General features: G+C 56.2%; 40 protein-coding genes across 40 annotated transcripts; 21 read left to right on the top strand and 19 right to left on the bottom strand.

The window, feature by feature from the left end:
* Positions 1–3,873: 3,873 nt before the first annotated feature.
* SLS55_002993 (uncharacterized protein) lies at positions 3,874–4,533 on the bottom strand (the record flags this gene model as incomplete). The annotated part of the gene is made up of 2 exons (XM_066774473.1): positions 3,874–4,389; positions 4,441–4,533. The coding sequence occupies 2 exons, from the start codon at positions 4,531–4,533 to the stop codon at positions 3,874–3,876; spliced, it is 609 nt and encodes a 202-aa protein (XP_066634592.1).
* A 604-nt stretch (positions 4,534–5,137) lies between these two features.
* Positions 5,138–7,066, top strand: SLS55_002992 (uncharacterized protein; the record flags this gene model as incomplete). Its single annotated transcript, XM_066774472.1, has 8 exons — positions 5,138–5,334; positions 5,394–5,446; positions 5,559–5,590; positions 5,656–6,162; positions 6,192–6,340; positions 6,401–6,701; positions 6,771–6,870; positions 6,939–7,066. 8 exons carry the CDS (start codon positions 5,138–5,140, stop codon positions 7,064–7,066), a joined length of 1,467 nt encoding a protein of 488 aa, XP_066634591.1.
* Positions 7,067–8,640: 1,574 nt separating this feature from the next.
* Positions 8,641–13,540, bottom strand: KEL2 (Negative regulator of mitotic exit; the record flags this gene model as incomplete). The annotated part of the gene is made up of 4 exons (XM_066774471.1): positions 8,641–12,358; positions 12,413–12,695; positions 12,747–13,131; positions 13,241–13,540. The coding sequence occupies 4 exons, from the start codon at positions 13,538–13,540 to the stop codon at positions 8,641–8,643; spliced, it is 4,686 nt and encodes a 1,561-aa protein (XP_066634590.1).
* Positions 13,541–14,980: 1,440 nt separating this feature from the next.
* Positions 14,981–19,207, top strand: KOG1 (Target of rapamycin complex 1 subunit kog1; the record flags this gene model as incomplete). Its single annotated transcript, XM_066774470.1, has 3 exons — positions 14,981–18,144; positions 18,204–18,537; positions 18,593–19,207. 3 exons carry the CDS (start codon positions 14,981–14,983, stop codon positions 19,205–19,207), a joined length of 4,113 nt encoding a protein of 1,370 aa, XP_066634589.1.
* A 797-nt stretch (positions 19,208–20,004) lies between these two features.
* SLS55_002989 (uncharacterized protein) lies at positions 20,005–21,724 on the top strand (the record flags this gene model as incomplete). The annotated part of the gene is made up of 2 exons (XM_066774469.1): positions 20,005–20,085; positions 20,147–21,724. The coding sequence occupies 2 exons, from the start codon at positions 20,005–20,007 to the stop codon at positions 21,722–21,724; spliced, it is 1,659 nt and encodes a 552-aa protein (XP_066634588.1).
* Positions 21,725–22,295: 571 nt separating this feature from the next.
* SLS55_002988 (uncharacterized protein) lies at positions 22,296–24,135 on the bottom strand (the record flags this gene model as incomplete). The annotated part of the gene is made up of 3 exons (XM_066774468.1): positions 22,296–23,651; positions 23,692–23,699; positions 24,129–24,135. 3 exons carry the CDS (start codon positions 24,133–24,135, stop codon positions 22,296–22,298), a joined length of 1,371 nt encoding a protein of 456 aa, XP_066634587.1.
* An 805-nt stretch (positions 24,136–24,940) lies between these two features.
* Positions 24,941–27,077, bottom strand: SLS55_002987 (uncharacterized protein; the record flags this gene model as incomplete). The annotated part of the gene is made up of 5 exons (XM_066774467.1): positions 24,941–25,207; positions 25,265–25,316; positions 25,751–26,175; positions 26,225–26,763; positions 26,936–27,077. 5 exons carry the CDS (start codon positions 27,075–27,077, stop codon positions 24,941–24,943), a joined length of 1,425 nt encoding a protein of 474 aa, XP_066634586.1.
* A 2,234-nt stretch (positions 27,078–29,311) lies between these two features.
* Positions 29,312–33,725, bottom strand: SLS55_002986 (uncharacterized protein; the record flags this gene model as incomplete). The annotated part of the gene is made up of 5 exons (XM_066774466.1): positions 29,312–29,323; positions 29,377–29,926; positions 29,985–31,086; positions 32,157–33,511; positions 33,562–33,725. 5 exons carry the CDS (start codon positions 33,723–33,725, stop codon positions 29,312–29,314), a joined length of 3,183 nt encoding a protein of 1,060 aa, XP_066634585.1.
* Positions 33,726–35,626: 1,901 nt separating this feature from the next.
* SLS55_002985 (uncharacterized protein) lies at positions 35,627–37,956 on the top strand (the record flags this gene model as incomplete). The annotated part of the gene is made up of 5 exons (XM_066774465.1): positions 35,627–35,644; positions 35,699–36,448; positions 36,508–36,614; positions 36,662–36,824; positions 36,874–37,956. The coding sequence occupies 5 exons, from the start codon at positions 35,627–35,629 to the stop codon at positions 37,954–37,956; spliced, it is 2,121 nt and encodes a 706-aa protein (XP_066634584.1).
* A 1,143-nt stretch (positions 37,957–39,099) lies between these two features.
* On the top strand, positions 39,100–40,278 carry SLS55_002984 (uncharacterized protein; the record flags this gene model as incomplete). The annotated part of the gene is made up of 2 exons (XM_066774464.1): positions 39,100–39,733; positions 39,794–40,278. The coding sequence occupies 2 exons, from the start codon at positions 39,100–39,102 to the stop codon at positions 40,276–40,278; spliced, it is 1,119 nt and encodes a 372-aa protein (XP_066634583.1).
* An 818-nt stretch (positions 40,279–41,096) lies between these two features.
* EPT1 (Phosphotransferase) lies at positions 41,097–42,365 on the top strand (the record flags this gene model as incomplete). Its single annotated transcript, XM_066774463.1, has 1 exon — positions 41,097–42,365. The coding sequence occupies one exon, from the start codon at positions 41,097–41,099 to the stop codon at positions 42,363–42,365; it is 1,269 nt and encodes a 422-aa protein (XP_066634582.1).
* Positions 42,366–43,812: 1,447 nt separating this feature from the next.
* On the bottom strand, positions 43,813–46,266 carry SLS55_002982 (uncharacterized protein; the record flags this gene model as incomplete). The annotated part of the gene is made up of 2 exons (XM_066774462.1): positions 43,813–46,032; positions 46,174–46,266. 2 exons carry the CDS (start codon positions 46,264–46,266, stop codon positions 43,813–43,815), a joined length of 2,313 nt encoding a protein of 770 aa, XP_066634581.1.
* A 705-nt stretch (positions 46,267–46,971) lies between these two features.
* SLS55_002981 (uncharacterized protein) lies at positions 46,972–47,922 on the bottom strand (the record flags this gene model as incomplete). The annotated part of the gene is made up of 3 exons (XM_066774461.1): positions 46,972–47,393; positions 47,447–47,666; positions 47,725–47,922. The coding sequence occupies 3 exons, from the start codon at positions 47,920–47,922 to the stop codon at positions 46,972–46,974; spliced, it is 840 nt and encodes a 279-aa protein (XP_066634580.1).
* A 2,004-nt stretch (positions 47,923–49,926) lies between these two features.
* On the top strand, positions 49,927–50,449 carry RPL37B (60S ribosomal protein eL37; the record flags this gene model as incomplete). Its single annotated transcript, XM_066774460.1, has 4 exons — positions 49,927–49,930; positions 50,002–50,064; positions 50,153–50,224; positions 50,313–50,449. 4 exons carry the CDS (start codon positions 49,927–49,929, stop codon positions 50,447–50,449), a joined length of 276 nt encoding a protein of 91 aa, XP_066634579.1.
* A 2,730-nt stretch (positions 50,450–53,179) lies between these two features.
* Positions 53,180–54,155, bottom strand: MET1_2 (uroporphyrin-III C-methyltransferase; the record flags this gene model as incomplete). Its single annotated transcript, XM_066774459.1, has 2 exons — positions 53,180–53,298; positions 53,369–54,155. The coding sequence occupies 2 exons, from the start codon at positions 54,153–54,155 to the stop codon at positions 53,180–53,182; spliced, it is 906 nt and encodes a 301-aa protein (XP_066634578.1).
* A 1,461-nt stretch (positions 54,156–55,616) lies between these two features.
* Positions 55,617–57,309, bottom strand: MET1_1 (uroporphyrin-III C-methyltransferase; the record flags this gene model as incomplete). Its single annotated transcript, XM_066774458.1, has 2 exons — positions 55,617–56,953; positions 57,012–57,309. The coding sequence occupies 2 exons, from the start codon at positions 57,307–57,309 to the stop codon at positions 55,617–55,619; spliced, it is 1,635 nt and encodes a 544-aa protein (XP_066634577.1).
* Positions 57,310–58,331: 1,022 nt separating this feature from the next.
* On the bottom strand, positions 58,332–59,264 carry SUR7 (Eisosomes component; the record flags this gene model as incomplete). Its single annotated transcript, XM_066774457.1, has 4 exons — positions 58,332–58,590; positions 58,667–58,849; positions 58,905–59,202; positions 59,255–59,264. The coding sequence occupies 4 exons, from the start codon at positions 59,262–59,264 to the stop codon at positions 58,332–58,334; spliced, it is 750 nt and encodes a 249-aa protein (XP_066634576.1).
* A 759-nt stretch (positions 59,265–60,023) lies between these two features.
* SLS55_002976 (uncharacterized protein) lies at positions 60,024–61,150 on the top strand (the record flags this gene model as incomplete). Its single annotated transcript, XM_066774456.1, has 4 exons — positions 60,024–60,089; positions 60,151–60,336; positions 60,398–60,700; positions 60,791–61,150. The coding sequence occupies 4 exons, from the start codon at positions 60,024–60,026 to the stop codon at positions 61,148–61,150; spliced, it is 915 nt and encodes a 304-aa protein (XP_066634575.1).
* A 2,517-nt stretch (positions 61,151–63,667) lies between these two features.
* Positions 63,668–65,242, top strand: SLS55_002975 (uncharacterized protein; the record flags this gene model as incomplete). The annotated part of the gene is made up of 3 exons (XM_066774455.1): positions 63,668–63,728; positions 63,778–63,830; positions 64,028–65,242. 3 exons carry the CDS (start codon positions 63,668–63,670, stop codon positions 65,240–65,242), a joined length of 1,329 nt encoding a protein of 442 aa, XP_066634574.1.
* Positions 65,243–69,122: 3,880 nt separating this feature from the next.
* Positions 69,123–70,763, bottom strand: RIM9 (regulator of ime2; the record flags this gene model as incomplete). The annotated part of the gene is made up of 3 exons (XM_066774454.1): positions 69,123–69,418; positions 69,956–70,498; positions 70,568–70,763. The coding sequence occupies 3 exons, from the start codon at positions 70,761–70,763 to the stop codon at positions 69,123–69,125; spliced, it is 1,035 nt and encodes a 344-aa protein (XP_066634573.1).
* Positions 70,764–72,856: 2,093 nt separating this feature from the next.
* On the bottom strand, positions 72,857–74,069 carry RPS4 (40S ribosomal protein eS4; the record flags this gene model as incomplete). Its single annotated transcript, XM_066774453.1, has 4 exons — positions 72,857–72,913; positions 72,970–73,264; positions 73,358–73,780; positions 74,056–74,069. 4 exons carry the CDS (start codon positions 74,067–74,069, stop codon positions 72,857–72,859), a joined length of 789 nt encoding a protein of 262 aa, XP_066634572.1.
* Positions 74,070–75,938: 1,869 nt separating this feature from the next.
* Positions 75,939–77,951, top strand: SLS55_002972 (uncharacterized protein; the record flags this gene model as incomplete). Its single annotated transcript, XM_066774452.1, has 4 exons — positions 75,939–75,944; positions 76,205–77,062; positions 77,112–77,352; positions 77,449–77,951. The coding sequence occupies 4 exons, from the start codon at positions 75,939–75,941 to the stop codon at positions 77,949–77,951; spliced, it is 1,608 nt and encodes a 535-aa protein (XP_066634571.1).
* Positions 77,952–79,063: 1,112 nt separating this feature from the next.
* On the top strand, positions 79,064–83,933 carry SLS55_002971 (uncharacterized protein; the record flags this gene model as incomplete). Its single annotated transcript, XM_066774451.1, has 2 exons — positions 79,064–79,390; positions 79,449–83,933. The coding sequence occupies 2 exons, from the start codon at positions 79,064–79,066 to the stop codon at positions 83,931–83,933; spliced, it is 4,812 nt and encodes a 1,603-aa protein (XP_066634570.1).
* A 667-nt stretch (positions 83,934–84,600) lies between these two features.
* Positions 84,601–85,884, top strand: SLS55_002970 (uncharacterized protein; the record flags this gene model as incomplete). The annotated part of the gene is made up of 4 exons (XM_066774450.1): positions 84,601–84,655; positions 84,713–84,796; positions 85,084–85,487; positions 85,618–85,884. 4 exons carry the CDS (start codon positions 84,601–84,603, stop codon positions 85,882–85,884), a joined length of 810 nt encoding a protein of 269 aa, XP_066634569.1.
* A 529-nt stretch (positions 85,885–86,413) lies between these two features.
* On the bottom strand, positions 86,414–88,289 carry SSZ1 (Hsp70 protein that interacts with Zuo1p; the record flags this gene model as incomplete). The annotated part of the gene is made up of 4 exons (XM_066774449.1): positions 86,414–87,872; positions 87,924–88,050; positions 88,114–88,150; positions 88,206–88,289. 4 exons carry the CDS (start codon positions 88,287–88,289, stop codon positions 86,414–86,416), a joined length of 1,707 nt encoding a protein of 568 aa, XP_066634568.1.
* A 276-nt stretch (positions 88,290–88,565) lies between these two features.
* Positions 88,566–89,386, top strand: RRP40 (exosome non-catalytic core subunit rrp40; the record flags this gene model as incomplete). The annotated part of the gene is made up of 2 exons (XM_066774448.1): positions 88,566–88,763; positions 88,829–89,386. The coding sequence occupies 2 exons, from the start codon at positions 88,566–88,568 to the stop codon at positions 89,384–89,386; spliced, it is 756 nt and encodes a 251-aa protein (XP_066634567.1).
* An 840-nt stretch (positions 89,387–90,226) lies between these two features.
* SPC19 (DASH complex subunit spc19) lies at positions 90,227–90,733 on the bottom strand (the record flags this gene model as incomplete). The annotated part of the gene is made up of 2 exons (XM_066774447.1): positions 90,227–90,628; positions 90,725–90,733. 2 exons carry the CDS (start codon positions 90,731–90,733, stop codon positions 90,227–90,229), a joined length of 411 nt encoding a protein of 136 aa, XP_066634566.1.
* Positions 90,734–94,416: 3,683 nt separating this feature from the next.
* Positions 94,417–95,694, top strand: HRR25 (serine/threonine protein kinase; the record flags this gene model as incomplete). Its single annotated transcript, XM_066774446.1, has 3 exons — positions 94,417–94,428; positions 94,571–94,643; positions 94,697–95,694. The coding sequence occupies 3 exons, from the start codon at positions 94,417–94,419 to the stop codon at positions 95,692–95,694; spliced, it is 1,083 nt and encodes a 360-aa protein (XP_066634565.1).
* Positions 95,695–97,147: 1,453 nt separating this feature from the next.
* Positions 97,148–99,739, top strand: RSM22 (37S ribosomal protein S22; the record flags this gene model as incomplete). Its single annotated transcript, XM_066774445.1, has 1 exon — positions 97,148–99,739. One exon carries the CDS (start codon positions 97,148–97,150, stop codon positions 99,737–99,739), a length of 2,592 nt encoding a protein of 863 aa, XP_066634564.1.
* A 121-nt stretch (positions 99,740–99,860) lies between these two features.
* Positions 99,861–103,978, bottom strand: SLS55_002964 (uncharacterized protein; the record flags this gene model as incomplete). The annotated part of the gene is made up of 3 exons (XM_066774444.1): positions 99,861–100,120; positions 100,562–101,454; positions 101,940–103,978. The coding sequence occupies 3 exons, from the start codon at positions 103,976–103,978 to the stop codon at positions 99,861–99,863; spliced, it is 3,192 nt and encodes a 1,063-aa protein (XP_066634563.1).
* Positions 103,979–105,822: 1,844 nt separating this feature from the next.
* Positions 105,823–107,037, top strand: SLS55_002963 (uncharacterized protein; the record flags this gene model as incomplete). Its single annotated transcript, XM_066774443.1, has 1 exon — positions 105,823–107,037. One exon carries the CDS (start codon positions 105,823–105,825, stop codon positions 107,035–107,037), a length of 1,215 nt encoding a protein of 404 aa, XP_066634562.1.
* A 546-nt stretch (positions 107,038–107,583) lies between these two features.
* On the top strand, positions 107,584–109,782 carry SLS55_002962 (uncharacterized protein; the record flags this gene model as incomplete). Its single annotated transcript, XM_066774442.1, has 3 exons — positions 107,584–108,368; positions 108,515–108,757; positions 108,813–109,782. The coding sequence occupies 3 exons, from the start codon at positions 107,584–107,586 to the stop codon at positions 109,780–109,782; spliced, it is 1,998 nt and encodes a 665-aa protein (XP_066634561.1).
* Positions 109,783–110,409: 627 nt separating this feature from the next.
* On the top strand, positions 110,410–113,028 carry SLS55_002961 (uncharacterized protein; the record flags this gene model as incomplete). Its single annotated transcript, XM_066774441.1, has 3 exons — positions 110,410–110,867; positions 110,931–112,588; positions 112,814–113,028. The coding sequence occupies 3 exons, from the start codon at positions 110,410–110,412 to the stop codon at positions 113,026–113,028; spliced, it is 2,331 nt and encodes a 776-aa protein (XP_066634560.1).
* A 560-nt stretch (positions 113,029–113,588) lies between these two features.
* On the top strand, positions 113,589–114,320 carry SLS55_002960 (uncharacterized protein; the record flags this gene model as incomplete). The annotated part of the gene is made up of 3 exons (XM_066774440.1): positions 113,589–114,046; positions 114,103–114,253; positions 114,315–114,320. The coding sequence occupies 3 exons, from the start codon at positions 113,589–113,591 to the stop codon at positions 114,318–114,320; spliced, it is 615 nt and encodes a 204-aa protein (XP_066634559.1).
* Positions 114,321–115,244: 924 nt separating this feature from the next.
* On the bottom strand, positions 115,245–118,731 carry SLS55_002959 (uncharacterized protein; the record flags this gene model as incomplete). The annotated part of the gene is made up of 6 exons (XM_066774439.1): positions 115,245–116,085; positions 116,218–116,483; positions 116,556–117,383; positions 117,823–118,218; positions 118,269–118,364; positions 118,414–118,731. 6 exons carry the CDS (start codon positions 118,729–118,731, stop codon positions 115,245–115,247), a joined length of 2,745 nt encoding a protein of 914 aa, XP_066634558.1.
* Positions 118,732–120,699: 1,968 nt separating this feature from the next.
* On the bottom strand, positions 120,700–121,563 carry SLS55_002958 (uncharacterized protein; the record flags this gene model as incomplete). Its single annotated transcript, XM_066774438.1, has 1 exon — positions 120,700–121,563. The coding sequence occupies one exon, from the start codon at positions 121,561–121,563 to the stop codon at positions 120,700–120,702; it is 864 nt and encodes a 287-aa protein (XP_066634557.1).
* Positions 121,564–122,833: 1,270 nt separating this feature from the next.
* On the bottom strand, positions 122,834–123,845 carry SLS55_002957 (uncharacterized protein; the record flags this gene model as incomplete). Its single annotated transcript, XM_066774437.1, has 3 exons — positions 122,834–123,312; positions 123,338–123,616; positions 123,677–123,845. 3 exons carry the CDS (start codon positions 123,843–123,845, stop codon positions 122,834–122,836), a joined length of 927 nt encoding a protein of 308 aa, XP_066634556.1.
* A 1,765-nt stretch (positions 123,846–125,610) lies between these two features.
* On the top strand, positions 125,611–126,171 carry UPC2_1 (transcription factor; the record flags this gene model as incomplete). The annotated part of the gene is made up of 2 exons (XM_066774436.1): positions 125,611–125,617; positions 125,729–126,171. 2 exons carry the CDS (start codon positions 125,611–125,613, stop codon positions 126,169–126,171), a joined length of 450 nt encoding a protein of 149 aa, XP_066634555.1.
* A 1,198-nt stretch (positions 126,172–127,369) lies between these two features.
* SLS55_002955 (uncharacterized protein) lies at positions 127,370–128,998 on the bottom strand (the record flags this gene model as incomplete). Its single annotated transcript, XM_066774435.1, has 2 exons — positions 127,370–128,738; positions 128,796–128,998. 2 exons carry the CDS (start codon positions 128,996–128,998, stop codon positions 127,370–127,372), a joined length of 1,572 nt encoding a protein of 523 aa, XP_066634554.1.
* A 1,594-nt stretch (positions 128,999–130,592) lies between these two features.
* SLS55_002954 (uncharacterized protein) lies at positions 130,593–132,020 on the top strand (the record flags this gene model as incomplete). Its single annotated transcript, XM_066774434.1, has 1 exon — positions 130,593–132,020. One exon carries the CDS (start codon positions 130,593–130,595, stop codon positions 132,018–132,020), a length of 1,428 nt encoding a protein of 475 aa, XP_066634553.1.
* Positions 132,021–133,867: the final 1,847 nt, after the last annotated feature.

Here is a 133,867-nt window from a genome sequence, read left to right as displayed (position 1 = left end):
GGATTCGGAAACGTCATTGGAATGCATGGTGGCGTTGTGTGAAAGTCAAATAAGCTAAGCTTCAGGATTGTCTGGTGTCTTGGTCGATAGACTCGACTTCTTATAGCCAGCATATGCCCACGTTCACATATTAGGCGCCCAAAACCGCTGGACAGAACGGCGTAACACTGCAGCATATTCCGGTCCGAACCACCAGATACCGTTGACAGCCGTGCATGCAATTGTCCGAGACGCGGGAATCCCGAAGTCGGCGGTTTGTGCGTTCCGCTCCCGACCCCTGAAAATTGGACAGGCCTAAAGGAGCGGTGATGTCTTACATACAGAAACACCATTGGGGGTAGTGGAGCACTGACATGCAGCTTTGGAGCTGTATGGTGGCAGCCAGGCACAGGCGCTACTTAGTCATCTTTCTGTACCTATCGTAAGATCTCATTGGACTTCGTGTCGGCCACGTAGTTACTGGAACAATGCTATACAAGCATGCAGCTAGCCTACTAAATCCAGCAGTGATCGTTGCACCGCGAACCAAATGTAGATCTCCCCACCCCCGCAGTAACTCCCCTATTCGCACTTACTGGTATACATCTCGGACCGGAACAGGCAAAGTATCCGGTCCGAAGACAAGTGCAATGGAGAGTATGTGCGGAAAATGACTGAGGTGTGTAGCCGTGGAAAATAGTAAACACCCCGCGCTTATCCTTGATTCCAGGCAGCGATCCGGAAAGGATGAGTTCATATTCCGGCCGGACGCACTATGGTGACCGAAATATGTTTTTCCCCGCGAGGTGGCACAGAAACTGCAGCAGAACTACACCAGAGATGGTAATATAGCTTACTCACCAGCTCGCTCATTGGCCGAGTCCTTCGAGTAGATGGGGCTCCCGATCGTCTGCTGGTCGGCTTTAACACTGTTACCGTTCACTGACTTATTCGTTGCCGCCTGAGAGTAAGCAAAGCGGTGCCGTCATTCCAGGGAGAGGTAAGCTTCGGAAAGTCCGGTAGACGCTCGAGGGGAATTGGCGACACCATGGGGATTTTGTGAGAAGCCGGGTTGCGGATTTTTAAGGTACACTGCTTATGTTTGTCCAAGATGACATTCGAGAGGTGGGTATATTGGCACTGGGAACCGGATATTAGCAACTGCTAGTTTTCTAGACGAAGAAGGGCAGAGACTGCTCGAAATATATGGCCAAGTCCGAAGAGCCCTGGCAAGAGATAGATTCGTTGGGAATCCAGATTTCGAGCTCGCAACCGGCAAGAACTTCTGTGCCGGAGCTTTTCATTTTTTGCTGTGCATGGTTAGGTAGCATCTTGATAGCGAACGCTTCACGCCACGGGAAGCTTGTAAAAATAAACTAGCAAAGATGCCTTTGGCCAAACAGCATGCATCTCCGACGCCACCAATTGCCGGGCCGGGCCGCGCTTAGGGCTCCTTTTTTTTTTTTTGGAAGCCTCAGGACAATCATACCCGACGATCGCTTTTTTTTTTTTGAGAGCTGGGATAATCGAAGCTTTCGACTGTATGCAGCCTTCATTGATCGTCCTTTCGCGCACTGCTAGCATTTCCGTCACTCACACAAATACATCCGACTCTCTTGCGGATTTCTCCCGGACCCTCCTCTTCCACCTCCTTCTTCTTCTTCTTATTCTTCCTCACGAAACCTCAAACACGTCAGCCATTCCCCACCCCAGCCCCCCTCTCAAACACCCTCGCACTCCCATCCCCACCGATATAGTACAACACCTCCTTCTCCTCCATCCCATGCTCCTCCCCATCCTCATCCCCATCCCCATCCCCGTTATCCCCCCTCGTAACCCTCAACACCCCGCTCACATCCGCCGCGAACCCCGTATCCAACAGCCGCAAACTCATCACCCAATCCGCCACGTGCGCCAGCCCGACCACCAACGCCGCCTGCCCCGCCTCCAGCGGCGTGTTGCTACTACTACTACCACCGGCGTAGAACTGCCCCTTGTTGCCGTCGTCATTCCGCGCCGTGACCGCGTCCACGGCCGCCGCCACGAGCGGCGCGTCCGCCGACACCGACGCCACGGCGGCGTGCACGTCGCCGCGCAGCGCGAGGAGGGTTGAGGCGAAGTCCGCGGGTGTTATCGTCGTCGTCGTCGTGGCGTTGGCGTTGGCGTTGGCGGCTGTTGCTTCGGTGGCGGCGAGGAGGAGGTCCGGGGCGTCGAGGACGAGAAGGATGCGGCGGGCGGGCGAGTGCGCGGTGAGGTGGGCGCGGGCTTTGTGGACGACGGCTTCGAGGTGGGAGAGCGTGGGGGTGGTGAGGCGGAAGGTCGGTGGTGGCGCTGCTGGGCTGGCGGTGGTGGGTCTGTTGGGAGCGGCGGAGGGTTGCTGCTGCTGCTGCTGTTGTTGTTGTTGTTGTTGCGGCGATGCTGGCGGGGGGCCGCGGGGCGTGATGGTGCGGCCGGTGCGGACGGGGATGGGCGAGCTTGAGGGAGCGGCGGTGGGAGCTGGGGATGCGTTGTCGGTGGCGTCGGCGGGGAGGAAGAGGTTGGAGAGGCCGTCGACGAAGGCGAAGCGGTTCTGCTGGGCGAGACGGGCGAGATCGAGGCCCTGGCGGGGATTGAGGTCAGCGTGCAGCTTCGAAGTGGATGGATGGAGTGGATGGATGGATATGCTCACCCCCGCTCTGCGGCTTTCCGTCTTCCAGAACTCCCAGTCGCGCAGAAAGCTGACTAGTATCACGGCCGTATCTTCATCTTGGCCTCTCGGTCCGTTGTTGGTTTCATCTGAGCTCGCGGCGGGCTTGCGCGCATCGTGTCCGGTGAAGGCGCCACATAGGTACCGTATGACCAGCCAATTGGTGCTGGCGCCGAGGACGCTTGTGAGGAGGTGCAACGAGCCGGCTGGAGGCAAGCGGACGTATGGCTGGAGCAAAGGCGGAACGCGAGACGAGGAAGGCGGCATGGTGGAAGCTCAGGATGGCGGCCAAATTTTTTGGATGCGGGGCACTTGGGAACGCGCCCGGCTGTCGTCATCGGAGACGCGTCGACCAAACTGCATCACATGCGGCAACCACTCTTCAATTCGTTATTCATCACCTCATAAGTAAGCCCAGCTATACTCCGTGTCCAATCAGCAATTTGTTTGCCCAGTTCCTTTCCTAGCCCTCCAAAAACGGTCTCTCCGCCTGCGGCGTAATCCTGATCATATGCCTCCTGGTCTTTCCTTCTTCCACTCTGAAGTCCCTCAACGCCGAGCTTTGCCTTTGTTAGCTTTGATTTATTCAGGTTGGCATCGGGTCGTCCTTACTGCTGCGTCACGCGGTTGTCGTAGACCACGACTGTCCCCGGCTTCCAACGCACCCGAATATGCCAGTCCTGCCCACGTTCAATGTGGTCGAAGAGAAAATTGAGAAGCGCATCTGCGAGGCCAGTCAGTACAGCGCGCCAGCTCTATTTCTCGATACCGGATCATTGCAATACCGCTTTCCTCTCGCTTCCATCCAACGATTCTCTTGGTGTACAGTCTGTTGACGTAGAGAGAATATTTCTTGGTCACCTGCGAGCCTTCTGTTAGTCCAGGAACCCTACAACAATCTCATCAAAAGGTCAGGGCCTACAGGATGAAGGCGAATAACAGGATGCTCTGTCTCAACCGGCTCGCGGATGTAGCGGTCTCGGTGATCATGAACTGATGCTTGATCGTGGCCAGAATGCACGGCACGCAGCCCATGGAGCCTCTCGCGAAACGATTCAGACAAATGCTCATAGGCTGCTGTGGCCGAAAGGTAGAGTGTGTCGCCACCGGACGGCGGTGTACTCAGTACGAAAAAGGTCGTGGTCCCCATGCCATTGCTTGCACCCGGTAAGTAATCTCTCAGGGACTGGGGTCAAAGACTGTGAAGCTTACATCTCGTAGCTCATGTCGCTATGCCATTTGACGCTCGTTATGTTGTCTTTGATCTCATTGTCGACAGCGCCCGCACTTGACCCCGTCAGCATGAAGACTTCAAGAACAAAGGGCGACACATACGTAAAGTCACGGTATACTGGCAGTATCTCCGGATAGTCTTTGATCTGCCCACCCATTTGGTGGACATGCAGCGGGCCAAAGTGCTTCCCATATTCTCTCCAGCGCTCCGGTCCGGCTTCCGAAAAGTCTTGGTCTTTGAAAATCACAACTCCCCTCTCGGCTGCAAGCAATGCAAGCTCATCCAGTTGTGCTGAAGACAAGCTGCTCAACTGAATGCCGCGGATCTCAATCCCGATAGCCGGTGTGATCTCGTCAACCACAGCATCCGGTGCACCGAGAAGATTTGGCTTCTTCGGATCAGCCCGGAGACCGACATCCTCATGTGCGAACTCTTGCAGTGGAGGCTGCAACCCGGGCGTGTGATGTGACAGATAGCCCTTGTATTTGTACTGCAGCAGAGTTCAACCATGGGCTCTGCTTTCGTTCAGACTTCGACTGACCTCTTCTTTATCATAGTCTATGGACGTCTCCGCACGCAACTGCACCTTCGGCTGATTCCCAGAGGATTGCGTCGTCGATGTCTCGGTCGCCATGGCCAAGGCGCTGGTAGTAGTCTTCAAGATACGGCGAAGCGGTCAAGCCGGCAAAGAAGTAGTCGAAAAACGAAGCGAAGATATGCTTCACGCCAGAGAGAGCTGCAGTCATTTTTTTGTATGCTGTATCTTCGGTGCTGGCATGGTTGTTGCCGATGCTCTCCCACTCCGTTTAAGCAATCGGTCGCTGCATTGCGACATCATCCCGACCCCATACGCCATTCCGCAGACAACCCATGCCATGCGGCAACCATCCCCACCGGACCCCGACCTGCTGGGGTATGACCCCGCCGATATGTCTTGCTGCTTATTCGATGTCGTGCACGGAACTGTCTATTTCAGCTGTTCTTTATCAGTTCGCATCATTTGACCCGCCCATTGCTGCAACACGCCTCCCCACTGCTGACCTACCAACTCACATGTCGCTTATTTGCCATATCGGATATCATGGCGTGCTGCCGACACAGCGGCGGCGCAACCTGTTTTCGAACTGCGCCGAGCAACCTTTTCGAATCGTGATGCGTGCGCGTGGCATACATAGACTAAAGCCCTCTCCAATGCCGCCTCTTACTGGCCCCCATAACTTCCGCCGCGATCCGGGACCATGGCATCCGAGTCGCCGAAAACTGAGGACACCATCGTTACTGTGGCGCCGCAGCAGCAATCCTTCGGCGATGCTGGTGAGGAGCATTTGTCAGCTGCTGAAATCCCAAAGAGCCGCACATCAAAACTGGCCCGTAAGATTTGGGGAGACGATGCACGAGAGCGCAAGTACCTTCGGAAAGTTGATGGCATCTTTTTGTGAGTCACAGGCTAGTTTGCATCGTGAAAAGCAGCTCTGCAGTCTAACCAATACGCAGTTCCTACGTCCTGTTGGGCTATTTCATCAAGTATCTTGACCAAGAAAATTACAGTAAGCACAAACTCTTTCCGGTCAAATAACAGAAGTGAGGCAAGGAAAACATGCGAACATATCAAATCTCCCCTCTGCCGTACAAAGAGCTGATGGTGATTTTCGCATTCAGGCAATGCCTTCGTTAGCGGGATGAAAGAGGATGTAAGCCAATCAATACCGTTTGGTTTATCTCAGTGCAAGACTAACCTAACGTTCGACCGTAACAGCTCGAGCTCTACGGCAACGAGAGGAATCTCCTAAACACATTCTTCAACATCGGCATCATCATCGGCACCGTTCCAAGTCAAATGATCCAGCTAAAGTATGTCCGGCCATCCATATGGATTCCATCCTGTGAATTGATCTGGTCCATCCTGGTCATGCTCATGGCCAGCGCGAAGAACATCGAAACCATCTACGCCCTCCGCTTCTTCGTTGGTCTCCTGGAGTCTTGTGCCTTTCCCGGCTACGCCGCTATCTTGGGAAGTTGGTACGGACCATCCCAGCTAGCCAAGCGCATGGCGCTATTCGAGCAGAGCAGCGGCATCGCCGGCATGTTCAGTGGCTACCTGCAAGCTGGCTTGTATACGGGTTTGAATGGCACGGCGGGCCTGGCCGGTTGGAGATGGCTGTTCATTTTTGATGGCATCATCTCAATCCCAATCGCCATCTGGGGCTTCTTCGCGATTCCGGATCTTCCGAGTAATACACGGGCATTCTACTTAAATGCCGACGTGAGTGAAGACACACCGCATCGGCGTAGCAACTGGCTGACATTTCCAACCAGGATCGTGCCTACGGCATCCAACGCATGAAGAAGATCGGACGCAAACCTCCCAAGAAGCTCACATGGAAGGCCCTCAAAGACGTCTATACAAGCTGGCAAATCTGGGCCTTCGTCGTACCATACCTGTAAGCTTTTCCGCTCAACATGGTGCACAATAGAGCTTCTCCGACTAAACGACCAATCAGAATGGTAGCCGAAGCCTACATGGGCCGCACCTTCTTCAACCTCTACTTGAAAGACCGAGGCTATTCCGTCGTGCAAACAAACATCCTGCCCACCGCCGGTAACGCCGTCAGCATCGTCGCGGCTTTCGTTTTCGGCTGGCTGTCGGACGCGTCCGGATCACGGCTGTTCGTGGTCAACATCGTGCAGGCGATCGTGCTCGTGTCCAACATCATCATGGTGGTGTGGCACGTGCCCGAGGCAGCGCTCATGGCGGCATTCTACCTCGCGTATGTGGGAAGCGCAGCGCAGCCGGTGGTCATCGTGAGTAGTGGACAGCTCTTCCGAAAAGAGGTCGAGGTCGGGCGAATACTGACCGGAAACGCCGTCTAGTCTTGGGGCCATGAGATCACCCAGCACAACGCCAACTTGCGGCAATTGCTTGTGGCGACGGGTAACATTTTCACGTATGCGTTTGGCGCCTGGGTTCCCGGTAAGTCTACTATTGGTTTGCCCCCGTCGTGTTCTGCATGCATTGTGCTGACTCTGGCATGCAAACAGTCGTGCTGTTTCCTACGCAGGACGCTCCGCATTACAAGTACGGCTACCAGTTCTTGATCGCGTTCGGTTTTCTGGCCGTTGGGGGGATGTACCTGTTGGATTATCTGTACAAATGGGACAGGTTGTGATTATACCCTATTGAATGGCAGTGCAACCGCTAACACCCAAACAGAAAACGTCATCCCGAGAGGTACCGAACTGCTGAGGATGAATCCGATGAATCCGATGAACATATTCAAGGGAGTACGACGTAGCCTTCCTGGCGTCGCAGCTCGAAGCGCCTTGTTGTCAGCGGTGTCCCGAAAGCACGTGCGTGCACAAAAGGAGGATCGGTACAGGTAAACCAACGTGGAGAGCAAATCGGACCAACACCAATATACAGGATATTCCCATATCAACGATAGCAACAACCTCTCGAGATATTTTCATTGTTCGCTTACTTGTGATAGTCCCAGTTCAAGTTTTTATGTTCCTCAACCCGCCAGCCTTGTATCCAGAACAACCGATTCACCAAATCCTCTTACAAGGTTCTAGGCTGCATCTTTCAACCACTTATCTACCACCGTTCCCTGTGCTCCCTGAACGCTACGAGATTTGACGAGCTGGTTCACCGTCGTGGCAGCCTTCACCTGGGTTGGCGGTCCGTCCATTGGACACTTCCAATTCAACAGCTCCCGTCCGTAAGACGGGGTTCAGCTCTGCCACTAAAATTTGACCATCAAGGAGCTCTAGCATTGGGAAAAAGCATTCGCACCACTAAGCAGATCATGATCACCCACGTATCTGATGCATCTTGACACTTCTCTCAGCATTTACTAGTACACACTACAGAAACCTTTCTCCCTTCGTCGGCTCGTCATCGCCCTGCAAGATGCTCGAATAAAAAGAGAAAATCAAAAATGCGAAATCAAGGCAACGAGCCAACCCTCACCACCGATGCAAAGTCCCCGAGAACGGGAACGCGGCCCGATGGCGAGGACTGGTCCGCGCAGGTATAACCTTTCCCTTCAAACCGCCGTCAAAAGTCTCTCGAAGACGCTTTATGCCGCATGAAACATGCACACCAACAAACAGCAACTATGGGAGCGAGCCTGCTGTAGGCATAGCAACCGTGGTATTTTCTCCACAAACGCCTTGACGATGACGAAGATGGGCGCGATAAGAAGTACGAAAAGAAGAAGGGATCTGGTGAAGGCTGCGCTGGGGCAGCGTGGGAGCCCTCGTAATAACAAAAAAATGCGTCTCTAATTAGGGAATACCGCGATTCCACACTATGAAGAGCACGCCTCACCAGTCCTCTTTTTTTGCGAGAGCGAGAATGAAACCCGAACTGTTGTAAACGAGGAAAAGGTATCTGTGCGGATGAATGGAAAATCGAAAAGAAACAAAAAACGCATAGCGTGGCTGAAGCAAAACAGCTGGGGTACTAGGGGCACTAAAATTCGAGGTACGGGGAATAAACAATCGTGAAATAAAAAACAGCAAACGAACAGCAGCAATAATAAGTGAACTCCTCGCAGCTGGCATGACAATTCATGGTCCCGAATTCGGCAAACAGCACATTCCAGCGGCATGTTTGAAGCGTGAAAGAGGCGGCTTGCCTCATCGATCCATCATCGCAGCGTCCTGCCTGTGACTTATCCATAATTGTGGTGAAGTAACATGAGCGGTCCATTGCCAGATCAATGTCTTCGCCACTTCGTTAGATCATTGCTGCTCCACCCGGGCCAGGGCCGGTTGGGGAGCCCGGCGAAACGCCATTCATCGTTGCAAGGGTCGGCGTCCTGGAATCAGCATCCTCGCTGAAATTGCGCTCATGGGCCCCCTGCATCCCCGGGGACGGCTGCTTTGCCGGCTGGGAAGACGACGCCGCCGACGCATATTGCGGCGTGGACTGGTCGTCTTCGTCTTCATCGTCGAAATCCAGACGCTTGCGCCACGCGCCAAGACTCTCGCCGATATCTGCCTGTTCAGTCGTCGGCGTACGGTCGATGTACGAATGTTGACTGAGACGGTAGGCCTTATTTGTGCTCTCCCAATGCGAACGCAAAGACTCGAGTTCAGTTGCCAGACTGTCCAGGGCCATTGAGTTACGAGTCGCTGCAATGGCAGCCTGTGGGTTCGGAGGTGCCAGGTTCGGAGGTGTGACGGTGCGCTCGGTGACGTCGGTAGCCTGGCTGTAGATGCTCTCGCCTGTGCTGTCGTGCGATCGGTGGTGGCTATGGCCTTGAGGATGATGATCATTCCCGGGCGGTTGGAGCACCATTTGAGACTGGCGACGGTAGTTGTCCACGCTATTTTCGAACTGGTCGAGGAACATCTGAACACGGTGCTCAGCATCTCTCGCCCGCTCTTCCAGAGACGCCTTTTCGCGTTGAAGGTTCTCCATCTCCACGCGTTGCTGAGCAGAAGAATGCTCGAGCTGCTGAGCTTGTTGCGCGGCGGATTCTTGCTCAACACGAGCCGCCTCCAAATCGGTCTGAAGCTGTTGGATTTGACCCTCAAGCTGAGTAACAGAGTCCTTGAGCGTGCCCTGCATGTTGGTGATTTGTGTGCGGAGGGAGTCACGCTCGGCCTCCCAACCGGAGTTGGCCTCCTGGTTAGGGCTGAGGCCTCTCTGTTTCGCTTGGTCGAGTTCTTTCTCCAGCTCCGCGTTGGTCGCCTTGTACCTCTCGAGTTCAGATTTCATCTTCGTGAGCATTTTCTCCGTTCCGCGAAGGTACTTGACTGCGGCCTGGTGGTCGTTGTGCAGCGCCGTGATCTTCTCCTCCCACTCTTTGCTGATTTCGGCCTCGCGGTTCTCAAAGCTTGCCCGCATCTCATCGTGCGCTTTGAGGCTAGCATCGAGCTGTTGTTCAAGCTCACGCACGCGATTGAGCTCCGGGGTGCTGAAACGAGAGCTGGGACTGTCAAGCGCCCGCGAGCGTCGGTGTTCCGCAGCACTTGTGCTGATGCCACGTTCATCCAACAGATTCTTGAGAGTCTTGAGCTGAACCTCGTGGGCGTTAGCTTCGAGAAGCTGTCTCTCATACTGTTGCTGGAGTTCAGATTTATCGGACTGGAGTTGTTGCATCTCCCGCATGGCGTTCTGCAGCTGCTTTCGGATCGACAATCCCTCCCTGCTTGCCTGCTCTTGGAAGGTCTCCAGGCCGGCGATGCGCTCTTCAGCACGACGAAGTTTCTCCGAAGCAAGGTCGGCAGCCTCTTGATTCTTCCGGACCATGGCGCTCGCTGCATCAAGCTGTTGCTGCAATATTTGTACCCTTTGGTCAGAAACGTCCTCATCCGTCTCTTTGTCGGTGGCGCGAGCCAATCCGTTGAGGACGGCCTCGCGGTGCATTGCGGCTTCTTCCGCATGTTTGGCAGCAATTTCCTCGGAATCCTTGAGGCGTCTGGCGGTGCTTTCGAGCTCCCGTTTGCTGTCTTCGTGCTCTGAGCGGATCTTGGCGAGAAGTTGTTCGAGCTCAGTGCGCTCAGTCCGTTCATCCTCGAGCTTCGACTCGAGCAGGGCGGCCTTGTCGGTGGAGGCGTTAACGGCAGCGCGGAGCGATTCGAGAACACCGGCATGGCTCTTGACGTCTTCAAGAGCCCTAGAAAGCTTCCCGCTAAGCTCGGATTTGTCTATAGTAAGCATTTGTGCAGATGCCTTCGCTTCAGCAGAAGAGGCTGATTCTTCGCGCGCAGTCTTCTCCGCCTCGTGAAGCTCGGCTCTCAACGACTCAAGCTCCATCATAGTCCGCTGGCGGTAAGAGTCAAGGTCACTCGCGCGCTTCTGGGCAGCCTCAGCAGTCTCTTCGGCAAGCGTACGTGCCCGCTTCTCGGACTCCATCTCGACCAAAAGACCATCGACCCGCGAAGACAGCTCAGTTTGAGCAGCAAGGGAAGCTGCTAGACGCCTGTTCATATCGTTCATCCGGTCCATATCAGGAGTCATGTTCCGGTTTCCATCAGGCTGTGGAGTTCCCGCTTGGCTTCCACCGTGCGCAGCAAGTTTGGTCTTTGCGTACACTGCTTCGCCGATAGCGGCGTCCCTTTGCCTCTCAATCTGAGCAATCTTGTTGGCAGCTTCGACCGCTTGTGCATCAATGGAGTTTTGCACCTTGGCCAACTCAGCTCTCATCTTGATCAGAGCTTCTACCAGCGGTTTGTCGTCGTCGCCGAAGGCCTCCGCGGCCCTCTCATCCAAAACGGGGCTATTCGATGCATTGGCTTGGTAGCCGGCCTTGCGCGCCAAGGCCAACTCGGATGCAAGCCAAGCATTCCGACTTCGTGCAGCCTCCAGTTCTCGGACAACTTCTTCGCTCGGTGACTTTCCAGATGGTGAAGAATTCATTCCGTTGTCGACCGGTTTTTCAACCTCGCGGCTTGCTGATCGCCTGTGCCTGTGGCCCTCGCCGGATCCACGGGGAGAGTCACGGGGAGATTCTTGCACGATATTGTCCAAAGATTGTTGATGGCGTGACCGAGATTCAGAACGTGGCGGTGGTCCGCTCTTTACGGAGTCGACCGAGTCCTTGTGCAGATGGGGCGGCTTCGCTTGGACAGGGCTTCGAACACCACGAGGACTCTGTTCCCGGCCTTGGTCCCGCATGGCGCGCTGTGCAACACTCTGCGGCTCGGTTTCCCGGAGAGACGGGCTGTCTCTGGATCCGGGAGACATGGCGTCTCGGTCGAGAGCAGCGGCTCTTGCCGTATCGACCGTAGGTCCAAATCCGGATGCTTTGGTAGGGGTTTTGCTGCCTGGTCTAGCACCGTTTGCCCTGGGCTGCGGAGCTTGCTGTTGCGGGGGAGGTCCTGAAGATGCCGCAGGCCCTCCGGCGGTTCGCGGGAGTGGAAGTCGTGAACCACCAGGACCACTTTGCGGACTGCCAGCAACAGGGGGTCCTTCAGCTGGCCTAGCAGGGGGCGCTCCCATAGGGCCAGCCATCATACTTTCGCGGCCTACCCGACTCTGCGGAATAGCTGACCCTCCACCACTCATTTTCCGCACAGGTTGTCTGTCAGAAGTTGCAGGGGACTGTTCGCTTGACGGGTACCTGATCTTGGAAGTATCCAGGACGTACGCCATGCTCAATTCGTTGCGGTCCGGGGCAGAGGAGCTCGGCTCGCCGGCAAGTACCACGATGTGTTTTCCATAAGAAGTCATGCTGTGCCCAGAGCGTGGAGATGGCGATGGGCCCATGTTCTGAAACATGTACCACCGGCGCGACGTTATTTTGAAAGCAGCCAAATCACCCAAGTCAGTTCCTTCTCTTGTCCGGCCTCCGAAGACGTACATCGTGTCCTGGACGATGGCGGCGGCGTGCCCTTCTCGCGCAAGCGGTATATAGCCAATGCAATCAAGCTCCGACCAAGAATTGGTCTTAGGATCGTAGGCCCAGACATCACTAAACCAGTTCACGCCATCTGTACCACCGAACCTAGCGAGTGTTGTTCAGTCCTCACGTAGACAAGGTGCTATCGATATGACTTACAGGTATAGCTTGTCGTTCCAGTTGACAATAGTGTGGTTCGTTCTCGCCGGAGGAACATGGCCGGGGGCTGGGCCACCGTCTGCGCTGTTCGGAATGAGCACCTCCCACCGGTTGTTCGGGACTTGCAGCGCATTCAAATCAAATGCAACCAAGTCATTGAAGAAGAAGCCCTCGACCTGGCCACCGAAGATGTATATCCTTGATCCCAAAATGTTGAGCGTATGACCATAGCGGCCCGATGGCCTCGGTCCTGCCGGCAGGGCGCGCGACCATTGCTTCGTTGCTATTTTGCGTCAGCCCGTCAGCTCGCGACATCAGCGCGGGGTAGACATACAGGTATTCAGAAGGTAAAGTGTGTCGTCCAGGAGATCGCCTTCGTCCAATTTAGTATCGCCACCAAACACAATGAATGCATTCCCAACCAGCAAACTGGCATGGCCAACTCTAGGGCCCGGGCCCTCTGAAGTGGTAGCAACAGGATGACACGCCATGTTCCCGGCGCCTGTTTCCGTCATCCACAGATCGCCCTTCACGGTGGTGCCATTAACCAAGCCGCCCATAAGATATATGCTGCCATCCTTGGATGCGAGGGAATTGACTGCGGCTCCATATCGCGGAAACGGGCTTGCGGCGGTTGTGAAGTTCAGCCGGCGTTGAGACCATGGGTAGGGGGATTCGGAGAGACCGCGCGGCGGGGGAGCTTGCGAGGCACGCCCGTTCTAGCGGACATGTCAGCATCAGCAAGACTTGCAGTGCGCTCAGCTCCACCGCGATTGGGCAGCGGCGAAGACGCTCGGCACAGAAGGACGGGGATAAGATCTCAATTACCTGGAGCTGGGAGTTCGATCGTTCTCTCAACTTTGTGGGCTCCGGGCTTGCGGTGTGCTCGGTGCCCTGCAGGGAGCTCACAGAGTTGTTCACAGAGGCGGTGGGCGTAGGGGTCTGGGCCTGCGGCGAGTTCCTGGTCTGCTCGACCTCGCGCGGTGGAGGGCCGGCTCGCGCGCCATTGGCGGTGGGTATGGATGACGCTGGCGGCGGACCATCGGACGAGGTGATGTTGCGCGACGCGGCAGGGAGTGCCGACGCAGGAGGCTGCTGCTGCTTCTTGGACTTGAACAGGAACGCCATGGGCGGCAGCGGGGCCTAGGGGCCGGTCGCAAGGTGGTAGGGCCAGCGGTGGACCGGCTATCTGGACATCCAGACGCTGGGTGGGTGGAGCGAAAGGAGGACGTTTCGAGTGGTGTTGACAAACGTCGCTGGGGGTGGACCAGATGTCTTGAAGCGGATGGCGGCCGCACTCATGAATCACCGTCTGTGCGCAGGTTTTCCGCAGCGGTGGAAGGTGCAAGCTCCGCGCCGGTTGGTGGCAGCGCTCGAGAAATTGGTGGTCGGGGGTGGGCGGGAAATCTTGAGACAGGACACGGGAAGAAGGGGTCGCCGCTGGGCTGCAAGAGGCCTCGCGTTCGCTGGTGCTGGGTCGCCGTGCAATGCAACAACGAGTACACGGACCGCGCCTGGAAGGCAGAAAGGCAGGGCTTAAGGCCTCTCGTTATACCCGCCTGGTCCCTGAGGCGGCCATGGTGATCTTCACAGAGTCATGCTCCTCGTCCAAAATTACTGTTGGACGACCGCGCAAGTTGTCTCTGCCGGGCCCTCGAGCGCCGCCCGGCTTCCCCTGAGGATCTGCGCCTAGCACACCCTGCAATTGGCCGCCGCGATCAGAGCGCGCATGGCCGCGAGCCCTGTGGAGGCGGGCGCGCGGGTCATGCTGGCACGCAAAAATCAGCGCTCAGCCGCCAGACAGACGACAGTCGGATAACGACCGAAGGGGCAGGAATGCGTGTGGCGGGCGATGTTAGCGCTGTGCATTCCAGGCGAGCATGCCGTCACGCAATTCCTCGACGGTGTCGGGCGCGGGATCCCTGCAGCGCCGCGTCCCCTCCATCCACCTGCAGGCGCTCGTCCGAGGTGTCTTATCGCTTATCGCTTTTCCGAGGCGCATGCAAGAGCGCGGCAAGCACAAACGCATGTCCCTGCTCTTAACGCACCAGACCCGCGGGGAAAATAGGCGTTTGCAGCTCGGTCTAGATGGTAGGACTTCCCTGCCGCTGCCAACCACAGCTCGCAGCTCCTCAACGTCTGCTTAGTGACGCTAAATACAGCTGACCGGCGCGCGCTCTCCCATTGGCTGGCGCACACCGGGCGGTCAGACTGCGGCCGGTGAACTTCGTCGTTGCCCGACGGGATAGCAGCCTCGAGCTCCAAGGTCGCGTCGCTCACTTCCCCGGTGAGCTTTCTTCAGAGCACCGCCGTCCGCTCTCAATCCCCCACAAGCGCCTCGCTTCCGCCGCGCTTTTCACAGATGGGCCCTGCATTGCTATGAGGGTTCTCACGTCAACGCCCGGGGCGAACGATCCTCACTCGGCCGACCTCCCGCCCTCACACACAGCTGCTACCGCCGCCCATCAGCACGACGACGAGCGCCCCGACACCCGCGACCGCCGAGACGGAGCACTAAGCCCACGCTCGTCATCCGCAACCAGAGCGCGTGACCACCGCAGCGGAACCATGACCGAATCTCGCGTGAACGGCGCAAACGGATCTGCGCCCGCACGACCGCCGATGCTGCGCGCAAAGACTGATTTGGGACCACGACACCACGACCGCCGGGTGCAAGATGAGGATGAGCCCGAGCACGGCGATGGAGAATGGACTATCCGACACGGGTGGGAATCTCAGCTCACTTCGGAGGAATACCAGAACCTGTTGAGCTCCACCTTTTTCATGTACTTCACCGACAAGAAGCATGAGACGAATGGAAATCCAAAGGACGACAGCGAAATCTACCCGCTCCAGGAATGGCGCATGAAGGACAGGCTGAAGACGGTTTCGGCTGTGCTCGCCCTTTGCCTGAACATTGGCGTGGATCCCCCAGACGTGATCAAGACGAACCCGTGTGCGAAGCTGGAGTGCTGGATCGACCCTACCATCTCGACGGGTACCTCGGGCCACACGCCTATGAACAACATTGGAAAGGCGCTGCAGACCCAGTATGAACAGCTGAGCATGCGCACCCGCTACAAGCTATGCCTTGATCCGACTGTCGACGAGACTCGCCGGTATTGCTCCACACTGCGCAAGAACGCCCGCAACGAACGGGTCCTGTTCCACTACAACGGTCATGGCGTACCGAGGCCGACCTCATCGGGAGAGATTTGGGTTTTCAACAGGAACTACACCCAGTACATCCCCATCTCGCTCTACGACCTACAATCGTGGCTTGGCGCGCCCAGCCTTTTCGTGTATGACTGCTCCGATGCAGGTCTCATCATCCAGAACTTCAACAAATTTGCTGAGAAGCACGAACAAGAAAATGCTGAGGTGCTGAGAAGGGAGCCTAATGCAGAAATCATGGACTTCAGCGACTGCATACATCTGGCAGCGTGCAGAGAGAAGGAAACTCTGCCGACCAACCCTGATCTCCCGGCCGACGTGTTCACGTCGTGCTTGACGACGCCCATTGAAATGGCTGTCCGCTTTTTCATCCTACAGAATCCTCTGCCAACGGGGATAACTCTTCAGGATGCGGCGAACATTCCAGGTCGCGTCTCTGAAAGGCGTACTCCGATTGGTGAGCTCAACTGGATCTTCACAGCTATCACCGATACCATCGCGTGGAACTCGCTGTCCAAGCCGCTGTTCAAGAAACTCTTCCGCCAGGATCTGATGGTTGCGGCTCTCTTCCGGAATTTCCTTTTAGCACAGCGCATTATGCGGGTTTATCATTGCCACCCTCAATGCTACCCCGAAATCCCCGAGACTCATGATCACCCGCTGTGGAAGAGCTGGGACCTTGCCGTGGAGATGATCCTCGCTCAGTTGCCAAACTTGATCGCCGCGGAACGAGGGGAGAAGCAATACGAATATCAGCACTCCAACTTCTTTGCGGAGCAGCTTACGGCCTTCGAGGTATATCTTGATCAGGGTGGTGCCATGGAGCAAAGAGTTCCTGAGCAACTTCCCATCGTCCTCCAGGTTCTCCTCAGTCAAGTGCATCGTCTCCGTGCTTTGATCTTACTCAGCAAATTCTTGGATCTTGGTCCTTGGGCTGTGAACCTAGCCTTGAGCATTGGGATCTTCCCTTACGTTCTGAAGCTTCTGCAATCACAGGCCATGGAATTGAAGCCCGTCATGGTCTTCATCTGGGCCCGCATCTTGGCAGTTGACCAGTCATGTCAGACCGATCTGCTCAAAGACAACGGATACACCTATTTCATCAGCATTCTCAACCCTAATTCGGGCATCCCAATCGGCAATCAAAGCGAACATCGCGCTATGTGTGCGTTCATTGTTGCCATGTTCTGCAAGGATTTCCACCAAGGCCAGGTGGTTTCTCTCAGTCCTGAAGTCTTTGAGAGCTGTCTGGGCCACCTTGGAGATCTCCACAATCCTCTTCTCCGTCAATGGTCATGCCTCTGTTTGAGCATGCTGTGGGTCGACTATCCTGAGGCCAAGTGGACTGGCATCCAAGTTCAGGCCCATCAACGCTTGCTTTTCTTGCGCACCGATCCGGTTGCCGAGGTGAGAGCATCAATGCTCCACGCCCTTACTACCTTCTTGGGCATTCCCGATGTCACTCCTCAGGTCGCACAAATTGAGGAGTCGATTGCTGGAAACCTATTATTCATGGCACATGATGGCAATAGCATGGTCCGGAAAGAACTTCTCGTCTTCTTCTCCACCTTCGTGGCACGATATGACAACAAGTTTGTCGTCGCTGCTTTCAAGCAGCTTCAGGAAGAGCGAAATGCTCTTCGAAAGTCCTATGAAGGTGTTGAGGAGGTTAATGGTGACGCAGGAACGGAGTCGCCCAGCGTTCTGCCACAGAACACCGTCTTCTCGGCCATGTGGAAGGATATTCTCATTCTTTCGGTTGATCCCAACCCTGAGGTTGCAGACAATGCTTGCGTAATAGTCGACTACGTGCTGAATGCAGTTCTTGAATCACCTCTTGCACCATACGCGCAAACTCTGATGGACGAGATCGCCCAGATCAGCGCTGAAGCCAAGAAGAAAGCCCCCCGTAGTTCCTACGCGGACCAATCTCATTCAGTACCGCAGCCATCTCAGTCAGCTGAACAGTCTGCTCAGGCAAAACAAGATGGCTTTTTGTCCGCCGGTATGCGCAGGACCGCAAGTGTTGCCGCGTCTCTCAAGAATCTTGCCTTCGGCTCGCACTCAAGCTCCGACGGAAGTCCAGTCAACAGCACGAAGAGCATGACCAGGTCCAATACGGTTGGATCGCGCGGACGCATCCCGAGCGAATGGAATCGGCCACCTGACGAAAAAGACTCGGTTCGCGCGGCGATGTCATCGAACGCTCCGGACAAGGTCCCAACAACGCGGACGTACAGGCGGCGTGACCTTCACCAACAGCCGAGCATACCTTTGAGGAGTAAGTTCTTCGAGTGGTCAGCGGAATACTTCCGCGAGCCGCAGATGAAGCCTACCGAGGGTGATGAACCTGGCAGCATGGACTATAACATGCGGCTGTGGCGCCGTAACCGTAATGATAAGATCATCGCGGAAACGCAGCCGCTGAAGGACGTTGCGGGAAGCAACCGGTGGGACCGGCCAAGAGGTTTCTTCAACAATGGCAGCCAGCCTCAGAAGATGTGCTTCCATCAGTTCGAGGAACATCTCATTGTCACTGACGACAGCGACACCGTTTGGTAAGTCAAGTACTCACTTTTTTGACCCTTAGAGAATCACCTACCTGATCCTTTTGCAGTGTCTGGGACTGGGAGCGCCACACTCGCCTCAACCGCTTTTCAAACGGCAATCCTGTTGGATCGAAGATGACGGAAGTTAAGTTCATCAACGAGGATGACCAGGCGTTGTTGATGACGGGATCATCCGATGGCGTCGTCAAGCTTTACCGTGACTACGAGGATCCGAACAAGGTCGAGCTTGTATCGGCTTTCCGCGCCCTGACAGATCTAGTTCCCAGCAACAGATATGCCGGGCTCGTCTTCGACTGGCAGCAAGGCCGTGGCCACATTTTGGTAGCGGGTGATGTTCGCGTGATCCGCGTGTGGAATGCCGGAAGCGAGACATGCACGCAGGTAAGCTTGGTCGCGTTTGGTGCGGATTTCGCTCGGTGCTGACTGCGATGACCAGGATATTAATGCCCGATCGGGCTCCTGCATCACCTCGCTTACATCGGACCAAGTCGAAGGCCAGGTGTTTGCTGCAGGCTTTGGCGACGGTGCCGTGCGCATCTACGACCAGCGCATGGAAAAGAAACGTGAAATGGTGAAGGTCTGGAAGGAGCACAAACAGTGGATCACAAACATCCATCTCCAACGCGGCGGTCAGCGCGAGCTTGTCAGCGCTTGTCGCGACGGCGAAGTCAAGCTGTGGGACATCCGCATGGATCGCAGTGTGAAGACTATCCAGGCGACAAGAGACACGCTCAGAAGCTTGAGTGTGCATGAGCACGCGCCGGTCTTCGCAGTGTACGTCTACCATTCCAGACCATTGCAGATGGGTACTGACAGCAACAGTGGTACCGAGCGTCACGTCGTCAAGCTGTTCAACCTGAACAGCGGTAAGTACCTCTCGAGCTTTGAGCCATACTCGGGCTTCCTGCAAAACAAGCGGTATACGCCCATCTCGACGACAGCCTTCCACCCACACCGGATGATGATTGCAGGCTCCGCGCTGCACGACTCACACATCAACATATATGAGTGCAGCGGACTGGGCAACTATCTTGATGGTGATCGCGAGTGAGATGCAAGACGCTAGACTGCTTCTCTTCTACTCCCTCTGGAGCTTGCGAGTCTTAGGCTCGTCTAGGGACTTCGATTCTTTCTTCCTGACCTAGGGTGCTCTGTAGCGACATGATTTTTTTTTCTTTTTCTCATGGGAACGGCTGATTAGTCACGGTTTGCATACTGCATTCGGTGGTGCTTCACATAGCGATGGCGTCTACGGCTACTAGTAATGATGGGATGGAGTGGGATGGGTGCGAGCGGGTTGCTTTTGCCCGCCGCTTGCTCTGCTTTCTGGACGGGCATGCTAAGGCTTGCGGGGGGTAATTAGTAAATCGAGCTTGAGTGCTTTGCGTTGAAGAGCGTATAATCGAGACCGTCGGTGTCCCTATGCAATGACCTTTGGAGCGGTGTTTTGAGTCATCCATTGTATGAGCTCACGATATACTAGCAAACCGGGAAGCCTTCCGGCTGCCCTCAAGCCCGGAAGGGGAAGGGCATTCATGGCTTTCCTTCGGCTTTATATTTCTTTTCCATCGAGCTGCAGGAATTCTGTGCCTGGGAATAATAATACGGCCTACCGAAATAGAAAGTCCAGGGCTCAGGATCGGCAGGACGGCGAAGCTTGGCTTGAGCGCGGGAGCACCCCACCACACGTCACCCCGCCTCGCCGGCGAACGGAATTTTCGACTCATATCAACAACCACCTCCGTCACTCCACACCCAACACGGTCACCGCACCCCGAGGCCCGTGCTATATATTCCGCTCCACACTCCGGTCGTCGATCCACACTTTCGAGTCCACAGACACCCACAATGGCTGAGAACGCTCCCCCCGCCGAAGGCGCTGCGCCGTCCAAGAACGCCCTGAAGAAGGCCCAGAAGGAGGCCGAGAAGGTTTGGGAGCCCGACTGTGCAGAGCCTACCGGACATGCGATTGACACAATTCTCCTCACAGGCTGCGAAGAAGGCGGCGGCGAAGGAGCGCGAAATGGCTGAGCGCCTCAAGCAGGGCGGCGGCGACGCCGGCCAGGACGTGTCCAAGGACGACTACGGCGAGCTTCCCATGATCGGCTCGGTCCCCTACACGCCGTCGGGCCAGCAGCGCGCCAAGTTCACGGAGCTCAAGGAGCAGGACGAGCCGGTCGTGTTCCGCTGCACCGTCATCAACGCCCGCTCGCAGTCGGCGAAGCTGGCCTTCCTCAACCTGCGCCAGGGCGCCGAGACGATCCAGGCGGTGGTGGCGGCGAGCGAGAAGCTGTCGCGGCAGATGGTCAAGTTCGCCGGCAGCGTCAACGCGCAGTCCATCGTGCTGGTCCACGGCCTGGTGCGCGGCGTCAAGGAGCCCATCAAGAGCGCGACGCTCAAGAACCTCGAGGTCCACATCCAGAAGCTGTACATCATCTCCAAGGCCGAGCCGCAGCTGCCGCTGCAGGTCGAGGACGCCGAGCGCCCGCTGCCCGAGGAGGGCGCCACCGCTGAGGAAGAGGCGGCCAAGGAGGGCGAGCGGCCGCGTGTGGCGCTGGCCACGCGCCTCGACAACCGCGTGCTGGACCTGCGCGCGACGCACAACCGCGCCATCTTCGCCATCAAGAGCGGCATCTGCGCGCTGTACGCCGAGTTCATGCAGGCCAAGGGCTTCACGCAGATCCAGACGCCCAAGCTGCTGGGCGCCGCGTCCGAGGGCGGCAGCAACGTCTTCGAGTGCACCTACTTCGACCGCAAGGCCTACCTGGCCCAGTCCCCGCAGCTGTACAAGCAGATGCTCGTCGCCGCCGGCTTCGAGCGCGTCTTCGAGGTCGGCCCCGTCTTCCGCGCCGAGAACAGCAACACGGCCCGCCATCTGACCGAGTTCACCGGTCTCGATATGGAGATGGCCTTCGAGGAGGACTACCACGAGGTCGTCGACCTGATCGTCGAGATGCTCCTGTTCATCTTCAAGGGCCTGCGCGAGCGCTACAGCAAGGAGACCGACATTGTCCGCGAGTGGGCCAGCGGCGGCAAGAACACCATTGAGGACTTCAAGCTGCCCGAGGACGGCAAGGTCCCCATCATCCCCTTTAAGGACGGTGTCAAGATGCTTCGCGAAGCCGGAGAGGAGCTTGGCGACTACGAGGATCTGAGCACCCCTCAAGAGAAGCTCCTCGGCAAGCTCGTGCTCGAAAAGTACGGGTCCGACTTCTACGTCCTCGACCAGTTCCCGCTCGCCGTGCGCCCCTTCTACACCATGCCCTCGCCGCACGACCCGCAGCTGTCCAACTCGTACGACATGTTCATGCGCGGCCAGGAGATCATGTCGGGCGCCCAGCGCGTCCACGACCCGACCTTGCTCGTCCAGCGCTGCAAGGGCATGGACCCGCCCGTCGACCCCGCCGGCCCCGGCCTCAAGGACTACGTCGACGGCTTCCGCTACGGCTGCCCGCCCCACGCCGGCGGCGGCTTCGGCCTCGAGCGCATCGTCAGCTTCTGGGCCGGCGTCGGCAACGTCCGCCTCGCCAGCCTGTTCCCCCGCGATCCCCAGAGGATCTTGCCGTAAGCGGAAGGGGAGGAGAAGAAGAAGTCGAAGAAGAAGGTGAAGAAAGGAACACGCCAGGATGGGATGTGTTTGGAGTGGAGAGAGAGAGGGGGGGAGGCATCGTCAAAAAGATAACGGATTGGTCATGTTTCCTGATCAAGTGGATATACACAGACAGACATGTTTTGCAGACCAAAAGAGCAGCAACAACGAATAGAAGAAGAAAAGTAGTCCGACTGATTGTGATCCCCCCGAGGATGAAATGCAGCTGATCAGATGTACACTTTCAAAAGCAACGTCGAATGGGCATATACGTACGCACTATGTGCGCGCGCTAAAACTACCTAAGCCTACTACCCATAATACATACCCTCCTTCGAGTAAGTAGTAGGTAGCCCCCGGTAAGAATGAACTTTGACTCCAAACTTCCCGTCACCAAAATGCAGCAGCGGAGCTCTATCTACCCTACGCCGTGTCAATGTTGAAAGCCAACAATCCCCCCTCCACCTCCCCCTCCCCCAACCCAGCCAAATCCCATCATTCTCGAAGAAAAAAAAAAAAAACCGCTAGATCAATCATCATCCCCTCTTTATTAAAACCACCGCCTCCCCTTTAGCTTCCCCCACCATCGATCATGCTCGCCCTCCTCCCTCGGCCCCTCCCACCACAAAACCCTCCCTTCTCCCGTTCCGGCGCTCCAATCGCCGCCAGCAGCAGCGGCACTGCTGCTACCACCACCCCTCCCCACGCCCACGCCGACATCGATGTCGAAAACCGTCCCCCATCCCGCGCTGTGGCCGAGGCAAAAGCTGGCGCGGACGACGACGCCGGCGCCGGCGCCGGCGCCGCGCGCCGCGGGCCCGCAGCCGGGGCTCTGCGCGCGGGCCTTGGCGCGGGGCGACAGGTAGGGCCCCATCTGGCGGGCGACCTGGCCGGCGAGGGCGCGCGGCGCGTACATGGAGTTGAGCCGGCGCGGCCACGACAGCGGGCGCGACGACGCGAGGACCGGCTCGGGCCCGGTGATGGGGTCGCCCGTGACGGCGACGAGGTGGTGGGTTGTGTTGTGCTGGGCGATGGCGGCCGGGGGTTGGTGCATGTTGTTGTTTTCGGGGGATTGCGGGGGTTGTTGTTGTTGTTGTTGTTGTTGTTGTTGCGCTTGGGCGACTTCTTCTGGTGGGTCTGGGAGGGGGTGTGGGTTGGTCGGGTTGGCGGCGATGTGGTCTTGGAGGTCTTGGTTGAATTGGAGTTCGGGTTGGAGGTCTTGGTAGAATTGGAGTTCGGGGTCAGCGGCTCCGGGAGGGGTGGTCGGCGGATGGGGTGAAGGGGGTGTTGGTGGCCGCATTTCCTCGTCACTGTCTTCGATGTTGAAGTCTGATTCGGATGCCGAGTCGTTGTCGGGGATGATGGTCATCATGGCTGTCGTCTCTGGGTCACGGGTGTTGAGCCAAAATTGTATGATTTCTTCATCGCGGTGGCGGTCCTCGTAGTTTGTGTCCAACCACATGCTCATGGTTAGGTACTTTAGGTTGTGGAAGTGTCGTAGCGGTGAGAGCAGCGGGTGCGAGAGCTCTGTGGGGGCAAAAAGAATCGGTGCGCCTACGTATCCGCAGAACTTGAGCTCGGTGACCGTGTCGGCGTGGAATGATGCGACGGTATGCAGCATCAGGGACGAACGGAGCCAGTCATACTGGGGTACGTATTGGAAGTCTGACCCAGGCGGGCTAGGATCTTTCGCTGCCGTCTCCTTCAAGGCGTTCAAGTCCTCTTCATCGAGGTCCCAAACATCATCAGCAACTACTTGGACCAAGTCGCTACTTCCCCAGCAGTTCCCGATCGGACTCGCATTCGCGATCATGACGATCTTGTTGAGGGGGCATTGCCACAGCGCTCGAATAGTCTCGTGCTTCTCCTCACGAGGTATGCCACCTTCCATCTTCAAGTGTTCGACCTTGGTCATTCGAGAGGCAAACTTGGTGATGAAATGCCACCGCCGTCCCTTGGCTCCCAAGGGGTACCTGAAATCACCCAAGTGATGGCTTTCCGCATCAGGATGAAACGTGGTATCCACGCGTAGTTCCCTCAAGGTGCGGGCAAGATTGGAGATCACGCGATCTTGCTGGATTGCCGCCTGGCCCTCAGGGCGTTGGTGGCTGAAGAAGTTCTCCATGGGCCAGGAAAGACATGAGATATTTGGGTGGGCTTCCATGAAATCCAAGAAGTCGATAACTGGTGCTGGAGAGCCAGGTGTGTCTAGTCTATCAAGTAGATATGTCCCGCGTGGTAAACTGTGACAAGAGCATAAGAAAAGGCTTCGCAAGAGAACTCAGGAGGCTTACTTTGTCCAAGGAGTCATGACGTTGCGCAGCTGGAAGGCGCGGAGATGGGGGAAGCGCAAATGGCTCAAGCGCGAAAACATATCCCTAACAAGCCATTCCTCGCGACTTCGGTAGGCGTCATCAGATAGTAGCATATCAAGATTTAACGACGTTAATGTAGCAGCGGAGTCCCTCAAGAGAAGCGTGAGGAAAATGGATTGGGAAGTAGGCCGAGTCCTTTCGAATTGCTGATCTTCAGGCACATCAGTGGAATCCAGGAATTCTGTGACTTCGGGTAGAGCGTCATAGATGAACTGGTCTAGCCGGGTCGACTCCAATAGCGAGGGCGGAGAAACTGGAGCGCCATTGGGGACCACTTTGTCTATGGTGGTAATGTATTCCCCTCCTATGCCATTCTGCAGCATCCTCTTATGGATTTGTGCCCTACTCAGAGCCATGCCCTGGGTTACGACATTTGTCTGTGTGAGGTCATTGAGATAGCTCAGGCGCCTGAGCCTCAGGCTTGTAATACCCGAGAGGTCAGGCCAAAATGATGAACCGATCGGACCAGGTTCGGGCATAGCAAGTGAGCAATACTCAAGCCAGAGCCGCTTCAAAGGCCCATTTCTGGGGCGATGTGGATGCAAGAAGCCCCAGATAAGGCCATAAGTGAGGAAGTAGTGCCCATATATGATCCTCAGCGTGTGTACGTTTGTCATGTTTCGGATGGCCAGCATGAGGAGCTTATGGGTGCGGCTATCGGTGGAGAGAGTAAGCGAACGGAAGCAAAAGAGCGGGAGCTCGTGGTAGATGCTAGGCGTCGGGAGGTGGCAGCGGTGGAGGACGGTCTGGACATGGCAGGCAATGTCGGGCTTGCTGCAGCATGTCAACAGGTAGCTCTTGGACACATGTACCTGTGGCCTCACGTTGCCAGCACCAGCAGCTTTTTAATTATAGGAGTATCATCGTGCTCGTCGGCCAACTCGTCGATGACTCGGCGGGCTCGGAGCTGCGGCCTCGATGCGCGCGGGTGTAGGGTCCAGCAATCCTTGAGCTCGACATCTCTCCAGAGCAGCGGAATGGCCAGGCGGTAGCCCCAGCGGCAAGCTTGGGCGAGCTCGAACAGGTCGCCGAGGTCGAGGTACTGGAGAATGTCGAGCACGAGCTCGTCCGGCAGCGACACTAGATGCTGAAACGCGGTTAGAAGGGCTCTCGGTTGCGGTGTAGGGCAGTCAGGCTAGCTTACCGGCTGGCCAGGCTCAAGCGGACGCATGGTGGCGACGACAAATGGCAGCGCGCTGCAGAGGGTTGCAGCGACAAGATGCGATGCGAGGCGGGGGGAGGGTCGGCAAGCTGGAGGGATCAGCCAGGCGCGGCCCAAGCTCCTTTTGCCGCGACGCGCGCGTTGTGCTGCCTACGTCACCGCCTGGGCGCGTCGCTATAATGATTTCTCCATCTGGACTCTTATCATGAATCAAGCAATGTGCTTTGCTTACTACTTAAGGTAAAACCCAAACCTTGTGCGTTGGGCCAACCGTCCAGCGGCCTAGCGCTCCACCACCTCATTCTACACTTGAATTCAAACAATAATTGCCTCGATCCTCGGGACTCCTTTGAAATATGTGCACAATATGAACATTACGAAAGTAAACACTCCAAGCGTCAGTCGTCCACAGCATACACCCCCCACAGGAGAATGTGAAACAGAAAAAGAGTCGAGAACCACGCTCACGGCGACAAAATCCACCTGTAAATGCACAAATTCCCATTGTCGGGACACACGTCCTTCCGATCCAACTGCTTGTCGACCGGCCCCGTCGGGCCACTCGCATACTTCGCAACCGCACCACCAAACAGCAGCTGCTGCCTGTCGTCGTCCTCGGGATACTCCTCGTCGCCCCACTTGCCGAGGAAGTTGAGCCACGATGTCGGGGCTGAGCCGTCGCCGAGCGGGGTGAAGGTCGGGGTGCCGGTGGCGTTGGTGTAGTTGTAGAAGTAAGCGGAAAGCAGCGGGTCCCAGAGCAGGCCGCCGTCGTCGGGTCCCTCGGTGTGGTCGAGCAGCAGGCCGGCGGGCAGGTTGAGGTTAGGGATGGTGTGGTCGTGTCCGCCGGGGATGGCGTAGTTGGCATGCGTGCCGTTGCCGACGTAGTTGATGGGCTGCGCGGGTACGTTAGTTGGCTTTCTTCTCCTCGGGCATCCAACTCACGCGGTCGCCGGATTTGTGCAGGATGTCGTAGGCAAAGTTTTGGCCGTTGGCGTGCTGCGAGTACCACACCCATTTCGGCACGCCGTTCTCGAAGCGCACCATGTTGTGCTCCCAGTCACCGACGTGGTTTCCTACTTGGAGGTCGAGCACCACGCCGCCCCAGTTGTACGCGTAGAAGTACATGTAGAAGGCGTCGACCGTCCCGTTGCCTTTGTCATTGACGATGACGGCTGCGGTGGTGGCGTCGTCGGTCTTTCCGTTGCAGTCGGGTTTCACGCCCCTAAGCCAGGGCGGAACCTGCGTGATATCATCCTTCGAGGTGAGGTAGACTTCTTCACCGAATGAGTTAAGAGAATCGAGGTTGTTGAGAGTGAGTGGGGATTCTGCGTCAGACACAACTTTGAAATCAATCTCCGGTTGGGTATTGTCAATTTGTGCTTGAAAGTCGGACGGATAGTAGGCGTCTTCGTGGTGGATGTAGCTTAGCGGCGCTGTATAGCGAGAAACATCAGCCTTCCTAGTAACTACTTCAGAAGTACCTAAGTACAAAGTAAACAGAGCAACGCAGAGATGGTTTGAACGAGAGAAACAACAGTACATCAAGCGCGTTGCATATACTGCTTCATGAAAAAAAAAAAAAAAAACCAGTCAGCTTTCCACCCCAAGCTCCATCACTGCACCAGTGACAGCAACAAGAAAATATTCACCCACCATAATCCAGCACAAACTGCGGTACACCTTCCAGCGCACGTTCTGAAAGAGCACCCCGGGCTTGCACCTTCTCAGAGCATTGAGCGCGGGCCAGCTGCGCCGCAAGCAGCACTCCACCGCCAGCACGCTTCGCAAACCGCATAACGATCGGCAGGAGGATGACCGGTCAAGGACCTCGGAAAGTAGTGGCGTCTGGACGGCAAAGGACGATGGGGGTAGTAGCAAACAATAATGAGTCGCTATTGCATGCAAACGAAAGCTGGGACCAGCGTTATGTGTGCTAATATAATCCGGTTGCCTCCTCGCGACTGGATTAGGCCGATGGAGCGAACAGAGACAGATAAAACGAAGGATTCCAGAAATCAGAATGGACCAGCTCAAGCCACGTCCGAACGACGCTGAGCTATCGGGGTATAAGTATATATGCAAACGTGCCGATAATCTCCAGCACCCATGTCCATGGTCATGAGCAGCCCTGACAGGCGGGCGTCGATCACCCAGCATTTCAGGGTTGGAATAGCGTAAGAAGCGGGAGAGGCCAGGGCACCTACATCTACCCCACCACAAGATCCAGGTCAGCCACTCATGCCGCAAAAGCATGCAGGCCAAAAGGGGCCCGTGGCGAACGAAGCGGGTGGATGCCGGGGCCGACCGCGAATCGCGGTGCATGTTGTGGATGGTGTGGCAACTGGATCCCGCTCCGGGTCATCTTGAGCGCGTGGGCCATCGTGGTAGGTCGTGCGTGCGCATCATGGACGTCTCGGTTTCCCGTGCTTATTTGGTTAAGGTTGCTTGCTCTTATGCGCTCTGCCGGGCCTGTTCGCTGGTTTGCCCCATCCTGTTTCTAGAAGCCGCGTTGTTACTAGCCCGGCGGCAGGAACGAATGAGAAGCCGAACAGGCCAACATTCATGGCGGAAAGAGATGGGAGATGAAGAGCGAAGGCAGAAGAGGAAGTATCCACCTCACCATCACCCGTCGGGCCTAAGGCCCACTGAGATAACCAGCCGACGACAGAGCGGGCTGCCCGTATGACAGCAGCCGGACGCCTTCGCAGCCAGAGCGTGAAGGGCGTGCGTGCCTGGTTGGCGCCACCCGAACCCCGTGCGGGGTGAGTCGAAATAAGACCCTCAAGATGCTCTGGCCAATCCTCGTCCGCGCCTCAGCCACACGAAACAGGATCGCCGAACGAAGGGGGCAGTGGCAGTGGTCGGCGGAGGCGCAAATCAGGAAAAGGCAAATCAGCACCTCGGAACCGGTTTGTCTCCCCACCTGCATCGACTGGACCCGTTGGTGACCCAGGAAGAAGAAAACGCGGAAAGACGGGTGTTGAGGGGCTGAAGCACGGCGTCGCCGATACGTACCTGCCATACACGGAAGGGACGCATCTCCCGGCTGCCGGCTTGCATGTCGATCGCTCCTGCAGTACCTATTCGGATGTGCATTTGGCACGACGTCGCGATTAGGGGCGCCCGCCTTCGCCAGCCAAGAGAGAACGTGCTTCGGCCCGGCGCCGCGCATGGTTGCTTGTTTGGCGGCCCTAAACAATCCCACGCGCACTAGGCTGCGTAGCAATCGGAACGCGTGGGGAGCTAAAACTAGAGACGGTGTGCTCTTCTGCTTTTGCTTTGTGAATGGCTGGTTGACGCGGTAGCACTGGCACCAAGACCATGCGCGCGTGCGCAGAGCCACGCGAAACCCGAGGTGTGCTGCTGACAGCAACACGTCCCCGAGACATGCATGCATCAATACCACCTCATCCTCTCGTCATGGGAACTGAAGGCCTGGGACTATCGTGACCGTGACGCTGATCCATGGGACGTCGACCCGGAAATGCCTTCGTGCCGCCCGGCCGTTCGTTGTTCTCGAGTCTTGCCCCGTGAGCCTCATCAACTTGTAACTCTCAGTGGTCCCACCAAGTCGTGGATATTTGTATTACTATTAAGTTGCTACTCCTAGCTCTGCCCGTGTGACCAATAGCGGAAACGTTTTCCAAAACAAAGACTCCACGGCAGAGGCATGCAAAGCAGCATCCAAAACACCTCTGCCCCCCGTCCATCGCCCTCTAATCCGTATACCGTCATATGCATGTTCTCCGATGCGGAAGTGCAACTCGTTGCTTGGCTCTGCTCCCCTCCTCTAGGTTCTCCTGTGCTAATTCCATCTAATGTCAAGAATAAATTGGGTATTACGCCGTCAAAGAGACTGCGAATTAAAAACTTGCTTGCGACGCTGGCTCCAACGATACGGCGGGAAGAATATGCAGAATTGAATGGATCAAAAGCGGTCTTCCTGTGCGTGAGCCGAGGCGCTCTCGGAGTGCCGTACTCACGCGCGGCGTCTGAGAAGAATACCCATGCTCGGACTCGGTCCGTTGCTTAGATAACATACTGCAAGCTGGAGTCAGCACATCATCATCGAATCTCTTGAGGGTGCAACTTACAGGGATGAAAAGATACGGCACTTGGCGCTCGTACTCCTTCCACGCCTCACCGTACCGCTCCCTGCAGCGCTGGATGTCTCTCAGCGCACGGTGCACAATCATGCAGCTGAAGAAGAACGGGTAAAACCACGGGAACGGGCTGGCGAACCCGCAGATGAGACCCCAGTTAAGCGCAAAGTACAGGTCGCAGCTGTAGTGGACCTTGCGCGCAAGACCATACCAGCCGTCCGCGAGGAGATCCTTGCCAGTATCCGTCTGAATGACCTTGGGGTTGTGCACCTCACGCCATGGCAGGACGGGGAACGTCTTGCGGTCGTAGTCGGACCCACGCTCCTTGCGGCGGAAGTGGTTCTTCTGGCTGTTCGCCGTGTCCCAGACCCAGTAGACAAACAGGTAGGCGGGGAACATCACTGCGAGGAGCCACTTGGAGTGGGCGTATTCGGATGGGTGGTGGTTGGCGAGGTAGAGAGTGCAGTGGCAGTAACTGAGCGGCACGCCGGCCAGGTTCCAGAAAGTAAGCATGAAGCCAAGCTTCTCAAAGTACATGTCCCTAGCAATGTCATGTTAATGGTGTTGCACGATGCTATGCGCATGCCAGATCTACATACCAGGTGGTGACGATCATCTCCTCGCCCTTGGAGCAAGCGTTCGCGTAGAGCCAGTGGGCCATGAGGAGGAAGCAGACCTCGCCAGAGACGTAGCCGTAGTTCTCATACTGCCTCGCCGCCGTACCGAGAGTGAGGAAGTAAAGAATAAACCAAGGCATTCTGACTTCGAAGAACATCTTCCAGTCCAGCCATCCGAAGAGGCGCGGGTTTAATTCAGCGCCCATAAAAAAGTCGTAGACCGGGTAGCCCGTCATACGGACTGTAGCCCCGCGAATGTGGGCGCTGATGTAGAAATAAAAGCTCATCAGGAAACCCGAGATGATCGCGACAGTCATGAGAGGGCCGAACTCGTCGATCAAGGTGTACAGCTTGAAGTGGCCAGTGTAGTGCAGAGTCAGGCCCAGAACGATGCTCGTGTACCAGCTCCAAACCGCGGAGCAATAGTACTCGAGCTGCTGACCGCCGAGGTGCGGTAACGCCTGACCCTTGGAGTACACGCCAGGCATGAACAGGTAGAAGACGATCTGGATAGCCATGAAGGTCCAGTAGATGGTCCAGGCGCGCGCATGGGGGAATGCGTGCTCGTAGCACATCTGGAACATGTGCTGGAAGAACTCTCCCAGGCTCTGGCCCTCAGCCGGCGTGGGGGGACGGCCATCGTAGAATGTCGCGCCCAACCACATGTAGTACATCAACATGGGGAAGCCAATCATCATGGCTCCCGTGCCCCACGAACCGCCAAACTCGAAGTGTGGGGAGACCTCCGTCATGGTCGGGTCGACGACCTGTTTCGCAGGCTTCTCGATCTTGACATGGCCGTTGGCGTGGCCGTTGGCCGAATATCCGTTGGCATGGCCGTTCGAACCGTTGGCGAAGCCGTTCGCGTGACCATTGGCGAAGCCGTTTGCGTGGCCGTTCGAAAGGGGCTCTTCGGTCTTGATCGGGACGGCGTCGGGAACCGGCGTTCCATTCTCAGAGGAATCGCCGTCGCTGGACTGGAGGGCAAGTTTGCGCGTCGTGCGGCGGCGGCCAGGAGTCTCGACGAATCCCGGCTGGGAGACTTTCCTGTTGCTGGAGGTCAGGATCTCGAAGCATGATGGCGCTGGGGATGCGCAAGACGACGCGGCGCAGGCCAATTGGCGCGGCGTTTCGGATGCGCGGTGCCGTCCTGTCGCTTGCAGGGCGGTATAAATACCTGGGCGTGGCTCCCGTCTGCGAACGCGTCACTCGCTGAGACATGGTTAAGGAGACCAAGGGGCGGTCTGAACGGCAGTAGCAATGGCGATGAGGGTGAGCGGCGAGCGGACGGGGGAGCGCAAATTCCCTGGGGCAGCGCAGGCGGATGTGCAAGACTGAGGGCCTCCTGCTCTGCGCGACTCAGTGCTTTTGCAGAGGTTGTTGTTGCAAATCGTACCTCCCTCGGCCTGTGGACAATGAGACACCGCCAAATTTGAGAAGGCCCGCTGCCGCCGCCGCCGTGCTCAAGCTAACGCCCAAATTACATCACTACGAGTACAACTCACATTGCTTTTCAACACCCCTGTCACCTTGCATTCACCGCCGCCATCGGTAGTGCTGTTAGAATCTGCTAAACGTGCTGTGTGTCGAGGAAATTTTGTTTACACTAAATACCAAGATGCCGACCTTCCTTCGCGGAGCCGCCCTGCAAGGTACCCGGTTCGTCCCGGCCAATCACGTCCCTGATAATATTCCTCCGCCCTCACGCCCCTCTCCGCACATTGGTGCTCATCAGTGTTATCTTCTTTTTCTTCTTCTTTCCTCCACCGCCTCCGCCGCCTCCGCCGCCTCCGTTGCCCCCTGCTCCAGCACTGGAGCTCTCGCCATTCCCAAGAGACATGGCCTGTGCCTGCGCAATCATTGCATCCTCCCCTAGCAGTTCTTTTTCCCAGCCCTGGAGCCAGCCATCATCCGCGTCGTGCTCGTGTACAGATGCTTGCAACACCGGGCTTGATCCTGGAATGGCTGTCGTGCCCCAGACTGTTCGTGGCGCACTCGGACTCGTCGACGGAGAAGCGAGCGACGCAAAGGCAGACCCTTGCCGTTGGGCGTACGGAGGTGACGACGAAGCCCCATCAGCTTCGACAGACCCTGAAACCTCTGCAGATCCCAAGGGCTGGAAGTCGTCGGCTGTAAAGCCCGTGTTGGAGATACTGTTCCTTTTCCGTCGAGCTTGTGCGTACGCCTTTTGGTCCTCCTCTCTTTCCGCCCGCACTCGCGCCTTCTCCTCCTTCATCTCCTTGTCATGGTTTCGCTTCCGTCTCCGCTCGATCTCGCTTTTGAACTTCTCTAGAATCTCGGGAGCAACCGTGTCCGTCCAATCGCATTCTAGAAAGCCAACTTCGCATCCGTATGGTAAGTGCCCCAGGTACTTTGTGCGCTTACGCAAGTCGTCATCTACAACGTGACCGGTCGACACTCGTTCTACTCTTGGCAAAATTGTTGAAGGGAAAGAAGCAAAGTTACCAAATGCGGCTTTAAGGATACGAATGTCCAAGGGCGAAAGGTAGTAGTGAAGCAAGGCTTGGTAAAAGTAGTACTCGGATGGCGTCTGGCCATCGGGTTGACGGTTGCGGAACTCGGCCAGGGACTTTGAGAGATTGCTTGTACTCGTCGACTGCTGCTCGCCGGAGCTGTCCAGAGAAATTTGCTCAGAAACAGCGCTTTCAGGTTGAACAACGGTGTTCGTCGGTACGAGTTCTTCTTCGTTGGATGGTGTTTGCTCAAGATTCGAGACTGCAGGGGCAGTATGAGATGTGTTGATGTCCGATTCCTCCGCCAGTACACCGGATTTCTTTGCCTTGTTCTCTGGCGGCTTCGTGGCAGACGTGGGCGGGTTTCCGATACCCTTGACCTTTTCCTTCGATTCCTTGATCATCCTGATAGCTTTCTTTGTCCACTCCATATTGTCCTCGCCAAACATAACTTCGTCCTCTCTAGCTTGACGATCGATTTCTCGAATGTCTCTTTCCAACTGCTCAGCCATGTAGTCCTCGCTGCCCTTCATGATCCGGGCAAAGTCCATGACCTCAGCAGCTATGTACCAAGGCACCTCTTCGCCCTTTGGCAGGGCATCTGCACCATCTCTGGGCAGGGCAAGCATGCTGCCAGAGGACCGCATGACTAGTCGTAGAACGACGTCTGCACCCTCTCGAGGAGGCTCACCTTCCTGACCAATGTAAAATCGCGTAGGTCTAGTGTCGGACAAGTAAATGTTGTCTTCGCAAATGGGACACTTTTTCGATTTCGCCTTCTTCTCGGGAAGCTTGGTCTCGACCTCGGCATGCATGAAACGAATCAGGCATGGCAAGCAAAAGATATGGCCACATTTCGCCATCCGAGGGGCGACGGGTGTTTCCAAACAGATTGGGCAGGAAGCAGACTGCGACTGAGCAGACGCCAGAACCTGTAGGACATTGTTCCAGTCCAGGTGGACATCCGCATCAATGGCTTGCTTTTGATAGTCACCACGAGGGTCGACAATGAAGCGATAGTTCGCATGGACATATCTGGGGCACGTTAGAGCGCTCCGATAAGACGCAATCATGCATCCGCTCACCTCGCCTTGTCCACCGCATGGTAGCCCGAGCCGGGGCCCCATGCTGGATTTCTCCTGTAGGAACGACCGTATCCGTGTCCGTGATTCTGAGGGCGCGGGGGCAGACTGAAGTTCATCAGATGGGTGATGGAAGTCTGGCCCTTGCGGCTGCCGGTGGAACGCATGGCGACCTGTGCCGCGCCTCATATCAGCGTCGCATTCACCAAAGGGAAAGTGGCAGGAAGCTTACAGCTTCCGCAATGGCATCCTCATTCGCCAGCCCAGGGCGTTTAGAAGGCTTGTGTTTCTTCTTTGAGGCCTGGTTGTGGCGTGGCGAGGGGTAAGCTCGCGACGCTGCCCCCGCTCCGAAACTGCCAGAACCTCCGGCGCGACGTTGACTGTAGCTGTCGCCAGCGGATGACGAGCCGGATTGCGCTTGAGGGGAGAGTTGAGCCGCGGTGTTGGCTGACTTGGAGGCGGCTATCGCACCCGGCGGATTCGCGGACATGACGCAGCGCAGCTATGACAATGCGGCAAAAGACCCCGCCGACGGTTTGTTCGGCGGCAAAAGCTGGCCGGAGACGCAAAAGACGGTGAGGATGTGCCTGGCGGCCAGTTGCAATGGGATTGGCAGGGTGGAACGCTGGTCCCCCGAAGGCGGACTTGCAGGAGAGAGTCCTTCGGGGCGTTACGGTCTTCGGAGCGTTGACTCGACGGGAGGGACGGGCGGGATGGTGCCTCCAGCACGTGACTGAGAAGGCGGCGAAACCGTCGCTGCCGGCGCTGGCGTGTCAAAGAAGGTTTGCTGTTTGCTCGGTCACGGCAGCACACGCTCGATCGAGCGTAGAAGCTTCTCGTGTAGGTGGCCACGGACTTGCACGCACGCGGGGCGTGGCAGAAGATGTTCAGGCGGGGGGCAGGGTGTTGCCTCAGAATGACTGCTAGTCAGCCCATCTACATCGAGAGCTTTGCCGCCATGCTCTGCGGACACAAAACAGCGCGCAACGCGAGGGCCACGGCGCTCACGCTACACTAAAACGTGATCTCGGAAGGTGCAGCCTGAAGAACCTGCACATCCGGTGTCTAATCACTGACACCGTCCCCGCCGCCCCTCCGTTCCGCTCCGCGCTTGGCGAGCAGCCCTTGTGAGCCGCAAGCTCCTAAACCGTCAAAGAGGCCGCAAACGCCGGAGCCGGCGCGCGCGAGAACGTCGAGCTCTCCACAGGCTGGTGAACGGCCGCCTGAATCACGACCATCCAGTGGGCAGAAGCAGCCCATTGCCTGCCGCGACCCCGCCCCAGCCGGCGGCGATCTCTAACGGCTTGCGCCAAATTGTTGTCGACGAGCCGATCATCCTCGCGACCCCGACCACGACGCACTATCACCACCTCAGTCTCAGCCGCACCGCAGCGCCCACCACCCTGCCGGCGCTCACCCATCATACGTCCTGCCGGCTCGCGTTGGCAGCTCCGCCGCCGTCTCCCCGCGCCTCACAAGTCGGTCGCTAGGTCCTTGACCGGCCAGCGCTGACTGTGAGGCACCCGTCCCCGCCGCACCCATGATGCCAGGACCTCACATGCCACCTGCCATTCGGCGGCAGGGCGACCACTATTACATGCCGCCGCAGGCCCATTCCCCGGTGCCGATGAACATGTACAGCGGCTACCACCATCCCGCGCAATACCACGGCGGCTACCCCTACTACCCGCAACAGTTCCATCCGCCGCAATACCACCCGCAGTATCAGCACCCGCTGCCGCCGCGTCCCTTCCCCCAACACCCGCCGCCCCAGCAACATTCTCCGGTGGTCGTTTCCTCGCACCCTCACATCCAGTCTGTCGCACCCGTTCACCGCCACGCCGTCCGCACGCCGCCGGTTGCCCATACCCATACGCCTCCAGCCCCGCTGGTCGCGCATTCGTCGACGCCGCAACCTGCGCCGTCAACGCCCTCGGTTCACTCGCAGGCGCTGGTGTCGCCTTCGACGCCGACCATGGCGCAGAGCATTGCGACCCCGCCCCTCCATCCTGCGACTTCTCACCCGTCCTTCTCGTCGCAGCATGCGCCGCCATCTCCTGGAGTGAAGATGCCGTTCTATCCCTCCGTAAGTTCACTTCAATATGGACAAAATATTGCAGTCAAGCTGAACCGGATGCAGCTTCCGTGGTACTCGAACCCGGAGGAGCCTTTTCCGCCCAAGGCGCATCGGCAGAGGCGACGGAGGCGTGAACAACCTCCCGCGCTCGCGCCGAACGTAGAGCTTCCGCTGAGGGATCAAGCAGAGGTGGAAGGACTGGAGCAGGTGGACGACTCTGCTGGGGCTCTTGAGTCTACAGCCGTTGCTACCTCCGAGCAAGAGACTCCCGCTACTTCTCAAGCTCAGTCAGAAGCGGACTCTACTCACCCTACCACGCCTTCGTCGGCCTTGCCTGCCACAACGCCTCAGAAGCCGACGGCAGCTGGACACACTCGCAAGGCCACCATCCCTGCGGTGCCGCTTGTTCCAATCAAGCCAGCGGTTTCTACTTCTCAGCGCAAGGCCAGCACTGCCACTTCAACCCCCGAGAAACCCAGCACGGTTGGTGATGCGCCACAAGGGAGTAGCGAAAGTGCAGAGCAAGCAACCATCGCATCGCCTGAGTCAGAGCGCACTGCTACTGCGACATCGCCTGCGCCAAAAGCGGCGCCGAAGTCGTGGGCTGATCTTGTGAGGACCAAGAACGCTGCTGCCGCTGCTCCGGTCGCTTCAAGCTCCAACGGTATCTCAGCGGCCAATGGGTTTGCTGCAGCTAAGAGCGACTCGATGGCCGATGTGCTTCAGACTTACAATGTGAATGCCGACAACAAGATTGCCTTCCTTGCGCCTCGAGGCCTTGTAAATACTGGTAACATGTGCTATATGAACTCTGTAAGTTGGCGCCCCTGTGGACCTCACCTGACAACACCGTTTTCCTAACGAGCTACAAGATTCTTCAAACCCTTGTTTTCTGTATACCATTTTATGACTTTTTGGATCAGGTGGGCAAGCGCGCGGCGTACAGTTTCAAAAGCGAGACACCTTTGCTTGACGCAATGTAAGTTTTGCGCAACGCCATGCTACGTCACATCTAACATATTGTAGGATAATGTTCATGCGCGAATACACCATAATCGACTCTGCGGTCTCCCAGGAACAGCTCAGACTACGACTCAAGGACACCGAGCTTGAGAAGTATGGTGAACAATTCACTCCCGAGTTCGTCTATGACGTGATCAAGCGTCAGCCAAGGTTCTCTCATATGAGGGTGAGTACATCCCTCACCCAATACGTGTTCGAAATGCTGACATTTGTAGCGTGGTCATCAACAAGATGCTGAAGAATTCCTGGGTTTCCTCCTGGCTGGTCTCCACGATGAATGTGTCCACGTTATGAAGAGCGCGCCCGCAAGCACGGTTACGACCAACGATGCCCCGTCTACTTCTAACACCGACTCGACTCAGATCGAAGGATGGCTCGAAGTTGGACCCAAGCAAAAATCATCCGTCACAAGGTCCTCTGGAATCATTGAGTCTGAAACCCCGGTCACCAAGATCTTTGGCGGGAAGCTCCGCTCAGAGCTCCGTGTTCCGGGTCTGAAGACCTCTGTCACACTCGAACCCTATCAGCCTCTGCAACTTGACATCGGTGCTCCTAACGTCAATAACATCGTGGACGCACTGAAGGGCTTGACCAGGCCTGAGACACTCCAGGGTGACTTCAACTCTCCTCGCGGACCCAACGCCTCTGCCACCAAGCAGGTGTTTATTGAAACGCTCCCGCCAGTGTTGATTCTCCATCTGAAGCGTTTCCAGTACGACAACACTGGCGGTACTCAAAAGATTTGGAAGAAGGTTGGCTACCCTCTGGACTTGGAGATTCCAAAGGAAGTTTTCCCGCAGCACATGCGTCCTGGCTTGGCCGTCAAGGGCGGCGAGCCCAAGTACCGCTTGACTGGTGTCGTCTACCACCATGGAAAGACAGCCAGCGGCGGCCATTACACGGTTGATGTACGTCGTCAAGATGGCCGGGAATGGATTCGGATGGACGACACCGTTCTCAGGCGCGTCCGCAGTGAGGATGTCGCCGAAGGTGGCAGTGAGGAAGATCCTCGCATACTTGCCAAGGCACTTGAACAGCATAAGAATGATAGCGCAAGCGCCAGCAAGAGTATCTACGAACAGGCTGGCTTTGATGAGGGAGATGACTCACAGGTTGAAGGTGGCTGGAGTCAAGTCAACGGCTCGGGTTCCACTGCAGGCTCCAAGAAGTGGGCCGGCATCGCTAACGGCACAGCTACTCCGGCTTCGTCAACGGGCAAGAGGACACCGATGGCGGATAAGGGAGCCAAGGATAACAAGGTGGCCTACATTCTCTTCTACGAACGGGTCAGGCCATAGACCCAACTCCTTCCTCTTACAACACTCTTTTTTCGGGATTCAGTCTCCAGCTCATCACAAAAAAGTTCATGGTTTCGGCAGCGTTTGAAGGCATACACTCGGTGGGCGTCGTTGGAGCTTGGTGGGGGGCTGGGCTTGGCTGATACCTCGTGATGCTGGCTTGGTCCAGGGAGTACAGGGCTCCGAGGCGCGACCAGGAAAGGAGGTTCAGGCTTTCTAATTGCTGTAGATAGCTTATACGGGCGGATCTGAGTTGACTTCTGGAGCGAGGACGTTCGGGGCATGGGGTCTGGGGTAGAAGGAATAGGGGACGAATGCATGTTGCTAGAGACAAGACTATGCTACAGTGGCAGCTCCATGCTGCGTCATGAGGTCGCCAGCTCCGGAGAGGACCTAACTGGCCAAGCGGCCGATCATGTAGGAGTTGGACAGACGGCCGAAACAGAACCAAAACGTGAGATGGTCCTCCAGCAGACATCCGTGCAAAGCCATGCGAATGGTTGTGATGTAGTTCCGATGATTCCGCGAGACGCCAACGCTGGAATCAGCAAGATGGCTCGGGGATGAGTGCCGTCCGGCCGCACGACTCGGGAATCTTGGGGGATGTGCTCGGGTGCGATGCGGGGGCGGGCGGAGCAGCACCAATGGCCAAAGCGCGGTTTGTAAGGCTCCGATCGATAAAACCATTGTCCGACACACTCTGCACCCGGCAGCGATGGTGACGGGCAGCAGCGGATGAGTGTGCGGGCGGGTGCAGGGTGGGTTCGCGCATGGACGGTGATTGGCGGAGGCTGGGGTGTGGAGCTGGGTTGGTGTGCGGGGAAGTCGTTTTAACGGCCTCAGACAGCCGACCCTGGCCACGCAAGTAACTCTCCGGACGCTGGACTTGGGAAGGTACAAGACGCAGACACTCATTGACGGACGCCCATACGCCCATCCCCCTTGGCACCGGTACACCCCTCTCGCCTGCACCACTCCACGCTGCTGCACTCTCCGCTGCCGACGACGCGGTTCTGAGCTCGCCTGCAGCTCCACCGCCCAACGTCATCGAGGCAGGCCAACCACCCACCACCTCCCTTCCCCTTCCATTGCTCTGGCACGCACCCATTCCTGCACACCACACCCCCCACAGCACCATTCACGATGCTGTTCCGCCTCGCGCCTGTTGTCCGCTCTCGCCCCGCGGCTGCAGCCCTGCCCGTTTCCCGCTCCCTTACCGCTCTCACCACGCGCCTATCGTCCACGCGAGCCCCTGCGCTCGCCGACGTCTCGCCCGATGGCGCTGCTAGCTTCGACCAAAAGCAAGCCCAGTTCCGCCAGCAGCTGAGGGAGCAATACCAAAAGCGGGAGCGCGAAGAGAGTAGGTCCCCTGCTGGCGATGATGTGTCTGCGTCTGTACCCAATAAGCGATCTGGTTCTCCTTCTTCCTCTCCCGATGGCAAAGCTACTGGCTCACTTGCGTCCAACCTCACAGGAGAAGCAAAGGCCCGCGAAGAGTCGCAGGAAAGCGGCAAGTCCGAGGGCAAGTTGTCGAGGCTGATCTACGGCACCACCGAGGGCCGCAACCTCGACCGCGAGATGGAGCGCAGCTTCTCGCAGGTTCTGGCTCGCGGCAAGTACGTCCACTCAATCGTCTTCCACGAGGTCAAGCCCGACAAGGTGGATGAGTACGTCAAGCTGGTCGGCGAATGGTACCCGAAGATGGCGTCGCTCCCGGAGAACAAGGTGCACCTGGTCGGCAGCTGGAGGACTGAGGTCGGAGATTGCGATACTTTCGGTAAGTCACAGGCTCACTCACCTTTTTCTTGAATGAGGCTAACTTGTGGATTTCCAACAGTCCACATCTGGGAGTACCAACGTTACGAGGGCTACCACGCTTCGCTGCATAACATCCAGTCGCATCCCGGATTCCCCGAGTTCGATTCCAAGCTGAAGAAGCTCATCCATTCGAAGCGCAACTCTCTGATGCAGGAGTTCTCGTTCTGGCCGACGACCCCACCCCGCTCGCTCGGTGGCGTTTTCGAACTTCGCTCGTACACGCTACACCCGGGCAACCTGTTGGAGTGGGAGACTCACTGGAGGCGCGGCCTCAATGCGCGGCGCGAAGTCATGGAGGGTGTCGGCGCCTGGTTTGTCCAGGTCGGTGACCTGAACACAGTGCATCACCTCTGGCAGTTCGCCAACCTGGAGGAGCGCAAGCGCCGTCGTGAGCAGAGCTGGAGCGTCGAGGGTTGGGGCGAGACTGTCCACAAGACTGTGCCGCTCATTCAGACGATGAAGAGCCGCATCTTGATCCCGATGAAGTGGAGCCCCGTTGCATGAGATATCAGTTCCGATCGACGAAACAAAAGCAGCACAGGAATGGCCGGAGCAATGGCTCCAGGTCTCTAAGGCGGCGATACAAGGACGAAGAACATTCGCTGCAAGGCTTTACGCGTTCTCGTTGGCGAGCGACATGAGAATGAGCATGCGATGGGATTAGTTCTAAGGCGAATAGCAAATACAAAAGTCGAACACACAAATGATACAGAATCCATCTTGAACGTGGTGCGATGTCGTGACGCACGGATGCCGAATCAGCGGTTGTGCGCCGGAGGGCAGCTCTGCTGCTTTGAAGCCGCAGAGCGACATCATGGTGCGCAGCTACGCATGCTTGCTTTTTCCCGTTGGCCAAATCCCGCTGGATTTTTTTTCGTTACGCATGACACACCCAGAGCTCAGTAGCTAGTGTGTAGTGGCATGTGAAAGCTGCCAGCTCTTGACCGCTCAAAGCGGAGGGGCACATGGCACACGGTCCAGTCGCAATTGGCGGGGCGCCGGTGACGCCAACGCGTCGGAAGTGCCAGGAATCGGGATTCAAAACAACTTTTTCGACCCACGCACGTCGTTTTGTAAATACTCTCCCTCGCTGCCACGAACGACACGACTGCAACGACCGCCACGACCACGACTTGCGCGCCCACAATTCTACCGGTCCGCCGCTGCTCCAGACGACGTATCGACGCCAAACCGCACGCGGTACCTCTGGTCTCACACCCACAACCTAGTCCCGACAAGACGAGACAACAGCGGGCGTTGGCCCCATAAAGAGCTTGGACGAGGACGAAGACAGCCGATCAACCCAGATACCACACGGCAAAATGGTGTACATACGACAGGACAAGCTGCCGAGGCTGAAGGAGTACAAGTACTCGGGCGTGGACCATTCGCTGGTCTCGCAGTACATCATGAAGCCCTTCTACACCCACGTCGTCATCAAGTGTTTCCCCATGTGGATGGCGCCCAACCTGATTACCCTGACCGGCTTCGGATTCGTCGTCGCGAACTTCCTGACCTTGCTGTGGTATACCCCGACGCTCGACCAGGACTGCCCGTCGTGGGTGTACTACAGCTGGGCCGCCGGCCTGTTCTTGTACCAGACCTTCGACGCCGTCGACGGCTCGCAGGCCCGCCGCACGCGCCAGAGCGGGCCGCTCGGCGAGCTCTTCGACCACGGCGTCGACGCCGTCAACACCTCGCTCGAGGTCCTAATTTTCTCCGCCGCCATGAACCTCGGCCAGGGCTGGAAGACGGTCATGACGCTCTTTGCCAGCCTGCTCACCTTCTACGTGCAGACGTGGGAGGAGTATCACACGCACACGCTCACCCTCGGCTTCGTCTCCGGGCCCGTCGAGGGCATCCTCACGCTCTGCGTCATCTTCGCCCTCACCGGCTACCTCGGCGGCGGCAGCTTCTGGGGCCAGAGCCTGCTCGCCTCGCTCGGCCTGTCCAAGCCCGCCTGGCTGCCGGAGCTGCTGTACAACATGGCCTGGACCGAGTGGTACATGGTGTACGGCAGCGTCATCCTCGTCTTCAACACCGTCAGCGCCTCGCAGAACGTCATCGCCGCGCGCCGCGAGCGCGGCCAGCGCTCCCGCGGCGCCATGCTGGGCCTCCTCCCCTTCTTCACCGCCTGGGCCCTCATCCCGACGTACCTGTACCTGCAGCCCGTCATCCTCAAGGCCCATCTCGTCCCCTTCGTCTTCTACGTCGGCCTCATCAACGCCTTCTCCGTCGGCCGCATGATCACCGCCCACCTGTGCAAGTCGGCGTTCCCGCGCACCAACATCCTGGTCCTACCGCTCACCTTCGCCGTCGTTGACAGCCTCGGCCCGTGGATCCGCGAGACCTTCAAGGACGCGCACATCGACGGCCTCGACCTTAGCGGTCTGCGCAACGCGGGTTGGCCGAGCGCGCTCGGCGACGGCGTCTACCAGGTCGCCTTCATCTTCATGTGCTTGGGCCTGGCGATCGGTGTGTACGGCAGCTTCGTCGTCGACGTCATTTGGACCATCTGCGATTATTTGGACATCTGGTGCTTGACGATCAAATACCCTCAGACGGCGGAGACGGAGAAGAAGAAGAACTAGATGAGTTCGCTTCGCTTCGAACGGACGAGGTGGTCCGGGGGATTTGTCGGTGGAGAAGCAGTCGCGATGATGGTAGTGAGTGCAGCGGGGAGATTGTGGACGGGGGCAATTTCGGGCGCTGAATTACTTCAACGAGCTCATGGAAGCGGAGGAGTGGTGGTTCAACGCAAGGAAGGAGATGGGAATGGAAATGAAATGGAAACGGTAAGCGTTCTAGAGGTGGTCCCGCGGAAGATACAAAGGATGCGATCAGCATTTTCTAAACACTCGTTATTGCTCGGCGAACACGGTTGGGGCGCCGAAGTGCTTGGTGTGGCTGCTGTCTTTTTTCTCTTTGGCCTTACGTCTCATACATCGTGTACGATGAGTGAAGGGCGAGGTAATGGCAGCGGTAGAACCGAACGTTCTGTTGAAGGAAAGGCGATTGAATATTATTTTTTATGTATGCATGAGATAAATGAAATATGATAATAGATGACTATCAACAAGATCAGTGGTGGTAGACTGGACATGTTTGAAATGCTGGATATCATACAGCCCCCTCTCGCAGCCGATGGCTAGCGCGAAGAATAGCAGAACATGGCGTAACTATGCCTTAGCTCGTTCTTAGAGAGAAAAAAAATACGTAGGTAGTTAAAGCCATCGTCCGGACGTGTATATAGAATTTTTAGTTCGACATTCTCGTCTGGACGATAGCTTTAACTACCCATGACATGAGCAAAAAACAGATCCACGCTAGCCATCGGCTGCACGAAGGAGCTGTAAACTTCGTGGTGATAATCATCGGCATCATGATCTGAAGCACATCACTTCGAGAATTTGATGTCAAACACCTTATATAGATAGTGACACTCACGGCCGCTAATAATATAACGAAACAAACAGAAGTGCGAGCGGGGAATCATTCTTATCTTACTTCAAACCACCACAGTAGAGATGATCTGTTTTGGCCTTTCCCATCAGGTTAGTTGTTGGTTGCTCGCTCTATAATTTCAACTGCACATGAGGAGGCTTTAAAGGGTGCGGGAACTTATCACTTGATTTGCCGCTTAAGTAGAACTTTTGCAATGGGAAATAAGAGAAACGGGGGCGTTCACAGACACTACTGCCAAAAGCGAAACTCGCGGAAAGATAAGTACTTGCGTATTTGTGAACGGTTTATATAACTGTTATAGAGAAACAATCTTAGAATAGTGGAAGTCCTTGACTCGTCCATCAAAATTATGCAAGGCCTACAGGGGAAACGGAGTGTCACCACAAAATTTGGCTTAATCGGCAGAAGCTTTGTAACCATCATTCGTCGCTGCCATTGGTGTGTGTGCATATATCCAACAGAATAACACCCCCGTATACCATGCACGTCATGATAGTCCCGAGAACGCCCTATTTTCCCAGAAAATATTAGAAGCCCCTACCCAAGCACACAGTACCAAGAGAGTTATCAGAATCAACCCATGACAGTCTGCCAACCCTTTTCCCACATGACATCCAACCAAAAGACGTCCTTGTCACCGGCATCCAACCGCCTCCACACCTCCTCGACCAACTGCATCATCCGCATCAACGGCTTGCTCGGCAACCTCTTCGCAAACTCCCTCAACCTCTCCCTCACAAACGCCCTCGCATGCCTCACCTTCTCGTTGTTCGCGTGCAGGTCGAAGTAATCCAGGCTGCTCACGAAGCGCATCTCGCCGGCGGCGGCGACGAGCAGGATGGGCTGGGTGCTGCAGGTGCCGGAGGAGTGGGGCATTTCCTGCAGCAGGTCGACGACGTGCAGGGCGAGGCTGTTGAGCCAGATGCGCAGGTCGGTGGCCTCGCGCGCGGTGCCGGGCGTTGAGGGCGTCAGGCTGCAGATGCCCGTCCGCTCCCACCCGCGCGACGCCGAGTCGGCGCCCAGCCGCCGCTGGAGGATGCGCGGGTACACGCGGTAGATCTCGAGCAGCGCCGCGCACCGGTACGCCTCGCCCAGCTGCACGAAGTCGGCGCGCGCCGTCGCCGCGTCGCCCGGGTCGATCAGGTCGCCCGCCGCGGGCAGGTCCGACGACAGCAGCTGCTCCTCGAGCAGCGTCGCCCACGCGAGCTTGTCGCGCTGCTCCTGCTGCGCCGGGGCCGAGGACGGCGGCGGGCGCGTCGAGTAGCCGGGAGGGTCCGAGGGGTGTGCGGACGAGGCCTGGCGGTGGGAGAGGCGCTCGTGGCGGACGAGACGGCCGACTTCGGCGAAGAGCATCTGTACGTTGGGCGCGATGCCGGTCCAGGGGTGGGGGAGGAGCTTGTTGCCGCTGGCGAAGGCGTGGCTGCGGTTGCCGCTCATGAAAGACGATGCGATGCCCAAGGGACCGAGGCCGCCGGACTGCCACGGCTTGCCGTGACGCCCTGCGGTGTCGTTGATGGATGATTCTGGCGAGACGAACCCGATGAGCATCTCCCAGTAGATCAAGCTTTCTTCGAAGAACTGGTTCTGTCGGCGGATGACGTTGTTCTCAGGAGGGACCGGGGCGATCAGACGCGGGTAAATTAGAGCACGCGCTGCGGCCAGGTGCGTCAAGCCCAGGTCGTTCTCATCGTGCCAGCATGCCGTAAGGCCAAGCAGCAGGATAGCAAGCAGTGCGCGCTCGCTGCTTTGGCAACCGGCGGTCACCATGGTCATCTCATCCTGTAGATGCTGATATGCCTTGCGTTGAAGCTCCAGCCCCGTCACGACCATTTGCGGGTAGAAATTGGCGAGCTGAGCGGCGGCCATAGACTGGATAGCGTAGTTCACAGAGGGACTGGAATCCCAAATCCGGCCTACTGCTGTACGGAACGGGTTCAGGGCAGAGTCGAAGGAGGAATAGAGCGCACAGACGCTCTTGAAGTAGTGTTCGACAAGAGCCATGCCGGGCTCGAAGAAAGCAGGACCGCTTGAAGGACCAGAGTTCATGCCGTAGAAGTTGCGGAGCAATTCGCGTGAGAGCCAGCTATCGTCTTGTGTGCCATTTTGGATGACCAGATCATGTGACTCCACGTTCCCCTCGGCTTCTTCATCTTCTGCTTGGTCGACGCGATCATCGATAGGGAGTGAGTCTAGGGTTGAAAAGTCGAAATCTGGTATCTCAAACTCGCCGGAGTCGAGAAGAGGAGGATCGTCCTCAGGCAAGGCGTCGATATCTGGGGCTTCCGGGGCGGATGGTGGTGTGGCAGTGTTGCGTACGCTTTGCTCTTCGCCTGTTTCGATGCTTTGCACCACATCCTCCTCAGGCTCTTGTTCGACCGGCTGGACGCATTTTGCGACCCGTGCAATGTGCTCCTCGAGAGCTGCGGCACGCTTCTGCGCCTCGCCGTCGTCTTCCCGTGCCAATCGTGCTTCTTGCTCCACATCTCGAGGCTGGCCACCGAGCGGTTGCCCAACTTTCTCTGTCCTTCTCGGCCGCTTCGTGGGGCGCTCTACCACCTCTTGAATTCCCTCCTCTTCTGGGCTTGATGATTCGGCAAAATTAATGACCCTGCTGCCATTCCTCAGCCGCTTATCTTCCCTCAGCTGATTTGGTCCGAGGATAAGCGTGCGCGAGGCACCTGGCATGTACGCCTCATACTTGGTGCTCCACTTGATGAACTTCTTGTAGCCAGGGCAGACGATGCCACGAGTGACACAGTTGCGGCAGTCTGGCTTGGTCTCGTCGCATTTAAGCTACGTGCCAGATCCATGTTAGTCTGCGATGGGTAGGAGAGTTAAGAAGCGGGATTGATCAGGTTATACAGGAGCGAACTCTGGGAAATATCGACGTGTTGGGCAATGAGGGGAACAGTGGGCTAGTCGGGGTTTCATTACCCTCTTGACTTTGCAGCGCTGGCATCCATCGCGCGACTTGGGCTTCTTGCGCGGCGGCAAGAGCGTTGCGGGGGCCTCTGTCTGTGTGGACATGATGTTGGTACTGCGCTTCCGGACAAGCAAGCTGGTCGTTGCAGCGAGGAACGATGTGAGGATGAAACGCTTCTTCTTTCCAGCGACTGCGCCTGTTCTCGTCCCAGAAGCTGACACTACAATATCTGGGTATGAAAAGGTTATCGCGAGCAGCTCATAGATAAGCGTCGGACCGAATTGCGGCGTCCACGGGTTCGTGATTGCAATCGTTGGAACCCGAGTGGCGGGGCTGGCGCTTGCGTCCGGGATTGCGGAAGGTTGTAGTCACCGCTTGGGATAATACGCTACACGTGCTACGTCAACGGCGGCCAGTCAACAAGGTGCTGATCGTAAGCGGGCCAAGCTTTTGCTGTGATTTTCGCGGGTCTCTGTCGAATCCGGGGCATCCCCAACCCTGCAACCTGGCCCACGCCGGCGCTCGGGTGAGAAGCCGACTATCGCCCCTGGCTGCCGACACCGGACGTGGCGTGTGCCGGCTCGCCGTCCGAGCGAGCAATCAGCAACAGAATGCTATCTCTGCCTCCACAGCCATGACTGTCCACCCGTGGAAACATCACAGGCCGCGTAACATCACATTCCTCTGGCTCTCAGCATCATACAGCCAATTCAATTTCCGCGCACCCGCCCATGGTATCATTTCCGTCGTAACCTTACCCTGCCAGACACCAGACGCCATACCAAAAAGTGTCAAAATCCACCTCAGCCCTACACCTCCAACATGCCTTTCAGCCCTTGCTCGACAGCCGTCAACCACCGCCCACGCTGTTCCAAGTCATCGCCCATGCCTGCCTCACCAGCTTCCCTCCTTCTCTGAGCCTCCTTCGCCGCTTGCACTGTGTTGCGCTTCTTTTCTTCCAACGGATGCAGCTCTGTCTCGAGCCGCTCTAGTTCTCGCGTCCTGCGCGGCACCGTCGATTCGAGGCTGGCCAGCTGCTTGTCAAGTGCTGCAAGCTCGGCCTCCCGGGCTGCCAACACAGAGAGCGTCTCCGGGAGTGGCAGCGATAGCGACGGGTTCGTTGGGTGCGGTGCCTGAGTTTCCCGCAGTTCCGCGATCGTCGTTTCCAAGTTGGCAATTTCCGTGGGAAGTGTGTCGAGCTGAGCGGTGCGGAGTTGAATTGACTCGTAACCTATGCTTTATCGTCAGACCTCTGCCGATATTCCAAGCTCCTGGGACACCTACGCTTGCTCAAATCGCGCCCTCGGCGCTCGAGCTCGGCAAGCATCTCCGCCGCCTCTACTTTTTGTGCCTTGAGGGATGCCTTGACCTCGACCAGCTGGGCCTCAAGTGCCGAATTCTCAGACTGATCATGGATCTGAGGTGGGTCCGCGGTTATCGCTGTGAGGTATTTCTCTTTGGTGACTTGCTCAACGTAGCTGAAGCGCAGCTTGGAGAACAGTTCCTACGCGGAAAGTTAGCTGAGGCCACGCGCGCACTCTTCTTGGTAGCCAGCTTTATACCTTGTAGTGGATCAGGTCAGCTTGCAGACTAGCCGGCGTTGCGTCGTCCGCGGACATCTCAGAGGCGGCGGAATTGCGCTTGTCGCCATTTTTGGCCGGTTGTGGGCGAATCTCATCGCTGAGCTCGATGATTTTGATTTCCTGGGTGCTCTGCAGCGACTTTAGGCGCTCAATCGCCTCGGTGTGGTCGGCAGCCATGCTGGTCTGTTGTGCGGGAAGATTTGTTGCTTGTAAACAGTGCGACGGCAACGGCGGGGATCACTGGCGGCGTGGATGATTCGGCTACTCCTCGGGGCTGATAAGATCACTGCCCGTCGGCCTCCTCACGTCACTGGGACCGACTCCGACTGTGCGCCCATCTGTATCTTTTCCCCACCTTGCGTGCTTTCAGGCAACGCGCTGCGATACCACGAAGGTTTAACCTTGTAATGCCTACGGACGATCTCTCCGACAACTATGTGGCGGAGTTGCTGAAGAAAGATGCGAAGTCGAGCTCTGCACGCTACGCCTCTGTAGGCCTCCAGGCTTTCCTGCCTACGAGGTAAGTTCGCGCGCGACTTTTTTCGCCCTGAATGGCAAGCTGACTCTGGAACAGACCGACGGGCCAGGCTCCCAAGCCAAACACGCGATTCCTCCGTAATATCCTACGCGACACGGACAATCACAATGCAGCTCTTCTTGCTAAGGAGGCGGAGGAATCAAGAGCGCGACTCAGGGCCCTTCGTGCAGGTGGTGGTCAAGGAAGTAGCGAGCGACCACACAAATTGCGCGAATCTGATCGGAGAAGCGGCGGCGGCGAATCCAGGCCTTCCAAGCGGCGGCGTACAGAAGAGAGCGACACCGAGTCGGACAGAGGACACCGCCGGCGGCGGGATGACGAGCGTAGCTCCCGTCGGTCGCACCGCTCGAGGCGTGACCAATCGATAGAATGCGACGACGATAGAGACAAAGGGAAGCGCAGTCGCCGCTCATACGACAGCGAAGAGGATCGCGAACATCGCAGATCACGACACTCGCATAGGGGTCGAAGACACCGCGATCGGAGCGAGACGGATGAAGACACCAGAGACAGCCACAGATCCGCGCGACACCATCGGCACAGGCATAGGAGCCGGTCAGGAAGTAGAGACAGACGGCACAGGTCTCGCCGGGAGACAGGGTCTGGAAGCATATCTGAAGAAGAACGCCGTCCTAAACACAGAAGGCGCAGATCGCCATCGAGGGAGAGGTCGAGAGATGGTTCGAAGGAACGGAAACACGAAGCAACCAAACACAAGCGGAAGGAGCCTGGAACGGAAAGGCTGCCACGCAGTGCAAAGTCGCCATCCTCGGACTCTGATCCCCTAGAGGCAATCGTCGGCCCAATGCCTCCGCGTCCTGAACCCAAAGTTCGTGTACGCGGGCGCGGAGCCATGAGAGCATCTTCCACGATGGATGCCCATTTTGCGGCTGATTACGATCCCTCGCAGGACGTGCAGCCTGGTTCGGAGGAGGATGACTGGGACATGGCACTAGAGGCTTTGCGTGATCGGCAGCGATGGAAACAACAGGGTGCGGAAAGACTGAAGGCGGCTGGATTCACGGATGAAGAAGTAAAGAAATGGGAGAAGGGAGGAGAGAGGACTGAGGAGGACGTTCGCTGGCGGAAGAAGGGCGAGGACCGAGAATGGGACAGGGGAAAAGTCGTTGACGACGACGGCCATATTGATATCCGCGCTGAGTGGGGACGACTGAAGGGCACGTAGCGCATGCCTCGGGCTAGAAAATTACGACTACTGGAATGGAAAAGCAGTCTCGGTTAAGTAAATACACAGTAAATAGAAATTTGGTGCCGCAAGAAGCTCCGTCTGAGCCAAGGTGATCGGAGAACAAGCTTCATCCCTTATAGAAGAGCTTTGCCGGTGAAATTACCATGAGGGCCATATTCGGAGGTTCCTTAGGCCTGTGCACGTCGAGCGCCTTTGGTGTGGTGTTGGGGAGGAGCGTCGGCGCTAACGATAAGATCTGGTCACGTGCAGCACACACTCGCTAAGCGGAAATTCGAACAACGGCCAAACCGCCTGCGCGACCCGACGGGACGACACCACCGACGACACCACCTCGAAGCTACGACAATCGACGCCAACGGTGAGCCCGACCTGCTCCGACCTGCTGCCAATTTGCATCGTGCTGACATTGCTCCCTTGCAGTCCCTAATTCAAGATGAGTACGTTCCCGACGATGACGGCGACCGCGCGACTTTTCCTCGACGACGACAGACACTGACGACCACCACAGCGAAGGGTACCTCCAGCTTCGGCAAGCGCCACAACAAGACGCACGTCCTCTGCAGGCGCTGCGGTTAGTAAACCCACCTGGAAACGGCTCGGCGAAGGACGCAAGAGCAAGCGAGAGTCAAGGACGAAATACTGATGCGCCCGCCCTACAGGTCGCCGCTCCCTCCACGTTCAGAAGCACACTTGCGCCTCTTGCGGCTACCCTGCTGCCAAGGTCCGCAGCTGTACGTTCACCCCGCTCTGAATCCCCGAGATCCCTTGGACGACATCCCTTTAGCAAACGGACCGCGGCTGACACAGGATTCACTGCAGACAACTGGGGCGAGAAGGCCAAGAGGAGGCACACCACCGGTTCCGGCCGCATGAGGTACCTGAAGACGGTCCCCCGCAAGGCCAGCAACAACTTCCAGCAGGGTATTGCCAAGCGCAAGGAGAGGTCGTCGGCGTAAATCATGATCAAGTCGTAGACGGGACAGAATGGGGACGGTGGTGAAATTTCTTCCAAAAAGGCGTGGGGTATGTGGGTATACCACTACACGAATCGGAGTCTTTTCCTTGCAGGGGGCAAAAGAGGCAATCATGCATTCCTGGATTGAATGAAGGAAGGATTTCTTGTCCTTTCCTTCCTCGTGTTCTTTGATGAGAGCAAAACATCGAGTACATTGCCCAATGGAACCGCTCACCCGCGCCTACATTTGGACCCATACTTGTGGTTTTTGAGACATGGTACTGATGTTTAGGCGCTTCGGATTAGCGATCGATTTTCGGTCTCATTCTACCATTGCCACCTCCACTCTTCGGACTGAATCACACCCGTACGAGGATCGCAATTTCGACCGCAAAACCGCCCAGTCACATCGAATTTCGCCAAATTGTCTGCAGTCGACCTCGCATTTTGAAACTCCAAAACGTTCAAGAAACGCAACATCCGCCACCACAAGGCCTGACATGGCCGCAAAATTGTCTTCACCTGCCCTCCCCCGTGTGTAAACATCCCAGTCTGTTCTGTGAATACTTGGAGATATTTCCAGTCAGTGATGCTGTGGGCCTTTGCGAGCTGTGGAGGTGTGAGCTGTTGTTGCTGGATAATTCCAATACCGAACTGGAGCGTTCAAATCCCATGACATCACCCATGAGTTCTAACCCGATGCCTGCATGCATTACTCTACACGATCAAGTCGATCAGCCGCGCCCAAGGTCTAGACGGTGAAGACCGGCAAAATTACACATCGTGGGCGGAGAGACTTGACTGATGACAGCAATTGCCGTAAGACCGATTCCATCGGACACAACATGTGTCCCTCAAACGCGGCTTTGGATTCCAGAACCTCCTTCGTTTAGCCCCAATCGTCCTTTCCACTCATAGGATACTCAAGTCTCCGTTACAAAACCTTATCATGACACAGTCAAATGTTAGTCTATATTCGGATTCATCAAGTAATGCGAGACTTTTGCTTTCACCGCTGGTGTTCACGCCACTACTGTTGCTGACTTGCTGCTTGTCCTGCTGTATATCGCCCGACACATGCATTCCTTTCTCGGTCGATAGAGCTACGTCAGCACTTACGGGGTATTATGGCTTAACATCTAATTGCTCCCACACGCTCGCAATTTTTGTGGAGCTGTTGCGACCTCGCTTTTGTAGTCGGGTTTGACGAAATCAGGCTGGCTAGTGATTCTGCCGCATCTCACCGTCTAATTGATTGGTTGCATTGATTGGCTGGCTCCTGCATTGTTCCCATCTTGATGATAGGAGCATTGCAGGATGTTGTGGGCGCATACGGTCACTCAGATGGAGTATGGGATGAGCCAGGACATTTCTCCGAAGAGGACTATAGCGGGAGGAGGCTTATGCGTGTACAGTCAACCACAGGACAGGGAGTGAACAACATTGTTTGTGAACAATGGCTGCTTGATTACATAAGACAGCGTTTTTCATTTGTGTTGAGCACTTCCGAGGACCAAGGCTTGCTGGTGGGTGGACATAATTCCTTAGCATTTTACACTTGTGAGCGATTCCTATTGTAGTCGCGACGACCTTTTCACATTACACAAAGCTCCGAAGTGAGCCGGAGCTGATATGACATCAGTTTCTTGGGACAATAGTATGTGAATACCTATTGTAAACACATCGCCTAGATAAACACCCATCGGACTGACTCGATCAACTTTTCTCCCTGCACCGACAACTCTAGAACACAAACACAACACCATCGCGATTTCTTCATAGTTCACCAATCACCCGGTAAGCTCAGCAATATAAACCCCACTCCGAGGTCAAGATAACCGCAACACAGAACTTCTCCAACTCCTCCTCCAAAACCACTTATCAACACCAACAACAACTACAACAACAGCAACAATGATGAAGGACGGCGGCCTCGTCATCGGCATCTGCTTCGGCATCGTCGCCTTTTGCCTCGCCTTGCTCTGCTTCTTCACCTGGCTGCGCAGCTCCGAGGAGGTCGTCGAGGTGCAAGCCGTCCTGGACGGACTGGAGCTGGAGGGCATGGCGCAGGAGCATCAGCAGAGGATCCAGAGTCTGCACGAGCGTGGTGTAATCCCGCATGAGGCCGAGTAAGGGGGAGGGGGGAGGGCCTTTTTACATGCACGATTTGGCGGATGTTCGACCTGCCTGCCTGGCTGCCTGGCTGCATGCCTACCTGCCTTCTTCGGGAGGCGTTCGTCTGGAAAGGGAAGTGGATGATAGGGGAAAACTGGGGTAGAGAGGCGTACAGATGAGGGAAATCCAAACTACATGACCGTGCTACCTGCTCAATATCTTCTTCGTGTGAAAGTTGCTTTCAGTGCCTAAATCAACCGCTGGCGGCGCATGGTGGCAAGCACTTCTTGTTTGAATATGTCACTATACCTTTGCCGCAATTCAATCTCACTTCCACGTCCGCATAACACTTTATCTTCCCATGCGTTCGGCTTATATCCGCGATTCTGGAACTATGCCAATGTGGGTTAACGTGCCGAATACTCGTCGCCTGCTCGTCCTTACCGCTCAATGTCGCTACATTACCATTGTCCAGACCATGAGTTCCCAAAGACTCCATTTCTGACTACTGGTCTAATCTATCCGCCATGCCAAAACCCGTACAATTTACCTTATCCGAGCCCACACGATGTAGAGGTATGAAAAAATGATGCTTTCATGGCGAAGCACCCACGTATCAAGGCAAATACTTACTCCTCAACGCCTGACTGATTGTGCTCATCCTGCTCAGGCCACCCTGATGCTGCATGTGGCTGAGCAGCTGCTCCTCCAGCGCACTCTGCGTGACACTCGCATCTACACGGACCGAGTTAGCAAATCCCCCCACCAAGAACGCGTTTCATCCCATCAACGTGGCACCACTCACCGTCCAGATCGCTAAAGCTGCTCCCCATGCTCGGCGTGCCCTCGCTGCCCTCCCTCTTCATCCCCGGGCTCATCCGCGCCAACTCGGCCCTATGCCGCGGACTCAGCGCGCCGGCGGCCGGGCCACCGGTGGAGCCTGGCGAGTACGGCGCGGTGACGGTGCCGGCGCGGCGTTTCTGCCTGCGGCCGGCGAAGGCGCCTTGGATGGCGGCCGAGCCGCTGTTGGTGCGTGGTCTGCCGTTGCCGCCGCCGTCGCCGCCGAGGCCGTCGTCGTTGTCTGTGCTGCGCGCGTCGCTGGTGGACGTGAAGGAGGCGTCCATCGTCGCCGCGCGGATGGGCTGCTTGCCTGCGGCTACGGAGGACATGGGAGGGCGGGATGCGCGGATGGTGCCGGTAGGGCCGTAACGAGTAGCCGCAGGTCCTGCGGATCGCTGTTGGTCATGGTGGGCGTGGGTGTGGGTGTGGGCGCGGCGAGGACCGGTGGGGGTGCCGTGATGCTGGGCCTGCTTGGTGTTGGGAGCGGTACGGCGGCGAGTGGGCACGGCGAATGGAAGGAATTCATCGTCGTCGTCATCGTCGTCGTCATCGCCATCAGAGCGCTCGTCGCCAGCACGGTTGCCGTAGTCTACAGTTTCGTCGAATTCGATATCCACATCGTCTAGACGGGGCAGACCAGGCTTGGCTGGGCGGGACATGAAGCGCGGCGGACGCTTAAACAGCTGGCTTCGACGGATGGGGTTATCCTTGTCATCATCCGAAGATGAAGACTCTGATTCGGATTGGGACATTTGCATGGAAGCCGGGCTGACGGTCCTGCTATGATTACGGCTTGTTTCGGCCGTTGGTTCAAGCGTCGGAGACGCCCTGCGCGGCGCAGGCGGGAAAGACGAACGAAACGAGCTGCGCAGCGGCTGTCGGGGGCTCTGAGGCTGCTGCTGAAGACGGCTCTGGGTGATAGTCGTAGTCGACGGCGTACGTGAGAGTTGGCCTGCAACATCCGCCGTTAGTCTATCCCTCCACTCACTGAGAAAGCAACACGAGCTACCTACCTCCCACCACCGGCGACGCCAGGGCCGGCGACGCAACTGTCTGCCTCCAAGGCACCGGGCTATCCCTCGTCGACCTGATCGACAACGCGCTCACCCTTCCCTGCGCCGCGGAGGCGCCGCCGCCGCCGCCACCACTTCCCCCTCTCTTCATCGGCACACTCCCCACATTCCCGCTCCCACTGCCCGCCGCCGCCGTGGTGCCCTGTCCCGCACCCGCGCCCGCAACAGCCCCGCCGCCAACCTTCCTCATCTGCGCCCTCACATGCTGCAGGTGCCTCTCATACAACCAGGCGGCCTGCTGCAGGATGAACCCCTGCCCGACCTCGAACCGCGTTGCCAACTCCTGCCAGTTGATCTCGCGCCGCTGCTCGCCTCCGCCGCCGCCGCTGCTCATCGGCCGGCTAATGATCTTCCACAAGGCCTGGTCCTTGGTCACGTCCCACTCGACCTGCGCCGGGTCCACGAAGTCGCCCCGCGCGAACGGCAGCCGCACCAGCACCGTGTAGTGCACCTTCGGCGTCGCCAGCGGCGTCGTGGGGGCGCCGCCGGCGCCGACGACGCTGGTCCGTTTGGTGCTCGGGGTTGTGGTGGCGTTGGAGAGCGTGCGGGTGCGGGCGCGTTGCCTGGTAGCGGAAAGGGGAGGGGACGAGGCTGCTGTGCTTTGAGGCGGTGGAGCTCCCGCGGCGGCGGCGGAGGGCGCAGGAGGAGGCGGTGCCATGGTGGGATGGCGTGAGCGTGCAGGTGTCAGTGGTATGTGGTGACTGTCCGCATGAATACCGTTGTTGACGGGTGGGCCGCGTTGCAAGGCAGTTGGTGGTGCACAAGCAGTAGCTAGAAGGTGATGTGATGGGATGGCGTGCAGCTCCCCCGGCGCGATAAGAAGGCGATAAGGCCTTCCCCGGACTCGCAGACGGCTGCTTTACCGCATTTGGCGGGAGAGCCGCCGCCGATCACGGAGGCCCTCACGGTAGCAGCTCATTTGGAGACATTGGAACATACCGTCGTGTGACTATACAATAAAAGTTGAATTGATGGTTCTATACGTGCGCTTAATTTTCGCAGCCATGTTGAATCTTTTGTGACCACCCATTTTCGCCATGCTATGCTTTTCCTTGCATTAGATTGCCAGCCCAGACCATGAATCCCCAATAACGCCATCGATGCGGAGTATTGCGTTTCGCTTTCCAAAAACAACTGCTCTCAAGCAACAACGGCCTCAGCTCCCTTCAACATCTCCAGGTCGCCTTCCACACTCAACTCCTCAAATCCTTTGAAGCCTTCTTCGACGACCCACTTCTGGCCTCCCTTCCACAAAACCTCGCATGCCGGACCCACAACGAGCAGACCCGGCGGCCTGCTGCCCTCTTCCTCGATCGCAGCGCATACATACTCCAATGTCGTCCTGATGACACGCTGATCGGGACAACTCGCACGCTCCAGCACCGCGCAGGGCGTCTCCTTCGGCCACTTCTTCGCCTCGTCGAGCACCAAGCTGTCAATAAGCGCGGACAACCTATGAAGCGCCATCAAGAACACTACAGTCCTGGTCGGGACGTATGCGGGCGGATCGGGAGCGGCGCCCTTTCTGCCGGTACCGGTGCAGATGAGGACCTGATCGGCAACACTGCGATGGGTGGGAGGGATGGCTGCGAATAGAGGGGCGCTGAGGGCGGATGTGATGCCGGGGAGCACGATCGGGATGTGCCCGTGGGCGCGGAAAAAGTCGTACTCCTCAGCACCGCGGCCGTAGATGTACGGATCGCCCTGCTTGAGACGCACGACCGTCTTGCCCGCCTGCAGACCCTCGAGACCCATCTGGAGCAGCTCCTCTTGCGCCTTGTCGGCATTGCCGGGGAACTTGCGGGCGATGAAGACAGTTGTGCGGCGAGGGACGAGAGCGAGGACGGGCTCGGGAACGAGCTTGTCGGCGAGGATGAGGTCGGCGGATAGGATGGCCTTGTGGGTTGCGCGCGTGAGGAGATCGGGGTTGCCGGGACCGGAGCCCGCGAGGATGATGCGACCTCTTCTGCGGCGCTGGTCCACTGCGCCCGGGCTGAGGCCAGAGCTCTCGGAGTTTGAGTAGCTGCGCAAAACCGCCTCCACATCCTCGTCCGTGATGCCTGCTAACCGGCGAAGGGGCCAGTATTCACAGATCTGGGCTAGCCAGCGCATGCGCCGACTGCGCGCAGCCTCTGCATCCTCTGGTGTCACCAGTCTGTTGAAATTCGCGTTCTGGCCCGCGTCATCCTCCTCGGCTTCAGGATCCATGGAGAGCTCGGCGGCGTGGTCCTCCTCCCAAATCCTTCTCCGCATGACACCAAGCCTGTCAACTGCTTGGCCGAGGTCGGAAGGCAGAGACGCCGCAATTTCTCGGCGTATGCGCGCGGACAGTTTGCAACCCTTGCCAGAGGTTGTCACTCCAATTTGTAGCGGACCATCCGTGTGCGTGGAGAGGAGTGTGAAGGTACAAAGATTCGGCGCATCGGCAACATTGACGGGGATCCTCAGGCGCCGGCATAGCGTGGAAATATGTGTGCCTGTGGAGTGGCAGTTAGCAGTCAGTCCATACTAGGTCCAGGTGTGCGCAAGACGTACTCAGAGCGGCCTTGCCACCCAGCGTCACGAAGACAGCATCCACAACTCGATCGACTTCTTCTCTACCCAGCGTTGTCAAGTCGCCGTCCTCGAAGTCGCGCTTGACCCACGCGACTTCGCCGTCGTCGATGCGCTTCATGAGACCATAATGTATGCTTGCATTCTCGGGAGCGACGAGGACCGGTTTGGCGCCGACTTCGAGAGCGCGCGTGCAGCGGGCGCCGGCGAGCGGGTTGGAGCCGACAATAAGGTGGACGTGATCTGTCGAGTCGACAGCCGTGAGTAATGCGGGAGCCATGAGGGGCGGCGGGTCGGCGGGAGGCGCTTCAAGCACAATGCCACTCGTTAAGAATAAGCAACAGTACCGGAATTCCGCGAGGGGCGAGTCCAAGCAATTAAAGAAGCACGCAGACACGGAGAGTCATCGGAGGCACAACCATTTAATTATGGGTCGCCAGGCGCGCAGCGGCCTTTGAAGAAATTCCAGCGAATGGCCGATGGCGCAATCGCAAAAGTTCTTATCGATACGCCAGCGATCCCGCCTTCGGCCTAGCTCGGAGAAGCTGCCCGCGGAAAAGTCGCTGGCCCAGCTGCCCAAAACAACGTCTCCGGTGAGTGAAGAGATAACGCGTTGCGCTGCACCATTAGAGGATGCGATGCCGTCAAGCTACATGTGTGTGGTGTATGGGGCCGCGGAGACTGTGCAGATAGATCTCCTGACGTCCCGTGAACAACAGCATTGTTGGCAATCCCGGCCCGCCTATTGGATGCCGATGTTGCCGATGTAGGAGCTGCTTCGGCATTCTGAATTCCGTCTCTGTTGCAATTGCTAGTCAAGAAAGCCCGACGCACAGAGACTAACTACTACACAAATTTTGCGAGTCAGCTGCCAGTTGCCTCCGAACTATGACCAGTCTTCTACATTGAAACATCACAGTTGCGGTACATATTAGGTAGACTCAAAGCTTGTCGTGCTTTTAAGCACAGGGGCCCCACACTTATGCATGAGCAAGGCATCAAAGTAGATTTCGTCGTTTTCTTATAGATTTCTATCATATACAGCGATCGTGTTCATGCTGGTATCAAACGCAGCTGTAAAACATTAAAAAATGACAAAAGTATGGCAATAAACAGTGAACGCTCATATCGCTAAGTAGTCCCACCACATATCTCTGTACATCATCAGTCTGTGTCGACCCTGGCCTCAAAGCATTGCAGTCGTGGTATCATCCATCTCCCGTTCCTTGCCGTAGTCGCAGAAAGCCGACTAAATGTTTGGTGTGTTTTTGAATTCCTTCACTGACTTGGTCAGACATTAGCTTAAGAGTAGTCGTCCTTGACGCGGCGCTGGCTCTCCGCATCAATGAAGCTACCGCGCGAGCGGGTGCTGCCCTTGCGACCGAAGAAGCTGCGTTTGGTGTAGACGCTATCCTTGCGGTGAGCGCCACTCATGCAGAACAAGACGGTGGAAAGCAAGAAGCAAGCCATGGCAGACCACGTGAACGCATAGGCCTTGACGCCCAGGCGAGCGGATTGGTTGTTGCTCTTGAAGGCATCGCGGCCCTGCACAGTCCATGCGCTAGTAGATCGTAGTCAAGTTAGCCGAGGTAAAGGGAAAAAACATGGGCACGTCGGGTCGGATGACAGTGACTTACGTCATCAAAGCTGCGGTGATGGCCTGGAAGAAGAGCGCGACGAAGGTGTTGAAGCCGGACAGGTAGCCGCCAAGTCTGCTGCAAAGAGCAAGCAGTCCGGTGAGGAGAGCGATGGCGGCAAAGAAGAGCGCGATCAAGTAGAAGGCAAACATGAATCGCGAGAGATAATAGTAGTGGTGGGTCCTAAGAAGTGTCAGCCGCCGTTTTGTTCTTGAATGAACCAGAAATCCACACGTACCCAGTGAACTGGTCGGGAACACCGGTGCTGGTGCCAAAGTTGCGAGGCGGATCAAAAGGCAAGGCAGGAACAACGGCGCCGCAGTTGGCATTGTGACCATTGCTGTCTGTTCCACAAACGGACCAAAACGTCCATCTTGATGGATTCCTGGTACCCGGGGATACACCATTCGTCGAAGCTTCCAGGAAATAAATCTGATTCTCCGGGGTGCCACTAATGCCTCCAGATAAAATGACGAGGAACTGGAGAACAATGCCGCCAGCCAGGAGGATCAAGGCAGCGAAACTGAGGAGCGGGCCTTGGGCATGGTTAGAGTATGCATATCGACGGTTGACGGACGGCCGACTTACGGGCTGCCATCTTGGTGGTGGACGCAGGGAATGCGACGGGCGAGTGTGGGGCGCAGGGGTCCACGAGTGGAGGGTGCTCACTGATGGAACGCAGGGTCAGCAGTGTGCGTTGCAGGAGAGTGGGGCGAATTGCAGAGCTGCGCGTGCGTACCAGGAGCTGCAAGATGAAACAGATGGTGTTTAAAAGCCAGGAGGGTGTGGAGCAAGCACGTAGGTTTTTGAGCAGTGGGAGCCCGGAAGTTCGGCGTGAGGTCATGGCGCCTTCAGTGATTAGCATGCGCCGGCTCTACGTCACCGCCACGCCGCTTCCGAACGAACTCGCGCCGGCCAAGCGCTGCTCAGCAGGTGCGCTCTTCTGCGCCCTATGCAACTGAAAGGTGGACCGTCTCCGCCGCGATCGGCCGTGGCGGTCTGCTGCGCGACTATTGTCTCTGGGTCTCGCCTCGTTCTTTGCAAGCAGCGCAGGTCTCATCATCTCTCAGTGTGCAGTGAGCCAGCACGCAACAGCGGGCGGCAGGCTTGTTGCAGGAAGGAGCCGGGCGCCGCGTGCCTGAACCCTGCGCAGCTGTCACGGCGATGCGCACGCCCCAAATGCCTGCCGCAGATCAGTCGGTGCGATCCGACCAGAAAGCGCGCCGATCGCACCCTAAACAAGCCACATCACCTGCGCCGAGCTCCACCGACCGCGACACACAGCTCTCCCACGCTCTTCCAAGCTCCGAATCCTTTTGACCCTGCATTCGCCATCCGCTGCACCGTCCGTGTCCCCATGGCTACCACGGTCTGGCCGCCGATCCCCAAGGACGAGCTCGTCCGGGAAGAGGACGCCGCTGTGGTACTACTCCCCGCTTTGGTGCACAGCCCTCCGTGATGTTGCTAACCATCCGCTGTCTTAGGCCCGCGAGCTAGAATGGCTGCTGTCGTCGCTTCGCACCACCCTCAAATCCCTCAAGTCCGGTCTCGAGGATTGTGCCGCTCTGCTAGCCCCGACAGAACATGGGTCCACATTGGTTGTGTCTACCGTGAGGTCTGAAAGCCTGAAGGGCTTCGTGACGCGTGTGGGTACGCGTATAGTGAAGGGCGTACGTATTTCCCGCGGCTTCGCCGCAAGCTTGCGCAAACTTTGACGGCTGAGCCCTGCAGGACATCAAGCTACGCCTCCCTAGTCTGCCTCCTCCGCGCGGTGCGACCAGCTACCCGCTTACCATCTCGCAACAACCGGAAGCATCGACCCTGGTCATTGAACAGCTGACTGCCGCGCGGACTCACATAAACTCCTGTCTGGATGTCGTCGACGTAACTACATGGGCCGGCGATGCGAAAAACGCGAATTACATCTCGGGGCAACTGCAGCTGTTATATGATAACATCGAGGATGCTCGTCAGGCTTTGAAGGGGAGCCCAGAGGTGCGGCCTCAATGGTGGGATCATCCGGCGGACGAAAAGGTCAGTCTTTTCGGATGAGCAGCCCCTCTTCACACGCAGCTTGTGCATCTTGGCATGAGTATGCCGAGAACTGACTGACACCATCTACAGATATTCGACCCGCCGTTGCCGCCCGAAGTCTCGGTTCATTTATACCTCCAAGATGCCGGTATCATTCTTGAGATCCGCACGTTAGAACCATGGACTGGCGACGACGGCAGTATTTTCGGCTTTCGCAAAGCTATTGCGGGTGCCCTTGGCGTCTCGCATGCTCCATTGCACGACGAGGCGGAGAAGGTGTTTACATATCGCGAGCAGGAAGTGAAAGTCAAGGAAAAGATCAAGGTGGAAACGCAAGATCCAAATTTGATCTCGGCAATGGCCAAGCTGAATGCTTTGGAGCACCATGTGGCTCTCAGCAGGAAAGCCCTAGATATTGTCATGGGGAAGAACGACGACGATGAGAGGTAGGGTCAGTTAGGAAATAAGGTCCGATGAAGATGGAGATGAGATTGAGATGGTCCCGATACCCAATGCAACTCCTAACGCTTCGTACGGAGCGCCCCACAATGTTTGCTCATGCTCGATCATTATTCCAAATTGTTATTGTTACCACTAGGTTCTCATTGTTGGGTGGATGAGGAAGCGGCTAACCACCCAATGAGAAGGGCTGACTTTGATTCAGTGGAACGGTCCTGATGCCGCCATCGAGTAATTTCAACAATGTTCGTGCTTCTCACGGACGCATGCAGATGAAAATGAGACGCCAGATGCAAGCTTAGAATTCCTCCTTTACGTCCTTGCGGGGCTTCACTTTCGTATCTTCAAAACTTCAAATATAAGGACATTGTCTAAGGACTATAGTATACAGGTGATATACCTGGCAACGATATCCATTACTTTCCACTTTGGCTGATCAGTTTGGCATATTCAATGTCGTACAGTGTGCTGGATGTAGTGCGATGAGTGGCAGCATGGTCGCAGCTCGTACAACATTCACTTGTTTGTAGGCGAGATTGAGCAAACATTGTGCTCAAACTCATGGCCTGGAGCACGGAACACGGGGGGTGTTGAGCCTGCGTGCGCACTCATGTCTGTGTCAACTCCACGACTGTCCCAGAGTGAGATTCCTCAGTATGCCGCCGACCTCATCGGATACCGTACTCAAAACATCTTGGGAGCCCTTGACAACTATCTTCACGGCCCCTCCTGCTTGCACGAGCATATTTATATCCTCATATTGGACACTGGTTGCGTTCGATCCGTTTCACACATACAGCACTCTGGGCAAAACGGCAAGATGTTTCCCCACAGCTGTCTTCGTTTCTATCCTCCAGCAGGTGAATCTACCGACTGTGATGATTTCTCCGTTGAGATGTCCAGAAAACTGGACAACGGTCACAACCGTCGTTAAGTCCGATGTCCATAGCGTTCATGTTACATGCTGTCCTTCGTAAGCTCCCGGTCTCAGCACATGCGAAACCTTACTCATGCACGCAACCAGGAATTATTATATCGACGCAGGAGTCGAGAACTATCTCGAATGCGTTTCCGACGTGCCACCGGGCATGGTCCTCACCTATGTGGTCGGCGGCAACCATAGCTCTCATACTGAGACAACAACGCTGAAAGCATCAACCGAGGTCAGAGCACGCGCTATTTCAGGATGGAATACAGTCCTCCCAGCTTCTTCATCGAATACGCCGACACCTGGGACTGCCACTCAGGCAGCGGCTGAGCACAGCAAGCCCCCACTGGGAATCATCATTGGCGTCCCACTCGGGACATTATCTGCTGCTATCGTTTTGGTCACTGTCATGTTAGCCCTATTCCGATGGAGGAAAGCGTCGGCCCCCGTCGAGATGGATGGTACCAATGATTCGCAGCCAAAGGAACTCCCAGGAAACGACTGTGGTCAGGAGAGGACTACTATGGTGTCAGAGCTCCAAGGAGATGTTCGAATCACGGAGTTACCGGGCGACGTTGGCACAGCAGAGGTAGAGGCAGATCCTTGTGCGGAATTGGAAGGAGATATACCCAAGAAGTGCGCCTAGCCGGGTATCGCAAGTAGGGAGAGGCAGAGATGCATGCATACCTTTTCTTTGGTCTAGTTTTTCACCGACCGTTATGCGTACTTTGCGGCTATGTTCCTGTCTGTTCTTCAGCACCAAGGTCGCACTTGATGGCCCGCATTTGTCAGCTGGTTGGTTTATGCAATTCCCTCGTTCCTAGATGATTAGTATCGGTCTGAATTCACGGTATCGTTGTATTTCTGTCAAGCTTTTGGTAGCAACCTTGGTCCTTTCGTAGCTTCCACTTTTTAATCTCTGTACTTGTGCGTGGCTACACCATTTCGTGGAGCTTCGCTTAACGGGAGGATATCATCAAGTTACACAAGGTGTTGAAGTGATGCAGCGAGGCAAACGGAGCGATGCCTAATGAGGCAAGATGGCAGCCTGGCAGGCGAAGGCTGAGCAAAGCCCCGCACTGCCTCGCTGCACACTGCTGACATGATTCTTCACCTCTCCCATGTGTCGCAAAGGTCTGGCTGGGTGCCTGCGGTGTCAACGTTGCCCTCTCAACCCAACGGCAATCACGCGGCCACATGTCCATTTTTAGCGCCCTGTGTTGGCCCCCACGAGGCTGGTTTTCATCGCCTTCAGCTCATCCATGAAATTGCAACTCGCCGTCGTACACTCGGAATGAGCATGGCCTCGGCGTGCTCGATGCAGGCAAGAAACTGCTGAGTACCTGCGGTCTGCGTGACGGGGGCGGTCAGCTCGACTTCATAGCCACGGGAGCTGCGCGCAGAGCCTCCAACACGGCCCCCACAGGTGGTGGCTCGGCCATGGCTCTCTTCCCGGATCCCTGCTGCGGCAGCTAGCTTCCCGCCGCATGCATGTCATGCTTTCCTCAGGCTGCCACCCATAAAAGCTGGCACTGTGCCGCTCCGTGTTTGCCCTGCACTTCTTGACTCGATCATTCGCTATGTCGGACCGCTACTCTAGTCCCGGGGTGCGGAGCAACGCCTCCAGCCAGAGCTCGCGCAGTAAGCTTCCTTGATCTTTGCGTTATTGCAGCGCGCTAACAGGCCAAAGACTACCAGTCACTCGATCCGCGCGACTGGAGAGGCTTCTTTGTCCCAGGCAGAGTCAGTATCGGTAGCGGTCCCTCTCGCAGAACATGTACTGATACCTGCAGCAGATATTCATGTACCAACTTCACCCCGACGAGCTCGACTACAACGGCAAGAAGCAAAGGCTATCAGTCCCAAAAGCCTCATCCAAACCCCTTTACCGGCGATGTGTAGTAGTGAGGGCAGGGAGAGACAGCTCGCAGTGCTTGTAGGCATCGCCTCTGCGTGCCCACGACCCGAGAACTTACCTGTCCACCAGATGCATCAAGACATACGAAGGCGAGGGCTGCACCCACAGGGAGGTACGCTCCAAGCAAGACCGCCACGCCGTCGTCTACACGTCCGACGAGCCTTCGCGCCTGCGTGAGGAAACCAACCTCCGCGCCCCCATCCAAGCGGACCCCATCAGCCACGAGACCGTCATCCCGCGCCTGGCCCGCCTCAACTACGACTCCCTCTTCGACTTCGCCCACGCCCGCCCCATCTACCCGCTCGCCCAAGTGACCCCCCGCGGCCTGCAGACCCTCCTCCGCGACTTCGAAGACCTCAACCCGCCCACCATCCGCCCCGTCACCCGCAAGCGCACCTGGGACCGCATGGTCGACGTCCTCGACGCCACGCACCTCGACGCAACCGCAACCACCACCACCAACGCCGCCATCGCCATCGCCGCCCCCTCGCACCAACGCGCCCCGGCCGTCCGCCCCATCCGGCCCACCCGCCGCACCTCCACCTTCCCGCCCCCAATTCCCGAAGCGCCACCAACGACAACCCTCGCCCCACGCATCCAAATCGTCGCCCCCCGGACCACCACCACCAGCGCAGAGCCGGAGGACCAGGAAGCACAACCGGCGGCAACGAAGAAGAAGCGGCAACAAGCGCTAGCGGCGGTGACGCCGCCGACGACGACGACGCCCACGACGCCCTTCCCCCAACGCCACTCGCCGCGCGCCGCCCCCATCCCCATCCTCCTCTCGTCCGCCCGCGACCCGCGCGCCACCGCCCCCGTCCGCGCCCTCTTCGACACCGCGTGCGAGCTCAACTTCGTCGACCCGGAGCTCGCCCTCTCCCGCCTCGGCGCCACCGCGCTGCGCTGGAACGCCGCCGAGCAGCCGAACGTCGTCATGCCCGGTAGCAACGGCGCGGCAGTGGTGGTGCCGCTGGCGGCCGAGGGCATGGTCAAGCTGCGGTGGCGCTTCCAGGGCGCCGAGAGGAGCGATGTGGATACGTTCGTCGTGTTTAGGGGCTTGCCGTGCGAGGTGGTGGTGGGGAGTCGGACGGCGGTGGCGAGGAGGTGGGGCGTTGGCGGGAGGGAGGCTGGGGTGCTGGGGTTGCCGATGTTGGGGTTGGGTGAGCAATATTTTTTCCCTCCTTTTTTTTTTTTGTGTGTAGGTGCGTTCTTGCTAACAGTGGTGGCTTTCGTGTAGATGAGAGACAGAGGCTGGAAGAGAGCGATAGGCACAAATCGGAGAATCGGAAGAGGAAGGAGGCACGCGAGAACGAGGAGATTGAACGGAAGTTTGCGAGGGAGAGGGCGGCGTTGTGGGGGAGGTAAGAGGGCGTTGCGGATCTTGATCGTTTCCTTTTTCTTTCTTTCTCTGTCTGGGTGCCAGAGGGTAATTCCATCCTTTTGATTCTCGGCTTTTGATCCATGACACTTTCACTTTACAGATTCCCCCTTCCATACGTACGTCTTTTCATAAATTTCCAGTCTTTGAGTCCATCAAAAGAACATTTTCATCATGGCCTGAATAGAGTAACCCACGTATGCGTGGTCACTGCAACCGGCTCGCATGACTTTTCTGGTAGTGCATGAACTCGAAGTACCTACAGCAGTGGCAACAAGGCCTTAACCATTGCCATCACTTGCCGTGATATAGGTTGCACAGAGCACTTCGATCACGCGATTGGGACCTCAATCCTGCCTGGTATCGTCTTTATAAACCTTACGACCCCTCTTTTTAGAAAAATGCTAACCGAGTGAGAGTTTTTCACTGAAGCTTTGGAAAGACTTTTTTACTGAAGCTTGGACAGAGTGAATGCCACTGTTTGCCTCTTTTTTGTTTCCATTTGGGTGTCCCCGTTTATCGGCCTCCTGTAAAAGAATCAAGTGAGTCAAAATGGTGTTTATCTTCTGATCATGAAGACTATGAACTGCCTTATTATGTAGAAGTGATGCTGTTCACTAAGCCGAATTGATGCAGAACATTTGCTGGTCTGGCTACATGATATAAAGCATCATTCACACTAGGTGACCAATATTGCTCAGCGCTCTGGACCAGACGTTGCTATCGTTGTAAGGTAAAACCACCTCACCTTCAGCACCACGACAGTGGCAAGAATTGGATCGGTGAGTCTCTCGATTGGCACGCAACGCCAACGGAGTAACCAACGCAAGAGATGATGCCACCATCATCGTTTATTCGGGAAGACAAATAAGCTTGCAGCGCTACAAAGGCCAAGCGGACTACAGTCACATTACAAAGATGTACCCAATGGCCTTCAGACGCTGTGTCAATCTCAAATTCAGAGTGCATGTCCACGTGGATCTCGTCTTGCAGCTAAACAAGTACGCCACCGGTGATCAGCCCGCGACTCTGCATATATACCGAGCTTGAGATCTATAAAAGTCGCCGAGTCACTGCATCCTTTTCCCCCGGACCCCAAGCTGGTGGACATTGCTTCAGCTCTCGTATATCAAAGCACTGGAGGCCTTACTGGAGGGGTTTCCGGCCCTTTTCTTCTTTAGCTGCTGCCAGCCAGTGATATATGACTCATTTGGCACGTCTCTACAGGCCTCGCAACACGCCACGGCACGCACCGCACAACCTCTCGATATGCCTTCACGCTACTCACCAGAATCATTCCAGAGTCAGGGACTGTAGCAATCTTCCGAGACGATGGATATCAGCATCTTTCTCACCTGGTGAGGCCTTACATATCGCGCATTTGCATGCGACACAAACACGAAAGCGGAACACAAGACCCACCACCAAGTAAGTCGGTTCACCTGGTATACCATCAGTATTGATTTTGGTTGTTTGGCAAGGAACTGGTGTGCGTCGTCCTGCAGAAACCAACGAGGGCAGGCGTCGTATTCTTAAGGACACACTTACGAGCTCTTGGTCAATGCCACCTGACGCGACAGCTCGCCCCGCGAATCAGTCAAGGGCCCATGACGATACGAGGATGATCCGCAGCCATGCATGCAAAATGCGCATACGAACACGTCTGACGCGTGACATCGTCGCGTCTAACGCTGAAATGCTTAAGTCGACCTCGCACCAGCACCGAGTATGACATCATGCTGGACACGTCAGGAGTTCGATTTAATTTCCCAGGAGGACCAGGCCAGAATCCACTCCGCGCACGTCCATATTAGAGACGAGTTTGATTGTCATTAGCACGCACGCTAAGACGCCTTGTACACGTACTTGCCGTGACCAGATACCAAAAATAACCTCCACGCCGTCCCGAACCGTTGAGACTACTGAGCAAAAAAGCCGCCAACCTCATTCGGAGCCTTGGGTATGTACAGGAAACCAATCACTACGACCATCCCGGAGAACATACATGGAAACTTTCATTTTCAAAAGGTGTAAAGACCTCCCTCACACGAGAGAGATCCCCTTATTTCTGTCCAAGAAAACGACTAACCTTGCGAACAGCATACAAACAACTAACAAAACCGTGTCCCATTCTTTCTCCTCCATCTGTTTGATTCTCCTTTCATCAGACAAGAAAACCTCCAAACAAAACCCACAGAAACAAAAAATCAAAATCATTCCGGAGAGCATTGCTTGAAAGTACGGCATGCGTGCTCTTCTCTCGGTTCTCCCCCCTTCGATGGCGCCACAGATATTTATAAACAAGGAGAGAAAAAACTAGACAGACATGTCTATGCTTTCGATGCAGTTTTGGAAAATACAAGAAAAAGGAAAGGAAAGGAAAAATGAAGAAGCAAGCGATGGAATATCGCTGGAGCACACGCGCTTTTCTTGTGTGGTTGCTTGGACCCGTGACCTGATGCCTGCGGACGGTGATGGTGAGAAAGAAAGGAAATGCAGCCAGGCCTCATGAATAGTGAACAGAAGACGCAAGCGTCCAATAAAAGGTTTGTACGCAATAGGATGGAAGGAATGTGCAGAATCGAAAGCAAAAGGGGCGGAGGAATAATGCGGTATTGCGCACACTGACGAGCCACCTCAATGAAAAGCCATGCAAAAAGCCCAGAAAAAGAGAACAGTGTGGTATCTGAGGTCATGAAAGCGTCGTCCAGTGTGATGTCAACCAAGAAAGAGAGCAAGATATAAAAAGTCAGGTCCAGTCCAGCCCATATTAAGTGGATTACTTGCTGGAACGACCAAGCAGAAAGAGCCGGCCCACGAGCGATAATTGCACCAAACGGTCAGCGGAAATGAACTAAGGAGTTTATAATCCGGGCGCTCCAGGGTATCTGCCACCGGCCGCACTTGCGCTTCCTAAGCCTAAAGGCGTTGCCGCAGGTGGACCCCTAGGGCCGCCCCGGAAGCCACCTCTGCCTCTGCCAGCGACATTCCTGCCGCGACCAGGCGCCGCGACTCCGGGTATGCTGAAGTCAGGGTTGGCCTCCAAGACAACGTCTTCCTGGCGTGGGCGAGGTGGTCCGCGCTGTGGCTGGTAGCCATATGCAGGGCCACCACGGCCCATGCCCATGCCCACTTCACCTGGACCAGGGCGCCACATAGGGTTGATACCGCGCTGCGAGATCGAAGTGAAATGCGAAGTGTCGGATGCAGCACCCGGAGAACGGGGACCTTCATAATCCTCTGGGAATTCGTTGAAAGGAAGCATTTGAGGGCCAAAGTCATCTGGAAGCTGGCTTTGTGCGTACAGGTCGCCGGGAAGGGGTGCTACCTGGCTGGGCGAGCTGCTTTCCGTACGAGGGGTGGCAGTCCTGTTTGCTCCAAACCCGGGCATGAGCGCAGCGGGAATCCCGGCAGTCTTGTCCATGTTTGCTGACGGATCTGGGTCGGCAAAACGCGGGTCTACATCCTCGACGTAATGATCACCTGAGTTCATCCTGTTGTGGCCGGGCTGCGGCGGTGACTTGGTAAGTCCTGCAGGAAGATCGACCGGATCCTTATAGCTGGAAGGTGATGCTGCGATGGGAGAAAGGGCCCGAGACCTTTGCGACGGCACGCTTTCATTCGAAGGACCGGTCTGAAGGGGAGGTGGTTGCTGGGGCCAGTTTTGACGTGGTGGTTGGTAGTCGACGCCGGCACTATAAATTGTCAGCAATACTAATGATGAACAGGGGGCACACGCTTACGTCTGAGTGGGCGCGGAGGGCTGGGAGGGCTGAGAGTATTCGCTTGTCGGGCTCAGAGGACTGGGCTGACGTTGAGGAACTCCGTTTCCATTGGGGTTGAGGCCCTGCTGAAGCCCAATCATGCCTTGCAAATCGTTGTCACTGTCCCTGAGACCGTAGTTATTCATACCATTCTGAGGAGTACCGACCCGATGGTCCATTTCTATCGCTTGGCCAATAGGACTGTTCGGCTCGGGCAGCACTCCCAGATTTGGGTCCTGGTTGTTGAAGTCTCTGGGATCATCGTATGGGCCTTGGGGCGGGCCACGTCCTTGCGGCATGGCAGCCCCGTAGAATCCGTTGTCGTAACCGGGAGGAGGAGGCACACGAGTAGGTCCCATCGGTGGACCTGCCATACCCATGCCCATACCCATCGGGCCTGGACCGGGAGGGCCCATGCCTCTACCAGGTCCATAGCCGGGCGGGGGACCACCGCGACCGCGCATGCCTGGCGGGCCGCCGCGGCCTCTGGGGCCAAATCCTCCGCGTCCACGGGGCGGGAACCCACCTCTTCCTCTGCCGGGTGCACCGTAGAAGGGTGGAGGACCTCCAGACCTGTCAGATCCCATAGTTCCGTTAGATGTCTGGTGTCTTAAAGGCTGGCCGTTGGGGCCATTGGGTGGTAGCGGGTTTCCATACTGATCTCTTGGTGGAGGGCGTCCGCGGCCCATCCCGCCTGCTGGCATGGGTGGTCTTTCACCATAGTACCTTCCTGGTCCTTCGTTCGGACCATCCGTAGTCGAGCTCGGGATAGAAGGAGATTGAGTCAAAGGCACCCTGTCATCCATACTCTGCTTCTGCGACCCAAAGGTAGCAAAATCAGGTCCCTTTCCGTCTGAAACAGGGGAGCCTGCCATCAACGGTGGCGGAGAATCGGCGCGGGGCAAAGAAGGGTCGTCCATAGCCGGCGGAGGACCACGGTTGGCATAGTAATTCTGTCCATTCATCTCGGCATTCTCGGCGATCCTCTTCTTCCTAGCCTTCCTGCTCACAAGCGTACGCCTCATTGCGCACGTCACAACACCGCTCACGGCGATGACAACAGTCGCAGCCAGAACGATCCATCCTCCCCATGCCACGTGCGGAACGAACAGCAGGATATCCACGAGAAAGGCCAGCAGGGATACCAACAGCGTGGGGAAGATGAGAACCAGAAGGATCATTAGGTAACGAGGTGAATGCGAGGGCGCATGGAAGTGGGCGGCGAAGGCGAGCGCAAAGCACACGAGCGCCAGGAAGGCAGCAACGGGGTGCACAATCAAGATTGCCGACAGCGTGTGGCGCGCGCCGGAGGGAAGATCGAAGTCGGATGAACTATCGAACAAGCCATCATCTGCAGGGCCAGGTCAGCGGTTGCTCGGCGAACGTACACCGAGTGAACAAGTTCTCGCGGCGGACTTACCTTCGGCGGTGGTGTAGCCAATGCCTAAGTCACTGCAACCCTTGGTGGTGCAGTAGCCGAAGACACCGTAGGTGATGCCATTGAATTCAGCGAGCGGGATGGCCTGGATAATGGGAGTGGAAATGGTGCTCAGAAGCAGCAGGGCGAAAGCAGCAAAGAAAAGAATGGACAGCGGCGTGGCCGGGCGGAGAAGCATGGTTGCTGCGAAGAGTCAAGGCCGCTCTGCCGGACCGCTGGGCGCGAGGCAGAGGGCTTCGAGCGATGCGGACGGCAAGGTGAGACTAGCTCTGGAGTCGGCACGCTTCGCTAGGACGAGGAAACGGGAAAGGGCGTGTGTGTCGAGGGACGGCTCCGACAGCGACGTCGGTCGAGGCGCGCAGTTCGAGGTGTTGCTGCGGTTGTGGTGCGGTCGGGCGGCTAGCAGCAGACGGTCCGGTGCACGCACGGCGGAGGGCGAAACGTGAGACACAGCCGCGACAGACAGCGGGTTCAGTTGGTGCACAGGTCGGCGCGGGCGTCGGGGCGCGCGATCATCGCAGAGCTATGCGAGAAGTTGGAGAATGAGCGTGGCTAAGTGAGCGGTGGTAGCGAAGTGGCAGTGGCAGTGCCAAAGGTGGGAAAGTTGGCAGGCGGTGCTGGCGCGGGATTGGTGCAGCCCAGCCTGCGGGAGCGGGGAGAAGCAGAAGGGAACGAAAGAGCGGATGCAGCAGCAGCGGCGGCCTGGGAATTGCCCAGTAGTCTTGTTGCCCTAATGCACCGCACCGCCGGCACAGGCGTTCCTGATGACTGATGCTGTTGGTGAGGCAAATCAACCTCCGCAGGACCCACGCGCCTGCGCACCCACCACAGCGTTGCCAAGGTCGCTGTGCATCCAAATCAAAGTTGCTGTGGTTGCCGCCGCTTGCAGCCACCACTGTCTCTCCCACGCGCCCTCGCACAAAGTCCCACGGCGGCGCGCCGGCAGCCCACGCGGCTCAAAGCCGCTCCCCAACCGCGCCCCAGCGCGCGCGTATGGCGCCGCGCACAGCCGGGGTACCTGGCCCGTCCCCTGCAATCTGAGAAACATCCGAGATTTGCTGCCCGCCGTGGATGCCGCGCATGGGCCTTCCGTGCTGCACTGCGCGCCTGGATCTCAGTCCGCCTGGCGACCCCTTTCTGCTGCCTCATCATGTGCCAACTGCCGCTCTGCATCATCTGCGGCTCCAGTCCTTCGTCATGATGCTCGGGAAATAATCAAAATCCGACCAACCGCGGTGCATGCTGCTCGCCCAGCGCCGCGATTCCACTTTACTGCCTCCCGGCAATGGGACCGAAAGCCCAGGCCTCCATCGCCCCCGTCAGGCTGCTGACAGTGGCTCACGCCTCGTGCTTCGTTCTCGCGCTGGTCCAAAAAGCTTGACGCCCTCGATCTATTGGTCTCCGCGCCACGACATTGGCTAGCCAATCCCGCCCACTGCATGTCCATCTGGACGGCCGCTACCGCACGCCTTTGGCCGGACGACCTGCCTGATGCGATGCAGTAGCATGACCGACTTCATAGCACCCCGGCACCCAATTACTTGCACCGGATTGCGTGCTGCACAGTGATTGTATTATTCCGCCCCCAGGGCGACTTCTGTCCGGATCCGCGGGGCCTGTCGTCGGCAAGCCAGCGCAGAGGTTCGCCGAGACCATCACTGTGCCGTCTTAAGCACCACTGTGCCGTCTTAAGCACCTCTGTGCCGCCTTAAGCACCTCTGACGCGTCCCCCGTTAAGTCGCATGTTCAATAAGGCGCCAGCGAGCGCAGTGTGTCTTGGGAAACAGCCTCCGCTTGATGTATTGTTGATTTTCCCTGTCTTCCGGCTTCCGGACTCTCAACCGCCCGACTATCTTCATCTACGCTGAATCATGTCGCAGCGACTTAGGAGATGCTGGACTTTTCCCCCTTTCGGCTACACATAGCTTACTACTTCATGACGGCCTTGAATCAGGAGTCCGATGTAGATGGGGGTCTGGTAAGAGTGATCAGAGCCGCTCGGCGGGCACGCCATGCGGCTCGTGTGCTGCGCATCATGGACGCCTTTAGGCTAGTGTTTCGCGTGTGCACGGCTAATTCAATTGGTAAAACATGCATTTGGTATCAGAACTTTTCTCCATTTTTTGGACCAGTCTCTCTTTATGAGCGGTCCAATCCGTAGATCGGAGACTGCTTGCTACGCCGTCATGAAGAATCGTGTCCGAGACTCCGACCATCAACCTACCATCCCTTTCGTCCTCATTCGTGGAACCCTCCCTCTCGGGAGATCGCTTACTGGCGAGCCAGGGCGTAGGCGCGGCGGCGGTCACGCTCCTCAGCGATGGAGAGCTGTTATGTCTGTCAGCAAATACTTGCCAGCGCGATTCGAAAATGTCCAAACATACCTTGACACCCTTGCCCTTGGGCAGGCTGATCCAGGGCTTCTCACGGCCGATGATGAAGACGTTGCTCTCACGGGTGGCGAACTCGTTGTCAACAGCATCCTTGATGTGGACAATGTTGAAACCACCATCGTGACGCTCACGGTGAGTGATGACACCAACACGACCCATGTTACGACCACCGGTAGCCATGGCAATGACACCAGTGTCGAACTTGATGAAGTCGGCGATCTTGCCGGTGGCAAGGTCGATCTTGACGGTGTCGTTGACCTTGATGAGCGGGTCGGGGTAGCGGATGCTAATCACACGCTGTCAGTATACCCAAATGTATTGAGACCTACCAGACATCGCCCAAACTTGGTCCAACGTCTGATGGATGCGGAGCACTCACGTTCTCGCATCGTGCGTAACCAAGAAGGGGATACCGCCCTTGCCAAGCTGGACGCGCCTGACCTTGCCAAGCTTGTACTCAGCCTCCTCCGCAGTGATGCGGTGGACAGTGAAGCGGCCCTTGGTGTCGTAGACGAGACGGAAGTTCTCGCCAGTCTTCTCGATGGAGATGACGTCCATGAAGCCGGCGGGGTAGGTGACGTCGGTGCGGACCTTGCCGTCGACCTTGATGAGACGCTGCATCATGATGGCCTTGGTCTCGCGGCCGTTGAGAGCGTACTTCAAACGGTTACGGATGAAGACGATGAGGGGCATGCAGTCGCGAAGCTTGTGGGGACCGGGCGACGCCTTGGGGGCGTAGGTACCGGACAGCTTGTCCAGGAGCCAGTGCGAGGGCGCGCTGAGGCGCTGCTGGTGCTTCTTACTGTGGGAGCAAACATGTTAGAACTTTCTGCGTCTGTACGTTCGCCATGCTTGACTCGGCCAATCCGCTCAGTCCTGCCTCCGCTCGAAGAATGCGATATAGCCGTAGTCGCCGAGTGTGTGGCGTCGAATGGCTGCGTTTTGAAAAATGCGTACGCTCCGGGTGCGGGTTTGACGAAGTCGCAAGTTTCAAAATGGTGGTCGCGTCTCAATCAATCGAGCAGAGGCAGTCGCGGCGGCAGTCGTAGGTCGGCATGATCGTGGGTGCTGACTTACGGTCCACGGCCCATTTTTGCGGTTTAGAGAATCCCGGATGGTAAGAAGGGGAGGTTGTCGTCGGTCGTCGTCGCAGGTCGGAGACTTCAAGACACGAAAAGCGAAGTTGATTTTCGCTTGTTGGTGCGCTGACTAAGTTGGCGTGCCGACAATGCGCCGAGCGGAAGTCTGGCCTGAGGCAGCACTCGCCGCCGCAGATCCCCGGTTGCCTCTGGTAACGCCCGGCGAGTGGACAACGCAGCTAGAAACAATCCCGTCGCAAGCTCACCCGTTCTCCACACCATCCTACAGCCCACTGCCACCGCCCCGCGCGGACTCGCATCTCACCATGGACCCCCGGGACACTTTGGCGGCCGAGGTCGAGCGGGTTGTATCGGCGCCCTATGCTGTTTCTCTCAAGGTAAGCATCCTTGTACGCCTATGCTGCTGCCAAGCGCCGCCCGCTCTTGCATTCCCGCCGACCCTGCAGACAACCGTTGATGATTAACCCTGAGCCCTGCAGAGATTACATGACATTCTCGTCGAATGCGAACCTTCAATCGTGCAAGCATGGGCAGACACATGCGCATGTCAGCTTGCGCCTCTAGGAAGATGTATAAGAAAAGCCTTCGATACGTGGGAATACACGCTTGAGATATTTGAACGCCTTGGTAAATTCCGCATACCCTTTCTTGCGCAAAACCTATCCCAGGCCTAACCGTCTCCCACAGTGCTGGCTCGACCCTTCAGAGATGCATTTCTAGCGCAATATCCGTCCATGCTGGATGCCTTTCTCCTGAAGGCTATAGTGCCCGAGGGGTCTTCCGCAGTCATTCGCGCTTGCGTTGCCATGCTCTCCGAACCACTTCCACCCTCTGTCCCCTTACCATTTACGGCCCAGGAGTTCTTTATGAGATTATTTGATGAAGCCGTCAAATCTACCGATGAACAGCACGTGAGCACGATTCACAAGCTGCTGGATGGAGCCTGCCGAGACCTGCTAGGAATTCTTCCCGGGGACCGAGTCGAATACATCGAGGAAAAAGGCTACGAGCTGCTCAAAAGCTCTGCTGCAAATCCAAACCAAGCGCCCAACGAGGATTGGCACCGACTTCAAATTCTGTCCTTAGGCTTAATGGGCATTCTGGCCCAGACATGTGAGCCTCAGTTCGACGCAGTCGTTCCAATGGACTTGGCCGTTGATAATGTACCATTGGCGGCCCCGCAAAGAGTTAACTCTGTGAAACATCTGGAAGAGATTCCTAGAATGTTCCAAACGAAGGGAGCGCGGGCGACTATGCGCCTCACCGTCATGGTAGCTATTGGTATACTCGGTACAAATGCGAGGGAACTGGGTGATGACATGGCCCGATACCTCAAAATTGTCGCTGAGGTCTTATCCATTATGCCATCTAGCGTCAGACAGAAGTTTCTCGATGAGGATGCGAAGTTTGTCAGTAAGCTCGTCGAGAAGGTTCAAAAGGCCGGGGATCATCCAGGGGTTCAACTTCAAGGTCTCCTCTCCATTGCGCTTCTCCATGAGGGTCGACCTCTGCCAGAATCAGTTGTCTCCGCATATACAAGGGCCCTTCTTGCGGCCAGGAATCTGCCGGGGAGCTGTCGCGCATTCGCTGATGCGGCAAGAGTTTCTCTTCCACTCTTCGCAGCGCAATTGAATGAAGACTTTGTGAGGGAGTTCCTGTGCTGCTCCATTGAGGCCACCAGACAGCCAACCTCGCGGGTTGGCGAGCTACAATGGCTGTGCCTACTAGGGAAGCATCTAGGCGATGTTGCTCAAGAGACCCCCACTGTCCGGCGCTACATCCTGTTGACGTTGTCATCGGACCGGTTCCAAAGCCATTTGCAGGGGCTCTTGTCACTGTCTGTTGATAACACGGGCAGCCATGGGGGTGAAAATGGATCATGCAGATGTCATGCTTTGGCATCTTCCACGGCATTGGGGTTGGAAACATGCTCGCTCCTTCTTCGTACAGCCATCATGGCACAGGCTGATGAGATTGGCATGCATACCCGGGTTGGACTTGATCTCCTCCAGAAGCAACAAGACTTAGCTTCATCCAGAACGCCCGTTTGTGAATATTCGCGGCCAAACCAGGAAACCACGCCACAGCTTTCTCTCTTACAAGAAAGGTGTACACCCCATTCGCAGTCGGATAGCCGTGATTGGAGAAAACGTCTTGCAAGAGAAGTCGAAGTTCAGGAGCGGCAGAGGCTTGAAATAATTGAGCGAAGGATGGGCGAAGTCTGTCGGGACTTAGAGGCGAGGTGCGAGCAGGTCGAAGAACCTCTTCGGCTGGAACAGCAAAAGGCACAGGAGTTGGAAGACGAATTGCGGAGATTGAAGGCACAGCATGGCGAGCTTGCTGCTCATGCCTCGAATCTGGAAAACCGTGAAGTCGACCGCGAATTCTTCATTCAGGGACTCGAAGCCGAGAAGGTCCAAGCCGAACAGGACTGTCAGCGCGCCAGCGATGTCAATGATGATCTCATCAAGAGGACAGAGGACCTTCAGCACAAGCTCGACGATGCGAATCAAACGGCCGAGACAACTCTGAATTCCGCACGGCAAGACTACGACCGTATGAAGTCAGAATTGCGTGCTCTTCTGACGAAAGAGGAGACTAGGAATGAGGAGCAAACAGCAATCCTGGATCGAATGAAAGCTCACATCACTAGCTTGGAAGATGATCTAGACTCTACTCAAGCGCACCTGGAACAGGAACAGAAGGTCAGCGAAGATCTTAGAGCAACCCTTGATGATGCGTTACAGCACATTGAGGAACAAAAGACTGCAAAGCTCCAGGCTCAAGCTGAGGTCAGCGATTTGCTTGAGAAGGAGGCGGCATACATCGACCAGCTTCGTCATGCGCAGGCAGCGCTCATTGAATCTCGGGGCACTTCTGCAGAACTGAAGGCGGAGCATGACGCCCTGTTGAAGTCTCTCACAGCCGAGATCGAGTCTATGCGCAAGCAGGCTGACTTGGACCTGCACAGGGTGATTGAAGAGGTAAGATTCACATGTTTGCATTTAGACAACTATTCTGATTTGTTTACAGGCTTCCAACGAGCGCGAAGCCATGGATTCGCATCTTCAGTTGGCAAAGGAAGAAATCGACTGCCTCATAGGCGATAAGGAAGGCCTCTCTACAGAGTTGCAGGCCAGAGAGACACGAATTGGAAAATTGCAGCGGAAGATTGAAAAAACAATCGAAGCACGCAACGTTGCAGAAGCTAGGTTAGCGGAGCTGGAGTCTTGGAGAAACAACATTCTGAGTGTTATGGGTGCCCCGACCGGAGGTATGCTTGGGAATGCCACAATCCCGCATAGGCATCCGGACTCCCGTCCGGGCCCTACCTCTCCCCCAAATATCAACAGGCGTCGAACTTTTGCAGAGCTCGAAGGCAACTTGGACAATGGCTTGGACGAAGATCCCGACCGCACGGAGAGCGAACGAACTCAGTCGCCGGGAGAGCGGCAGGACACAGAACGCAGCGTCAGTGCCAGCCCTACGCCGAAGCGCGCAAAGGTTCAGCGTCAGCAGCCTTTCAAACTACCGATGCTCAAGCAAGCGACATCGACGTCAGGGGACGCCAAACGCCATTCGACGAGATTTTCCGAGAGTCGCAGGATGTCAACAGCGGCGAGAAAGCCCCTGGGTGACGTTTCTGCCGAACGGGGCAACCTTTCGCCCGTGAGAAAATCCGTAGGCGGAGCCAAGAACGTGAACCTCGAAGGTGTCGCACAGTCAAGCGCTAGGAGTGCTAAGCAAGCGTCGCAGTTTGGCGGCTCGTTTGATGTTTCAGATTTCTTGGAGGGCACGCCTTTCACGCCGTCTGGACGGCGCCAACAACCTTTTGAGAGTTTTGGGAGCGAGGACACGACTGTGGACGTCTGAAAGCAGTGCTTTGTGCCACTTTGGTGTTTGCTTCAGACAGTTGGACCTTGGATTGCTGTGTAGAGCTTGGAAGTCCAGGAGTTTGGAGAATACCCGGGGAGTCAGGATGAACCACCGAGGAATAAAGAACATTATTCTTACCTGGTCAGTGTCTCTGGGGCATTTCATTCATGGCCGGAAAGGTCGCGAAAAATGTGAAAGAAGTGAGGTTGAGTATCGGTGATGGGGGTGGATAGGCATCAAGGACCCAGCAAACGGGCATGCGGATACCTGCATTGCACACAAGTGATAACCAGGATTCTCTGACCGCTCGTCTTGCACTCTCTTATATCAAACTTCTTCTTTTTCTCGTCATAGTTTTGTCTTTTCAATCTTGTCTTCTGTAAACATTTCTCAATTTGCCCGTCTACTCGCCCGACTCCAAGAAAGGTGGCTGCAGATATTTCGGATCCACGTGCGGGTCCCTCATACTTCGCGTGTGATTGCCTTCCAGCACATGCCCGCAGCGCAGTGAGCACGGGATCGCCAGCTTGCGCATCTGAAGGTAGTCAGCTGCGGTTGCGAGAAGGTAAATGCAATCCCAGGCCTGGGCGACGGCGCGCTTGGGGTCCTTCCTTCCCCATGGAGCAACCATGACGCGTCGCGCTTGGGCCGCCCACCTTCCGACCACCCCAGCTGACCCCAAGAATATCTAGACAGCTCTGCCCTCCAGCTCGACCAAGGCAAGCCCGACAGCAAGGCGCTGCGCCAGCCCCCCAACAATCGGAGCACGCGCCGCACGAGACGCAAGGCTCAAGCCCAGCAGCTGACAGACGATGCAACCACGCGGTAGCTCTAGGGGCCGCGCACCTGCGCGCGGCGGGCCACCTGGCCAGCGGCGCGGAAACAGCTCTAATTCTTACTCATCTGACAATTCCTCCAACCGCAACTTTCGCCGTCAGCCCAGTGCACCTGGCAACTCTCCCGTTCCAAGCAACTCCCGGACCCATCAGCGCACCGGCTCTGGCTTCATGATGCAGCGTGGCGCTCCTCCACCGCCATACTCGGCGTTGCCGGTGGCTCCCCTTCCGACAAGCGTCCCTCCGCACTTGCGGCCCCAATCGCGCAAAGTCATGCAGGATGACGAGTGGAAGAAATGGCCAAACTTGAAGATGAAGGTCCACAACCTGCCTTCCGATGTCGCTACCCTGGACATTTACAACCTCTTCAAGAGCGAGGGAACGATCTGCAAGATTGATATTGTGTTGGAGTCGCGTGGAAAGGTGGCCTGGGTGCTTTTCAGCCCGCCGCCGCGCAGGAGTTTCTGGGAAGACCAGTGGTCTCTGCCAGGCAAGCAGCCAAGGGCCAGCATTCGTCTCAGAGTCGAGGCTCGTGGCCCGGAGCAATATCCCCGGAAGATCAGCCCAGCGAACCCCAACAAGTCTTATCCCGAGACAATGGTAAGTTGTACTTGCCTCTCTTTGTAAGATGCGCCGCTTGATTCTAACAGAAGCACAGACGATCTCCGCAAAGTCAATCGACTTCGGATTCATGTACAGCGAGTCGGCTATGATGACCATGCAGAATGCTTCCGAGATTCCTCCTTACAACGTCTCAGTCACTCTTAATTTGAGGTGGACCAAACTCATTGTCCAGTTCCCACTGAACATGTTCAACGAGGAGAAGAACTTCCATGTCACTCAGCAGTTCCGCTTTGAGATCCCCATTCAGCGCCTGAGCCGAGTCCACGAGGCAAGAGAAGGTGACAGGCGCGTTCTGATCATTCCTTCGGATTGCGTTCCCAGCTTCTCTCGCAAAATCGAGCATATTGAATCGACCCATAATGCCGGCGAATCTTTTTGGACCGACTCAAAGACATGGTATCGTCAGGTTGATATCACGCATCTTCGCGCGCCATTGAAGACGGCTTCAATCACGCTGAGAAAGAAAAATCCGGTCATCGACATTGGCCGCTGGACCACATACAAAATCGAGTTCGATGCATCCTCGACGGACCTTGAGTTGTATGATGAGATACTAAGCGCCTTGACTGACTGGAACGTCATCATTGTTGGAGATACGCCGATTACGCTGTTGGAGAGGGAACAGCCGATCATGTGGGACATAATCGATGCCTCCAAGTCTCCTTCTCCGTTTCTTAATGCCAGCCCTCGTGAGCTTCGCCCGGAACCGATCCGCCTTGACTTTGAACTTCGGTATCAGCTCGAGGCCTGCCTCTCCAATAACATCCTCAACGAGCATAACATTACCAGGGATTTTTTGCAAAGCCTTGCCAGGATGAACCCGAAGACGGCCAAAGCCTATCTTGAGGTGGCAATGGAGAAGAAGAAGCGTTTCTACGAACCTCTGGACATACTCAGGTTGCCGCTTGGCAAGAAGGGAATGCCGAAAGAGATACCTGCCCATTGTACCTGGTCGCACGCTGCCACCGTCACTCCATCGACCATCATGATCTCCTCTCCATCCATGGAAATCTCAAACCGTGTCATCCGCGACTACATCCAGTTCAGTGACCGCTTCTTGCGTGTCAAGTTCACAGATGAGAAGTACGAGGGCAGACTTGGAAACAGGAATGGCGACAGAGACGTGGAGCTACTCACTCGTGTCTGGCGTACGTTGAGGAACGGAATCACAGTCGGTGATCGCCATTACGAGTTCCTTGCTTTCGGAAACTCCCAGTTCCGTGAGAACGGCGCCTATTTCTTCTCGTCTGTGGAGGATGAACTCGATGAAGAAGACAATCTGACTGCATCATACATCCGCGAATGCATGGGCGACTTCAGCCAAATCAAGGAGGTTGCTCGCTATGCCTCACGCATGGGACAGTGTTTTTCTACGACCAGGGCAGTCACGAGCGTCCAGGCACTCATCGAAGGAGCCGAAGATGTCACGCGCAATGGCTACACTTTCACAGACGGCGTCGGCAAGATCTCGCAGCTTCTAGCACAGCAAGTCGCGGAGGAATTCGGCCATCCCAATCCAATTGAAGACACTCCCTCTGTATTCCAGTTCCGACTTGGAGGCTGCAAAGGTGTTCTTGCGGTTTCGCCAGAGCTCGACGGGCATCGGATTGTTGTAAGAAGGTCTCAGGAGAAGTTCCCGGCCGCCAATGATGGCCTTGAGGTCATCAAGTGGTCTCAGTATGCGACAGCCACCCTCAATCGCCAACTTATTGTTGTACTCGATGCCCTTGGAGTCCCCGAACACATATTCATGAACAAGCTTCGGGACCAGCTGTCAGGCCTTACCAGTGCCATGACCTCAGAAGATGTTGCACTTCGTTTTCTACAGAGGTCGGTCGATCCCCTTCAGACCACACTAATACTAGCCGGTATGATTATGGACGGTTTCATGGGTGTCAAGGAGCCTTTCTTGATGTCGGTCCTGCATGTGTGGAGGGCTTGGAGTATCAAGAACCTGAAAGAAAAGGCAAAGCTTTTCATTGGCGATGGGGCCTTTTTGCTCGGATGTGTCGATGAGACCGCTTCTCTCCGTGGCCATTTCTACTCGGACCAGGACAAGATCAATTTGGAGAGGGGCTTGATGCTGGGGGCCTTGCCGGAGATATTTGTCCAGATTTCGGATCCAGACCATGAGGGGCGCTACAAGGTCGTTGAGGGCGTTTGTCTAATCGCACGTAACCCATCGCTTCATCCCGGAGACATTCGAGTCGTTCACGCGGTCGACAAGCCGCAGCTGCGCCACTTGAAAAACGTCATTGTGTTCCCGCAGACCGGCGACCGAGACATTCCCAACATGTGCTCCGGAGGCGATTTGGATGGAGATGATTACCTGGTCGTCTGGGACGAAGAGCTTATCCCGGAAATCATCAACCATGCACCCATGGACTTCACTCCTCCCGGCAAACAGATCGTGGATGAGGTTACTATGCACGACATCGCGAGGTTCTTTGTCGAGTATATCAAGAACGATAGTCTCGGACAAATTGCAAATTCGCATCTGGCTACGGCTGATTTCGAGGACGAGGGTGTTCGGAGCGACAAGTGCCTTGAACTGGCGCAGCTCCATTCTATTGCTGTCGACTATCCCAAATCCGGCGTGCCTGCGATAATGTCAAAAGATAACAGGCCAAGGAAGTACCCACACTTCATGGAGAAACCTCGAGAGAGGTCCTACATCTCGCGCAGAGTTTTGGGAAAGCTTTATGATGCCGTCGAAGAGGCGAAGTTCAAGCCCAGCTACGACTTACCTTTCGATAGCCGCATTCTTAATGCGTACAAGATCGAGCCTGAAGTGCTTGCCAGAGCTGAAAGTGTCAAGGAACTGTATGACACTGCTATGCGCAGACTGATGGCCCAGCACGATGTCGATACGGAATTCGAGGCGTGGTCTACATTTATCCTGAAACACAACGACAAGATTCGGGATTACTCTTTGCAAGAAGAGTTTGGTCGCGTATGGGAAGCCTTGAGAGAGCGGTTCCAGAAGCTCTGCTATGAAGAGGCCGCCGGAGGCTACAAAGGTGATGCCTACGGCCCGGACGTGAAAAAGGCGAGAGCAGCACTTCAGGAGGAGGGCCGAATCTTCAAGAACCTTGGCCCTTTCATCGCTGCCATGTACACGGTTACAGCCCAGCAGATGCAGCGTGCCGTTGAAATCACCCGCCAGACTAAGGTCGTCGGCGGCCGCAGCGTACCCGTCATGAAGATGACACCAGAGAACATGCCACTCATGAGCTTTCCATGGATCTTCGCCCGCGAGCTTGGCATCATTGCGACCGGTGCCAAAGGCAGACCAGAAGGCTTTTCGGTTCAGCACGCGATTCCGACGAAGAAGCAAGCCGGAAAACAGAAGCCCAAGATGGACATTTCTACCCAAGGTGGCTGGACCAAAGAGGACGAACTGTTCGTGGATGGAGGTGCCGTCATCAGACAAGGCGAACTGATCAACTTGTTCGGCGATGGAGACAAATCTGGCCATGACAAGCAACCTGCGCACGTCGCTCACGGCAAGGATACCTTAAAGGACGTGTCCAACATGCCGACGGAGCCGACCTCTTCTTCCATGATGGAACTTATGACGCAGCTGGAGGGTCTGAATTTCTCTTCAGATGCCAGCAAGCCGAAAGAAGAGGCTTCTAAGCCGGCAGAGCTTCCAGCAGCGAGCAAGGGCAAGATTGTGGAGAAGGATGAGGATGAGGATGAGGATGATGACGATGACGATGACGATGACGATGACGACCCCGACGGTCTATACACTGACGACGGCCCGTACCCACCTGAATCGTACAAGTCTCCGTACTTCTGGGCTAACGTCGTTCACTCAGGCCCCTCGAATGATCGCATACCTCCTACTGTCCAGCCTTCTAAGCCCAGCAACCCATCCCCTCAGATTGTCATCTCCTCCGTTTCCGGTTCAGACAAGAATACGGACAAGACCACCGAAGAGCTCTTCGCTCACACGCCATCTTCCTCAGTGTCATCTTTTTACCCTTCTCCATACGTTCCTCCGCACCTGTGGAATCGCCCCCCTCTTCCGCTGCCGAGGAGCTACTCGCACGCAGCCACACCCGCTTCGCTCATGGGGCTGCCGACAACAAAATTGGACGGGGATAATGACAATGAGAACAAGCCCGAGAGCGACGGTGAGCTACTTGTCGGCGTCGAGGAGGAGACGGAGGTCGATACCAGGAGGGTCTTAGGACGTGGAGGAAGGAGTTCGTCGACACTGGCCGGGAGCGAGTCGCCGAGCGTGCGGAGTGTGGCGGAGTTGGTGATGCTGGGGCGAATGGAGAGGGAACTCGAGGAGGAGAGTGTGGCGGGCTCTTCAAGGTCTCACGAGACTGGCCCCAAGACGAGGGAGGGAGAGGTCGGCCGTGGTGATATGGCCGAGACGAGTGTGGAGGATGACAAAAAGACAATCCGTGCGGTGGAAGAAAGCGAAGTTGACAGCGAGGAGGTCGTCATTCCGAAGAAGACCAAGGGAAAGAAGATTCAGGATATGCTGAAGAAATTCTCTTGAGGGGACTGGACATGCGGAGGTTTGATGGATTGGATGGGTGATGGATTTCAGGTGGGATCCTCAATGCTGGATTGCCTTGATATTCTCTTCAGGCGTAATCGAGGAGGGCAACAGGACAGGAGACCGGATCGGTAACTGACTGTGCTGTCTACGACAAGCGACCCACTCCTCCAGCCTGCTTTGTCTATTTTTCTTGACTGTTTTTGTTTATCTGTAAGCGTTTGGCGACTAGTAGAATTTCCTTGGCTAAAGGTGTCTCGGAAGGAAACCGAGATACATGGAAAAAGGGGAGAAAAGCGATGAAAGAGTAGCTGGGCTCTATGCCCATATAAACAGTGCTAATTTATGTATTACTGTACGCGAGAATCTCCATTCAAGACTTGTGGTACTATTTTTAAGGACGTTTCTTAATGATCACATGCTTTTGGTCGACGTATTACGTACGATTAAGTTTCGGCGAGATCAGTTGACTGTAGTGAACCGGGGTATAGAGAATACATGCACGCATGGCGTGAGTTGGAGGAGGGGTGCAGTTCAAATTGACTTTTGGTGGGGCAGCCTCGCTTCTTCAGGTGGGGACGACCTAGCAATAAGAATGCGTCACTTCCCTCACTGCTTCTCTCGACAACCATTCACCCTCCATCACTCAAGAACAACCACCGACATAATGCTCATTGAGGAATCTCACAAGGATGTGCCCACCAAGGCTGGTGGTGACATGCGTGAGCATTGACCCTCCCAGACGTATGGTTGAGACCCCGCGTGCTGATCAGTCTCAGGCATCTTCTTCTTCCACCCCAAGATTGATGGATACCCCAAGGCCAAGTTCCCCGGTGTCGTTGTCTTCAGCGAGATCTATCAGGGTAGGTAACATCCTTTTCGACATCGTCAAACTCAATTGATTTTTTCCTTTTCATCCATCCGCGCCTTCCGAAGTCATCTTCTCATGCACCTGCCAGTATTTCTTCGCCTGTTTTATCTCATTGCTCCATGTTTGCTGCCATGCTATACCGGCACCACTAGGCATGAAATTTCATTCTGTCTGCTCTTTATTTCCCTCTCGTTTCCTCGCACCCAAAACTTTCAATCCCTCCCCACCCTTCCTCCAAGACTGAACACACACCTCTAACACACACCCGCACCTCCCCAGTGACGGGCCCGGTCCAGCGCTTCGCCCGCCAGATCGCCAGCCACGGCTACATCGCCGCGGCCGTGTCGTCGTACCACGAGTTCACGGGCCCGGAGCCGCTCGCGTACGACGGGCCGGGCACGGACAAGGGCAACGAGCTGAAGATCACCAAGGAGGTGGCGGCGTACGACGAGGACGCGCGGCTGGCCGTGGACGCGCTGCTGGCGCTGCCGACGTGCAGCGGGCGCATCGGCGCCACGGGCATGTGCCTCGGCGGCCACCTCGCCTTCCGCGCCGCCTTCGACGCCCGCGTCAGCGCCGCCGTCTGCTACTTCGCCACCGACATCCACAGCGGCACCCTCGGCAAGGGCAAGAGCGACGACAGCCTCAAGCGCGTCAAGGACATCAAGGGCGAGTTGATCATGGTCAGTAGTAACTAAACCTACCTCTTGTCCTCTCCTCTCCCCTCCCTCCCCCGTCATCGCATCGCCCCCTGCCTGCAGATGTAATATATATATATATATATATACTCACTGCAACGATACGGATACAAAGATCTTCGGCAAGCGCGACACCCACGTCCCGCCCGCCGGCCGCGACCTGATCCGCAAGACGCTGCACGACGCCGGCGTGGCCTTCTCCTTCTTCGAGCCCGCCTGGGCCCAGCACGCCTTCATCCGCGACGAGCTGTCCAAGGGCCGCTACGACCCCGCCCTGTCCGGCATCTGCTTCCAGATGCTACTCGAGCTCTTCAACCGCACCCTGCGCTCCGACCTCGGCCCGCGCGACGGCGCCGTCGGCGAGCCCGAGGACGTGTGCTGAAGCGGGAGAGAAAGGAAAGAAAAAAGAACGAAAATAGGACGGGAGTGGTAGTACATGTGAGGACGGACGTGTGTGAATTACCAGTCTCCCTAAAGCGCCAATCATTTATATTTCCCCATAATTTTGTCAAAGCATAACTTTTCGAAGATTTGGAGAACAACAAAAATACATGAAATGCCTATGCTCATCTACGTCTATCGTCTCTCAGGCGCGAAAGTGATCCAAAGAAAAGACACCAAGCCAGAAGCGGTGCAAGCTTCAAAGTCGAATGTCTGATGACAGTGATGATTATTTTCCGCCCAATCTAAACCGCTAAAACGCCCCGAAGACCTCTTGCGTGTGTCGTCAACCAGGAAGCTGGTGTGGGTGTCCCGTCATTTAACCACACGCATGCTTTCCCCGTAACCTGCCAAAGAGATCCAGGCTGATTTTTGGTATTCTCCCAATGCATGCATGCACCAATGGCCCTTAAACTGGAAAAGCGTTTTCGTAAATCTCTCCCATCATATCCGCCCTTTCATCCGTCCCTCTATGCGCTGCCGTTCTGGGTAGCAAGGTTGCCCCTGACACCACCCTTGCCGCCAACCTCACGGACGACAATCTGCACGGCCAGGTCGGCACCGACGTTGATCTGGACCTCGACCTTGGCGCCCTTCTTGACGCCCTTGAGGGCAGCCTCGGCAAGGACAGTGCCGGCCTTCCAGACCTTGGAGCGAACCTCCTCCGGCTCGTCATCCGAGTCGACGTCCGAGTCATCCTCGTCCTCGTCCTCGTCCTTCTTGGCATTGCCCTTGGGCTTAGGCTCGGGCTTCTCGACCTTGATATCACGGATACCCTCGCAAATCTTGACGAGGACATCACCGCCCTCACGGGGAGTAGCGATTTGAGCAGTGCGCCTGACCGGAACAGGAGTCTCGGCATCGATGAGCGGGCGGAAGACACCGTGCTCCTCCGACTCGGAGATGCAGAGGACGCCGACGGCCTTGGAGGTGTGGGGAGCAATAGTGACCACGGCGTGCGTGCTCTGCTCAATATCCTCGGTGTCAAACTCCTGGATCAGAGAGGCCTGGATGGCGGCACCACGGGCAGCGAGCTCAGAGGGGTTGATGGAGGTGGTCGAGGTGGCGGGAGCCAGGACAGTGGTGCTCTCGGGGAAAGCGCTCTGGACGCTGCGAGCGATCTTGGGGACGTGGCTGGAGCCGCCAGAAAGGATAATCTCGTCGATGTCAAGAACGTCCAGCTCGGCCTTCTCAACAGCGTGGTTGATCAGACGGGTCAGGCTGGCAATGTGCTTGTTCGCCAGCAGCTCGAAGCGGGTGCGGTTGATGGTGGCAGTGAAGTCGACGCCATCGGCCAAGCTCTCGACGCTGAAGTTGGCCGATTGGCCGATGCTGAGAGACTTCTTCACGGCCTCGGACTCGAGCTTCAGCTTAGCAAGGCTGCGGTCATTCTCGCGAGGGTCGGTCTTGTGCTTTTTGATGAACTCCTTGGCGAAGTAGTCCATGAGGACCTGGTCAAGCTGGGTGCCAGCAACCTCGTAGTCGTGGAGAGTGGCCAGAACGCTGTACATGCCGCCCCTCGAAGCGATAACGGCGACATCAGAGCGAGTTCCACCAATGTCGGCAACGAGCACGATCTTGTCCGAAACCTTGGAATCGGGGCGAGCATCGTACGCGAGAACGGCAGAAACGGGCTCGCTGATGAACTGGAGGACCTCAATATCGGCCTCCTTGGCAGCCTTGGTCAGGGCCTCCTTCTGGTGGTCGGTGAAGTTGGTCGGGACGGTGACGACGGCGGCGTTGACGGTCTTGCCAAGGTAGTCGGAGGCAGAGTTCTTCAACCTGCGCAGGTGCCTCGTGGTGATCTCAGAGATGGTGCGCTCATTCTCAACATCCTCCTCGCTGTCTCTAACCGAGAAAGAGATGGTATCCTCGTGCTCCTTAGGGTGTGCAGACTGGTGGGCAGGGGTGGGATCTATCGACTTGAAACTGCATTCGCGGTCAGCGCTGTGCAGGAATAGCGACAGGTCGTCAACCTACTCCTTGCCAAGGAAGTCTCTGAAGTAGGCAACAGTGTTCTTCGAGTTGCGGACAAGCTGTGCCTTGGCCTGAGTACCGTGGAACTCCTCGCCAGAGACGTAGGACAGGATGGTGGGGATCTGACGGTCTGAACGGACACTCGTTAGCGTTTGTGTTTGGCGGCGGGGTATGCATGAGGTCCATTACTGACCTCCCTCCTCGTTGGCGATAACCTCAGCCTTGCCCTCCTGCGCGGTTATTAGTATCCAGGAGACTCCGAACTTTTTCGATTGCGTGTCTTACACCGGTGGTAAAGGCGATGGAGCTGTAGGAGTTGCCAAAGGAAATACCAATGGCAACCCGCTGCGGGGAGGTCTCTTCGCTCATCGTGGCGTATAGGGTCGGCGACTGTGTGCGGTGCTAAAGTCGAGGAGTTCTGAAGGGCCCGACGAGACTGCGGAAGTGCAAAGAGGGTTGTGGGTGCGTGCGGGCGGCGAGGTCGAGTGCAGAGACAATGGGAAATCGCGGCCGAAGTTTTTTGGAGTCGGATCAACCCCGGCTGAATTTTGCCGCAGGCCAGAGCATCTTTCCATCCATTCTGCAGCAACCTCCGCCCGCCGCTCCACCCCGCGCAAACACACTCCGTTGCAATTGGCCGCGACCATGGCTACCGACGTCGTCCTCCCCGGAGAGGAGCTGCCTGCATCGCTCCTAGAGCAAACCCAGAACCACAAGAGACCGCTCATGCTTGGCCCCGGCCTACGTCACATTCCACCGTCGACCATAACCACCACTGTCGCCGGCTCCCTCAGCGTTGACAGCCGCAAGAATGCCATCTGGGTTGAGCGCAATGGCGGTCGTGTATGCTCTCCTCTTCATAGCCTCCGGCGCGAGTCCACGGCTCTGATTGCTAACTTGGCGCTCAGTATGTGCCCGCTCAAAACGACCTCGTAGTCGCAACGGTTCATCATTCGTCGGTCGAAATGTACGCTTGCACGATAACACCGTACACTCCCCAAGCCACCCTTCCGCATCTCGCCTTCGAAGGCGCCACGAAAAAGACTCGCCCGCAGCTCGCGCCCGGCGCTCTTGTCTACGCTCGCGTCAGCGCTGCCAGCAAGCACATGGAACCGGAATTGGAGTGTGTATCGGCAACAACGGGAAAGTCGGACGGACTGGGCCCACTCAAAGGAGGAATGCTCTTCGAGATCAGTCTGGGTATGGCGAGGAGGCTGTTAATGCCCACGGGAAAGAAAGATGCTGGTGAAGGCGGTCCGGGCAAGGTCATCGTGCTGGATGAGCTGGCGGAGAGGGTTCGTTTTGAAGTTGCGGTTGGTAGGAATGGAAGGGTGTGGGTTAGCAGCGAGGAGGGTGGCGTCAAGGTCGTCCTGGCGGTGGGGAAGGCGCTTACGCAAACCGATGAAAAGGCCCTGGGCGTCGAAGGCCAAAGAGATTTGGTTGCGAAGCTGCTGAAGGGACTATAGAAAAAGGCTCGGGAATGGGCCTCTGCATTGAGATCTTCATCATCACGGTTGGGCGACGGCGTTGCAGGTATCGGTGCATTTGAAGGGGCATATGGGTTCGGGTTACGGTCAGAAAAAGGGAAAAGCGATTGTGAACTTTCCCACCAGGAAGTATACTCGAGGACTATCAAGAGTAATGGCACCTCTGGATTCAGCATAATGCTTTCATCTCCCATGTGAGCGAAAGCTCGATTTGTCGCCCGTATCAATAGATCAAGGTACGGAAAGGAAAACTATCCAGATACATGGAAAGGATATCTCGCCGCTCGGTGGGAATGACCATAGTTGCCAAACAAACACTAGGTCAATATTACACCAATTACAGGAGAATACCCAATGTAGGCGTGCAGGCAATGTAAATCCCGTCTCAATTAGTCGCCCAGAAGGGATGCCATCACTTTTCCACAGTGATTCTTAGCAAAAGTCGCTCGTACTTGCCTAGTCGTTTTCTTGGGATAGATTGAGCAATCTAAGCTTTAGTAGGCGGAACCTGTACTGCCTACAGCTCCGTTGGTGACTACTTGTGCGCCAGCGATGTAAGACTGGACCCGTAGATCCACCACTGAGCCATAACGCTATGGAAAACCAAGGTAGCCACATGCAGGACCCTACGAGAACCCCAGTTCACCTTGGCTTCGAGGAAATGTTTGCCTTTTGCTCTTTTACCCCGGAAAATGCCGTAGCGGAAAATGCCCCTACGGCAACAATACAGTAAATCAACAGGGTATCATGTCCCACATAGCCCCCAAATAACTCCATAGCTCCATATTCTTTCTGAGTTTGCACGCTCACACTTGCATCTCAAGGGTTGAACTGGTGCGGCGCTGCCATGCTCATCCTCAGCTGCCTCTCCCGCTGTTGCGCCTGCAGCTGCAACCGGTCCACAGCATAGCTCAATCTCTCCTTCTTCTGCCGCAGCTGCTTCACCTTGAGCTCCTCTCCAGGAGCCAATCCATCGGCCGCTGATGCCCTAATTCCTGCTCTGCTTGTGCTTCGAGATCGCGACGCCGAGGGTTCGTTGTTGTACTGCGACAGGCGACCTTCGTTGAGTTCACACTTAGCAATGAGAGACTGCTCGCGGCGCTCGAGTTTATCGAGGTGATTGGACACGCGGGAAAGAAGGTTCTCGACTTCGGGCCGGATTTCGGAAAGCAGCGAGCGTTGCGCGTTGTGTAGGTCGGGCTCAGAGATCAGTTCGAAGTGCTGTGCGAAGGGTCAGACGGCTTGATGTGTGTAGCGAGAAACAAAGTGACCAGTAGCGCATAGGTAGAGAGGCCGTACGCGAGTGGCATGAAGAACTTTGGACATGCGGGGAAAGTCGTTGACTCCGGTGTCAAGGATGGAGATGGATGAGTCCAGCAGCTGTATGCTGGATCGAAGCGACGAGACACAGCCTTGAAGAGGATTTGCCATGATTCCAGATGCTAACAGGTATGCGACGTTTTATTCGATGCTGCGTGGTGGTCTGACGGTGACGAGCTTGGTTGCACTTGTTTTCTTGGTGGTGTTTACTTTCCGCAGTTGCGGCGGTCGTCGTTCCCCGCTGTAAAAGCAGCGAGGACTGGCACCAAAAGCGGCATGGACTTTTCCCTTCCGCGCGTGCGAAGGTTCTTGGCGCAACAGCGCCGACTTCGACCTCATCGCCCGCCGACCCAGCAAAAGTCAAGCTCGTCCATCCGCCAACCCTCTCGAAACCACCGCGCCACCACCGCCATCCGTCAAAATGTCCCTCCTCGGCAAGAAGTGGCCTGCGCCCGTCGGTACGTCATCACCGCTCTACTCTCACAGCAACCGCGGGCTGTCAATTGTCGCGAAACCACCAATGCTAATATGCACCCGTCAATAGCCAAGCCCATGGCTCCGTTCTACGCTGCCGGTAAGCATTGAAGCCCATCAGAACCGACCGAACCCAATCGCGACCGAAGGCGGCTTGAAGATCGCGAGAATTCGGACAAGCGCGAACTGGAGACTTAGCAGAATGGCTGCTAATCTGGATATCATAGGCCTGGTCATCCTCTACGGCATCAACTCTTTCGCGAACACCATGCGTAACAGTGCGTATCTTCTTTGCTTTCCCGTTGAAACCAGCGCATTGTGCTCTGCGCTCTGGTTTCGTCTCAGGGTTCCCCTAAGCCGCCTCGGCCTTTCCCCACTACTCCAATGAGAGGAGCTATTGGCTAACCTGATGGAACCCGCAGCCGACGAGTTCAAGAACGACCCCCGCAACGGTGTCAAGGCTGCCCACTAGATCGACTGAGCAACAATATCGGCGGGTTGAGGGGGTGTATAATACCCATACTAGATGGAGAAAATGACCCTATATTGAAGCCCACGGTCGCATCGCGGCTAGACAAATAGTCAGAGAGCAATAAAGACTCTGCTGAACAGCTTCCGGAACTATTTGGTACCTTTGGTTCATTCTGCCGGCGGAGACCGGAGATAGGTCCATACATACGCCATCGTCATACTGTTGTGCTCGGCAGATTGTGAGAAGTTCCCCGCTCCCCGCATACTCGTGTGCTCCGCCTCATCCTGATCACCTCATTCTCTCCCTTTGTTTTCACCGCCGGTTCCATCCCTGATCATGCTCCGCGGTCGACGAGGGGCCAGGCAACTTGTGAAACTTGACTTGCAAACGGCGGCGAGCGGCATGGCCCATAATATGCATGCAAGCTGCGGTCCCCAAAACGTGGACCCTCTGAACATCGGCCCTGGACCGACGACGATTGGCGGAACGTTGAGATCTCGAACTCTCAAGTTCATGCAGACTGGTTCTGCGACCCCGGGCGCTACCCGATTTCTTCGTTGAACCCCGATCCCTGGTACCCGTAACAGTCCCAAGGCGCGCAAGGCAAATCCATAATCCAGGTAGCTGACCTGTGAGGATACGCGGCGTGGCTGATGGTCAGTGGTCTGCGCTTCCCAGCCTTTGAATTGGGCGAGGGCCGTTCCGTGACATGCGCAGACGCGGTTGCTACGGCGGCAGCCAAGCTGGTCGCCGATCTTGGCGCGAGTAATTCGGGGCCGGGTTGTGGAGGCGGTCGGGTATTTGGGTATGCGCGGTCATGAATGGCTCTGGGGAATGGGCACGTGTGACGTGTACAGCAGCGGCTCGAGCGGACACCATCTGGAGCAGCCGAGCGATGGTGGCTTGATCAGATCAGAGGCTGGATATAGGCAGATGGACAGTGCGATCAATATACGACTGGAGTAGCGAAAGTGGGGAATGATTCGCGCGCTTGTGGCTGCGGGCGCCAGAAGCGGAAAGTCACGATAGCAGGTATAGACATCGGCGATGAAGTATCAATATCACCTCGCTCGATCACCAGGCACTAGTTCAAAGGAGCAGCGCGCGTAACTCGGCAAACTGACTGGGTGTTGTTTTGCTTTTGACGCCTGAGCAGATGCCGACGTGCCGTGCGTGATCCGGTATCGAACGACGGCCGGCCGGCAAAGAGATTGCTTAAAGACATGGCCGATGGCTGAGACACGCTCCGCTGCAGGCTACGCCAAGAACGGGGCTTGTGTGCGATCGGAGCTGTGACGCACGTTAGATCCAGTCCGCCTGTGCAGTTTTGGTTGCTGCGGTCTTCATGCCGTGGGCGAAGCGACGTCGCAGAGCGCATGACATCTGTGCAGTAATCTACATTCAAGCTCCCGATTCTGGATACGGAATCAGCAGGCCGTCCGCTCATTATCAGGCGCTCGTTATTTGTGCTACCCGGCACCGGAAATCACGCGGAGGCCGTGCGGGACCCTTAGGCACGGCTGTCATGGTTGGGCTTCTGGAAGGTTGGTTGTGGGGTGGCGTAGAAGGCCGGGACTGGTGGCCGGCCGCGGGAGAGCAGGTCGGCTTTGTGGTGCGGCCGAAAGCGGGAGACGGTAGGTAGTTTCGAATCACCTCCGTGGACAAGCTTCTGCGTTTAAGGGGCCGGCGGGCGGGCAGCTTCTATAAAAAGGGATCCGAATGGGGCATGCAGCGACGGCGTGCATGGCGGGCTGACGCGAATCTGAGCTGAGCTGGGGGCGGCGGCAAGGGAAGGCCGCCGTCCGCGCGGTGGGTGGAGCGGCAATCACTGCGCGGCGCGGATGACGAATTTTGGCCGTCTGCGCCTGTTTTTCACGGCGGTGCGAACAAGGCACACCGAGACGCCAGCCAGATCCAGCCGCCCGGGCTGCCGGGCGCAGCGGGCAGAGCGGCCAGCGCAGCCCGACGACACCGCCATGGCGCGCTGCGCTGGGCGGCGAGAGATTACTCGCACGAACGAAGCCTCAACAGGGGAGCAGTGGCGGGGATGGGGCATGAACGTCCCAACGCCTACCCACGGCGCAGGGCGCAAGTAGGCGTCCTTTTTGCATTTGCCGGGGCACAGGCTCTTGGCCGTTGTCACTTTTGCGCCCTGTGCGTGCAGCCGCGCTTATTCCCTCTGGCCTCTTCCGCGGCGCTCTAGTGCTGCACCACCTGACGCGCCGGCCGAAGCGACTGCCTATGTGAGCGGTCCACCTCCTCGCCCTTTCTCTCTACACTTCCTTCTTGGGACTTGCCCATCGACTGTGTACAGCGCTGCACCTGCGGCTTTCTTTCTTCGCCGCCCCCGTCTCCTCACGCCCGCCCCAACACACGTGCTGCCTTCTCGCCCGGTCGGGCTTCAATCCCACTGTCCCCACTCGCAAACACGCCGCAAACCGCGTCAGTAAGTGACTCCCCGCTGAGGCTCCCACTCCGTAGCCGCCCGCCCAAGCCCAGCACTGCAAAAGCTCCTCGCTCTTCGCACTGCCGCCCGGCGCGCTACCTTCCCGCCCCCTCATCTCGCTCCACCGTCACCTGCTCGGCCCTACGCACACCGCCTAGCTGGCAAAGCCTTGCTGACCGGCTTTCTCATCCGCAACAGGCTGGACTTAACCCCACGACCATCGCCAACCGCCAACCCTCCCCCTCCACCACACCATCCCACCCGACTGCTTTGTCTGGCAAGTAGTCGCAACGAACAATGACGACCATGGTAAGAGCCCCCCTGTCCCTGCAACCTGATCAGATCGCTCCGTCCGCTGCAGCGCGCTCCGCCGCACGCCCAGCCAGCCCGAGCCTCACCTGCAGCTTGCCACCCGGGCAAAATCTGAACGCACCTAACAACCTCGTTGCAGGATCTTCGCGTCGGTAACAAGTACCGCATTGGCCGTAAGATCGGTAGCGGTTCTTTCGGTGACATCTACCTCGGTGCGTTTCCTCGCCGCCCCCCGCCGCTCTACTCCTGTCTGACTCCCTGCTAGGTACCAACATCATCTCGGGCGAGGAGATCGCCATCAAGCTCGAGAGCGTCAAGGCCAAGCACCCCCAGCTCGAATATGAGGCTCGCGTCTACAAGTCGCTCGCCGGCGGCGTCGGCATCCCCTTTGTCCGCTGGTTCGGCACCGAGTGCGACTACAACGCAATGGTGCTGGACCTCCTCGGCCCCAGTTTGGAGGACCTGTTCAACTTCTGCAACCGCAAGTTCTCGCTGAAGACCGTCCTGCTCCTCGCCGACCAGCTCATCTCCCGCATCGAGTACATCCACGCCAAGTCGTTCATCCACCGCGATATCAAGCCTGACAACTTCCTGATGGGCATTGGCAAGCGCGGCAACCAGGTCAACGTTATTGACTTTGGTCTGGCCAAGAAGTACCGCGACCCCAAGACTCACTTCCACATTCCGTACAGGGAGAACAAGAACCTTACCGGTACTGCCCGTTACGCTTCCATCAACACTCACCTGGGTGTTGAGCAGTCCCGTCGTGATGACATGGAGTCCTTGGGATACGTTATGCTGTACTTCTGCCGTGGCTCCCTCCCGTGGCAGGGCCTGAAGGCTGCTACCAAGAAGCAGAAGTACGACCGCATCATGGAGAAGAAGATGACCACCCCCACCGAGGTCCTTTGCCGTGGCTTCCCCAACGAGTTTGCCATCTACCTGAACTACACCAGGTCTCTCCGCTTTGATGACAAGCCGGACTACTCGTACCTCCGCAAGATCTTCCGCGATCTGTTCGTCCGTGAGGGCTTCCAGTACGACTACGTCTTCGACTGGACCGTCTACAAGTACCAGAAGAACGCCCAGGCCATTGCCCAGGCCGCTGGAAACCAGGCCGGTCCCGAGGATGATGACAAGGCCCGTGGACGCCACGTTACCAACACCGCTGCCGCCACCGCCGGTCAGACAGCCGCTACCGGTGCCGTTACCGACAAGCGCCGTGGCCCCGTCAACCCTCGCGAAGGTGGCACCGGAATGTGAGTTTAACGATATTATCCATCCTTGTAAGGGCTCTTTCCTCTGCGGCTTTAGTGCGAAGACGCCTGGCGCGGGGGGTGTATAAATTTCATTACTAACACAGGCATGATAGGCAACTGCGTTCTTCCAAGCGTGGCGGTGCTGATCAGTACCAGGCCGGCTACTGATGAATGACTGAGACAGCCCGGGCTAGGCATCATCAATCATCATCTCTTTTCGTGACATCAGTCGGAAGGCGCGGTTACTCTGATGGCACAGCAGTCAACATCGGGAAACGCGGCCTCGCCGTCCTTTAATGTCCGCATCAATGGACGGCGGAGACTTTTGTTCGCTCTCAACTCCTATCTCTTGTTTGTTCGGTTTGCTCTTATTAGACCGATCTCGACCTCTGCTCAATCTCGGCCCGTCAGCATCCTACCTGGCAAAGGCACCCCGGTCGGTCTTGGTGCTCCACGCTTCGGGTGCGCCGGCCGGGTCTTTGGCATAGTAATCATGCACGCTCGCATCAGCGGCAGTGGGAAGGTATCGCACGGGGATCCGTAAGGATGGTTCATCTGGCAGAAGGCGAGTTACGCTCTCGACAAGCTCGGAAACAGACGACTCCCACCGTCGGACGGACTGCCAACACGACACTGGTCATATCCTGCTATGGGATTCTCAGATTGCACTCATCTCTTTTTTCCTGCCTTGACTGCAGCTCGACTAATTTTCCTTTGCACTCTTTCCTTGGGCTTTTTCTCTTTCCTTTCTATGCTTTTCTGGTTCGATGGTCTGCAAATTTCCGGCACAGTGTCTGCTTGTGGGGAGGTTTTGAGTTTACATCAGGGGACGATCACAACACCAAATTGAAAGACAGGTTTGAGCTACCTTGAAAGCCTGGGACGGAGGAGATGGGGGGAAGTATCAGCGGGTTTGGCCCGGACCAAATGCTAGCATGACTGATACCAACCGGCACAAGTTGGTGCTTGGGCGGAAAAACAGTTGAGCGACGCTGAGGAAAGACCGGCCTGTTTGAGAAGTGTCACAGAGAAGGAAACAGTTACTCACAATGCTCTCTTTAGTCAATCACAGAATCGGGTTTCTTTCTAAAATGTGTGATGCACGGTGACATGTGACGAAAAGGTCCGAGAATGCAGAACCGTTGAAAAGACCGTCCGAGCCGTTGCAGCCTTAAATTTAGCGCCTCCGGACAATTAGTACGTAGGAGCAAAGGGCGCGATTCATGTGCCGTGACTGTAGCTGGCGGACGATGTGCTGGCTGACTCAAAAAGCTTAACAAAACTCGCACGTTGATTTGTCGCCACAACCTTGGGATCCCAAAAAGAATCCGGCCAACCTCACCTCTGCCGACCTCGGCCAACAACGCTGCTGGAAGATCCATTCTTCTTCGATCTGGCGCTCAGATTGCCCATCCTTCCGGCCAATTCGGTCCTCCGCCACAGGACAAGAAGCAGCAATGCTCTCAACACGCCCGCTGCAGTCCATCTGCACCGCCTGCCGTTCGAAGCTGCGCACCAGCGCCACCGCAACGTGGTCCGCGAGCAGCAGGGCGAGCCTGCACAAGCGCATACGACTGAGCGCTCCCCCGCCAACGCACTCCTGCTCACCACATCATCGCCGCCACTTCTCCGCTTCGACTCGAGATCGCAACGAACAGTCCTCTTCGACGAGCGCCGACAACAACAACAACAACCACGATGACCCCGCCGCCACCGAGCCGAACGAACAAGGAGAAACGAACGTAGCAGAAGGAGAGGAGGATATCGGTGCGAATAATAGCGAACAGCAGCAACAGCGGGCCCAACAAGAGGAAGGCGAGGCGGAGGAAGCACAGCACGCGAAGCCGACGTACGCGCAGCTCGAGACGGCGGCGCGCCAGGCGCGCCAGGCATTCGGCGAGGAGCTTCCCGAAGCCCTGCTATCGCAGGAGGAGTTTGTCGTGTATGAGCGCCTGTACGGCGCGCCGCTGCGGATAGCGCCCGAGGAGGTGCTGAGGGCTGAGGCCGAGGCCGAAGCGGAGCGGCTGCAGCGCCCGGAGGAGGTCCTCGAGGGCGAGAGGATGGCGGATACGCTTTGGGTGGAGGGCAAGGACGGGAAGCTGGAGGAGGTGGAGTACTATTATGGGGCGGCGGAGGGCGCGAAGGCGGCGGAGGTGCTGAACGAGGATGAGGTGTTGGCGGAGCAGATGGAGGCGATGGAAATGGAGGGAGAGGAGGGAGAAGAAGAGGAGGATGATGGGCCGACGGGGGATCAGATCAGGACGCATCCGTTGACGTTGATTGGGAGGTTTGCCACCAGACCGACCACGCTGCAGCTGCCGAAGAAGGAGTTCATTGAGCCTGTGTCGGACATCCTGGCGGCGGCAAATAACAAGCATCTGGCGGAAGTGTCGTCACGGGTGTTCGGGGGCCATAGGCTACCGCATTCAACGGCGACGCCGCGGCCGATGGGCGGCGAGCTGGTGCAGAAGCCTATACCGTTGGAGCCGTCGCAGCTTAGCATGTCGCCGATGGAAGGAGATTCGTATCTGGCGGCTGTCATGCCCGGCACGTATGCCGCTATCACGAGCATTCTCGTCGAGGTTCGCAAGCGTCTTGGTACTGAGTGGATTGAGGGTCTCCTCAAGAAGGAGCATGGTCCTCTTATCCTCGACGTTAGCTCCGGCGGTGCTGGCGTTGTGGCCTTGCGTGAGATCCTCAAGGCAGAGTGGGAGCGGATGCAAGAAGCTTCCGGCTCGTCCCCAACGGCCGCTCCAACTGGAAAGGCATCAGTCATCACCGGCTCTGATACGATGCGCCGCCGCGTCGCTCGCTTCCTCGAGAACACGACCTTCCTCCCCCGCTTGCCCGACCCCATCCTCCCCGGTGAGAAAGTCGGCCCCAAAGCACGCAAGGTCTACGACATCGTCATGGCGCCGCATTCGCTGTGGTCGATAAAGGAAGACTACTTGCGCAAGGCCGCCGTCCAGAAATATTGGTCCCTCCTGAACCCAAACGGTGGCATCCTGATCCTCATGGAGAAGGGCCTTCCGCGCGGTTTCGAAGTCATCGCCGGCGCCCGCGCGCTGCTGCTCGACAATCACATTGCCAGCCCCGGCGCCACGCACGTTGAGACGCAGCCCCTGAACCATCTCGACCCGACGAACAAGGCCCGCGTTTCGAAGAAGGAAGAGGGCATGATCGTCGCGCCGTGCACAAACCATGCCGGCTGCCCAATGTACACGATCCCGGGCATCAGCAGGAACAGGAAGGACTTTTGCTACTTCAAGCAGAGGTTCATCAGGCCGCCGTACTTGCAGAGACTGCTGGGCGCGAAGGATAGGAATCATGAGGATGTGCAGTTCAGTTATCTCGCTGTACGGAGGGGTGACGACATGAGGAGAGGAGAGGATCCCGTGCTGCAGGGCGAGGAAGGGATGCTCAGGGCGTTCGAAGGCTTGGGCGATAGGCATCGCAATCCGTTGGAGGAGTTGGACGACGTCGACGATGCGGAGCTCGAGGTTGCCGCGGGCGCCGAGGCAAGCGAGTCCGCAGCAGCTGCTGCTGCTACGGTGAGCGAGATCGAACCGGCGATCGCGCAAGAGGAGCAAGTCGTAGAGGAAGACTACGGCGAGGCGACGAGCCTCACCCTCTCCCTCCCGCGCATGATCCTGCCGCCGCTCAAGCGCCGCGGCCACGTCATCCTCGACGTCTGCACGCCCGCCGGCCGCCTCGAGCGCTGGACGGTGCCGCGCAGCTTCGGCCGGCAGGCGTATCGCGACGCCCGCAAGAGCCGGTGGGGCGACCTGTGGGCGCTGGGCGCGGCGACGCGGGTGCCGCGCACGGTGCGGCTGGGCAGGAAAGACGAGGCCGGACCCGCGGTCACGGACAAGATCATGGCGAGCGCCGTGAGGGACGAGGAGAAGACGAAGTTGAGCAAGAAGGATAAGGCGAAGTTGAAGCATGAGAGGGGGAAGAACTGGAAGAAGGGGAAGGAGACGCGGCGGATGGAGAGGGAGAGGAGGAATGTGGAGAAGGAGGCGAGTGGGGATGACGATGAGCTTTGGTAGTGTTGTAAAAGTGGTTAAGGTGTATAGGATCTCGACTCTTGGGAAGAGCACTTTTGCTGGCTTGATTTGCTGGGTAACGGTCGAAAAGAAACGCCACTCTTATTGAATATCATGTCCTATTCTACTTGTTCCAAAGACAGATGTTCACCAAGGAATACTCCTTATTCAGACGAAAGCGCGTGTACAGAGTCACACTCAAAAATTCTTTCCCCGTGTCTATCTCGATGTCCGTTCCTTTTGGTTCGAATGCCTCAACAGCATCCCGTATGTCCTTTTCCCGATTCGACGAGGGTAGCACACCAATGCCGATGCCGCTTTGACTGTAGCCAAGGAGCAGCGTGAAGGTTGTCATGTCACAACCTCTCAAGATGAACACGACGGCTATAACCCCAGTTTCTTTTTCGTTTGCGAAAGAAAAGGTGCTCACTGTTCCTTCCGGTAGCCATTCGCATTCGCCGTTATACAGCCTTGGAGGTACAAATTCTTGCGATATAGTGGGAAACACTTCAGTGATCATCCAGTTGCATCTCCCTTTCTTAAAAAGCCGATGATCCGGTCCTGAGTTCAATTGCAGGACATGCTCCAAGTAACGACGTGGGTGAGAGTGCGCATCTTGACGGACGTATAGAGTATCAATGAACTCATCCTCGGCGGCTGGGTACTCGTGCCACATGTGCGTATGAATGCGAGCATACTGCTGCAAGAAACCTATCCCATCCCGCTTGGTGTCGTCGAGTTGCTTGAGATGCACCGCTAGTAGTCCGTATCGTTTGTGGGGATATGAACAGCCAATAGCTGCAGTACATAATCCTTTGCCTATACGTTGAAGCCAGAACGATATGCGCAAGCCTTTGTTGGTCTTGGTGAAGGGCTCGAGATGCATAAACTGGTAGTAGGACTCGATATCACCCGACTCGGCAAAGTTGGCGGGACTCTTCGCAAACAGGCCGGACAAAGACCAGGGAAACGCGTCCTTGTCGAGCCACGCGAACAAGCTTTCGTCATCCGTCTCCTTCATGATTTCTTCTTGCAGCCGGGTGAAGGCCTTTTCACCCTCTCCATAGAGCATTGGCATGTTGACGTTGAAGAGGCCCATAAGGCAGTAAGCGGTGTCCTCCAGCCTGGAAGTTACGCGTTTTGAAGCCCAAGACATCTTTTGCGCGATGCTGACAGAGCTGAGACGCTTTTCATGCGTCAATATGCCCGCATTGATGCCGGTGATCCTCGCCAACATTTGCCTGAGTGTAAGCTTACTACCCAGCTTGTTCCAGCCTTGAGAGTAAAAGATCACGTCCCCAGGCGCTATAAGCTCCTGCAACGTCCAACCCCTTTTGAACCATTCGCTGTTATCGAAGGCGTTCCAATCTATACCGGCGTCGCTGGGGTCCGGGACATTGAACAAGTACGCGTAGCATACCTCGGCTTTGCTGTACCAGGCGAACATGGAGTTGATGGACTCAGAAAGCTCCGCGCTGCTGCTCTTGTCTATGCAACACGTATCGATCCAGATGTAGTCGTATCCATCGGAGAGGGATTGCTTGCATGCCATCTCAAGCTTTTCGTAGCCTGCCTTCTCCTCGGCTCGCCCACCGGGCTGGAGGTCTTCATAGAGCACTTCGCCGTTGCGCCATCGGTGGGAAAGAATGCTGTACGGAGGGATGTCACCATCCGCGAAAGACTCGAGGCATCGCTTGCGTGCGTTGAGGAGACGCATACTTCGTGTGGAACCAGGATCTGGACGGGGAAACGATGGAGTCGCGCAGAGGCGTTGCACAGCGGGTATCTCGTCGTTTTCCCCTCACTGATTTCCTCGGCCTTGGGTAGACCAGGGTGCTGCTGCCTGGAGATGACGTACGATTGGACTGATTGGCCCGCATATTGGAGTTACACAGAATACTTCATGCGCCCTGTCACATGCGTCTGGGCTAACTAAAGAACGACCTACTCAACTTCACGAACCCCCTTGGTTTTTATCCTCGCTCTCCTCATCACCACTCCTCTGCCATCGCGCACACCCGCTCAGTCCCCCCGCCCACGGCCAGGAACCCTCACCCCCTCCTCCACCCTCACCCCCACCAACCCGCTCCCCACCACCTCCCCCACCGGCGCCACAAATGCCATCTGGCTCCAACTGTGCTGCAAATTCCTGCCCCCAAACACAAAAACCTCGAACCTCCCCACAAACTCCCCACCCACCCACACCCTGCTCCCCCCACCCACCGCATCCGTCGCCACCACAATCTCCACTTCTTCATCCCCTTCACCATCACCGCCGATCCCGTCGATGCGCACGGCCTCGTGCGTCGACGTCGTGTCGTTGACCCAGATGCGCCCCGGCTGCCCCGGATCGAGGTCGAGCGCGGACGCGGCGGAGACGCTGCGCAGCGGGTAGGGCCAGCCGTCGGCGGTGGTGTAGACGAGGGAGCCGTCGGCGGCGAGGGCGAGCGTGGTGTCCGGGCCGCGCAGGGCGAAGGGGCCGGTGGCGGTGAGGTGGAGGGTGTGCGGGACGCCGACGCTCCCTGATCCGCCGGTGTTGAGGGCCGTGGTGGAGTTGGCGGCGGCGGCGGCGCCGCGGGTCCAGGAGAAGAGCGCCGCGGAGGAGGATGAGGCGTTGGTGCTGCTTGAGGGGGAGGAGGAGGGCTTGATGCGGCGGTCGAGGTTCTGGCCCGGGATGCGCGGGGCGAGGGCGTCGACGGAGGGGTCCAGGGTGATGTTGGCCCCGCGCGAGCCGCTCCACGCGCGCGCGCCGACGAGGGGGATGCCCTGCCGCATCGCGTAGTAGGCTTCCAGTTGGGTGGTGGCGTCGGGCCCGTTGTCGTTCCAGGCGGCGAGGATGGCGCCTTTGTTGCCGCGCGCGCCGGGGCCGAGCTGCTGCGTCGTGTTGACCGGGTTGTAGTCGGCCGGCGTCCATTGCCAGTTGGGCTCGTCGGCGAAGTTGAGGACGCGGGTGGTGTTGAAGAGCTGCGGGTACGGCGCCGGGCTGATGGGCATGTGGTCGTTTTTGAGCGACATGTAGGCCCACCAGTCTTCCGAGTTGATGAGGGAGTAGCCGTCGGCGTGGAGCTGGACCGGGTCGGATTGCCCGTATTGCCAGTGTTGGATGATGACGTCCTTGGAGATGGTGAGGTTTTCTGAAGGCTCCTCGGTGCCCCAAATCCGGATCGTCTTGTTGGACGTGGATTGGATGAAGGAGGACATCTCGTTGACGAAGCCGATGTAGTCGTCTGCAAGGGTCGAGTCGTACTCGTCGGCGCCGATGTGCACCTCTTTCGTCTCGAACCATGGCAGGAATTCGGACCAGATGCGCTTGACTGTTGGGATGGCTTCCGGATGGGATAGGTTGAGTAGGTCCTTCTTGTCGAGCGCCATTTCAGGCTTCCACTTGGTCAGATACAGGCAGTGGCCAGGCGCTTCGATTTCCGGGATCACTGTGACTCCGTGGGAGGCGCAATGCTGCTGGAAGTCTGAGAAATCCGTGCGCGAAAGTGTCTCGTTGGGCCGCTCGATGATGCCGTGCAAGGACTCGTCCTCGGGCAGAAGCGAGAAATGCGAGTACACTTCGTTCCAGGTCTCGTTGTGGCCACGGTTTAATGGGTAGTTGTCGCTCAGGTGATAGTGGAACTCGGAGAGCTTGAAGAAAGACGCGTATGTGCACAGCTCTTTCAAAAACGATGGCGCATAATACTTTCGGCCTGCATCCAGCATGAAGCCTCGAGTGGCGTAGGCCGGAGCGTCGACGATATTGGTGGCAGGAATGGTGCCGTTGGAGAGAAGCAGCTGCTGGAGGAGGGTACGCGTTCCCCACCACATGCCCCGGGCTCCTGCGCCGCCGATGTAGACACGATTGCTGGATATGGCGAGCTCGTAGCCTTCTTCCGTGGGAGTTCCATCCTCGTACGTCAACTGCGAGCTGTTGCCGGTAAATGCGCCAAGAAAGATGCCGCTACCATTGCTGGGGATGCCGTTGACTTTTTGCAGAGTCCAATTGGCGCCGAAAAGTTCATACAGTTCGTGTTGGAGCGTCTCTGCGAAATCGAGGGCGGAAGGTGGAATCAAGGTCAGCCCCTGGGAGTCTGCAATGGAAGCAAATGTGTTTTCGATATAGATGGACTTTGCGGCTGATGCGAGGTCGAAGGATCCGCCGGCCAATGTGTCGTCTGATATCGAACTCGCTGGTGGAAGCAATTGAAGCCCGCAGGCAAGCGATGCCGTGGACAGGAGTACCGCAAAATTCCTCATGGTTGCGGACTAGCGGTGACGTGAGAGGCACTGGCGCGTTTGGTTTTGTACCTCATTCCAGGGATGCTGATCATTTCCCCCACTCCCCGCAAGCCCGGCTTACATTAACCCTGTCACCGTGCCGCTTATCACCGCTGCTACCTCCTCATGCAACCCCAAGCCCTGTCCCGCCCTGATGTGACATCCTTGGCTTGCGAGAGCATTATCGAAGGCCGATTGGAAGTTTTGTGATGCCACTGAGTAGTGACGGCCCAGTTCGATTCGTGCTGCTGAGGCGCAAGATCGGCAATTTCGGTCACTACCCGAAGCGGTATCCTCGCTGGGACAAACAAAAACTCGTATTCACGTTAGTGGCACCCCTGCACAAATGAAGGTAGCAGAACAGGAGCTCTAGTCTTGAGGTCAGGTTACATGTCAAGCAATTAATCCTATGAAAATTCAAAGGAATTTTTTTAGGATTGCACTGATAAGCGGAGGGTTCTCCTGCAAACACACATGGTGGAGGCGGCACTGATGACTCGGTTGTTCTGCTGTAACACGAGAGGTTGTAAGCCACGCGTGCTGGTGAGAGCGAACGAGAAAGAGTCAACGTGGAAGACCAAACACCGGTATAGGGAACGAACTGACAAAGAGCAGTGGCACGAGAGTGTGGATGTTTTTGATCTGCACCAGGCACATTGCAATTGCAGCTTCGCACAATGCAAGCCACTCTAACAACACGTTCACTATCGACGCGTGCACGCTCCCGTGGGTTGCTTTCTTGATTCCGATAATCTCTTTGAGAGCTTTCATGTATCTTGTGAAGCCGGGTAACAAAGGCTGTACGTAGGTTGCGTACAAGCACAGGCAGACAGGTAGTGATAATGGTCACGATATCTGTTTCCTTTGCTGAAATGGTTAGCGTATGCAATAGCAGTACAGCAACGGAAGCCATGTGTGCTCAATCTTTCATGGACTGGCGAGGTCCGGTGCAAGCAGGTATGCACCAAGGGCAGTATAAATAGTTCTGTAAGTTACAACTCCTTCACGACACAACAAGTGGAAAGTAAGAACACCAGCCAAGTATTCCAAACCTACAACGCGAGAAACCACCTTTACCAATACAAATATGCCTATCAAAAAGCGTAAAGACTATCCTGCCGAGAAGGATTCCCTGAAAATGTGGGTCCAAGGCGAACAATATACGGGGAGCGCAAACCAGTGGTTTCGTAATGGCACTTGGGAACAACCGTATATGCCTCGAAGTTGGGATCACCCAACGATTGCCGAGAGGCAGAGTTTTAAGCAGCCGCTGGAGTATCATACCACTGCTCCCCCTGGATGGGTCAGCATGAAGGACAGAAGTTCGTAGCTTAAGCAGGGCATCCTCAGCGAGTCTAGACTCGAGCTCTTGCGGTGCGGCAGCTACAATCAGCCGTTCAGTTTGTTGTACTGCATTGGTACAAACTAGTGTATGAATAGCCAAATGAAGTAGCCATGTTTATTTTCTTGTCTTTCTTCAACCGTACCAATGTGCTGGCAATGTCTTGTGATACCAGCACCTTAGAACGCAGTGTTGCGTTGGCTCTAGTAGGGTTGTCCCTCTCAGCCGGGCGGCCTTTCGTTGTGGCCGCGGTGTATTGCGTGGCGCCACATTGTTTTTTCGCTGTGGTTGAAGAGTTGGAGAGAGGTGGAGCTAAATAAGGGTCTTTGTGAGCACAGACCATCTGTCGTCATTCGCCGCCGGCGCCGCGACGCTCTCACGCATCCAACACCCCAGACTGCTCTGCGCTTCTCCATCTTCCGCTTCGCCCATGTCGACAAGGCCCCGCGTGTGATACCGCTTCTGGATCCTCCCCGGCGCAATGAGGCTGGCAAGCCGCCCTGCCCAGCTTCCACCCGCCGACCACAAGCAGGCAGAGCATTTGCCCGATGAGATCGTCCTCGAGATCCTGTCTCACATCCCGCGCACCAAGGAGTCGCAGCCTGTGCTCTGGGCTTTCTGCCTCGTCAAGCGCCAGTGGTACGATGTCGCCGTCTCCCGCTTGTACGAGGACCCGTGGCTGGAGGGCTCCAACTTTGACCCCTTCGTCAAAACCATCTGCCCGTCCAGGAATCTTCACGTCAAGAATAGCGAGCTCGCCGGCCTCGTCCGTGTCCTGAATCTCAAGCACATCGTCCACCAGAGCAACAAAGCCACCACTGCTCGCCTTCTCGGTCGCACCAAGTCCAGTCTCGAGACCTTCATTGCCCCTCAATCCGCTTTTGCCATCAACTGCTTTGCCGCCCTGTCAAAGTGCACAAACCTCCGTGTCCTGGACCTTTCGCTCATCTTCGAGGCCGTCAGCTTCTCTACCCTTGCGCAGACGCTCCAGAAGCTTCCGAATCTCAACACCCTCTACTTCCCCCGCTCGTCCAGCGATAGCGCTTCCTTCGATGCCTCTACCATTGCCTGGCCACCCATCGAGAGGCTTTACTTGAGCGGTAGCATTGAGAATCATTTCATCAGGCGTCTCCTCAAGGACGACCTATTGTCGTGTCGCCTTCCGGCTTCCCTGAAGACGCTTTCAATCACCCACTGTCCGCGTCTTGCCACCCACGATCTCACCTCGCTTGTCCGCGCTGTCGGCCCGCAGCTGGAGGCGCTGACGGTCGAGAGTATCCGCGGGCTTCGCGCCAATGCCATGGATCGTGTCCTGGACTTCTGCCCACGCTTGAAACTGCTCAGGGTGTCTTTAGACTACGTCACCTTCATGTTCGTTTACCGCGACCAGGAGGATGAGGCGCGGTTCCTCAACCATCCTTTGGAGAGGTTGGATCTCACGGATTCCGGGAACATGGGCTGGTCGCTTGACCCTGATGAGGTCCTCAAGGCAGGCGACCTCGCCGATGCCATCCAAGACGGCACAATACCAAACTTGCGAATCATCAGGGTATCCATGTCTGCGCTGTGGCATGTTGACGATGCGGACGAGATGAGGCGTCTTATCGACACTATGGACGACACCTTCAACAGAAGGAAAGCGGACAATCCCGAATTGGAGAACAAGGTAGTCGGTGTGTGGACCATGGAAGATTGACACCTCTACTCTTTTATCTCTAAAGTGCCCGACAAGGACGATGAAGTGCCGTAATGTACAGCTCTGTCTCGGCTTTTTGATATACAATGTATTTCCCCATTGACACGAAAAGCCTCGGTAAGGTGTTCTTGGAGTAAACAAAGGCGCATTGAAAGGAGTAACTGTATTTGGAATTACAGCTGTACAGGAACGGTTGAGCTTAGGTGTATTGTGAGCCCTCAAGCAATGGCGTTCCGGGTGGTCGGATGGAGCATTACCGCGATTGGGCTTGGGTGCATTACGGTGTTATTATTTTCAGGCTAAGATATGAGAGATCAAGTAGTTTGGAACATCGAGGTTAGAAACCGGAAACTGCTTTGGTGAATGAGCTTGACAGGCAGCAGGCAGGCACGGCAGGCTGCGCGCGAGTCAGTCTTATCGATAAGGATCTGCCACAACTATTGTCCCCATCGCGTCACTTCGTCTTGCGCAGGCCCCAACTCTTCTTCGCCCCATTTCTCTCCTCCACACCTCGACTCTTGGACCTGCAACACTGCGACCGACACCATGTCCACGCCGCCCGCAAAGCGCAAAAATATGGCTGTCACAGCCGACGGCGCCCAGTACAACAAGCGCCAGCGTCCGGACAACTACGCCACGCTGATGGCTATGCCGGCTCCGGCGCCGCCGTCGCGCCACCCCAATGTGAGCAAGCCTGGAAACACCACTGTCAAACACGAGGAGGAGAACGTAAAGGAAGAGGAGATCAGGGAAGAGGACAAGAAGAAGAAGAGGACTGTGACCAAACAGAAGCCCAATTTGTGGAGGTGGACCAAGGACGGTCCAGGCAACAATCCGACCATACGCGACCAAAGCAACAGGGGATTTGCTAACGGCACGAAGCCGCCTAAGGCTGCTCAGGATAAGCCGACTCCGACTCCGATTCCGACTCCGAGTCCGACTTCGACGAACAAGACCGAGACGAGTGAGGTCAAGGTGGAGCTGGTGGCTAAGGTGAAGAGTGAAGACACCAAAGACGAAGGCGCACGCAACGATGGCATGGAAAACAAGAAGAGCGACGACAAAGCCTCGGAGCCTGAGGCTCCTGGCTCACCGGTTGATGCACCCGAGACGCACTTCGCGACTTTCACGCCCATGGGACAGGGCAAGGTGCTCTACAAAAAGCCAAAGGGCGAGCAGAACAATGACGAGTCCAAGGGCAAGAACAAGAACAAGAAGAGGGCAAACCAGAAGGATCTCAGATATGGCCAGGCGTCTGCTCTGGACCTCGATGACTCTGCCAGTGACAACAGCGAGGGTGTCGAGGCGATGCGCTATCTCAAAGGAGTCAGGTACGTTCACAGACTCTTTGCTCTTGAAGCTGCTCTTGTTGACCTGCCTGGAGACTTGCACTTTTCTCCTTCCAGGACGAACGAGAATTCCACGCTCCTCACGATGCGCACATACAGTTTATGATCTACTGATGGTGAGTATACAGGCTCGAAGCCAATGGTCTTCCCATAACCTTCAGAGGCACCGAACCCAGTGACTCTCGTGCGATTTACAACACCGCTGTCGGCGATATGCGGGGCTTCTACGACGACGGCGCCTATGTCGCCCGCCCTCGCCTCATCGGGCCCGTGATGCCGCCTGGCTTCGCTGCGTCTGAGGCCTTTGACGAGGAAGAAGAAGAATATGAGGATGAGGATCAGTACATGGATGATGAAGAGTTCGTTGAATGGTAAGCAAATGGTGCCGTAATACAATCGAACTCACACTAACGCTTGTTCCAATAGGGTTGATGCTCAGCAGGAATACCACAATCGGTTGCTTCTTCGCTTCGAGGGGTTCCGCAATCTCATGGCTCAGACTCCGACCGAGGATCAGCAGGAGTCCCTCGACAGGTCTCGCTATTGCACTTTCCCGAGGAGCCCACCCAAGGTCATGCGCCAAGCCGTCCGCCGCTGGCTTAGTGTTTTCACTGATATGCCACCCCACCCGGTTCAGGTCGCACAGATGGACTCTTACTGCGTGTTGAAGCTGCTTGACATTCTCAAGCGCAAGATCGAATGCTTCAAGGATGTTGAGGAAAACATAAGCCTCTGGATTTTCGCTCTACTTGCTAGGCTTTGCGAGGTCATTCCGATTTACTGCGACGAAGCCAGCATTGTCCGTGAAATGGCTCTCCGGGCGCTCATGGTACGCGTCACTTTCACGGGAGAGCACATTGCGGAGCTTGAGGACAAGGTTCCCCAGTACTACGCTGAGGACCAGGACTTCTTTGAACATGTGGACGCGGATCCCAGGCAGGCCAAGAAGCAAGAAGAGGGGGACGAAGACGGAGACGCTGCTCTGAGGAAGGCTCTGGAGGAGAAGAAGGAGCTTCTCATGAAGAAGGAAGAGCTTAAGAAGCGTGTTGACGAGATGCCTCGCATGATGAGCAAGCGCGAGGCCTTCGGCTTGTCGCCCAGAGACGCCAGCAGCGACGAAGACGAGGAAGGAGAAAAGAAGCCCGGCCTAAAGCAGGATACGGTCGAGTCTCAGGAACCTGCTTTTAAGAAGGAGGAGTCTGTTTCGGACCAGCAGGAGGAAAACGAGAAGCCCAACCCCAACGCCAACACGCGCACCACGCTCAACATGATCCTCGCCGTGGCCTGCGATGTCTTCGGTCAGAAGGACTTGTCGAAGTATTTGGAGATCTGGGGCGAGTACGATTACCCGGAGCCGTTGGCAGAGCAGATGGAGGTTCTTGAGCAGTCGGAATAGGAGGGCAGTCACTTATCCGTACGGCAATAGGTTATTCGTACAGCAAATGGCTATATCGCGAATGGTGGGTGTTTCTGCTGGCTTCATCCATATATAGCTAGCACACGACTTGGTGGCTCGCTCAGCAGGTAGGTACTGCCTTAGCTCATTTCCGTGGTGCTTCCATAGCAGATAAAATACCATGAGATGCGTTTTTGGGGCGTTTCGAATCGAAACATTGTGAAGATGAGATGCTAGGCTGGCTGATTTCTTGTCATAGGCCCCATCGGATGCAACACAGCCTGCAGCGGGGGCGCAGTTCCCAGCGGGGGCGCAGTGCCGCGCGAGGGTGCATGCGAGCTGGCTCTTGGTTTACTGGTTGCACTGACGCTCAGCACCTCAGCCACTGCGCCATCGGGTTTCGCGTTCTATTGGTTACAGCCTGCAGGCCTCCACTCCATGCAGCGGTGGTCCAATCGTGACAGCTGAAAATGGAGGCGAGGCAACCTAACTTCGCGTGCATAGCCCCACCGCGAAGACTTCAGCCTCGTGAGTTGTCGTATATCAGCATCGTCACACCTCAAGGCACTCATCTCCGACACTTTCCGCCAGACTTCTCGTTTCGAGCGTTCTCTTTTGACATGACTCATGGCTACGTCCGACGCCTTTTCGACCGCCGCCAACGTCTTCTCAGTAGTCGGGTTGGCTGACATTGTCTTCAAGTACGGCCGCGAGGTGTGCGAGACTCTCTCGAAGCTCCACAACGTGCCAAACGAGATCAAGGAGCTCCTCGTCGAGATTGAAAGCGTCAAGGAGCATGCTGCCCGTGTCAAGACCCACTTGGAAGACCTCGCACGGTCGAGCTTGCCGCAGCGCAGCAAAGATTTCACAGCTCCTCTCGAAGCGCTGCTCTTCCACTGCCATGAGGAGCTGGTCCTCATCAACAAATCCATATCCGAATCCACGTTGTCCAAACAAGATGGCTGGTTGAAAAAGCTTAGGAAGAATGCGAAGTGGGTGTGGGACGAACAGGACATCACCTTGGCGCGGCGCCGACTGGAGCGATGGAGGAGAGAGTTGGAGTCGGCATTGACCTTAGCTGGGAGGTAAGAGACCCATGCTCAGACGTGCAAAGCAGTGACCATGAGGCAAGCGCTTACAAGTCGAAGGGCAAATGACGTTTCGATCTACGCAGAAGTCGCAAACACCCGGTCCGATATTGCTCAGGCAACCTCCGACTCGAAGACGGCTGTTTCGGATCTAAGTACCACTGCGTCCTCCATCGAGAATGGGGTTCACACCATTTCTGCGACTATGGACACCTTCTTTCAAGGCAACAACGCGCAACTCGGCGGCATGAAGGATCTTTTGCTTGATACGCAAGGAGCAACAAAGTCCGGAAATGTTCAAGTTCTACAGAAATTGGACTCGGCTGCGGACAGCTCAAGTGTCCAGTGTTCAGCTTTGCAGAACGACATTCGCGGCGGAGTGAATGCAGTTCGACGAGACATTCACACCATGTCCCAAAGCATGAGGCAATCGAGGAGGGACCAGACACGCAAGCAGCGCTCGGGGACCCGAAAGATGTTGAACAAGCTTGAAGAAGTCAACGCAAAAATGACGCAAAGCTTTGCGTCCTTGAACCTCACCCGGGTGGGGGAAACTGCCTTCATTTTTGAAGGCACCAATCTCGAGTTGGTGACACTGCCACTCGAGCTTCTCCACTCGGAACTTGTCAAAGCCCTTCCGACCCTTCAGTCACATACGAAGATCAAAATGTCTCAGTCCGAGGCTGCATGGGTACAACAGCAATTCGAGATGGTTCGCACAGCAAGCTTCGAACTCTCGGCGAATGCCTCACGTTCAAGAGCGGCAAAAGGTCTCCCTACAGCTACCGATCAGCAGCCGTGGTGCCAACAGGCTGTCATGCATTCATCATCAGCATGCAGTGTCATTTCCCAAAGATCCTCAGTTTCTGCAAGCCGCCGGTCGATCTTCTACCGACGCGAATCCCTGAAGACGCCACTCGGATGCTTGAACTTGATAGTCATCCGTTCCAGTAGCCCAGGGAAAGATCTTGAAGACACAGAACTGGAATCAATGACCATTAGCTTCTGCCCATCAGAGCAGTTCCGATTGCCCGGTATATCAGCCAACTTCCCGCGTCGCCTCCCTTTCGCTCGTCAGCATATCCCACCTACCATCCGTATATGGAACATCATACCTTATGACTCGCCAGCATTTGCCGCAGCAGCAGCTGATGATGTGTACGCATTGACGGGGCTCTTCGAGTCTGGTATCGCCTCACCCTTTGATCGCACGTCAGACGGGTACTCCCTTGTCGCCGAGGCCATCAAGACCACCAGCTGTGAGGTCTTCAAGCTACTCCTCGAGCAAGGAGCTGGCCTATCCGAAATGGACTCAGTCGATCTTTACTGGCATATGGACTATTTGCCATGCTCCAAAAAAGACGTTCCGAAGCTCCACAAAATATTTTCGTTACTTCCAAAGCACATACCCGAATTTTTTGCCGAGGATGATGCGCTACTTTGGATCGGCTTTTGTCCATTTGCTGTTGCTATAGAGCCGAATGTGGAAGTTTGGGACTTCGACTTCTCTGATGCGGAGCTAGTCTCTTGCCTCAGATCCGCTACGCAACTCGCCATTGACAACTCTATCGACACGTCAAATACTGAGTTGTTCCAAATGTGTCCTGCTTATACATTACTCCAGAAATCGTTGGCAATAGACGTTCCACTTTTATCCATATCTCGCTTTTACGAACTACTGGATATGAAGCTTCCAACATTAGAGGGCCTTGGTCTCTGTTTGTCTACTTGGATTGATACGGTTTTGGATGGGGATTCCAGCTGGACAACAAATACTCTTTCCTACATCGTCGAGCTTCTGAAAATTGGGGTGCCGCTTGATTATGTGGACGAAAATCAGCTTACAGTAACGGATCTCGCACTTGGTAGCACGGAGACGTCGCTCTTGTGGGTAGTAGCGGTTAATAGGGCAGGTTTCCAATTGGGCGAGGCACATTGTTCAGGTGGAAGATCTCTGGAAGACGTTTGGCCGGGCCTTCTCAACAATCTCTGGAGACTACCGAAGTACAAAAAGCTCATCAGGGCCTGGGATGTCGATCAGTTAGGGGATTTGACGGAGATTTTTCTGCAACAGTCTTCCGTTTTGAGGGAGGCTTGGGTGCACGGTATGGACGTGGATGACTGCTTTCTCATGGGTGTGGCAAGCCTCTGGGAATGATCGCAATAAATCTCGGATCCTCAAGTGATATTGTTTGCTGCTGTCCGCATTTTCTTTAGCTGGATCAATAAGTTTCATGAATGATTGTTCAGTTGAGCCGCATTTTGCTTCTTGCTTTGTACAGATATGCTGCTCGCTGCTGAGATAGGAAAGAAGAAAAGAGGAACAAAATCGAGTCGGAAGTGTCAAGCCAGCGCAAAAGTCACATGGCGCATTACTCAGGCTTGCTTGAGAGGGCGGTGCAAGAGCGGAGCCCAAACCCACAAGAGTTGGGAGGTCAGTAGTACAAACACGGATTTCAGGAATCGGCAGTAGATGAAACGGATGAGTTCATCCACCGCACATTCCGAGGAAAGTTTCGGAGCTCTCCTTTTATTGACAGCCTATCAGCCGTGCCTTTGAACACGTCGAACGCATGCTGCAAGGCTTCACAGCATGAGCACACATCGGATTGAGGCTGTGTTGTCATGCACAGCCCCGCACCAGCAGCCTGATCAGTTCCAGCCTTCTGCATATTGGACTAGAACCCACGACAATCTCATCTCGTAGATTGCTTCACCATGACATCCGAAGATATTCTCTCTACCACTGCAAATGTCTTTTCAACGCTTTCCTTTGCCGAGCTTGTCTTCAAATGCGGCCAGGAGGTCTTTCAAGCACTCGTTAAGATCCAACGAGCGCCAAAAGAGATTGGTGGGCTGATTGATGAAATCAAGGACATTGAGAACTATGTTTTGCGTGTGCTGCTATTTCTGAGAGATTGCGAGAGCTCCGACTTCTCCGCAGAGAACAGAGAAGTCGTACCATGGCTTCATGAGTTACTCAAGCATTGTAAGAAGAATTTCGACTGGCTTCAGAAGAAAGCCAATGACGCGATGAGCTCTGAGACGGATAGCTGGTTCAGATGGTTCAACAACAGTGCCGGGTGGGTCATGTCGCAAGAAGAGATCTCCTGGGCGCGACGTCAAATGCTGCGGTTGAGAAACGAAATCGACAGCACGTTGGGCCTGGTCGGAAGGTAAGTGGTCAGACGTGCCACGGTCAAGAGTTGAGGTGATGCCAACAAATGAACAGGAAGAACGAGCTTGCCATCCATGCTGAGGTTCGAAGCGGCAATCAAAGTCTCTCGCGAGCATGTTCAAACTTCAACGATCTACCTGGAGAGATCAAGGTCTCAATAGCAGAGACCAAGAACCAGCTCAGCAATTTCAGAACGTCCAGTCTCGTAAGAGAACCGGCATCGTCTGTCCACACCGGAACAATACCTCACCCGCGGCCAATTGAAGCTCTGACAAGGATATTGTCTGAAGTCGACGGGTTCGAAAATCATGCGGTGCGCAGCTTTGGTATCGCCAGTCTCCAGTATGCTGGATCCAACGAATTGTCTTTCGGGAGTAATGATCTGGAATCGTTCACCCTCCCGTTGATGCTGCTGCGCCCCCAGCTACTCGAGATATTCCCGGATATGATCTCGTCCGGGAAGCTGGATATCTCGCTGCCGGATGCCGAATGGATGCAATACGAACTGGAATCATTGCTGCGGGATTTCCATGATGTATCCGCGCGGGATGCGCATTGCAGAGCGGAGTCTTGCAAGGCCGTTGGAAAGATCAACCACACTCCGATTCAGCACGAGCGACAACGCCTGTTAAAAACGCCCGAACCGAATCGGGAGCGCGAAGCCGCAACCGAATGTCCTCGCCCGCAGCCTCGCTGGCGCAAACGGATACCAGTGGCATGCCAAGATTATGCAGCAGATACCACAGTGGGTTCGACGGTGGTCCGTCTTGCTCAAACGAAGTTGGAGACAGCGACCAGGACAGATCTTGAGACCTCCATCCGCATTGGATTCTTGCCAAAGGCTGGCAACAGTGTGCCGGGACTATTTGCGTCCTTTGTTCGTACTGAAACCGTTGTAGCAAGTTCCTGCGCCGCATAGATCAGACTTTCACGTTGATTTCTGCCATGTATGGTGTTTAAAGCGCTGTTTGATTAGAATGCAAGAAGGGATGCCTAGTAACATTCATATCCTCAAAGAATACACAGGATTCTCGCAATTTTCGGTGTCCGAACTGTAGTGTCTAAACAGTTCTGCTCAAAGACCGAGAACAATGCCGTATTCTACCGAGGAGAGCCACAGGGGGTGAAGAAACTCGCAGCGTGCTCTAGGCCAGAGTACAGAATATATCGATCCCGAATCCTACCCGCACGAGACATCACGTCACCGTCATCGTATAATTCCCACCCGTAGCCACCACCTCCACGCTCACGCTTCCATCATCCCCAACCTCAACGCCTTCAACATCCTCCCCGTCGACCTCCACCGTCACATCCGCCACCGCCCCCAAATCCCCCACCACAACCACCCCCTCCGTCCCCTCGGGCGCACTCCACCACACCACCGTCGCCGACCCATTTCGACCCCTCTCCCACCCAGCCTCAAACTTCCCCAACGGCGTCGCAAACCCCGCCCTCGCCCACTCCAAATCGCCCCACCTCGGCGTCACTCCCCACTTCCTCCCAGCCAGATCCTTCACACCCAGCCCCACAATCCCCTCCGTCAGCACGCCCGTCGGCCCCGCGCTCCAGCCGTGCGCATGGCTGACGTAGCTCTCGTCGTACCCATAACCCCTCTCGGCGCGATACCCGAAGCTGCCGTCGGTGCGGAACCCCTCGATGACGGTGGAGCCGCCGGTGCCGTTGGGGTGGTCGGCGTACCAGCCCCACGACCGGCGGACGAGGTCGAGGGCGCGCTGCGGGGCGGCGGCGGCGACGTGGGCGCGCAGCTCGAGCGACGAGATGAACGGCGAGATGTTGCCCGGGAGCTCGGGCGGCTCGGCGCCCAGCGGCGTCCAGTTGGCGGTGAGGGCGGCGGAGATGGCGGCGGCGGTGGTGGTGTTGGAGGGCGCGATGCCGAAGTAGAGGGAGAGCGCGTTGGCGTCTTGCGGGTGGAGGGTGGTGAGGGTGGCGTTGTCGCGGTAGAGCGAGGCCGCGGCGTCCCAGGTGTGCGTGTTGATGGCGGTGCGCAGGGCCGAGGCGCGGGCGAGGTAGGTCGTGCTGAGGGTGGAGTTGGTGGTGTTGGTTTGCCAGTCGGCGAGCGTGGCGGCGGTGGTGAGGGTGTGGTAGAGGCTGGGGGTGGAGTGGGGGCGGTTAGCGGGAAGTGTTTTGTGTGGATGGGGAGGAACTTACATCATGTTTGCCTCGGTGTTGTTCCAGCCTTGTTGCCATCGCGCCCAGTCGCGGGTACCGGTGACGTTGAGGAGCCCGGAGTCGTCGACCTTGCCATACACGTAGTCCATGGCTTTGAGGTACCGCTCCCAGACCAGCCCCAGGAAATCAAGGTCGCCGCTGTAGAGTACGTAGTTGTATGTTCCGATCATGGTCCACATGTGGTACGTATCACTTCCCTTCTGCAGCAGTGGCGGGCCCGCCTCCGGGATGGCGCCGTCGGCTTCCTATAGTCTTCAGTCAATTGAGAGCCCGCATTCAGTCGATTGAGAACCATCTCAGTCTGCCACGAAACGTACCTGATAATCATACATCACTTCCAGCGCATTCCTCACGCTCTCCAATTCTCCGGTGCTCACATACGCTGCTGGTACCGCGACGCCCATATCACCGGGCCAAACGGCTCTGTCCCTCTTCGCGCCATCCACAATAACCGTGCTGCCATTCGAGAGAGTGCCATTGTTGGCCCAACCGGCGCTCAAGGCGGGCCATGCGCGGCCTGTATTCACCGGCACCGCATTGGTCTGTAGCGTGTACGCGCCTGCATACCAGATCCGGTTGAGCAGCTCATCGCTGCTGTGGAAGTAGCCCTGGTAGGCACGTAGGTTTGCCCACGTAGGCTGGAATGAAAGTTCCAAGTCTATACTACCAATGTCTATCGTCGCGGAGGTGGAGTTGGTGAGCAGGAAGAGTGTCAGATATCGGAATCCCCCACGCAGCTTCTCGTCAGGCATGACATAGGAGCGGTTGATCGCAGAGTCGGTGTTGAACGAAGTGTCGTAGATGGCACCATCACCCGCTTGAAAGAGGCCATTGGACGAGTCTGACGTGAGTCCGATCCAGTTCTTCGCTTCGCTGAAGGCCAGGCCGAGGGTTCCCGAGCCGGCTGCGGTGTAGGAAAGGTGTACTATCCCGCCCACTTCCCGGCCGAAGTCGAACGCGAGTCCCGAGGCATTTCCTTGAAGAATGGCTGCGCCTGGGTATGAAGAAACGATGGAGGCATTGGCGAGGGAGAGGATAGAGCTAGGTTGGACGGTGCGCGAGGATGGCGCATAGATATTAGCGTCCCATGGGCCTGGAAAGGCGGCTTCAACAGGGCCGTCGCACACAGTGTTTCTCCAGCAGGACTGCGCGAGCACTGTGTATGATGTCAAGAGATAAAGAAAAGCCCATGTTACTTCTACTATGCTAAGCGGCATACTGCCAGACGCTGCTTGCTGCAAGAATGAAGAAGTTCGACCGAGCTTCTGAGACCATAAGGGTTTGGAAATCAAAGGGAAGTAAATGGGGTGGATTGGGCGTGGGTGATTTGGAAGAAAAAACCAAGAACAATGACCCTTTCCGTAGTCTTTTAAATCCTTCTCACGTCCAATATGTCAAGCTTTTCCTCCACTACCATCTCGCAGAACTAGCCAGGGGCATTTGCCAAAAAAGGGAAAGCTACGGGAGATGTTGTACCGAGGACGCAAGCGGGTTAATTGGTGCCGTGTCGATCCCCCGCATTGGACACCGAGATTGCGGAGAAGACCCGTCACCACCTCATAGCTTGCCAGCAACACGACTCACTTCCGGGACGTCTTCGATGGCGGTGGACGCCGCGCGTTCGGGATAACCTAATTTGGCACGCTGGTTCTGCCACTGACGGACCTTCCGCTTCTCACCCGCGGAGCTTAGGGGCCGAGAGATGCTGTCGACGACCCAGACGCAAAGGAAGAACTGGAAGAAGCTGAAGAGGGCTGAGAAAAGGAGCATCCATCGAGCCGACTGCGCTAGCATGCAGCGTTCGTGGGTCATCATGAGGGCCACTTGAGAGTCATCTCCCAGCATCCATGGGAGGACCTCGCAGAGGTAGACCTCGATGTCGAACTCGCCCAGGAACCTGGCGCCGCTACCAATCGTGTCTACGTGATCCGAGATACCATTGCTGACGTAGACGGTTATGCACGCAGCAGCAGCAAAGAACTACGAGTGTATCAGTACCAGGCGGGATTTGGAACAATCTCAGGTCTTACCAGGTTGGTCCAGAGGCAGAAACTGATGATGACGCGCGGGTGAAAGAAGACCATCCTAGCCGGCACGTGGCGCATCAAATGGCATTCCTTCGAAGTCTGGGTTTCGTCAGTTTGAAAGAGCGCAAGTCTTGCGAGACTGGCTTACCAAGGAAGTCGGATTGCGGATTTTGCGGATGAGACGTGTCCAGCCGATCCGGCAGACGGTGATCAACAAGGCCAGAAAGACTAGAATACCAATGAGACCGGAGCAGCAAGCCATCTCCACCGGCCACAGGTGAAGGAGAAAGCCGGAATCGGCGAACCTGCGCCTCTGGGTGAAGGTGCCGTCAAGATGCTCGTCGGGGTCACTGTGCTGACGGACGAACATCCTGGCAGGAGTGTTCATGCCCAGAACCATGGACGAAATGACGAACTGGACGGCACAGAGCCAGAACAGGAGCTTGGGTTTGTTCTCCTCTTTCATGGTGGCTGGGTTGAGAGGAAGCGCTGTGCGATATTGACGAAGACAAGGTCGTTGGGCGAAACGCGGGTGACGATGAAGTTGGCGTTGGCGACCGCAAGAGGAGCGATCCGCAGGCGGTGAGGAGTTGTTGTGATCAGATAGATGGTTGCAGAGGTAGACGTTTCCCGAGTGACGGAGAAGAGAAGTTGATGGTGGGCGGAAGAGGGAGGAGCGGGCGGCGACGCGTTTTATGCAGGAAGGAGCGGCCCGGCGGGCACAACCTAAACACGCACACCAAAAGCTCTGAAAATTTAGTACATTCACTGTCCCTGACTGTGTTTACGTTCGACTCTCATCCAGCCCGGCCTACACCACCGCCACTCGGACGCCAATCCCAACCTCGCACTCTTCGACGACAGCCGTGACTCGCCTCGAACAACCACATCCACCTCTTTGAACCATGCGTCCCACCTCCAAGAGACGCCGCGCGGCCCAGAGAGCTGGCAAACCACCTGTCAAGCGGGCCAAGTCGCAGTCCAACACCCCACTCCGCTCGTCAACCCTCTCATCTACCACGGCGCCACGAAGTACAACCCACCGTGGGACGACACCTTCAACATCCTCACACACCCCGCCGCCACGGCGCACCTCCCCACCTGGAACACCGATCACAACCCTACGGATACACTGTGGAGGAAGGCGATTGCGCGGCGGTTCGATCGTACCTGGGTTGGAAAGAGGGAAGCGACGGCAAGGCTACATACGACGAGTGGAAGGAGTAAATCTCGGTCGTACGCAAGCGCTATAGACGGCAGACGGACCCCTTCCCAGAGCCAACTCTAGAGAAGATGTTGGAGCGCTGGGGTGAGGCGTATGAACATTTCATCAAGGTCTACGCCCCATCCCTGAAACCAAGGAGGCCTTCTGCGAAGCGCTCGACGGAGAGTACCTTCAGCCCCCGTGGCCGTCCAAGAGCCACACATGGAGCAAGGGCAGACAGGGCCAGGAAGATGCAGCCCGCTCTGCTCTCTAGCAGATGGATGCACGACAGGCTCATGCCGAAGGCTCCAGGTAGATGCGCACGAGACAATCCTTGTTGCCGGAAGATGCAAGCGCTTTGCTGCGGTTGCGCGGAGAGCAGAACTTTTCAATAAGTTTTCTCCGGATTTCGGAAGGGAGGGGAAGAATCCTTTGCGTGTAAAGGACAGCCGCTGGTAAGTGGACGGCAGAGTCTGTCGAGGGAAACAAATGTCGGTTGCTTGCCCACCATCCTTCCTCGCTTTTCGGTACGTAGAAGCTTGGCTGTGGTATATAGACATCTTCGGAAATTTCCGGGATTCTTGTGAGAGCCTCCCGGGCTCGAGTATTCATGAGATAGTCCGTCCAGAGCTGGCGGTCGTCCGTCTGGCACTACCAATCGACTACCAGTTGCGGTTGCCGGGCGAGTCGGCGGACGATGTGGATAGGCGGGTCGCGGGCGCGTTCGGCGGAGGGCGCGGGAGAGGGAGTATCGGGAGGGGGGTAGGGAGGACAGGCTGATAAGGAGGAGGGGTTGATTGGGGGATTTATGCGCCGCAGTTGCGAGTGGGAAGTATGCAGCAATTTGCAGTCCAACCAGTCCGATTTCCCCGGGGTTTGGCGAGACTTGAACTTGAGAGTAAGCAATCATGAAACTTTCCTACATAAGCATTTGGAGCAAATGCGGATATAGAGGCGGCACTCGAGAGTTCTCATGAACAGCCAGAGGTAGCTCAACTCCCTAAGTAGGACGCAATACCTCTTCCTCGGCAGTTTTGAGAAGAAAAACCTGTTTCGCCATCCGCCGTGTCGCCTGAGCTTTTACACTGAGCCGTGCGCTCTTCCATTATGATACCCTTGACGCCGCTTACCCAGATAAACCCAGGTCGCTATGTCAATCAAAACCGTATGCACGCTAAGCCTCGAAAAATGTCCGCATTGAACTCCCCCAGGCCCCTACATCTCCAATCGTCACGAATCCGGTATCCACCCCAGCTTCTCCATCGGCCACCTGATCCACGGCCTACTTCCGTCGTCCAATGCATCATGAATGCCGGAGAGGAGGTGGTAGATCCAGCCCTCCATCCACCACTGATTGCCGAGCTCGTTCAGCAGCACGACGAAGTAAGCGAAGATGGTCAGAGCGACAGGCTGGCGCTGCTGCAGACACAGGACGAAGTCATCCGAGACGCGGTACAACCAGATGAAAACAGTCTGCGAGGTCGTCGACGCCGACGACGGACTCGACCTGTCACCACCGTCGTCGAATATGCAGGCGAAGCAGCGTGAGACGTCGTCGATGGCGGCGAGATACGTTGGCAGGTTGGGGTTGTCGCCCGCGAGGCCGGTGACGAGCTGACGGAGCTCCGCCACGCGCGCATGTTCGCCGCCGGCGGACGGGTCGTGGGCGAAGAACTTCTGGACGCGCGCGACAGCGGTGGTGAAGAGGGGGGATAGCGGGCCGTGGCGGATGCTGTCGTTGGTGGTTTCCATGATGGCGCGCACGCCGCGGGAGAGGACGAGCCATTCGGCGAGTCCATTGTCGCTGAAGATGAGGAAATCGCGTGGCTTGGGCCCCTTGGCGAGCGTGTAGAAGGAGGAAATGATAGCGAAGACGTAGAGGGCGGGCGCGTTGTCGTCGTTGACGCACGGCATGAGCGCGGTGGTTGCGCGCAGGCCGATTTCCCAGTGTTGGTCGGCTTTGGTGGTGTAGTAGGCACGCTTTGATGATCGGAAATGGGCGAGATGGCGGGCAGAGAAGGCCATGAGAACGTGGAGAACGAAGGGATGGGAGAAGCCCAGCTGGGGGACATTGATTCGATAGAAGTCTTGCATATCGGTAACGCTTGAGATGGTGTATGCAGTTGAGGTGGAATAGTTGTGCAAGAGCTCAAGGTCGGCCACATTGGAGAGAGCTGCAGGCCGAACCACAGGTACGGGAGTTGAGCCACTCTCGTAGCCGGAGAAAGGGCTGGGGGCCCCGCCCGGCCCAGATGGGGTTGTTGCACCTATCCGCAAGGCATCCCGAGGGCTAAGATGGCTTGCTGGACTGGAAGCTGCTGAGTGTGACGAGCTCACGGCGGGCGTAAAATCACATTGGATCGAGTGTCGAACGCAATTGGTGCATTCGGGCCTCTTTTCATCGCACTGTGGGGCAGCTATTAGAACTCGAGTGGCAGCAGTGCGGTGATGCGAGTACGGAGTAGTGATAGACTCACAGAGACTTGCTCGGCGGATAGGGGCAAACATATCAGAGACCACTCACCTTGATCCTGCGGCGCTTACAGTTCTGACAACCGAGACGGGATTTCCGGTGGGATCGCCGCGACGCTGTGGGCGCTTTGTTGTTCTGCGCCGGCTGCTGCTCGGCCATGATCACATGGCCAGGCACCTGGGAGGACTGGCAGAGTAAGCGGTGCTCACTGGTGCGGGCGAGTCACGCCGGTGATGTTGCAATAGGGCGTCGTCCAGGAAGGTAGAACAGAGGGGCTGCCGGGTCTTGTAGCCACTACGAGGAGGCGCAGCCCGTGTTGGATAGCGCGAAACGGGCGAGCTCGGTCCCACTTTCGCCGCGAATCCGCCGGGCGCACCCTGCCCGCTTTCCCGCGGCCACAACTTTCACCCTCGCTCTCCTCCAGCACCTTCTCATCTAAGCCACCCTCGAGCATCCCCGGCGCACCATCATCAAAAAGGACAGCCGGCACATCCCACTCTCAAAGTCTGCACACGCGTCTGTATTTGCACTACTGAAACGAACAAGCGACTTATCTGGCCGGATACACTTGCAATTGCTACGGCCAAGATTCCTTCCGTTTGGACCCTGTTCTCTAACTGCTATAAGAAATTCTGCCACCGTCGCATCTAACATGCGGATCAGGGAACCTCTCGATCATAAGATGCGATGTCTCTTTCCCTGATACCCCGTCTATGTGCCTGCATTATCCACCGCTGAATACGAAAAAAGGCAAGGGAATACGTAAAACGAGAGCACAGCGCTAAACCAGAAAGAATTCTACAAACACCGCTTCTGAGCGCTCAACCCTAGTGCCAACCAATCACAAAGCTTGTCCCATCTCGAATGCGCCAAAACGCCTACCACATCCGATCAAACCATCTCCCGAGGACCAAGAAGGTTATCCTCCTTGTTCGGGTCAACAGTCTCCATTGTGTAACTGCTGCCGGATGGAATTTCTCCACGGAGCAGGTGTCCGATCTCCGCGGGATGTTGCCAGTTCATGTAAACCATGACCAAGAACATGAGAAGCGCATCGAAGATGTAGATGTAGACCTCGTTTTGCAGCAAGTATCCGTCGTGGCCTTGGATGTACTCGACGGCACGGAAAATGCATCGGACCATGATGAAGACACTGACGACGTAGAGTGCAGTGAGGTAATGACGCCAGCGGATTTCAGGCTGCTGCGACTTGGCCGTGGGAACCGAGTTCATGCGCATGTGGAATATTCCGGCGACGATGATGAAGAAGCCGAAGAAAACAAGCTGGAGGATGAGACCGCCGATGATGATGTTTTGAGCCATGGTGATTGAGTCGGGGTCGGAGGTTCCCTTGGCCATCAGACCGCCACCTGCCGTCGGATTAGCGGACCGTACTCTCAAAGCTGTGCTCGTAGTGCTCACCACTTGATTGCAACAGGAAGGAGAAGACATCGCCGAAGACGAAGAACTTTGTAAGCCACCGTCTCTTGATGATGGCATGGCTCTCTCCATCGGTGAGGAGGATGATTCTCCCGAGAATCATGTAGATGGATGCGGCGAAAAGGGCGGGTGCGACGAGGAGGAAGACGCTTTGGAGAACGTACGGCGGGACCGTCCACTTGCCGTAATCTTCGGTTGCACCGGCCGAGCGACCGATGTATCCAATGACCTCGACTGTTCGCATGGATTTGTCAGTTGGAAGCCTCTGAGATGTTTGGAGAAGAGCTAACGTACAAAAGCCGCCTATCAGAAAGGCAAGCATGTACCAGGTCTTGTGCTTGATCAATTGGAAAGCGTGGAAAGAAGTGGTGAGAGCGAAAGCAATGACGAAGATGATAGCGGCAGGCAAGCTGGGCGAGTAGTTATACAGCTTGTAGCCGCCGAGGGAGTCGTCTGTAGCCATTTTGAAATCGGAACTTGGTGTCGAAGGGCAGGAAGGATAAAGTGATGCTTCGCAGCGTCTGGTGTGAGAGATGAGCAGTAGGATGTTCAAGACAGTCGGGGCTGACAGAGCCTACTTGTAGGGACTCCAACTTTGTTTATAGAATGGGTGGCGCTTCTTTTGCAGTAGTGTACGGCGATGCGAGTACTCACGTACGAATACGACACGAATACGTCGCACGTGAGCGTCGTACTCTTATCGGCATTTTCACTCCAGACTCAACACCATGCGCGTCTGGGTGTGCTTTTGCATCCGGCCAAACTATATGCTTTAGATGTATCCTTCAGGTGTATCGGCTCATTGCTTGCACTATCGAAATACATAAGTGCGAAATTTCAAGAAGTGAGAGCACAACGCTTCGCAATTCCAAGTTCATTGTCCATTGCAAGCAACGCTCCACCGACACCCAGAATCAAGAGAACAGAGCACCACTGCCAACTCCGAGGAGCTCATCATGTTGTTGCGTGCATCTGTTGCAGAGATGCCGCTTCTGATGAGGCTGTGCAGGTGGTCCTCGAAACGTCCACGGGCCGATCAATCTCGTATTCCAGCGTATTCGTGTCCAGCCCTACGCGCTACTGCAGCCCCCTCCCTGCCAAGCGCGGCGCATTTGCCGCCGTTGTAGGCTATTTCTGCAGCGCCAGCCGCATCAGTCGAGAGGATCGCAATCGGCTTTGCGCTGGACTTTCTACCACTGTAATAGTCTTAAGAAAAAGGTGTGCTCGTATCCATCGTTCTTTCTATTCTTAATTGCCGCTGACGTCCGTGCCGCAGCACCCCTCCACTCCACGATCGACGGACGCTTGCATTCCATCTGCTGTCCCATCTGCACTCCAGTCGTCTTCTTTTCGGTGCAGCTGAGGATCAAAACAATCATCGCTCCGCCCAAGTCATCCATCCTCGGGTTGAGTGCGCCCGAGGGAAACGTGCTCCGCCTCAGCCCGCCACCGTCCACCTATCATCTCCTTTCCATCACCGCCCCCTCACACGCATATTTCACGCCATCCTTGGCACTTGAGATATGAGCACCCCTCGCAGAAGTGGCCGAGCTCCCGTCACGTCCAGGAGAACCCACCGCAAGTCTCGTCTGGGCTGCGCTAACTGCAAGAGGCGGAGAATCAAGGTCCGACTGTCTTCCCTTTCGCCCAAGTATGATCCATGCTGACTTCTCTGTGCCACGTAGTGCGATGAGGAACGGCCTTCCTGCACTAACTGTGTCCGCCATTCAATTCACTGCGACTTCGCACCTGCTCCTCCATCCGATGTTTCCAGTGCCCCAAGTCCCGGCTATGTTCTCAGTCCTGCCGCCTTTTCTCCAGCTGTGCCTTCTCCCTCATCTGTCGGGTCTCCGCCTCCCCAAGAACCAGTTTCCGGTTTCGACCTGATCGAGCTCGAACTCCTGCAAAACTACCTCACCAACACTTATGCGAGTCTCGGTAGCTCGTACCTTTGGTTCTGGCAAAAAACAATCCCTCAGTTGGGCTTCTCTCATCACTACGTATTGCAACTCTTGCTCGCCTTCTCAGCCTACGACATTGCCCGCCGTGAGCCGGAGCGCTCAGACTTTCTCCGCAGCTTGGCTGATGAATATCAGCATGCTGCCGTCCAAACGGTGACAAGCCTTCTCCCAAACTTGAATGCGGAGAACGTCGATCCACTTTATGTCGCTTCATTATTGATCTGTTCGCTATCTTTCGCAAAAGGTCCAACTCCGGGAGACTACCTCATGATCAGTGACCACGGCGCGTCGGAATGGATGATAATGAATCGAGGGACACGCTCCATCCATGAACTACAGAAAGACGCACTGTGGACGGGGCGCCTCTCAATCATATTTCGAACAGCCGGTCGCACCCTCCGCACCGCCTTCGCCGAGGGCCCCAATCCAGAGATCAACGAACACACACGCGACTTCCGTCGGTACCTGGTAGGCTTGGCCGTCAGTGAGCCTAATACAACAACCTACCTGCAGGCCTGGGACCGTCTCGTGCGCACGCTGAAAGCGCTACTTGACGAATCCGATGACGGAAGACGCCAGAACGCGGCGACCTTCCTGTTCTCGTGGATCTACTGCTTGGAAGAGAACTTCATCCTCTGTCTCCAACAACATCAGCCTCTTGCCCTTGTCATTCTTTCCTACTTTGTGGTGATGCTGCACGTATCACGTCATCAGTGGTTCATCGAGGAATGGCCGGAACACATCATGGCAGGCATCATCCACCACATCCACGACGACTACAAGCCTTGGATAAGGTGGCCTGCATCGCAAATTGGCTGGAACGTCTGAAATCTATCCAATCAGCATTTCTGAACGACTACCATCCTTCCGATCCGAAAGGGCCGCGCAGCATGAAGCAAAGTTGCCGCTTGCTGCAGCACTGCGCGGACACCATCCATATAATTAATCCCTGCAACTCCTCTACTATCCGCCAGTAGCCCACTATCCACTCGGCATGGCCGAGTGGGGTGGGTGCTGGCGGATACCCAGGCTCCCCGCCCGGGGAGTCTGGAGACTGGAAAGACGCGGGTCGAGTCCCGGGCTCGGCACCGCGTCTCCGCCCACGGGCAGACATGACTGGATCACAAAAAATCTCTCGAGGATTCCCCTACGGTCGGGGAAGAGAGAGATTTCTGCGGGGCTCCCATCCGGGGGCCCTGTAGTTTTGCTTTTTTTTAAGCTGCACTGCTCTCTCCTCTTATCTTCTGCTCCTCTTTTCTTTTTCTTCTTTTTCTGTCCTTTTGGACTTTCTTCCCTCGAGCACTTTCGAACTCAAGATCTTTATGGTATTTCTGGTTTGTGGGTTGGCTGTTGCCTGGTAGCGATGGGAAATATTTTCTTTGGTTGAGCCTGAGCCACGGCAGTACCGGTCACCCAAAGCGCCACGAAGACTTAAGAGCGGCATGGAAGGACGGCATTTTCTCATTAAGTTCCGAAAGTATGCCAAACTTATCTGAGTGTCGAGTATAATACTAATCTGATGTAGATGCACTACGGGCCGATCTTGCTTACTTATCGATACCCTCTTTCTTTTTTTTTCTTTTTGTAACCATCTGCCTGTGTGAGCAGAAATGTACGGCTGTAGTATTTCAATTTGGAAATAGAACCAGAATGCCGTTGGGTACTCCGAACTGTATTCACGTCCAGACATACTACTCGTGGACTCCAATGGAGGAAGAATGCAATGTGCTTTACAGGCTACGAAAAGGACCATCTTCTTCATGGCCATCTGTGGTATCGTCGGTTTGAGAGTCTGCGATGGTATAGAACACGAGCAATCGGCAGAAGCAGGGGAGGCGAGCAGTTGTGGGCCTTGTCGCTGACGCACTACATGCATCAATTAGTCGAAATAACCATTTTCGCTTTCGAGAAGGTGAGACCGCTTCTCAGCCCTGGGAAGAAAAGCACCGGATAATGATAAGCCGAAAGCTCGCCAATGGCTCGCTCAAAAGAAATAAACACCCGTTCGTACAGCATCGAGCGCACTTCAGACCTTGTACTCCCATCTCACCCCCTCCCACCCCTCTCTCCGCTTCAACCGCACCGCCACATCCTCCCTCGGTTTCCACACGCCCACGGGCATGACATCATCCAGCGGCGGTGGCACCTTCAACTCGTCCCCCACGAGGTCCCACCCGCACACCAACGGCGTCACCGTGCCCACGACCTCGATAAGCGCCAGATTCCTGCCGGGACAAAAGACCTCGCCGCCGCCGAAGGCGCGGAAGGCGCCAGGGTGCACTTTGCGGCCGCTCTGATCGCCACCGAACTCGCCGGCTGGGCTGTCGACGAAGCGGCGCGGGTTGAACTCGGCGGCGTCGTCGCCCCAGATGGCGGGTTTGGTGTGCATGACGCCGGCGTCGATGAGGACGAGGGACCCTTTGCGCAGGAAGTAGCGGCCCGCCAGCGTGACGTCCTCGCGCACGGTGCGGACGGAGGAGGTGGGCATGCCGAGGCGGAGGGTTTCGCGGAAGGCCGAGGCGAAGAGCGGGCAGCGGGTGCGGAGGCGGGGGACGTCGATGACGACGACCTTGCCGTCGTCGCCGTCGCTGCGGGCCACGGTGCCCGACTCGGTCAGCTCGGCGCGGATGGCGGCGAGCAGGGCGCGGTCGGCGAGGAGGTGGGCGATCAGCCAGAAGGTTGTGAAGGTCGAGTTGGGCAGTGCGCCGACGAGCAGCCCCGTGTCGGAGCGGGCGAACATGCGCTTCGTGTAGCCGTGGTCGAAGTGGGCCTGGGCGCGCTGCCGGATCAGCGTCGACGCCCGCAGCCAGGCGCCGCTCTCGTAGTACTCGGTCATGGCGGCGTGCAGGCGGGCGCGGCCGAGGTGCGCCTTGCGGGCCGTCAGCGAGGGCAGGATGCCGATGCCCAACTGGATCTGGCCGGTGTCCATGTCCCAGAAGGCGGAGAGGAGGGTGGGGTCCTTGGCCATGATGTTTTCGGGGCCCCAGAAGGCGTTCATGGTGGGGTAGCCAATGACATTCTTGCAGAAGTCGGTGAGGCTGGTGTTGATCTCATTATCTTTGGTGAAGGAGAGCTTGTTGTAGACGGCGGCGGCGTCGTCCAGCAGCACTTGGCTGATCTCTTCCAGGACGGGCCCGGTGGGTAGGTTGTTGTAGAAGACGTCATGGCTGGCGGAGATAATACCTTGACCGTCTTCATCGAAGAGGTTCTTCTCATTGATGGCGTGGGATGCGTCGTCGAAGAGCATCAAATTCCTCACAAAGTTGATGATGAAGGGGCGGAAGGAGATGATTTTGGATTGCCGGCTCACGGCGGCGGATAAGGCGGGAGAGGTGATGACATACTGTTTGATGCCAGGGAGGGCGAGGGTGTATATGTCGTAGCCATATTCGTCCCTGGAGAATAATTGGTCAGCAGGACTGGCGGACTCGGCTAGGCGGAGGCGCAGCTACTCCATCTTCTGGTAGTATTGCTTCCCATATTTGTAGAGGCCGATCATATGGCCGAACAGCGGGATCTTGGTAGGGACCAGAGGTGGCTCGCGGGGATCGTGATCAACACGGAGGAATCGCAGCAGCAGGGCGGCGAGGATGGCCAGCAGAGTGAGGACGAGCACGCCCTTGGTGGGAGCGGAGGCTCCCGTGGTAGGATCCATGATGTCCAAGACTTGGCAAGCACTGCCAGAGAGTGTTTCCGGTGATGATGTGGCTGGACAATGGTGGAGCCAAAATGGAGGGTGAGGGGTTGTGGCTGCCAAGACTGGAGGATCTGGTGGCGTTGATCGACCAGGCAGGCAGGCAGGGCATGCAGGGCCCGGCGCGTCTCACGGCAGCTGCAGCTGCACCTCTCTCTACACCATCGCATCACATCTCGTCCCCCCGTCATCCACCAGCCCTTGGCCCGCTCGGCCTATTCGGATCTCGCATCTTGGCCATTACCTCGGCAGGCTCGTCTCCCAATATTTGCCTCCCTACTTGCCGTTTACCGCTGTAGCCTGCCACAGACGCATCTTCTCATCCTGGCCTGTAGTCTCGGATCTCGGAACGACGAGACTATTCCCTCGGTATATCCGAGATGCGGCGCGGCCCCGCGTTGCTGGTTCGACTTACCTAGTAGCCAAGGCGCAGTGGGTCTCTCCTACGTTGTCACCATGTTGCCGAAGCCCGATCTCCTCGGAGTCTCGTTCTCCTCGGAGCCTCCCGAGATGCCTTACACGCCGGGGATTCCACCGCCGAGGATTAGCCAATAGGCGTCCTGCAGTTCATCTGGAATAACGGCATCCCAAGCACCAGGACACCGTGCGCATGGTTAGCACGCGCAATTCTTCTACGCTCCCTCTGGAAGCCTGCAAACTGAGGAATCAAGGAGCACTTGGCCTGGCCCGATGACCGTGGTCTCCAAGGCTGTGTAGCCCAGAGTGGTCGGAGGCCGATGCTCGAGACCTGGATGCTTCGCCTACGACTGCCTCCAGAGCTGCCTCTACTTTAGGGTAGCTGCCGCTAGTCACGCTCTGGTATAGCCTCGCGGCGCTTCTTCTTGACCTACAGACTAAGTTTTCGGTGACATCATTCCTCTGGCTGTCTATGCTGTGGCGTATCAGAAGGCAGGCATCCTTGCGCTCCCCCATGGCCGACTGCCTCTTTGGGAGATGCTCCCGCTGTCAACTATCGTTTCCACTAGTGCCCGCGCGCCCCAGGCCAGAATGAGTCACTAGCGCACCTACGCGGTGCTAAGCATATGCTCGTCTACAGTTGTTGTCCGCAAACGGAAATCCATGTCTGCATGCGGCGATGAATGCTCCCTTCCTTCCCCACCTCCAACCATCTCAGCACCATGGCACAACATGACAGTAAACCGTGCACTATTGCACAACCGGCTGTGCGGACCTGTTCCTGTTACCCACAGCCTTGGGCCAGTTCCAAGCCGCATCTGGGCCCGCAGACCCTGGCCCTGGCAGCATTCCATCGAAGGCGTTCGCCGCGCCGTTACTGCGAAACTACCGAGTTGGAGGCCTGGATCTTTGGAATTCTATGAGTGTCAACGCTTCGTTCCAAATGTATAAGATGGCCAGTTGATCCTCCGGAAAATAATCATCCAGCTCACCATCACTCCTCCACTCTACTACTCTACCACACTCCACTCCACTCCACTCCACTCTACAGTACAATCAGCAATCAGCCACCAGCAACCAACAATCACCAATCAACAATCGACAACCAACAATCAGCAATCAGCAACCAGCAATCATCATGCACACCTCCACCGCCCTCATCGCAGCCCTGGCTGCCATCTGGTTCCCTCAAGCTGAGGCGAACCCCATTGAGGCCCGCCAGAATGTCGGCTTCTCCCTCCAGCAGCAGCCTTATGGCAAGCGCCTTGTGAACGGTCCCATCGCCCTCGGAAACCTGTACAAGAAGGTGGAGAGGGACATGCCCGAAGAGGTCTCCGCTGCCTTTGCTGTTGCAACCGAGTCGCAAGCTCCCGACATGGTCAACAAGATCAAGAGAGCTGTGAGCACCACTTCGGCCGCCGCCGCCGCCGCCACAGCGGGCAAGCCTAAGCCGTCGTCCTCCACTTCCTCCAGCTCCATCAAGACCACTAGCTCCAGCACCACCTCCAGCTCCATCAAGACCACCAGCACTTCGAGCTCCACCTCCTCCAAGACTTCGTCGACCTCCACGAAGCAATCGGGATCCGCAGCTGCGACTCCTGTCAACGAGTTCGACACTGCCTACATGATCCCCATCAAGGTCGGCGGCACCACCGTCTACGTTGATCTTGACACCGGCTCCTCTGACCTCTGGGTCCTGTCCAGCCTGCAGCCTACCACCCAGACCTCGGGCCACAACGTCTACAAGCCCGCCTCGTCGAACCTGAAGCAGGGCTACTCCTGGAACGTCACCTACCTCGACGGCAGCACTGCCGGCGGCCTCGTCTACAACGACACCGTCGGCCTGGGCAACATGAACTTCCCCGGACAGGCAGTCGAGGCTGCCTCGTCGGCCTCTGATGCATTCGTTGAAGCGGCTTACGACGGCATGCTTGGCCTGGCTTTCGACCCCCTCAACACCGTCAAGCCTGTCCAGCAGAAGACCCTCTTCAACAGCATCAAGAGCCAGCTGCCCTCTCCTCTCTTCACCTCCTTCCTCAAGCACAACGCCCCAGGCTCGTTTGACTTTGGATACATCGACAGCAGCAAGTACACTGGCTCCATCACCTACGCCAACGTCGACACCTCCAACGGCTGGTGGCAGTTCAACGCCGGCGGCTACAGCATCGGCTCCGGCGCCGCCGTCTCCACGACCTTCGCCGCGGTTGTCGACACTGGCACTACTCTCATGGTCCTTCCCGGCACCATCGTCAACGCTTACTACGCCAAGGTCGCTGGCTCTTCCTACTGGAGCGACTACGGCGCGTGGGTCTACCCTTGCTCCGCCACCCTGCCCAACCTCAACCTGATCGTCAACAACGTCGCCCAGACCATCCCCGGCAGCCTGATGACCTACGGCCCCATTGACTACAACGGCAACTGCTACGGCGGCCTCCAGTCCAGCGACAACATCGGCGTCGCCATCCTCGGCACGATCTTCATCAAGTCTCAGTTCGTCGTCTACGACCAGAGCACTACCCCTCCCCGCGTCGGCTTCGCCAAGCAGAAGGGCCTCAGCTACAACTAAGCTTTGTCTCGCTTGATTGAAATTTTCCTTTGTCTCTTGGAGCGCAAGCATTGTACTATAAACTGCTAAATATTACACACTTTTCTTTCTATCATTATATATACCCCTTAAATGGTGGATGGACGATTCTTTTGCGATAAGTACTGCTTTAGAAATTATTTGTTTCGGATTGGCATTTATTCGAAGTAGCACTAAGATTTACTTTTATTATAAGATACGGTTAAAAGCTTTATAGATTATAGATTAGTTTAATAAACATTCTACTATATATACTTATTTTAATTTACTTTAGTAATTAATAAATTTTTAACTACTCTTTCTCTATTATAATACGCTTAAAGAAATTAAAATTATATAACTTAAATTACTTTCGACTTAACTTAGAATCTTAAGCTACGCTAATAGCTATTTTAAAAATTAAGCGGTATAAACTCTTCTTTTATAACTTATTAATAACGTTAGCTATCGAGAAGAGCATCGTATTAGAGCTACTAGTAATATAGTTATAAAATTTCTTTTAGCTACTTAGTTCGCTAAAGATAATATAGCGCTAGGCGAAGCGTTTATATCTAGTATAAAATAGTCTACTTTAAGAGGTAAGCGATAATAGTAAGTATATTTATAGCTATAAAAGATTTCTAAATATTTCTTTAATATTTTTTATAAAAGCTACTAATAAATCTTTTATTAAAGCTTAGATTCGCCGCCGCTCTATTACTATAATAAGTTAAGAAAGATACTTTATATTAAGTCGGCGTTTACGAAAGCTTTAAAAATAACTAATTAAGATTCGCTTTCGCGTTATTATAGAGTAAAGCGGCTATACTAAGTATCTACTATTAATATTTATATATAGCTTCTTTTCTAGGTATAATCTTATAGTTATATATAGAATTTACTTTTATTCTCTTATTATAAATCTTTTTATTATTTATAAGTAAATCTCTCTTTAAAGATAACGCTTATTTATTATTATTTATTTTTATTCGCCGTCTTATTATACTAGAGCGTTTATCTTATTATTTTATACTTCTCTACTCTTAGACTTATTAAGCGTAATAGTCTAATACTCTACTACGTATATTAATTTAGTAACTATACTAATTACGCTAAGACTAGTATCGTTCGAAAGCCCTCGATTCTCTTAGCTAGAATCTCGATTCTTAGCTTCGTAGACGTACGCGCTATAGCGTGGTACGTAGAAGAAGAGGTGCTCTAGATAGTACTAGGCTAGCTAGAGCTCCGCAGCCTCCTCTACTCTCGAAAACCACTTAAATCCGTACTAAACTTCGTATAGAGAACCGTAAGGCACTAAGAAATTCGTTCCCGAAGTTATATTACGATAGCTCTTCTCTGCGCCCGGGAATTCTACTCTAAAGCTTGCTAAAAGCCTCTTTTCTAGGCCTTACTAAAGAGTTTTGCGTGTATAGACACCTCGACCGGCTCGAGCTTAACGCTAAGGCTTCTCTCGGCCCTCCGAAACTTCCGACGTCCGTGTCGGCTCTATCGGCCCCTTCGTTTACTTCTAGAGAGTAAGTAATTAAGAAAAATCCTCGCTTCGGCCCGGGTTTCTTTTATTTACGGCTTAGTTTAGACGAAACTAAAGCCGGTAATTTATTTTCTAGTCTTCTCCTTCTATTTGTACCCCCCTAGCACGTTTTTCTTTAAGAAAGAGCTTAGAAATCTCTATTCGAACCTAGAATAGCTTCTTCGAAGTAGGATTTACCCCCTCCGAACTCTACTATGCCACTAGTAACGCAGGTAAAGAACTTCGAGGCTATAGATACGGCTATAGAAAACTTCGAGAAATCTTCGGCTACGCCTATCTCTCTTCCGGCGGTAGACAC

This window comes from Diplodia seriata (genome assembly GCF_021436955.1).
Source record: "Diplodia seriata strain FDS-637 chromosome Unknown scaffold_3, whole genome shotgun sequence".
NCBI lineage: Eukaryota > Fungi > Ascomycota > Dothideomycetes > Botryosphaeriales > Botryosphaeriaceae > Diplodia > Diplodia seriata.
Note: the sequence above shows the minus strand (reverse complement) of the source record. Positions and strands in the feature narration are given on the sequence as shown.